This window comes from Mustela nivalis, assembly GCF_964662115.1.
Source record: "Mustela nivalis genome assembly, chromosome: 6".
NCBI lineage: Eukaryota > Metazoa > Chordata > Mammalia > Carnivora > Mustelidae > Mustela > Mustela nivalis.
Window position 1 is genome coordinate 14164161 of NC_139025.1, and position 144179 is coordinate 14308339.

The window sequence follows — 144179 nt, forward strand, 5'->3', positions numbered from 1 at the left end:
ACCACAAGGGGAGCTGGTCTTAGAATGAGGCCCACATTGGGGTGTCTAACTGGATCAGTTAGAAGAGTGTATGACTCTTGATCTTGGGGTCGTGGGTTTGAGCCCCACATTGGGTGTAGAAATTACTAAAAGAAAATAAAGAGGAAAAAATAAACGAAGAAGGTCCATATTGGGGCGCCTGGTGGCTCAGAGGGTTAAAGCCTCTGCCTTCAGCTCAGGTCATGATCCCGCGGTCCTGGGATGGAGCCCCACATCGGATTCTCTGCTCAGCAGGGAGCCTGCTTCCCCCAACGCCACCCCCACCCCCGCCTGCCTCTCTGCCTACTTGTGATCTCTGTCAAATAAATAAATAAAATCTTTAAAAAAAAGAAAAAGAAGGCCCATATTGTAGATGGTAGAGCAAAGAGGGAAAAAGCAAGCAAGGAAGAACCTTGTTCTTAACTTTTCATTTATTTTACTTTATTTTATTTTATTTTATTTGACAGAGAGGGCAAGAGCATAAGCAGAGAAAGTGACAGTCAGAGGGAGAGGGAGAAGCAGGTCTTCTGCTACGCAGAGAGCCAGATATGGGGCTGGATCCCCCATATCTGTGTGAGAGAGAGAGAAGGAGAGTGCATATGAGCAGGGGGAGGGTCAGAGGGAGAGGGAGAGGGAGAAGCAGAAACCAACTCTTGCCTGAGTGCAGGCCCTGCATGGGGCTCCCTGCCAATCCCAGGACACTGAGTCGAAGTCCCACACTCAAGCACTGAGCCACCCAGGTGCCTCAGGAGGAACCTTGTTCTTGATAAAATTACCGAGCTTCTAGATCACCCAGCCCTGAAGAACATCCTATGTAGTCTCCCAAAACATTCCCTGAGTGTTTAAGCCAGTTTGAGTTGGGTGCTCTGTTACCTGCTTCTGAAGACTTTCTGGTCCCATACACTATGACACAACCATATTATGAAATACAATGTAGCAATTTAAAAAATGAGGTAGCTCGGGGACACCTGGCTGGCTCGGTGGGCTCTTCCTCTCCCGGTTGTGAGTTTGAGCCCCCTGTTGGGTATAGAGATGACTGAAAAAAAAAAAACACAAAACTTTAAAAAAATGAGGTAGCTCAGTCTTTAAAATTAAGTACATTTCTACATGCTTCTTTAATGTACAAAAAAAAAAAAAAAAAACTACCCTCGCCTTATTCATAAGTGAAAATTGAATAACTCTGGAGCGCCTGGGTGGCTCAGTCGGTTAAGCATCTGCTTTGGGTTCAGATCATGATCTCGGGATCCTGGGGTCAAGTGTTGCATCAGGGTCCCCGCTCAGTGGGCAGTCTGCTTCTCCCTCTCCCTCTGACCCTCCCCCGGCTTGTGCTCTCTCTCAAATAAAGACATAAAATCTTCTCTTTTTAAAGGATTTTTTAAAATATATTTTATTTATTTATTTGAGAGAGAGAGAGGGGAGAAGTTCAGAGGGAGAAGCAGACCTCCCATGGAGCCCAGAGCCCAATGCAGGACTTGATCCCAGGACGCCGAGATCATGACCTGAGCTGAAGGCAGTCGCTTAACTAACTGAGCCACCCAGGCGCCCAAGAAATAAAATCTTTAAAAAAAAAAAAAAAAAAAGGAAAGAAAATTGAATAACTCTAGGGGCACCTGAGTGAATCAGTCAGTTGAATGTCAACTCTTGATTGTGGCTCAGGTCATAGTCTCCAAATCGTGGGGTCAAGTCCTGTCAGGCTCTTTGCTCAGCTGGGAGTCTGCTGGAGATTCTCTCTCCCTCTCCTTCTCCTTCATCCTTTCTCCCCCAAATAAAAAAATAAATCTTAAAAAAAAAAGATGGGACGCCTAGGTGGCTCAGTCTGCTGAGAGTCTGCCTTTAGCTCAGGTCATGATCCTGGGGTCCTGAGATCAAGTCCCACATCAGGCTCCCTCTCAGTGGGGAACCTGCTTCTCCCTCCCTGTCTGTCTGTCGCTTGGCCCGCTTGGGCTCTTCTCTCTCTCTGACAAATAAATAAATTTCAAAAAATCTTAAAAAAAAAAAAAAGGAAACATGTTCTAAAAAAAAAAATCTTAAAAAAGAAAAAGAAAATTGAATAACTATGATTCCATTTACGTAAAGTTCTAAAAAGCAAATTAAAATGGTTCTGTAAGTATATACAGATGTCATTGCATAATTTATTTTTAATTTAAAATTTTGTAATATTTACTGCATTGAAAATATATGTAATGCATATGTAAATTATGAAGCATAGGGGCGCCTGGGTGGCTCAGATGGTTGGGCATCTGCTTTCTGCTCAGGTCATGACCTCCTGGTCCTGGGATCTAGCCCCTTGGCTCCCAAATCAGCAGAGAATCTGCTTCTCTCTCTCCCTCTGCCTCTCCCCCGCTTATGCTCTCTTTCTCAAATGAATAAATAAAATCTTTTAAAAAAATTGTGAAACACAATAACATGAAAACTGGTAAACCCACCACTGTGTTTGTTTACCAGAACATTACCAAAATGACTGAGGCTACATGTATGTTGTTTCTCATCACCATTCCTCCCTCCAAAGGGGTGTGATAACTCTCGGGTGTAACTTGCTACCCCGAATTTTCAATTGATAATTCCTTTTTTTTTAAATTAATTAATTTATTTTTTAGGAAGAGACAGAGAGAGTGCTGGCATGGGAGTGGGGGAGGAGCAGAGGGAGAAGGAGAGATCCACAGGCTGTCTCACTGCTGAGCAGGGAACCTGATGTGAGAGGGTCGATCCCAGGATCCTGAGATCATGACCTGCGTGGAAAACAAGAGGCAGATGCTTAACTGACTGAGCCACCAGGCTCCTCAATTCCTTTGTTTTTTTGTTTTTTTAAGATTTTATTTACTTGACAGACAGAGCTCACAAGTAGGCAGAGAGGCAGAGAGAGAGAGAGAGAGGAGGAAGCAGGCTCCCTGCTGAGCAGAGAGCCTGATGCGGGTCTCAATCTCCTGACCCTGGGATCATGACCTGAGCCAAAGGCAGGGGCTTTAAGCCACTGAGCCACCCAGGCATCCCAATTCCTTTGGTTTTTTAAAAAATATGGTTTTACCACACATTTATTTCTTTATACAATAGATTATCACTTATGCCAGTTTTTTAATTTTTTTTAGTTTATGCCAATTTTTAATCTTTACAACAATGATGTCATACCATATAGACTTCTGGCCTGTTTCTTTTTTTTTTTTTTTTTTTTAAAGATTTTATTTATTTATTTGATAGAGAGAGATCACAAGTAGGCAGAGAGGCAGGCAGAGAGAGAGAGGAGGAAGCAGGCTCCCCGCTGAGCAGAGAGCCCGATATGGGACTCGATCCCAGGACCCTGAGATCATGACCCGAGCCGAAGGCAGCGGCTTAACCCACTGAGCCACCCAGGCGCCCTGGCCTGTTTCTTTTTGCTGTTGTTCAGCATCTCATGTGTGTAATTGTAAAATTGAATTATTCATTGTATTTTTATATAATGTTCATTATGTGACTCATTGAAAATATGTTTATCATCTTGCCAGACTTTTGAGTAATTTCCAATATTTTTTTTCTTTTATGAACCACAGTGTTATAAACATTCTTTTTATTTTTTAAGAATTTATTTATTTATTTGACAGACAAGTAGGCAGAGAGGCAGCCAGTGGGCCGGGGCGGGGGTGGCAGGCTCCCCGCTGTGCAGAGAGACCGATGCGGGGCTCGATCCCAGGATCCTGAGATCGTGACCTGAGCCCAAGGCAGAGGCTTAATCCACTGAGGCGCCCAAGTGCCCCTTATAAACATTCTTGAGGATAGTCCTGGTGAAGTCATGCAAGAGTTCTCAAACAATAGTAGGAGTGGGCTGCTGGGTCATAGGGAAAACACATGCTTTATTTTTCTAGGTTATGCCAAAGTAGTTGTGCCAATACACACTTCTACCAGAAATTCCTACATGTTCCTCTTATTCTACATCCTTGTATTACCAGACCTCTTAAATTTTATTTTATTTTTTAAAGATTTTATTTATTTATTTGACATAGAGAGGGAGTGAGAGAGCATAAGATGGGAGAGGGTCAGAGGGAGAAGCAGACTCCCCACTGAGCAGGGAGCCTGATATGGAACTCACTCCTTGGGATTATACCCCAGCTGGAGGCAGTTGCCTAACCAGCTGAGCGATCCAGGTGCCCCCAAATGAAAGAACTTTAAAGTGATTATCTCACTATGGTATTAGCATTTCTGTGATTACTAATAAAGGGGAGAATTTTTCATATCTTCTTCATCATTTGTCCTCCCTTTACAGGACTGGTTAAAACATGGCTAAGAATAATACTTTCTCCTGATTTTTGATCTGCTGGCTACAGAAAGTGCTGCTACTGATACTTTGCAAATTCCTATCATAACATTTTATTTTTTATAATTTTTTTTATTTTTTAAACATTTTTGTATAAATATTTTATTTATTTATTTGACAGACAGAGATCACAAGGAGGCAGAGAGGCAGGCAGAGAGAAAGGGGGAAACAGGCTCCCTGCTGAGTAGAGAGCCCGATGCAGGGCTCGATCCCAGGGATCATAACCTGAGCTGAAGGCAGAGGCTTCAAACGATTGAGCCACCCCAGCGCCCCTACCATAACATTTTAACAAGCCCTCATTTTTCAAGGATATATGAGGATCTCTTCTTTACAGGCCAAAGCAGAGTCCATGGAAAATTGCCCTTTACACCCATCTCTTTTTTGACCTGATATTATTACTTGTTTTCTGGTAACTTTAGAAGGTCTAACACAATGTATCTGTGTTCTGTAACGACACAAATGCTTTTTAAAAATATTTTATTTATTTATTTTAGAGAGAGAGAGTGACAGCATGAGCAGAGTGAGGGGCGGAGGGAGAGACTCTCAAGCAGGCTCCCCAGTGAGCGCGGAGCCTGATGCAAGGCTCCATCTCACGACCGTAACATATCGACCTGAGTCGAAACCAAGAATTGGATGCTCAACTGAATGAACCACCAGGCGTCCCTACACAAATATTTTAATAATGCCAAGTGGCAGCCCTTTTAATTCATATAAAGCATGAATCTTCATAACAAAGTAGCCTACTTTGGAGCTTTAGGCAGTGACGTAGAGAAAAGCTGATTCATATCTGGCTGTTTAAAATTATTTTGCTACATTTTAAAGATATGCTGTGATTTAAAAAAAAAACAACACAACCAAACACTGTGAACACTATGTGTTCACAAATTTGCGCATTTAAAGGTGAATTAAGGGGTCACCTGGGTGACTCAATTGGTTAAGGGTCTGCCTTCGGCTCACGTCATGATCCCAAAGTCTTGGGATCGAGCCCCGCATCTGGGTCTCTGCCCAGTGGGGAGCCTGCTTCTCCCTCTCCTTCTGCTACTCCTCTTGCTTGTGCGCTCGCTCTCTCTCTCTCTGTCAAAATAAATAAATAAATAAATAAAGGTGAATGAAAGAAATAAAAATAAAGGTGAGTAAACACATGCTCCCTTCCTTGAAATAACTCAATGTCTAGTAGGGAGACTATGTGAGAAAAAGACTATCATACAGTGGCATATGTCCTGGAATGATGAAGCAGGAACCGAGGCTACATGGCTGGGTCTAAGGTAGACTAGATATTCATCAGGATTTTGCCTTAAATCCAGCAGTTCTGATGACAGCTCAGGTGCTTGATAAGAATTCCAACAATTTCCTCCTCCCGATCTAGGGAACAAAGGTGCCTATTCTAGCGACCTTCTGTTTTTCAGATGACTCACCCACATTATCCCCCATCACTGCGTTTCTCTTTTGCTGTCTATTAACTGAATCCTCTACATCTCTGGTTTAAGTTCTTGACAGGATCTTCATGGGTCAACTGACCAATGTTTTTCACACAGGTCACATGCTATGTTGCTGACCAGATTTGGCCATAGGAATAGGGTCAGAATCCACATAATGTGGTCACCAGTTTCAAAATTCATTATCAACAGCTGCTTTCCTCAGTAAGGGCCTGTGAGGAAAACTCCTAAGAAGGGGGATGCCTGTTACTGCAGGGGAATGGCTTAACCTATCTCTACAAGTAACATACAGGTGTATCGTTCAGAACTCTTTCTGTTGAAGGGATAGAAAACTCAATTCATACTGATTTAGGAAAAAGAATATATTTGCTTACATCCTGAGAAGTCTAGAAACATGATGGCTTCAAGAATGGCAAATTGGGGGGCCTGGGTGGCTCAGTCATTGGGTGTCTGCCTTTGGCTCAGGGTGTGGTCCCAGGGTCCTGGAATTGAGCCCCGCATCCGGCTCCCGGCTTGGCAGGAAGCTCCTTCACTTCCTCTGTTTGTGTTCCCTCTCTCGCTGTGTCTGTCAAATAAATAAATAAAATCTTAAGAAAAAAGGAAAAGAATGGCCAAATCTTAGGGTGCCTGGGTGGCTCAGTTGGTTAAGCCTCCAACTCTTGGTTTTGGCTTAGGTAGTTCCCAGGGGTGGGGGTGGGGGGTGGATTTGGGCTATGCACTCAGCAGGGGGTCATCTGCTGGGAGATTCTGTCCCTCAGCCCCTCCCCCACTGATCATCTGACAGGCTCTTGTGCTCTCTCTGTAAACCTTTCTTTAATTTATTATTTTTTATTATTTCATTTTATTTTTATTTATTTCTTTTTAAAAGATGTTATTTATTTATGTGACAGGGAGCGAGTATAAGCAGGGGAAACAGTGTAGAGCAAGAAGGAGAAGTAGGCTTCCTGCCAAGCTGGGAGCCCCTCAATGAGGGGCTCCATCCCGGGGTCCTGGAATCAGGACCTGAGCTGAAAGCTGATGTCTAACCATCTGAGCCACCCAGACACCCCTGTAAATCTTAAAAATAAATAAATAAATAAATAAATAAGTAGGAATGGCTGAATCTGTGTTCTCAAATGATATTGTCAAAAATCTCCCACCTTCTCTTAGCTCAGGTTTCTTCTGTGATTGTTTCATTCTTATCCCTACTACTAAGTTTAAATCCTTCCATTTTTAAGTTAAGTGAATAAGAGTCCCCTCCCTCAACCTCTTTTAGCATTATTCTTGCTAGATGCAGCAGCAGAGTGTAATGGTTGAGACCATGGAATTAGGAACTAGATTGGCTCCAACACTTACTGTTCTTATAACTTTGGGCAACTTATCCAACCTTCTTCTTCTTCTTCTTCTTTTTTTTTTTTTTAAATTTTTATTTATTTATTTGACAGAGAGAGATGACACGCACGCAGAGAGGCAGTCAGAGAGGCAGGCAGAGAGAGAGGAGGAAGCAGGCTCCCCGACGAGCAGAGAGCCCAATGCGGGGCTCGATCCCAGGACCCTGAGATCATGACCTGAGCCGAAGGCAGAGGCTCAACCCACTGAGCCACCCAGGCGCCCCTTCTTCTTCTTTTTTTAATTTAAGATTTTTATTTATTTGTTGGACACAGGGAGAGAGCACAAGCAGGGGGAATGGCAGAGGGAACTCCCCTATAGCTTTAAGCCCAGATGCAGGAAACAGATGCTTAACCAAGTGGGCCACCCAGGTGTTCCTTATTTAACCTTTCTAAGCCTTAGTTTCTAAACCACAACTATTCCTACTTTGGTGGGTTGCTGTGAGGTTTAAAATTGCTGATATTTGGGGCGCCTGGGTGGCTCGGTGGGTAAAAGCCTCTGCCTTAAGCTCAGGTCATGATCCCAGGGTCCTGGGATCGAGTCCCACATCGGGCTCTCTGCTCAGCAGGGAGCCTGCTTCCTACTTTCTCTCTGCCTCTCTGCCTACTTGTGATCTCTGTCTGTCAGATAAATAAATAAAATAAAAAAGTTGCTGATATTTATAAGATACTTAAAATAGTACCTGGTACAACATAAATACTCAATTACCAGGCTCTGATTAGATTCTAATTTTATCCCTGTGTTCTAAAGGGTCTGGCTAGGGTTAGGAGTTTACACCCAAACTACAAAGATCTAGAGTAGTGGAAGGATCATTCAGGAAATTTGGAGTACCATTACTAAAGGCAGGGGAATGGATGCAGGGTCAATGTAAGCAACAAATGCCTACTAAAAAAAGCTAGCAAACTTAAGACAACTCTTTTTGTTGTTGTTGTTGTTTTATAAAAGTAATACATGAATTTCTATACAATGTTTCTAAAAAGGAAAGGGATACAGAGTAATTTGAAAAGATTTCTGTGTTCATGTTGGTAGTTGTAAAAAATAGGCACAATCTGTTTTTTTCCCTAAAGATTTTATTTATTTATTTGACAGAGAGCAAGAGAGAGAACACAAGCAGGGGGAGTGGCAGAGGCAGAGGGAGAACCAGGCTCCCCACTGAGCAGGGAGTCCAATGTGGGGGCTCAACCCTAGGACCCTGGGATCATGACCTGAACAGAAGGCAGCTGCATAACCAACTGAGCCATCCAGGTGCCCTCATAATGGGTTATTTGAAAAATGTAACTAGCATTTGACTAGCACTTTACTGAACAAAGTACTTTCACATGCATTAGTTAATTCATTTTTTAAATATATCACATCTTTTTTTTTTTAAGATATTTATTTATTTGAGAGAGAGACAGTAAGAGAGAGCATGAGAGGGGAAAGGGTCAGAGGGAGCAGACTTCCCATGCAGCATGGAGCCCGATGTGGGACTCGATCTGGGACTCGATCCCAGGACTCTGGGATCATGACCTGAGCTGAAGGCAGTCACTTAACCAACTGAGCCACCCAGGCACTCAGTTAATTTAATTCTTGCAATAGCTCTTGGGAATAGCTATTATTAGCCCTACTTAATGGTAAGGAAACCTAATAAGAAATACAGGTAGATGTAAATTTTACAAATGATAGTAATGTTAGAGCCTTTCCCATTATTCTCCCACAGCATTTTGTGTTCTGTTGGTACTCACATATAATGATTTCTTTAATTCAACAATTATTTATTGAGCATTTGCTATGTACCAGGCCTTGTCCTAGGCACTACCATACGGCAGTGAACAAGAACGACAATCCCTAAAAATTTACATTCTAGTGGAGTAGGGAAAGACAAACCATAGAATAAGAAAAATACATAAGGGGTGCCTGGGTGGCTCAGCGGTTAAAGCCTCTGCCTTCTGCTCAGGTCATGATCTCAGGGTCCTGAGATCAAGTGCCACATAGGGCTTTTTTGCTCAGCAGGGAGCTTGCTTCTCTTCCTCTCTCTGCCTGCTTCTCTGCCTACTTGTGATCTCTGTCAAATAAATAAATAAAATCTTTTAAAAAATAAAAAAAATACATAGTACAGTAAGTAGTGATAAGTGCTATAGAGTAAAATTCGGTAGGAAAAGCAGATAAGGTGTGTTTGTCATCTGTTCCGCGTTGTTTGCAGCTCTTCCCAAACAACAGTAAAATCTCACTTGCGGGACGCCTGGGTGGCTCAGTTGGTTAAGCAGCTGCCTTCGGCTCAGGTCATGATCCCAGCGTCCTGGGATCGAGTCCCATATCGGGCTCCTTACTCCGCAGGGAGCCTGCTTCTCCCTCTGACTCTGCCTTCCACTCTGTCTGCCTGTGCTCGCTCTCACTCTCTCTCTCACAAATAAATAAATAAATAAATAAAAAATCTTAAAAAAAAAAACTCACTTGCATTTACCTTCATACTCCCAGCACTTAGCTCAGCACCAGGCACTCAGGGAAACAGTATTTTATTTTTATTATTTTTTTTAAAAAAGATTTTATTTATTTGACAGACAGAGATCACAAGTAGGCAGAGAGGCAGGCAAGAGGGTAAGGGAAGCAGGATCCTGGCTGAGCAGAGAGCCCGATGCGGGGCTCGATCTCAGGACTCGGAAATGGTGACCTGAGCCGAAGGCAGAAGCTTCAACCCACTGAGCCACCCAGGCACCCGGAAACAATACATTTATATTGAAAAAGTGATAAGCCTTTCCAGAAGCGAGAGTTGGGAAACAAAGGCCTGGGAAAAGATAATGCCCCTACATGTTCATAAATTGGAAGAACCATTTGTGATTAGTTTATTTCCATTAATCTCGTTTTATTTCCGTTCATCTAGTAAGTGACCTTTTCGGCACCTTTACATTACAGAATGAAAGTTATATGAGACGTTTTTAAGGCCTTTTTAGGTATTTCAAGCATCCTCAGCCACCTCTTCGGCCCTACCAGCGCGCACAAGGGGTGGGCGCGTGCACTGGAAACTACCACGCCCTTTGCCGGTTAGTTCTTGGTATCAAGGGTAGCTGTTTTCCAGGGAAAGGTCAGCACTCGCCGTTTCCGCTGCGGTGTTGGGTAAGGCCCGGTCTGCAGGACGCCGACCCTCAACGAGCCACAGAGGAAGGCTGTAAACCCCGAGACCCACACTACAAAAGGTAAGACATTTCTAACAGCCTTTGCGCCGTGCGCAGCAGAACCTTGACCTCAAGATGGCGTCTCGTAGTCATAAGATTTAATCAGCTCCAATCAAAAATGGCAGGGTGGGTCGTAATTTACAGCTTGAGCCTTTCTAGTCCCCACGAGGCGCTCCTTCTCTATGGTTATGCGCCGCTGCGTGGTGATTCAGAGCCAAAAGAGAGGACTATCTATACGCGTTCTTCTCTATGATCCGCCTCTTCACTCTCCCCGGCCGCAGTGCACGCCGGGCAAGAGGAAGACCTCCAGAAGCTCCCCGCGCAGCGCGGCTGTGTTTGCGGCCTGTGCGAGTAGGCGCTTCGGAACCAGACTCCCGGCGAGCGGCGCGCAGAGACCTCGAACCGGTGGAGCCCGCTGGTAACCTGGAGCCCGGAACACCGCGAAGACCGCACCGTTTCCTCAGCGGCGGGTGAGTTCACGCCTCTGGACGCGTGTGGGAACCGGGAAACCGGGTACCTCGGTTGCGGGAGGAGGGGAAGCCGGGGAGGCTGCGAAAGGGCCGGGGTGGGATTTGGGGGGTAAAGGGGGGGTTGGGGTGGGGGAGGGGACGGGCACGAGGCTTGGGTTTCTTCACTTCTCTAAGGCCTGGAAAACCAGTGGGCCCATCTGGAGCCCGTGGAGGCCGGACCTACTGCCAGAGCTTTCCTCCTTGCATTGTCGCCCACTTTTCCTTTTCCCCTCCACGGTCCGCCCCAGAGTGAATCGCCTTGGCCCATTCGGGGCTCCACGTTTGCCACAAAATGATCCGTCGGCCCCTTCGGAGCCCTTCTCTGAGGCCCCTTTCTAACCCGAGCTTGCGGAGCCCTCCGGTAGATTTTCCGGGCCTAGGACACTCTTGCCCCAGGCTCTGCTTACGAGCCCTCGAGCACCCACCCTTTTTAGCGAGGTGCCGGGTCACCAACGGATTCCTTTCCTCTCCTCTTCCGTCATCCAGAGCCCGCCACCGAGTGGACTCCCTCACTCCCCCAACCCGAATTCCGCTAATGCCCACCGTTTTTAGCAGCCCCCCGGCTCTCTCGAGATTGTCATGAGGATGGTGGTCCTGCCCCCTTCCTCCTCTGGAGGTTGCAGTGAACTTATATTCCCCATTCATTCTAGGCTGTGACCAAGTGCCACATTTAAAGGTGTTCCTTGTTTCTTACTCTTCTTTGGTCTTCAGTACTTTTTAAATACGTTTTTCGAAGTAGATCTCGGAATATGAAGATTATTTTGGAAGTTATGTAATGTGGACTTGTATGGCCATGGAAAAGCCATTTTGGTACTGGGCAGAGTGGAGCCGACCAACAGGAGGGTAGAGATTGGACTAATCTAGTCCCGGACTGCTGTAGTATGAAGTACCCTGAATTAGGTAGTTGGCAGTAGACAATTTTTTTGTTGTTTTGGGGACTCTGATTTTTAGAGGATATCCAAAAACCTTCAGAGGCCTTGAAAGGCATCCAGTTGGTTCCTCATGATTCAAGCAGATAGTATGCAGTTCTAATTAATTTAACTTTTCTTAAAGTCTTGGTTTTCTTCATCTGTAAATTGAGGATTAGAGTAGTATCCGCTTCATCGGTTATTGTGTTTGGGGACTGAGAAAAACATACCCCAAATCCTTAGAGCAATGGCTAAGTAAGAGCAATGGCTAAGTAACATAGTGTTCAGTCCAAGTTAACTGATACTGTTATTTAAGAGCCTAAGCGGGGACTCTTAACATTTCTTCTGCTGTATTCTGAATAAGTTTTTATAAATAAAATCAAAGTTAACCCTTAATGAGAAGTTTCTTCTTGGTATGTTGTTACTGGAGAGAGGCATTGTGATACAGTGAAAACAGCCTTTGGATGGGTAATTTCAGGATAGTGGGGACTTTGGAGTCCCCGCCCACTTACTGTTTTCCATTGGGCAGGGTAGCATCTTCATCTGTAAATGAATAATGTATCTGTGCCAAGTAATTTGGGAGATTCCGTGGGATAACATATGTCGAAGGCTTTTGTAAACAAATAAATTGAAATGTTAGGTAATATTTTCATTAAATAATTGCTCTTTTTGGGGCACCTGGGTGGCTCAGTCAGTTGTGTCCCAACTCCTTTTTTATTTTTTTTAAGATTTATTTATTTATGAGAGAGAGAAACTCTCAAGCAGACTCCTTGGAGAGACTTCTGTTGAGCAGGGAACCCGCCTCGGGGCCGAGTCTCAAGACCTGAGATCAGGACCTGAGCCAAATCAAAAGCCAGATGCTTATCCGACTGAGCCACTCAGGTTCCCTGAGCCATCCAGTTCTTGATCTCAGCTCAGGTCTTGATCACAGGGTTGTGAGTTCAACCTGTTTTCCACCCTTGGTGGAGCCTACTTAAAAAATAAATAAATAAATAAATAAATAAATAAATAATCTCCTCGGGGTTACCAGATTTCCATTTGGGATTCCCAGAGTAGTTTTCCCCTTATTTATTTATTTAGGTATGGTTCCAAACTACTTCTAGGAAGAAAGTGTTTTTATTTTTCCAATGTTAAAAAAGAGGCACTTTATATTAATAATAGTTTGAGTTAAGTGTTTTTATTTTATGGTTTAGTATCTTTTTATTCCACTGTGGTAAGGTTTTTAAATATATATATATATATATTTTTTTTTATATGTTTTACTTATTTTTTTTTTAATTTTTTATTTTTTATAAACATATATTTTTATCCCCAGGGGTATAGGTCTGTGAATCACCAGGTTTACACACTTCACAGCACTCACCCAAGCACATACCCTCCCCAATGTCCAGTCCATAATCTCACCCCCTTCTACCAAACCCCCTCCCCCCAGCAACCCTCAGTTTGTTTTGTGAGATTAAGAGTCACTTTTTTTTTTTTTTTTAAGATTTTATTTATTTGTTTGACAGACAGATCACAAGTAGGCAGAGAGGCAGGCAGAAAGAGAGGAAGGGAAGTAGGTTCCCTGCTGAGCAGAGAGCCGGATGTGGAGCGTGATCCCAGGATCCTGGGATCATGACCTGAGCGGAAGGCAGAGGCTTTAACCCACTGAGCCACCCAGGTGCCCCTTAAATATGTTTTTAAAATAGGATGAGTTCATTCTAACATTGGTAACTATTTCAGACCTATTACAAGTTTAGAATTTTCAGGTAACTTTTTGGATCACAGATTAGCTATATAGTTCTCTCATTTACGTATGGTTTAAAGAAAAATTATATTGACTATTGTGTAGCTTTGGAAGCAAAAGTAGTCATTGAGTCATTCAGTATCTTACAAAAACATTCTGTGTATTTTAATTTTGATAGTCTTTTCTGACAACTACCACTGCCATTCCTAAAAGTTTCGATTGAGTCCCCCTTAACGTTTTTGAATAGCTTTTTTCTGACCCTTTTTTTGAGTTTTAAAACTCCAGAAAAGAACAGTATTTTCACCACCAGAATTGTTGATACTACTTTTTAAAACCTAGTATGATTTCAGACTTCAAAAAAGTTTCAAGAACAGTGGAAAGAATTCTCAAATACCTTTTACCCAGATTCCCCAAATGATAACATTTCACAGATTTGCTTTATCCTCTCCTTTTTCTTCATAGTTTTCTTCTGAAGTGTTTTACCAGTAAGCTGCAGATGAGGTGTCCCTTAGTCCTTAAACACTTCAGGTATATTTCCTAGAATAAAGACATTTTCATTTTTAACAACAGTAGAGTGAACAAAATTAGGAAATTAATACTGATTCAATATTGTCTGATCTACAAGTCTTAATTGGATTTAGCCTGAAATTGCCCTGAGTTGGTATTGCTTTTCTTTTCTTTTTTTTAAATGATTTTATTTATTTGTTTGACAGAGATCACACGTAGGCTGGAGAGGCAGGCAGAGAGGTGGGGTGGGGAAGCAGGCTCCCTGCTGAGCAGGGAGCTGATGCCAGGACCCTGAGATGTGGAGCGTGATCCCAGGATCCTGGGATCATGACCTGAGCTGAAGGCAGAGGCTTAATCCACTGAGCCACCCAGGTGCCCCCCCCCCTTTTTAAAGCAACTTTATTAAGGTGTAGTTAATACACAAAATACATTCTTTGTAACATGTAATTTGATGTTTTTTTTGGTAAATGTTTTGAGTTGTGCATCTGTTACACCAAAAAGGATTCCTCTCTTCCTTGTTGCACGCCACTCCTTGTTCCCACCTCAGCTCCAGTCTATCACTAATTTTTCTATGTAGGTAGTATTGCTTTTTAATCATTGAAATTGGTAAAACAGCTAAGTGCAAATCTCAGAAAAAGATCAGTTCCCTTTTTGGAGACTTGAGTATTTTCATATCTCTGAAAAGTTTTCCTGCAGAAGAAATTTTTTGTTGATCAAGCATTTTCCATTCTTGAGACATGGAACACTTTTTCTTAGGAAAACTTCCTGAAGACTTGACTTCTGTAGAAATTCAGTTTGAGAAATGATGTTTTGAAGGGTTTGTTTTGCTTAGGCTGGGGCAGGTATGTGAGGCCATTGTACCCTGCAGGCTGTAAACAAGTGTACAATGCATCCTATAGTCATGATCATTTATATTCAGTGTAGAGCCACTGAGCTGGCTGTGTAACTATATAATATCCTAAATTTGCTCTTTCAGAGCTAATAAAACCAATACATAGAACCTGACATAAAATTGGACATAGATACTTGTTGAGTGAGTGAATGAGTTGCATACTCATTTACTAAGGAGAATCTGTTGGTTCATTTACCTCTTACCATTTGAAATTTGGCACAGTGTTGTGATGGGGTTAGCCACTGTATCTATTCCTGGTGAAATAATTTGTTTTCTGTTGGGATAAATTTGCAATGGAGGAATGGTTGTAAGCAGTAAGCAGTGTAGGAAAAAAAGAGTGATTTTAAAAGTGTAAAGAAGAAAAAAAAAAGAAATGCAGAATGCATGCATATTTTGAGTGATAAAGATAAATCTTATTTGCAAGGTTTTTTTAAGTTTTTTTAGATGGAGGAGACTAGATTTATTGAGATAAAATTTGCATGCAATATAATGAACCCATTTTAACCATTGTAATTTCAGTTAATTTTGACAAATGCATAATAAACCTGTATGACCACTGCCACGCTAGAGATAAGGAGCACTTGCATCATAGGTGCTTGTTTTTGTTACTTTGGGCCAAGAGGTTTCATGCCTACTGGGTAAAAATGCTTTGAGCGTTCTAAAAGTGAAATCAACTCCAAAGTGAAAAAATACAAGTGTTTTTAAAGTTATTTAAGTCATTTCAGTGCTAATAGAATAACCTTTGCATTTCTTTTCTTAAACCTCACACATGACCCCTCCGCAGCAGTTGGCTACCTTCAAAGTACTGCATCCAGGATCTAACACTTTAGCCACTTCCACCTATTTCAGGCCACCCTCTCTGGACTGTGTTACTGGCAGTGGTCTCCTGCTTCTACCCTTGTTTTCCAGTTTGAACACAGCGGCCAGTGACACTGTTAAACTGAATCAGGTCAGAAGTCTTTCAGATGTTTTCCATCTCATTCATAGTAAAAATCAAAACCTTTACAGTGGCCTACAAAGTACTATAGTCTCTGAATCCCCTCCCCCAAGTAATCCTTGGTTGGCATTTATCTTTGACGATCCTCAGAAGTACTCTGTTCCAGCTCTTGGCCTTGCTTTCCTCCCATAAACACTCCATGCCCACCTCAGGCTCTTTGTATTTGCTGTTCACTTTGCTTCTGCCTAGGCCCCTTTGAGTCTTTTTTGTTCAATTTGCCTACCGTCTTGGTGAGGCCTGACCACCATATTTTAGTAGTTCCTAGTCTTTTCCCTACCTTATTCTGCAAAGTACTTACCAACTTTGAATCTCTGTATAATTTGTAGTGAGAGTATTACCGTTTATCAATCGTAGATAAAAACTGATAAACTTTGCTTTTGGTTATAAAAGTTTATTCTCATTTTCACATGTGAAAACAGAAGTTCATTTTGTAAAAAGTATTGATACTCTTTTAGGATGCTTAAAATGAACATTAATATTTATCAGTGATCACCAGAATTGTAGTTTTCTGGCTACCGGAGGGACCATTATCTTACTAAGAATACCTTCACTTTTTGAAGCTCGCCTGTGAATAAGCAAGTTGTGAACGGTGCTAAATGAAAGGGCCATAGAACACAAAAATTAGAAGTGAGTGGAATGGATACATTGGCATAAACTAAGACATAATCTGGTTAATTTGTACAGAATGAATTATACATTTAAAAGTCAGGAAATAGAATTTAAACACCAAGAGTATAGGTCTTAAAAAATAATACTTACAGGTAATATTTGACAATAAATGATTCTGGAGATGAATTCATGCTCCAATCTTTGTAAACATTTTGAGGCTAGGCACTGGGTCATTGCTAGCATAGTATTGGCACATGGGAGCTTCTTAATAAATCGGTTTACTGATTCATTCATTGATTTATTTATTCAACAGGTATTAATATCAACTGCCCTCCTAAGAAAGTGCTGAGATAGAGTATTATAATGATAATAGAAGAGTTTCTGTAAGTAGGACAGTAGCCCTCTGTTAAAAGGAGATACACTCCTGCCCCTTTTATATAGAATATTTGTTTTTGTTTTTGGGCAAAAAGTTTTATAAAAAGATTATTTAAAAATTCAACACTTCTACAGTCATTAATTATTTGCATTTTTCCTTTTTAATTTATGCTGATACTTAATATTTTAAAGTATTTGCAATAGCTTATTTTCTAAGTGTATGAAATCCTAGGAATTTATTTTATTTGTAAAGCTTTCTTTGTATTTTAAATGTACTATGTTTTCTGAAATTGAAGTTTAGATTTTACAGAATATTGTATTATCCTAACTAATTAAGTCAAAAGAACACTGAGGAAGAACAGCTCTGAGTCTGAAGGACATGCTTTTCTAAGACCATTTTAAAGAAAGGTCTAATAAACAGGTAAAAAGATACTCAATCTCTGTAGTGATTAAGGAAATGTTCATCGAAGTGAGCATTTTTTTTTTTTTTTAACATGTTAGGTTGTTATAATTTAAACACTGATTGATTCTGGCAATGCTGAGGATCTGAGCAAAGGGCATTCCCATACATTGGTGGTGGGGATACAGATTTGTACACTAGCTTTGGAGGACGACTTGGAGGTAAAGTGTAGATACATGTAGTACTAATCTGTACAATAGAATTTCTTGCACAGTGCATAGATTTATATGTCCAAGAATGTTTATCATTATAAGAGGCAAAATGTTGAATCAACCATCCATATTGAATAAATAATTATTGTATGCCTGTATTATAGTAATTTACTGCATTATAAAGATTGGAATAGAAGTTAATGAACTGATACGAAGAGATGTTAATGATAATTGAGGGAGAAATGCACCTAACAATATAGTATGATTATATTGTTTGCAGAAAAACACAAATAATTATATATTAGTTTGTGTATAGAAAGGTATTTAGAAGAATACAACGATATATACCAAACTGTTGGGATTAGGGGGCGAGGAAGTGGAAGACATGCACTTTTTATCTTCTCTCTTCTGAAGGGTGAGTAAATCAATGTATGAAACACAAAAAATAGTAGAGACAGATGTTCTTTAAAAGCTTCAAACAACTCTAGACTCCTTCAGTTACAAAGAGTATGGGGGGAGTTTTTCCTAGTGTCTGACAGATATATCTCCTGTTGATCAAATCACTGCTATTTAGTGCCATCACTGGTATGAGATCACTTATTTTGGCTCCTTTTTAAAGTTGGTGCATGGAATCTTCCCAGGACATCCTAATGTAGTTTTTTTTTTACTTTTTCTAATAGTTTTGGACACTCAAGTATGTTGATGAAACTATAAAATTTGGTGGTAAGGGAGTCTTAAAATATTTGTTTAAAGGACAAAATTAAATTTATTTTGAGTAGTAATATCACAACCAAATGAAACAGTTCACTGTATTCGTGTATTAAAAAAAATTAGCTTCTAAAAAAGAAAGTTAGCTTCTGATTCTTGAATTCCATTCATTCATTGAATATCATTCAAGAATGGTTAAGAGGTTTGCTTTTAAGTTTACCACAAACTAGGACATTTTTCTTACTGTCACAATTTGTATGTTCTCTCTATATCTGAGTGGTTAGTACAGATTAGTATGTGACCTTCTTTCAGGAGGTTTCTTCTCTCTCAGGTTTATAGTTCACTGAGACATTCATTTGTCCTTGAGGAACTGGCCAACACTGAATCAACAGATACTGTGTAACTTTGTACATTTAATTTTCAAGGTGCTGATGTATGTAAAAAAAATGAATGCCTCAGAGCATTTAAAGCAAAAAACTGTTAGATAATTTTCCTGGATTCTGAGTTTGGTTTAAAAAAAAAAAATCATTGATGTTTGGTATTTAGTTTTTGGATATTAACTGAACCTCAAAATTTTTTTCTTCCTTTATATGTATTCCCATATGATTGTAGGAGTCTATCCTGAATTTAGATCGTGTACATTTTGGGAACTTATTTTAGAAAAGATCTAAGTTTTAAAAAATTCTCAATGGACAGACAGAGAAAAGAGGGTCTTTGCCAACTCCTCTGGGTAAGAAAACTTTAGAATTTTGCAGATACTCTAAAAATGAAGGCCAACAAACCAGGCATATCAAATTGCAAAGTTTTCAAATAAAATGATTTGTCATGATTTTTTTCTTTAGACCGCTGCAGTAAGAATGTCTTTCCCCCCTCATTTGAATCGCCCTCCTATGGGAATCCCAGCGCTTCCACCAGGGATCCCACCCCCACAGTTTCCTGGTTTTCCTCCACCTGTACCTCCAGGTAAGTTTGTGGATACTGTTATTTTTAACTGTACTTTTGTCATTATACTGGTAACTTTAGGAAAATGGTATGTACGTGACTGTGTTTTAGAGTAAAGATGTTGGCACACTTCTGTAAATGTGATACCTTATTTTCCTGTGACAGTACTTTTCATATCTGGCTGAGTATCAAATTCATCTGTGAAGATTTTTCAAAAAGACCTTTATTTAAAAAGGAAATGCGTATTCCAATAAATACATACTAATTTGTATGATTCAGTAGTTAAAAAGGTATACAGTGAAAGATTTTGCTCATATTTCCACATAACCATTGTTACTATTCCCTTACAAAGGAGGGAAACAAAACAGGTTGGTTTCTTTATCCTTTCAGATAGTTTTTAATGTACATTACAAGCTGCTGTAAGTATGTGTGTGTGTGTTTTTTGTCTCCCTCATAAAGAAAGATGGAGAGCATGCACGAATGTGCGCAGGTGAGCCGGGAGGGAGGGGCAGAGGGAGAGAGAATCCTAAGTAGGTTCCACACCCAGTGCAGAATCTCACACAGCACTTGATTATATGACCCTCAGATCACAACCTGAGCTGAAATTAAGAGTTGGATGCTTAACTTACTGAGCCACCCAGGCTGCCCCTAAGTACACTTTCATCCACTGTTTTACTTTTTTTCTTTCCAAGATTTTATTTATTTAGGGGCGCCTGGGTGGCTCAGTAGGTTAAAACCTCTACCTTCGGCTCAGGTCATGATCCCAGGGTCCTGGGATCGAGCCCCACATCTGCCTATCTGCTCAGCGGGGAGCCTGCTTCCCTTCCTCTCTCTCTGCCTGCCTCTCTGCCTACTTGTGATCTCTGTCAAATAAATAAAGAAGAAAATATTTAAAAAAAAAAAAAGTTTATTTATTTGACGATACAGTGAGAAAGGGGGAGTGGGGAGGGAGAAGCAGACGTCCGGCAGAGTAGGAGCCCAATGTGAGGCTCAAGTCCGGGACTCTGGGATCATGACCTGAGCTGAAGGCAGATGCTTAAGGACTGTGCTACCCAGGAACCCCCAATTTTCTTTTAATGCATGTGTAGCAGCATATATCTATGTGTATATATCTATCCATTTATTTATCTATCTATACACACACATACACACGCACACTATTTGCTTCTTGCTTTTTTTTTTTTTTTTTTTTTAAGATTTTATTTAATTTATGTGGGAGAGAGATCATGAGCAGTGGGGAGGGGTAGAGAGAGAAGCAGACTTCCCACTGAGCAGGGAGCTCGATATGGGGCTCAATCCCAGGACCCTGGGATCATGACCAGAGCTGAAGCTAGACACTTAACTGACTGAGCCACCCAGGTGCCCTGCCTCTTGCTTTTTTATGCTTGACAATACATCTTGGGGAGTTTTCCAAATTACCATATAAAAAATTCCTCTCTCCCGAACTCTCAGGAAAAAAAATTTAGGTTCCACTCCCATTCACAGATTCAGATCCTCAGATATTGGAGCCCAGGAATTTTTTTTTTTTTTAAGATTTTATTTAATTTAGGTGGGAGAGAGATCATGAGCGGTGGGGAGGGGTAGAGAGAGAAGCAGACTCCCTGCTGAGCAAGGAGCCTGATGAGGGACTCCATCCCAGTCTTAGCTGGAGAATTCTCTTAAATTGATGTTAAATTTGAACTGAAGAGAAATTTCAGAACTTCTTGAGATATACTTTTAAGAAAGCATTTTAAATTTTATATTAGAAAAGTAGACAAATCTTTCACTGATTTTTGCCCTCATTGCTTTCTTCTTAGTGCTCAGATGGCAAGATGATTTCGTTAGTTATATACACAAGAACACTCAATACAGTGGACCCTGGTTGGTAAACAGTGTAGGTGAAAACAAAAATGTAGATATTACTAACCCATTGACCCCTCTATTTTTTTTAATTTTAAATATTTATTTCTTTGTCAGAGAGAGAGCAGAAGCAGGTAGAGTGGCAGGCAGAGGCAGAGAGAAGCAGGCTCCTCGATGAGCAAGGATCCCGATGTGGGGCTGGATTCCAGGACCACGACCTGAGCTGAAGGCAGCCATTTACCGATTGAGCCACCCAGGTGTCCCCCATTGACACCTCTTAAAACCCTCAGTACATCCAACAGATGATTGTCTTACAGATTTTCTTTGACACTGAGATTACTGGTCATATTTTTTGCATTTAAAAAATTTTTTTTTGAATTAAAGAAATTTTTTTTTTAATTTTTTTTTTTTTAAGATTTTATTTATTTATCGGGGTGTGGGGAGAGCGAGCACAGGCAGACAGAATGGCAGGCAGAGGCAGAGGGAGAAGCAGGCTCCCCGCCAACGACGTGGGACTTGATCGCAGGACGCTAGGATCATGATGCGAGCCGAAGGCAGCTGCTTAACCAACTGAGCCACCCAGGCGTCCCAAATTTTAAAAATTTTTTAAAAAGATTTTATTTATTTGAGAGCGAGAGCATGAGAGGGAAGAGTGTCAGAGGGAGAAGCAGATCCCATGCTGAGCAGGGACCCTGATGAGGGACTTGATCCCAGGAGTCCAGGATCATAACTTGAGCTGAAGGCAGTTGCTTAACCAGCTGAGTCACCCAGGCACCCTGATTTTTGTTTTTATTAAAGAAACAGCAATAACAAGATTCTTTTAAGGTTTCTAGATTAATTTCTCATTGGATACTTTTTTTTTAACTTTTAAAGGATTCATTAATACAGTGTTTACTCATTAGTGAATCTGTATTTGCATAAATTACTGGTTTTCAGGATGTACTGAATCAGATGAACAGGAATCAGTATCTGTCCAGATTTTTAAACTCCTGAGACAGAAGTATGCTGTAGTGGTAGTCTTCTTGCTTTTAGAATAGTTTTTTGTTGTGTAAGTTTACATAGACCAGCCTGTACCACATTGCTTTTGAAAATAAGGCATTCATCAATAATCTAATTTTCATTAGTCATATGTTTCTACTTAAATTAACTGTGAGTGAGGATACCTATTTATGTGCCATGTAATATAGAATATAGTCATATTTACTTATATTCATAAGATTTAATGTGCTTTTTTCTTAGGGACCCCAATGATTCCTGTACCAATGAGCATTATGGCTCCTGCTCCAACTGTAAGTATAATTTTAAGGAAGAAGGAGATACCGTAGTGTTACTACATTCATTTATTTATTTATTTATTTATTTAAAGATTTTATTTATTTATTTATTTGACAGAGACACAGCAAGAGAGGGAACAGAAGCAGGGGGAGTGGGAGAGGGAGGAGCGGGCTTCCCGCCAAGCAAGGAGCCTGATGTGGGGTCCAGTCCCAGGACCCTGGGATCATGACCTGAGCTGAAGGCAGATGCTTAAGGCTTAAGCCACCCATGTGCTGCATGTTTAGTGCATTTAAAGCTTAAAAAAAACAAAACAAAACAAAAAAAACCTAATACATTATTTTTAGTATTTAGAAGAATAATAAGGAGAGCATGTATATCATACTACTTGAGTATCATTTTCACTCAGCTATGCATATTATGCAATTGCCTTTAAAATAGGGTCCTTAAAAAAAATAAAATAAGGTCCCTAAACAGTTTATGATTTACCTTAGATTCTCTAGACTCTTCTTATACTTGTTATATTAGATTTAGTTCATTGGGTCTTTTATCATTCCCTATTCTTGTCTTGGTCCTGGGAGATAGAATGATCAAGGCACGTTTAATCTCATAAATAAAAAAAAGAAAAAACTAGAAATGATCCTTATAGAAACTTAAATTTTGAAGTGAAATTTGTGTTGAATGTATTCCATTCTTTTCTCTCGTCTACCTAAATTTTTAGCCCCTTCCAAACTATTTTTTTTCTGTCCTCTGGTATGATATCTTTAAGCTTTGTAAAGTTTTCTTGAAGTCTTTACTCTGCTGAAGTGTTTTATTATTCAGTCTTTTTTGTTTTTTTTTTTTTAAGATTTTAATGGGGGGGGGAAAGCAGGAGAGGGAGAAATAGGCTCTGTGATGAGCAAGGAGCCCGATGTGCAGCTTCCTAATTGAGCCACCCAGGTGTCCCTATTATTCAGTCTTCTTAAGTCTTAATTCTTTACATTCATCAAAGCTTTTGTATACTTTAAGCTGTAACACATGAATGAATAATAACCCTCTTGACTATTGTTTAACCAGGATTTTTCTTTGAGTTAAGTGGTAGAGTATCAAACTTCTGGAATTCCACCATGGGGGGGTGGCGTGGATTTCATTACTTTAATTGTTTTTCTATCAGTGGGTTTTGAAAAGGGAGGAAAGGGAGTGTTACTTTTAAAAAGGAGATGGTAACACTGGTAAACAGGAATCTGCTATGAGGCAGACCACTGAGTAGATATGGTTCTGCAGACCAAGGGGGAGTCCACTTTTTCTTGCATTGGATACCCACTGTTTGGCCATTTTGGGAAACCTCTACATGGCAGGTACTCTTACTCTCTTGCATTTCAGTATAGGAAAAGGTGGAACTTGGGGTTTGGAAGAGCTCCCTCAGTTAACCGTTATTTATTCAGTGCCTACTGTTCATGTTTTGCTAAATTCAGTTCCAGATACAAAAATGAGTAGGATTGGGGCGCCTGGGTGGCTCAGTGGGTTAAGCCTCTGCCTTCTGCTCAAGTCATGATCTCAAGGGTCCTGAGATCGAGCCCCGCATCAGGCTCTCTGCTCGGCAGGGAGCCTGCTTCTCCCTCTCTTTCTGCCTACTTGTGATCTCTGTCTGTCAAATACATAAATAAAATATAAAAAAAAAAATGAGTAGGATTATTCCTTCCTCTGGGAAGTTGAAAGTTATAAAGGGAAAATAAAAATGTAATTAACGGATAAAAATAAATTTTAAGTGTTGGAGAGTACTATGAGTATTCAGATGCTCTGTCAGAGGATTAGCGGGGATAATTAAAATTTGTGCTTACTTAAAAAAATTTGGGGAGGCTTATTTATTTTAGAGCAAGCACAAGTGGGGGAGGGGCAGAAGGAGATGGGGGCGGGGAGAAGTAGACTGACTGCTCATCGCGGAGCCTGATGTGGGCTGTATCCCAGGACCCTGAAGTCACGACCTGAGCTGAAATCAAAGTCAGACACCTATGGGGCGCCTGGGTGGCTCAGTGGGTTAAGCCTCTGCCTTCGGCTCAGGTCATGATCCCAGATTCCTGGGATCGAGCCCCTCATTGGGCTCTCTGCTCAGCAGGGAGCCTGCTTCCTCCTCTCTCTCTGCCTGCCTCTCTGCCTACTTGTGATCTCTGTCTGTCAAATAAATAAATAAGGAAAAAAAAAAAAAGACACTTAACTGACTGAGCCAGCCAGGTACCCTGGAAATTTGCTTTTATATTAGTACAGAGTAAAGTTGTGAAGAAGCTCCTGGATATATTTGATCATTTTAAATGATTTATGATGCCTTAGCCATTTTAGAATTAGGTCTTAAATATTAAAACATTTCTGTCCAAGTTATTTTTATTTTCTTTTCAAAGATGTTTTCAAAAGGTAATTTGGGGTGCCTGGAGCTCAGTTGGTTAAACATCTGACTTGATTTTGACTCAGATCATGATCTCAGTGTTGTTGGATCTCATGGGTCGCTAGCTCCACATTGGGGCTCCAGAGGGAGTCTGTTTGAGATTCTCTCTCCCTCTCTGTCTGTCACTCCCCCTCTTGTGTGTGTGTGCTCTCAAATCTTGTTGCAAAAAAAAAAAAGAAAGAAAGAAAAAGAAAAAAAGGTAATCTAATAGTGAAACTTGTCATGAATAAATTTGCATTAATGAAAAATGATAGAAGCTTTAGATTAAATATGTAGAACTTTTAATAATGTGCTATGTATTTTTAGTACTTTAAAATCGTTTTTAGACTAAAAACATGTTACTTTAAACATGATAGGAAATTTAATGCCAGTTCCAATTTTATTGCTTTTTTTCATTCTAGGTTTTAGTACCCACTGTGTCCATGGTCGGAAAGCATTTGGGAGCAAGAAAGGATCACCCAGGCTTAAAGGCTAAAGAAAATGATGAAAATTGTGGTCCCACTACTACAGTTTTTGTTGGCAACATTTCTGAGAAAGCCTCAGACATGCTTATAAGACAGCTCCTTGCTGTAAGTTAAACGGTTTCTCACTTTTAAATTTTATTGTTACAGATTTCAAATTTATGAAAAAGCAGGAAGAGGATTCTGATAATTATTTTGAAAAAATTCAGTTCTGCAAAAAAGTTGAATGAATAATAAAATGAATATATATATATTTTTTAAGATTTATTTATTTATTTGACAGAGAGAGAGATCACAAATAGGCAGGCAGATGAGAGGGGGGAAGCGGGCTTGCTGCTGAGCAGAGAGCCCGATGTGGGGCTTGATCCCAGAACCCTAGGATCATGACCCAAGCCGAAGGCAGAGGATTTAATCCACTGAGCCACCCAGGCGCCCCTAAAATGAATATTCTTATAACACATTTTTGCCACATGCTTTCTACACACACACACCCACACACACACACACATGCACGCACGCACACACACAAACTTTTTTTCCTCAGTAATTGGAGAGTAAGTTGTGACATGACATTTCCATCTCTGAGTACTTCTCGTGTCTCCTAAGACCAAGGACATTCTCCTATATGATCATAAAACCATCATTACATTTAAATTTAAGGCTGACACAGTATTGCTCTTTTTCCCCCAATATAGTATTGTTAACTAAATATACCTATTTTCTATGATTCATTCAAGAATCATACATTGCGTTGAATTGTCATACCTCTTTAGACAACTTCTGTAATACAGAATACCTTTGTCTTTTTTTTTTTTTTAATGTTTTATTTATTTATTTGACAGAGAAATAGCAAGAGAGGGAACACAAGCGGGGTGAGTGAGAGAGGGAGAAGCAGACTTCTAGCAGAATAGGGAGCTTAATGTGGGGCTCAAGCCCAGGACCCCAGAATCATGACATGAGCCAAAGGCAGAGGCTTAATGACTGAGCCAGCCAGGTGCTCCCTGTCTTTTTTTTCTTTTTTGCTTTTTTTGTTTATGACTTTCATGACATTAACATTTTTTGAAGAGTCCAGATCTTTTGCAGTGTGTCCCGATTTGAATTTGACTATTTGCTCATAGATTCAGAGTAAGCATTTTTTGTACGAATGGTTCATGGGTGATGTCCTCAGTGCAGCATAATTAGAGGTATCTGGTGTCTCTTGGTCCTGCATTTGGTAATGCTCAGTTTAGATACATGGTGGTCCCATCTCTCTGTTGTGAGGTTACCTTGTTTCCTTTTGTCATTAATAAGTAACCTCTGGGTTAATGTTTTGAGATCATTTGAGTTGTGTCCTGTTGCAGATCTCTCCCTGGCAGCCTTTAAAACAATGATTTTGGCATTTAGTGGGGAATTAATTACTTTTAAGGTTTTTATTCTGAGGATAAACAGTAAGTTCTTTTGTGTTCATGAAGTCAGTGGTTTTCCTTTTTTTTTTTTTTTTTTTAAAGATTTTATTTATTTATTTGAAAGACGGAGATCACAAGTAGGCAGAGAGGCAGGCAGAGAGAGAGAGGGAAGCAGGCTTCCTGCGGAGCAGGGAGCCCGATGCGGGGCTCGATCCCAGGACCCTGAGATCATGACCCAAGCCAAAGGCAGCAGCCCAAACCACTGAGCCACCCAGGCGCCCCAAGTGGTTTTCCTTTTTGTCTTCATTGAAAAATTGTTACCTCGGTGACAAATGAGCATTAACTGAAATAACACTGAATGATTTTATAATGAAAAACGAGTACTGGTACTCCCTCTCCGTTCCATAATCTCCAGTATTTTTTTTTTTTTTAAGATTTTATTTATTTATTTACTTGACAGACAGAGATCACACGTAGGCAGAGAGGCAGGTGGAGAGAGAGGGGGAAGCAGGCTCCCTGCAGAGCAGAGAACCCTATGTGGGGCTCAGTCCCAGTATACCGGGATCATGACCCGAGCCGAAGGCAGAGGCTTAACCCGCTGAGTCACCCAGGCGCCCTCCACTATTTTTTAGAGAAGTTATTTTTAAATCTTTTCCTTCTTGATTTTCTTGCTGTTTCTGTTTTGTAAGTTGTATGAACCTTGTGTTAAAACATGTTTAGGCGCGCCTGGGTGGCTCAGGTCATGATCCTGGAGTCCCAGAATTGAGTTCCCCATTGGGCCCCCTCCCCTGCTTGGCAGGGAATCTCCTCCTTCCTCGAACCTTCCCCCTTATCATTCTCTCTCTCTCATTCTCTCTCTCTCAAGTAAATAAAATCTTAAAAAAAAAAAAAAAGTTTAGAAAATAAACACCACAAAACCTAGCTTTGTCGCATTCAGTATTGTGATACTAGCTTCAGATTTTTTTCCCAAAGAAATAAATCATTACAGTTGGCCCTCAGGCCTACTTCTTTCTTCCACAGAGGTAATCATCAGGGTCATCCACTATCCTAAATTTGGTGTTTATCATTCTTTTGTGTATTTTTTACTTTATTTTTATTTTTTTAAAGATTTTATTTACTTGAGAGAGAGTGAGTGAGAGAGTGAGAGATCACCAGCAGGGGGAGCAGCAGAGGCAGAGGGAGAAACAAGCTCTCCGCTGAGCAGGGAGCCTGACACGGGGCTTGATCCTAGGACCCTGGGATCAATACGTGAGCTGAAGGTGGATGATTACACCCAGGTGGCCCGGTTTTTTTACTTTAATTACATATTTATGTATTCATAAAAATCTACAATTCACAGGTTTTTATTCTGTACTCCACAATTGCTTTTTTCACCTAACATATATATAACTCCACTTATTTATTCCTGCTGTATAACATTGCATTGTAGAAATGTACCTTTGGTTGTCAGTTTTCCAATGATGGTTATATGGACTGTTTCTATATCTTGATACTATGTTTTGTTGTGTTATTATTGGTGATTGTCTTCCTCAGTCACATAAAAAAAATTCTATCATGTATTCTTTTCGAAGTGGAATTTCTGAGTCTTAGGGCATGTTTTCTTCAATTTCACAAGATTATGCCAATTATTTCCTGAGGTGAAACATTGGGAGGGCATTTTTTTTTTTTTTTTAAGATTTTATTAACTTGACAGAGAGAAATCACAAGTAGACGGAGAGGCAGCCAGAGAGAGAGAGAGAGAGAGGGAAGCAGGCTCCCTGCTGAGCAGAGAGCCCGATGCGGGACTCAATCCCATGACTCTGAGATCATGACCCGAGCCGAAGGCAGCGGCTCAACCCACTGAGCCACCCAGACGCCCTGGGAGGACATTTTTAAAAAACCATCTTTATTGTGGGGCACCTGGGTAGCTCAGACAGTTTAGCACCTGCTTTCAACTCAGCCATGATCCCAGGGTCCTGGGATGGAGTCCTACATCAGGCTCCCTTCTCAGCGGAGAGCCTCCTTCTCCCTTTGCCTCTCTTTCTCTGTCTCTCATGAAGAAATAAATTATTTTTAAAAAACCCATCTTTATGTGATATAATTCATAGACCTTCAGATTCATCCTTTTATAATGTATAATTCAGTGGGTTTTAGTATATTCAGAAACTTGTACAAACTTCACCCTGTATTAAATTCCAGAACATTTTCATTGCCCCAAGTAGAAACCCTGTATTCTATAAGTCATTTCCGGTTGCATATGGCAACCACTCTTTCTGTTGGTGTAGATTTGCCTATTCTGGGCATCTGGTATAAACAAAATCACAGAATATATAGTTTTTCGTGTTTTGTCTTTTTTCATTTAATATATTGTTTTCAGGCTTCATCTATATTGTAGCATATATCAGTATCTCATTCCTTTTTTATGACCAAATATTCTCTCTAATGGATATACCACGTTTTATTTATCCATTCATCAGTTGATGGATAATTGAGTTGTTTCCACTTCTTGGGTATCACAAATATTTGTGTGCAGGTGTGTGGAGGAGATATATATACATTTATATTTCCTAGTTGAAACCTCTCTGTTTCCCTCCTCCCCTCCCTTTTTTTTTTGTTTTCTTTTTTTTTGTTTGTTTGTTTTAAGTAGGGTCCATGCCTAGCTGGGCCTGAACACACAACCCTGTGATAAAGACCTGAGCTGAAATCAAGAACCAGACCCTTAACCAGCTGAGCCAGCCAGGTGCTGCAGAGCCGCTTTTTAAACCTGTTCCTGACATATCTGCAGCAAAGTGTTTTGTTTTTCAGCTTTATTCCTGAATTTTTCGCTTCCCTTCATTTCTCATTTAAGGCATTCCTTGAATGTCTGATCAAGGATTGTCTTCAGATTTGAGTTAGGAATTGAAGTTTTTGGGGGGTACTTGGCTGGCTCAGTGAGTGGAGCGCACGTCTCTTGATTTGGGGTTGAGTTTGAGACCCATTTTGGGTGTAGAGATTTATTAAAATTTAAAAGAAAAGGTTTTGTATGTATAAGGTGGGTTTTTAAAATACTGAGCATCGTTGTAGGGTAATCTAGCCAGCAGCTAGAGGTTTTGAATGTTAGTATACGGAGTTCTTTTCCCGAGGGCTGATTGGTTTCTCTAGAAAACTTCCAGTTTCTTGCCTAGTGAGTATATGATTGGCTGCCTATATGGGGTTGGGGGGGGAGAACTGCATTGAAGTGTATCGGCTACTTTTACTTTCTTCGTTACCCGTTCTGTGTCCCATCCTGATCTTTCATAGCTATCTGCTGCTCTGGATCTGAAGCCTGTTCTTTTCACTTTCTTCACACAACTTCATTCTGTCTTCCCTAAGGATGGAGATTAAGTGTAGTTGCCTGTAAAGCCTGCAGGCTGTCTTCTCAAGGGGTGAGGAGTAAAAGAACTCGAGGCTTTGATTATTCTATATTCATATTGTCAGGCAATCGCCTGGTTTTGTTTGTTTGTTTTTAAGATTTTATTTGGGAAAGAGAGCACAAGGGATGGGGATAGAGGGAAAAGCAGACTCCCCACTGGGCAGGAAACCTGGGGATCTCTTGATCCCCAGACCCTGAGACCATGACCTGAGCCAAGGGCAGACACTGAACTGACTGAGCCTCCCAGGCACCCTACAAGCACCTGTTTTTTTTCAGCCTCGTGCTTCAGCCCCATTCTCTGCTGTGTGTACATTTTACCTCCAGTCCAGATGTCTTGGGGTTGTGGAATCAGTTAGCCTAATTCTTAGGAGTACCTTCATCTGTAGGTACTTGGGAGTTCTAGCCTTTTTTGCTCTACTGAATGAGTTCCCATCCTTGCATTTGTGTTTTTTCTTTTCAAAATTTTGTTGACTGCTGCTGCGGTTTACCCATTTTATGTTTGACCTCACGGATTTTTATCTTTTATATTCCTAGATAATCATCATTTTATTGGTTTCTCTGAAGGGAAATGTGAAAAATTCATACATTCTCTAAGCTTTGACAGGCAATCTTCAGTTACCATTTCCCACAAATAACTTTTTTCCCTAACCTTCTAGTTTTTACTTTAATAATTAGAAATAATGTTTGGGGCTCCTCAGTGGTGTAGTCGGTTGAGTGTCCAACTCTTGGTTTCAGCCCAAGTAATGATCTCCGGGTTCTAGGATCAAGCCCTGTGTTGGTCTCCCTGTTCAGAGGAGTCTGCTTGAGATTCTTTCCCTCTCCCTTTTCCCCCCTCCCTGCTTGTGCATTCTCTCTCAAATAAATATATCTTCAGTAAAACAAAGAAATATTGTTTAAAAACTTCGAAAGTAAACAAAATAATGTTTTACTCTTCAGACAACCTGCCCTATTAATATTTCTGATTTATGGAAATTTTTTTCTTTACATAAAGTCTTACTATATTGTCTGGAATTCTGTGTCCCATGTTATTTTTGCATCCCATGTCAAGCAATTTTCCATGTTTAAAGGGGCGCCTGGCTGGCTCAGTAGAACATGCAACTCCTGATCTCAGAGTTGTGAATCTGAGCCCCACGTTGGGTATAGAGATTACTTTAAAAAAAATCTTTAGGCTGGGACGCCTGGGTGGCTCAGTTGGTTAAGCAGCTGCCTTCGGCTCAGGTCATGATCCCGGCGTCCTGGGTTCGAGTCCCACATTGGGCTCCTTGCTCAGCAGGGAGCCTGCTTCTCCCTCTGTCTCTGCCTGTCATTCTGTCTGCCTGTGCTCGCTCTCGCTCCCTCTCTCTCTCTGACAAATGAATAAAATCTTTAAAAAAAAAAATCTTTAGGGGCAAAATAAATCTTTAGGGGTGGGACACCTACGTGGCTCAGTGGGTTAAGCCTCTGGCTCGGGTCATGATCTCAGGGTCCTGGGACAGGGTCCTGGGATTGGACCCGTATCCAGCTCTGTGCTCAACAGGGAGCCACCCCCCCCCCCCCGGCCTACTTGTGATCTTTCTCTCTCAAATAAATAAATGAAAACTTAAAGATCTTTAGGGGTACCTGGGTGGCTTAGTCGGTTAAGCGGCTGCCTTTGGCTTGGGTTTTGATGCCAGGGTCCTGGGATGGAGCCTCACATCGGGCTCCTTGCTCAGTGTGGAGCCTGCTTCTCCCCTTCCTGCCATTCCCCCTGCTCATGCTTGCTCTCTCTCTCTCTCTCTCTCTCTCACTCTCAAATAAATAAAATCTTAAAATCTGTTTTTAAAAAAGGTTTTATTTATTTATTTGACAGAGAGATCACAAGTAGTCAGAGAGATGGGGGAGGGAAGGGAAGCAGACCCCTTGCTGAGCAGAGAGCCCGCGGGGCTTGATCCCAGGACCCTGAGATCATGACCTGAGCCAAAGGCAGAGGCTGAACCCACTGAGCCAGCCACCCAGGTGCCCCAAAAAAAGAAAAAATATTTTTGAAAAGTTCTTTATAATACAGATGTATGTTTTGAAACATAATCTTTAGGGACTCAGTATTTACTTGAATTGACTGTAGTTTTTTAGTAAGTATTATAATACTGGTAATTTTGTTTTTTTAATGTATACATTTTGGGTAGGATAGATAATGCTGTAAAATTTCTAATTTATTAAAAGGTAGTCAAGGGGTGCCTGGATAGTTAAGTTGGTTGAGTTTCTGACTCTTGTTTTCTGCTTAAGTTGTAATCTCAGTGAGATGGATCCCCAAGTTGGAGTCCTCGCCCATCTTGGAGTCGGACTCCTCGCCCAATTCGGAGTCGGCTTGGGATTCTCTCCCTACCCCTTCCTCTCTGCTCTTCTTCCCATTCTTTTTCACTCTCTCCCCACCCCCAAAATAAATAAAATCTAAAAGGTAGTCAATTTTCTGCAAATAAGAATTTGTAAGAATTTATATTTTTCTTTTAAATGATGTATTATATATTTCTTTCATATAATAGATATGTGGGAATTGAGGGAATTTTTTTTTTTTTAATTTATTTATCAGAGAGAGAGAGGGGGAGAGAGCTAGCACAGGCAGATAGAATGGCAGGCAGAGGCAGAGGGAGAAGCAGGCTCCCTGCTGAGCAAGGAGCCCGATGTGGGACTCAATCCCAGGACGCTGGGATCATGACCTGAGCCAAAGGCAGCTGCTTAACCAGCTGAGCCACCCAGGCGTCCCGGAATTGAGGGAATTTTTAAAAAATTAATAGGTGTTACGATTTTTTCAAATTTTTGCTTGTATTTTTCTCCTGGTGGAAATACCAGCTGTGTTCTTATATTCTTTACTGATTAGTTGATTTGTCAAATGGTGATGATCATTTTTTGTTTTATTTTTCTCTTTAAGAAATGTGGCTTGGTTTTGAGCTGGAAGAGAGTACAAGGTGCATCTGGAAAACTTCAAGGTAGGTAATTTTTTCTTACTGAGATCATTTTAACTTGCTTAAGTCACTTGTTACATGTTTTGCTCTCATTGCCCTTAACCATGGGAGTATTCTGTCAGCACTTCTTGTCTTCCTCCTTACTGGAATAGGATTAAAGGCATTTGGAAGATTTAGCTGAATTGAGATTAGAAAGTGGAAACGTATTAACAGGAAAGAGGTAGGAGAGGAAAAATTACTCAGACTGTTTTTTTACAATGTTATTTTGAAAAGTCCTTTTTCTCAGAGCAGGAGTATATGATCAACATTCAACAATTACGACTTAGGAAGAAAGCAGAACAGGTGGTGAGATGACCTGTTAGTCTTAGATGCAAATTGTTCTTTTTATACTTGTTCATATAAGCACCTGTTTGATGTGCTTTCTTTTTTTGTTTTTTTAAAGATTTTATTTATTTATTTGACACAGAGAGCGAGATCACAAGCAGGCAGAGAGGCAGCGGGGTGGGGGGGGGAAGCAGACTCCCTGCTGAGCAGAGAGTCCGACTCGGGGCTCGATCCCAGGACCCTGAAATCATGATCTGAGCTGAAGGCAGAGACTTAACCCACTGAGCTACCCAGGTGCTCAGTATTCTTTTTTTTTTTTTAAAGATTTTATTTATTTATTTGACAGAGACCATGTGTAGGCAGAGAGGCAGGCAGAGAGAGACAACGGGGAAGCAGGCTCCCCGCTGAGCAGAGAGACCGATGTGGGGCTCGATCCCAGTACCCCGGGATCATGACCTGAGCGGAAGGCAGAGGCTTTAACTCACTGAGCCACCCAGGAGCCCCAGGTGCTCAGTATTCTTTAAACAGTGCATTCTTTAAACAGTATTTATTATGGGAAAATTCATATATAAAATTAAAACACAATAAATTCCTATATACTTATCACCTGGCTTTAACATTTATCAACTGATGCCCAGTTGTGCTTAATCTGTACTCTGTCCTTTCCTCCTTATATTCTTTTTAAGAAATCCCAAGCGTCCATCATTATGCCTATAAGTATCTTGGCATGTGTGCCTAAGACATAAGAGTTTTTTTAAAACATTAGCAATAGCATTAAACAATAGCATTAAAAAATGCTATTATAAGACTTTCAAAAACTAATTTTTTTTCTTAATATCCTGAGTCCGTTTTCTGATGTCCAGTTGTTGGAAATATCAAGTCTTTTTTAATAGTTGATAGAGGATCCATATATAGTCCGCACATTGCAATTGGTTGGCATATTTTTGAGTCTCTCTTAATATTTTAAGTTCTCTCTTCATTTGGAAATCTTTGTGGAAGAAAGTGGTTCATTTGCTCAGTAGCATTTCTGGAGTGTGGATTTGCTGGTTGCAGGTCTAATAGAATAATGTGCCAGTGCTTTTCTATCCTCTTTATTTTATGTAAACTGCTTGTATCTTGAGACTCCATCAGATTTGAGTTTGCATGTGTTTTTGTTTTTCATTTGTAAGAATATTTTAAAGGCAGTGTTCTTCATCATGAGACACTGTTTTTTTAATTTTTTAAAATTTTTGTTGTAGCAGCTGTTGTCTATTCTTGGATTGGTTCATTCATTGGAGGGCTGCAAAATGAGCTAGTCTATTTTGAAGAATACTTCCTTCATTGAAGTACAAATCTTCCTTATCAGAATTAATTTATATAAGGAAAACAGGGTAAATGCTGTGGTTCTTTCATTTTTCAAAAGAATGAATTGATGCTCTTAGCATCATTTAGCAGTGACTTTTTTTTTTTATTTTTAAGATATTATTTATTTATTTGACAGACTGAGATCACAAGTAGGCAAAGAGGCAAGCAGAGAGAGAGGGGGACGCAGGCTTCCTGCTGAGCAGGGAGCCTGATGCGAGGCTTGATCCCAGGACCTTGGGATCATGACCTGAGCCAAAGGCAGAGGCTTTAACCCTCTGAGCCACCCAGGCACCCCAAGCGGTGACTTATTTTTTTAAAGTAGGCTCCGCGCCCAGTGTGGAACCCAGTGCAGGGCATGAATTCATGACCCTGAAATCAAGACCGAGCTGAGATCAAGAGTCAGATGTTCCACCGACTGTGCCACCCAGGTGCCTCAGCAGTGACTTTTTTTTAAAAGATTATATTTATCGGATATAGAGAGATCACAGGTAGGCAGAGCAGCAGGCGGAGAGAGAGGAGGAAGCAGGCTTCTTGCTGAGCAGAGTGCCTGATGCAGAACTCGATCCCAGGACCCTGAAATCATGACCTGAGCCAAAGGCAGAGGCTTAACCCACTGAGCCACCTGGGCACCCCAGCAATGACATTTTTTTTTTTTTTTTAAAGATTATTTATTTATTTATTTGATAGACAGAAATCACAAGTAGGCAGAGAGGCAGATAGAGAGAGTGGGGGAAGCAGGCTCCTTGCTGAGCAGGGAGCCTGATGCGGGCCTCAATCCCAGGGCCCTGAGATCATGACCCGAGCCGAAGGCAGAGGCTTTAACCCTCTGAGCCACCCAGGTGCCCAGCAATGACATTTTTTAAGAAGCATTTGAACTTAAGGATTGAAGCATATTCAGTTTCTTACATTTAATAAGAATTGTCATTTTCACTAGTGAAGCTTAAATTGTTTTAAGTTAGCTCTATAAAGTTATCTAGAAGTTTTTTTTTTTCCCCTGTTTTCTTTTTATTGAAGATTTTATTTATTTATTTGAAAGAGAGACAGCTAGAGAGGGAACAAAAGTAGGGGGAGTGGGAGAGGGAGAAGCAGGCCTCCCATAGTGCAGGGAGCCTGATTGGGGGCTTGATCCCAGAAGACTGGAATCATGACCTGTGCTGAAGGCAGAACCATGAGGACTGAGCCACTCAGGCACCCATAGAAGTTTTTCTGTCCCATGCTTAGGATTAGCCATTTCTTTAAGGAACTCTGGTTCTGTTTAGTGGGAAATGCTTTAAAAAACCAACTAAAATTAGGTATCCTCATAAGACTTGTTCAGTCTTGGTGAGCCACGCTGGCTCAGTCAAGGAGCGTGTAGCTCTTGATCTTGGGCAGTGAAACTCTTGATCTTGGGGCTATGAGTTCGAGCCCCAGGGTGGTTTAGCAAGTACTTAAGTATTAAAAAACAAACAAACACTTGTTTAGTCTTTGCCTTTATGTTTTTCCAGTGCACATTAGCTTACATTCAGGACTTAAAGGTTTTTATTTAACCTTTTCTGTAATGTATCTTCTCCCCCCCCATACTGAAAATCCTTAGTTTCAAGGACATTGGGATGATAGACTATTAAATTAATTATGGGCTTGCTTCATCTCATATTTCATGTACAGAGGTTTAAGACTGTTAATCATCAACAATATGATTATAGAAATTTTCTTTTTAATTGGCAAGTCTTTTGTCTTAAGATACATCACTCAAAAAAACCTGTGGTCAAATTTGTTGTTTTAAAATCACTCTGAATAGTTCATCTCTGTGTTTGCGTCCTTAACTCTACATATTTTGATTCGTTTGTTTTATTTTCAATTTTTAGGTTACTCTTCTTTTTTTTTTAATTTAAAAAATTTTTAAAAAATTTATTTAACAGCGAGTGAGAGATCACAAGTAGGCAGAGAGGCAGGCAGAGAGAAAGGGGAAAGCAAGCTCCCCGCTGAGCAGAGAGCCTGATGCGGGGCTCGATCCCAGGTTAAAGTGTTTGTTCTAATATCTCTGGTTTAAAGGCATGGTAATAATGGTGAGACTAGTTACTAAAATTAAAAAAGAGAAAGATTAAACTTATTGTGAGGGTGAAAGGTCAGTACATTTGTAGTTTAACTTCTCAGAATTGAAAAGTGCTTGTGGGGTGCCTTGGTGGCTCAGTTGGTAAGGCATCCATCTGTGTCTGCCTCCTCACGGCGGGGGTGGGGGTTGGGGGGTGGTTTGCCTGAGATTCTTTCCTCTTTTCCTCTGCCCCTGCTCACAGGCGTGCATCATACTCCCACACTGTCTCTAAAATAAGTAGATAAATCTTAAAAAACAGAAGTATCCTATTTAAAAAAAAGGAAGTTCTTATGATAGGTTTAAGGAGGCTGTTGTCACTAGCTCAGGAGATCTGATGGAATGGATTCAGGAAATAAAAGACTCAGTTATGAAATCTGTTGTTCTGGTAAATATTAGCACTTCTAATAGGTAGCAGTTTGCTTGATTAGAATTTTTCTTTCTTTCCCCTGTTTTTGTTTTCTTTTTTTCTTGTCATGATTTGAGGGTGCTAAAGATAAAATGATCAAGGGTAATTGAAGGAAAGGGAGGAGTGACAACATGAGTAATTCTGCTAGTAGAACATTTGGTCTCTGATGATTTTAATTGCCCATAAATATTTTGTTTTCACAACTGTATTGATATTTCAGTAATTCTTTACATCCGTTTTTAGCCTTTGGCTTCTGTGAGTATAAGGAACCCGAGTCTACCCTCCGCGCGCTCAGGTTATTGCATGACCTGCAGATTGGAGAAAAGAAGCTCCTTGTTAAAGTTGATGCAAAGACAAAGGCACAACTAGATGAATGGAAAGCAAAGAAGAAAGCTTCTAATGGGGTATGTTTCTACAGTGTTATCTTTCTAGGCCAACTGTGTTCTTCCAGTGTAAATACTTCTTATAAGTGAATCTGCTATGGGGCTTCCCAGGATCATCCTCATCATAATATGTCCTTGTGGCTAAAATGCAGGAGGGTATTTTTATAGCTTATAGTTACTTTCAACTTTTTATCTACCCATAATGGGTGGATGACTGTTGGTTTGCTTGTTCCAGGTTGGTATGAAGGTAGTGAGGGAGGCTGGACAAGGTTAACTTGCCAGAGAACACACTGGTACAGACTATTCCAAACAGAGCTAATTCATTAAGGCAGCTTTGTAAGTAAGTACAACAAAATATATTTCAACCTACACATTAATTTTAATTAGTTGCCTTCTGTTTTAGAAGTACACAAGTTAACACATCTGACTCTTGATCTCAGGTTAGGTCTTGAGCTCAGGGTCATGAGTTCAAGCTCTGTGTTGGGCTCAGTGCTGGGCGTGGAGCCTTGAAAAAAAAGGATATCCTTGAAAAAAAAAAGTTCTAAAATAAATGAAAATAAGTCTTTTTACTTACCTCAGATTGGTGGCCATATTAAACGAAGATAAAGTAAAAGAAATTTTAACATGTTGTGTTGTATATATCATTTCTGTTTTTCAACAAAACAAAAAATAACAAAAACCTGGTGTATTTCCTATTACCTTTTGGAATTTCAATCATGATGGATTTAAAGTAGGTTTATTGTTACTTTATTGTTTCTACAAAAAACCAAAAAATCCTTTTTGCTGTTTTAAGGTTTTCATTCTCATTGGAAATAGAAACAGCTTTCTTGGTATTAACCCTCCCTCCTTTCCAAATAACATTGTATATTCTTTGTAAAAAATTCATAAAGCAAACTATAAAGAAGGAATTAGGTACCACTGTAATCCCATCACCATTAGGAACCACTGCAGACATTTTTGTTGCATATTCTTCCAGAGTTTTTTCTGTGTATGAATATAGTTTTTTATGAATTTGTTTTTCTTTCATAAATACAGGATTGAGTTCTAAGTATTCTATAATTAGCTTTTTAAAATTGTATCTTTTTTTGTACTTCTAATAATATTTTAACTGATTCTCTGCATTTTGTTTTCTCTCATCTATTAAAGCATTGCTTACATTTCTTTTTTAGGTTTTACTTATTAATTTGACAGAGACACAGAGAGAGGGAACACAGAGAGGGGAGGTGGAGAGAGGGAAGCAGGCTTCCCGCCTAGTTGGAAGCTCAAGCAGGAATCCTGATACGAGGCTCGATCCCAGGACTCTGGGATCATGACCTGAGCTGAAGGCAGATGCTTAACAACTAAGCCACCCAGGCGCCCCACTGCCTTTATTTCTAAAACTAATTATATCAACCCGCTTTTCATGCATCCTTAATGATTTTGAATTTCTTAGAGTATAAAGTCCATATTCTTAGTATGGCATTCAAGGCTTATTCAGTCTTCCGTTTTGCTTTTTCTTATTAGTCATTCTGCATGTGTCAGTCATGTATCCCTTCAAACTTCTTTCGTTCTTTGCTGACATCTCATGTCCTTGGTGCCCATTCAAGCTCCCCGTTGCAATTCTGTCTATATAGTTCTAATTACAATGCTATTTAATTCGGATAGCCGTCATCAGTCCTACCTTCGATTTCTCTCAGGCAGAATTAATTCCTCTTCCCACTTTGTTCCCAGGTTTTTACTGCTGTTAGGTCAGTGCTTTGTAACATACATTGTTGGTATCTCTGTCTCTCACACCCCTTATATCCTGCTTTATTTCCATATCTGATTATAAGATAGAAACGGCAAGTAAGATTACAGACTGTGTGTCTTCCTCTTGAACTTGCACAGAACCTAAGACAGTGTCTTGCCCGTAGTAAGAATGGAATGATCCTTCATTGAGTATCAGTTGCAGTTACATTGTTCACCTGATGATCATTCTGTCTTTATCTCGCTTTACAAATAAATAATAATATGCAGTTTCTGTATAATATCAATTAGATTGCAGATGAGCAGTGTAGCCTGTCACATCAAAAAAACAACTGTCTGAAATAAGACTTTCCAGATTTTCCTTGTAGTGGTAGCCGAATTATTTAAAATAAAGGGTGGAATTAAATGAAATTAATGTCTTCACAGTTTTTATGTAATTCCCTGAGGGTCTTTTTTTCCCCTCTGTTGTTTAATCATCAACTGGTGAGGTGGTTTGATTTGTAACATTGCAAATAATGTACTCTGAACATGAAGTAAATGACTTTCACTGTATATGTAAATAAGGAAATGCACAATTGTGTAACTTTAATTTGTAATCACTATTAGTGAGAGGAACCATGATTTAAATCTGTTTATATCTTCAAAAATGGCATGGGGGAAAAAAATGGAATTGGAGCTACCTCCAGTAAAAATAGAACAATTATTTCAAAACAGATGAAATTTAAAACATTAACAGACATGACTTCTGGGTGTGCATGGCATGGTGCCCAGAGATACTTGAAGCCACAAGCAGACATGATGTAATCTGCTGGTATGTCCATTTAACTTAACGATATTGGTAAAAAGAAAAAGTTTAGCTGTTCTGTCAGATAAAAATTTGTTTTCAAATAACTTAAGCATGTATAACTGTTGTGGAACTAGATGACAAATTTGTCATGATTTTTCAAGATAAAATATGAGAGGGTATTGTTCTTTCTTCTTGATTGTTGATTGTTGGGAGAAGTCTGGAAAACAGTGACCTAAGATGGATGATGTGAGCAGAGACCTTGAGGGGCTTGTGTGGTGGTGCTTGAGTCAGGCATTTTCCTTTCAGTCAGAACACAGAACACAAGTAGTTGTGTAGTTCTCTTGGACTAAAAAAGAAACACAAACTTTTCCTTCTGTGATATATCTGATTATTTTTGGTTTTCTTACATTAACAATTGGGTAAGAGACTTCAGCTAATAAGCTCTCCTTCTAAAAATGTACATTTCCCCTATGGATCAAGGGGCAGTAGTTATTCAGAAGGTGATGTGAATTCCTTCATTCCAACTGCTTTATTTCTAATTTAGGTAAGACTAGCTGTACTGATACTTATATTTGATTTAAGATGGTGGTGGTGGGGAATTTGGGGGCTTATGAGTATTTTTAAATGACTAGGCCTTCAGATTCATATAATCCCACTTTTATCTTTTTCTTTGTTTTTAACAGTTCTATTTATTTGAGAGAGCATGTGTATGCACAAGTGCTGGGGGAGGGGCAGAAGGAGAGGCCGACTCCCCGCTGAGCAGGAATGCAAGGCTGGGACTCCATCCCAGGACCCTGGAATCCTGACTTGAGCTGAAGGCAGGCACTTAACTGACTGAACAGCCCAGGCACCCCACCCGGTTTCTGCCTTTATGCTTAGAGAAGCATGGAGATGTTGAGGGTTCATGGATAGGAATTTAGCATGTGGGGAAAATGCTGATGACAGACTTGATGCTCTCTCATACAGTATATTTCCATAATAAAGAATTTAGGTATCAGTAGCTGAGGGTTTGGGTTGAATTGGCCCATGTGTGTCTTAGGACCTAAGTTTCAGTGCAAGTTAGTGTTGGGTTAATTTTTTCATTTAAAACCTGTGGAGAAGCATAGTATTACTGAGGGGATTTTTGTAAAAGCTGCACAAAGACCTTCTTGGGATATATTATTGGTTTAAAATAAAAACTTATCACCACGATTATAGTTTACAATGTTTTTGGTAAATAATTTTAACAGATATTTACAATCCTTGGTGAAGCTGCTCATTTTTATCCAAGATACCAAGTAGTAAGTTGGCAGAAGAAGATTGGATAAAGGGGTGCCTGGATGGGTCAGTTGGTTAAGTGTCCGACTCTTGTTTTCAGGGACATAAGTTCACCTCTCTGGGCTCCATGCCCAGCGTGGAGCTAACTTTAAAAAAAGATTAGATGAAGAGTAAGGAACTCAGAGTAGTTTTAAAATACTGCACATTATGACTTGACTTGAAGTTAACTGCTTATATTTGCTAAATGCTTCGGGGCAAGGTGATTTCTTTTTCCAATATCGAATTATTTTTGGCTTCTAGCATAGTATCTTGCATACACAGTAGGCTCTTAAGAATTTGTTGAACCAGGGGTGCATGGCTGGCTCAGTAGAACATGAAGCTCTTGATCTCAGGGTTGTAAGTTTGAGCCCCATGCTGGGTGTAGCAATTACTTTTACTTACTTATTTGACAGAGAGAGTGCAGGAGTGGAGCAGAGGGAGAGGGAGAACAGACTCCCCGCTGAGCAGGAAGCCAGATGCTGGGCTCAGTCCCAGGACCCTGAGATTATGACCTGAGCTGAAGGCAGACACTTAACTGATTGAGCCACCAAGGCAACTCAAGAAGATATTTTTAAAGATTTTATTCATTTATTTGACAGAGAGAGAGATCACAAGTAGGCAGAGAGGCAGACAGAGAGAGGGGTAATAAGCAGGGTCCCTGCTGAGCAGAGAGCCTGATGTGGGGCTCAATCCTAGGACCCTGGGATCATGACCCTGAGCTGAAGGCAGAGGCTTTAACCCACTGAGCCATCCAGGCGCCCCAAGAAAATATTTTTAAATAAAAAAATTTTGTTCAGCAAATCAAGAAATAAATACCTATTGAATTAGTATCTGTTAGAGATAGCTTTCAGACTTATGAAATTATGAAATCACTGCTAAGTTGTATTCAGGAGCCACAATGCATGCAACTATCTCATATAGCTGCATACATTGTGCCATGCAAGAGCCAGTATTTATGCAGAAGAGCATTGTCTTATTTGTATCTGAAAATGCACATGGCATATGTTTACCAACTAAACTGATAAGTACCTTAAGATGTATATGTGTATAGTTTTAAATTACAAAAAGTTTTGTACATGTCTTTATCTTGTTGCTTGTAATACTTTCCCATCTTTCCTAATTTTAAAAAAAGACTGGTTGAGAGTAATGAAATTATCCAGAGTTTTGAGGTTATTCTCTAAGTTGTGTAGTTTGAACTGAATTAATTCCTTAACCAGGGGCCTTAAAATAAATCTAAGATAAAAGGAAGGAGAATCGCATAGTATGTCGGAAGTCAGTAATTTTTTTTTCACAGCAATACAGTTACGTTAGTCTTTAAAAAAAACAAAGTCCTACAAATAGTCACTTACTTGTGAGAAGCATTACCACATGAATTTCGTGTTATTTTTTATAACATTACATGTGCAGGTCATGGGAGAAATACTTGGGCAGTATTTAGAGTTGGTTTCTTCCAAGTATATAAGTATATGGTTTTTGTAAGTGGTATACCCACATTCCCACAGAGCAGGAAAAGATGACATTGTTCAGCCCTTGGCAGGTCAGATGCTCGCCTTTTTGTTTGTGTTTTTTTGATGCTTGCGTTTTGTTGTATATAGCTGCCTTGTATTTTACATTTGTTAACCTACACATACATTTTAAAAATTTTAAATGGTGGCTGTTACAGTGTACATAGAACCGTATTTCTGCTTTTTTCACATAATGAAATTTTCAACTGTATTTTGGTTAATTTAGTAACCGTCATTAGTTTGTGGAAGTATTTGAGAAAGAATCTGAAAAACTGAAAGCTTGGCAGGTATGTTATGTAGTGTGTTTGTATTGTGGTTTGATCTCCCTGTAACTGGTCAGAGGTTAGAATATTAGCTATTAAAGGAAAAAAGGAAAAGAAAATGATGAAGTATCAGTATCTAAGAAAAATCAGTAAATGAAATGTAGTTTTTTGAAGTTAAGAACAGAGCCAAGTCTGCATTTAATAGGATGACACAGATGTTTTAGAGAAAAAATGTTTGCTTTGTGTACTGACTTATTTTAGAATGATTTTATTTTTTCTTTCTTTTTTTTTTTTTTTTTTGGATTTCTTTTTCCTCTTCACTCCCCTGAACTTGCTTTGTGTTTTTGTTTTTGTTTTTGTTTAAAGACTGCTAGGCCAGAAACTGTCACGAATGATGATGAAGAAGCCCTAGATGAAGAAACAAAGAGAAGAGATCAGATGATCAAAGGGGCCATTGAAGTTTTAATTCGAGAATACTCCAGTGAGCTCAATGCCCCCTCCCAGGAATCTGACTCTCACCCCAGGAAGAAGAAGAAGGAGAAGAAGGAGGACGTATGTGTTACTGATTTCTGGCAATAGTCCTTTCTGTGGTTTACTTTCTGTGGTGTCACGCTTGTGCTTTCATTGCATTGCAACTTTCAAGGAGAAAATGACTTAAGATTTAACACAATATACTGTTAAACCTAATTTGACCATGTTTTATCAAGTAACTCACTCTTTTCACCAAAATGTTTGTGTTTTATATGTTTGAAATATACTGGCATGGATGCTTATGTTTATCTGTGGATTCAAATTACATAAGGAAAAAGCCCTTGACTCACGAAGTAGATGCTGATATTAAGGGACAAAGGAAGTTTTGTTTTGTTTTGTTTTGTTTTTTTGGCTGTAAGGGGCTGGCTTTGTTTTGCCTTACTCCTGGATATTGTTCTATCTCTGCTTCAAGCAACACACCAGATACCCTTCACTGAAGATTTTTACCCATTCTTTAAATCTTGCCATCTTTTGTTCTAAACCACATCGCATTCCCTCTATGGACAGTACTGCGGTTGAACAACAACTTTTTCTTCTTCTTCTTCTTCTTTTTTAAGATTTTATTTATTTGACAGAGAGATCACAAGTAGGCAGAGAGGTAAGCAGAGAGAGAAGAGGAAACACGCTCCTTGCAGAGCAGAGAGCCCGATGCGGGGCTCGATCCCAGGACCCCAGGATCATGACCTGAGCCAAAGGCAGAGGCTTTAACCCACTGAGCCACCTAGGCACCCCTGCAGTTGAACTTCTAATTGGAGGGCAGTTGAAGAGTAGGGTAAGATGAAACACTCCTCCCCAGTGTATTATATTTTATTACTTTTTGCCAGCCTAAACTAATTGAATAGTAGGGAGTCAAGGTTAAAGGAAAAAAAAATTTTTTTTTTTAAAGATTTATTTGGGGCGCCTGGGTGGCTCAGTGGGTTAAGCCGCTGCCTTCAGCTCAGGTCATGATCTCAGGGTCCTGGGATCGAGTCCCACATCGGGCTCTCTGCTCAGCAGGGGGCCTGCTTCCCTTCCTCTCTCTGTGATCTCTTCCCTTCTTCTCTCCTACTGTGATCTCTCTCTGTCAAATAAATGAATAAAATCTTTAAAAAAAAAAAAAAAGATTTATTTGTTTGAGGGGCACCTGGGTGGCTCAGTGGGTTAAAGCCTCTGCCTCAGGTCATGATCCCAGGGGTCTGGGATGGAGCCCCACATGGGGAATCTCTGCTCGGTAGGGAGCCTGCTTTCCTTCCTCTCTCTCTCTGCCTGCCTCTCTGCCTACTTGTGATCTCTGTCAAATAATTAAGTAAAATCTTAAAAAAAAAAAGATTTGTTTGAGAGAGAGCGTGAGCGAGCTTGAGGGGGAGGGGCACAGGCAGAGGGAGAATTTCAAGCAGATTCCGTCCCTAGCTTGGAGCCCCAAGCAGGGCTTGCCTAAGCTGAAACCATGAGTTGAACCTTAACTGACTGTGCTACCCAGGTACCCCCAAAATGTTTTTTTTGTTTGTTTTGTTTTGTTTTTAACATTCATTTCTTTGGGGTAAATTTAGAGAAATTGTGGGGAGTATTCTTTAAAAATATTGGGAGTGTGTTGTGTGCATGAATTTTATGTGCCATGAAAAGTACCATGAATCATATAGTATGGTTTTTAGTATTGGGTGGTTATGGTTCATTTTATTTTGAATTTGAGTCCCTTATTAGGTTATCTTCAGTTTGCTTTGTGGCCAAATATATTTTTATTACTTGGCTTGTTTTTCCTCATGTGGTAATAAAAACCTGTCTAGTAAAATGCCAGTCATTGGGAATGGGAATTGGTAGTCCATTAGGTATAGAGTAATTGAGGTTTGTAGAGCTTGTTCTTCCTCCCCGGCATTACCAAGAAAGGAGAAAGTAGCTAGAGTATTTGTTTGATAGGTGTTTGGAGGAGAGGCTCAAAGAGCTCCTGCTCAATGGCAGGAATTATGGGTAAATTTTGTTGGTATGATTATTTCCAGAGGATGAAGGAAAAAGTCTAGCTAGTGTGAGACTTTCCTTATTCCCTTGCCTGAGGTGGTTGGAGGGTGAGGAGGTAGGTGACAAGAGGTGTTAAAGAGAGTAAGTGAAATCTTCTTTATTAAGTAATTTGAAATCAAGAAATGTCACAGAAATCTTACTTTGCTTACATTATAAACATACAGTGAATTGTTGTGTAGAATAATGAAAACTCTTGCTCTTTTTTTAAATCTTTGTGGATTTTTCCGCAGATTTTCCGCAGATTTCCAGTGGCCCCACTGATCCCCTACCCACTCATCACTAAGGTTCGTTTACATTACAAGACACTGACAATAAATGTTTATTGCTATTGGCCAGACTTGTGATTCTTTTTCATCTGATTTCTCACTATTTGACTTAGATCACTAGTTTTTTATACTATATAAATTATTGTCTTTTTTGTAAGATGGTACAAAATATCTTTTAGTATCTGTTTTGATGTGGATTAATCTTTAATGTATTCTCTCCTATCCCTTCTGTCTTTTTTAGGAGGATATAAATGCTATAGAAATGGAAGAAGACAAAAGAGACCTGATATCCAGAGAGATCAGCAAATTCAGAGACACACACAAGGTAGTATTCTTGATTTTTTTACTTGATACCAATCTAGACTTTTTACAGAACCCAAAGCAAACAGACAAAAAGAAAAAAAAATCAACCTTACATTAGAATATAATTTAAGTGCTTTTTATAGGTTAATTAATATTTAGAGACAAAGAAACAGAAGAACAATACCATATTAAAGTGGTCCTGGACATATTGTACTTAGTTTTTTCAGTTACTGACTACTCTGCAGTCATCTCACTTTAATATGAATAAAAGTTAATTTTATTTTTAGATTTTAACATAAACATCAAGGTCAGATTTACATTAGATTCAGTGGGGCAGCAGGATAACCTACACTGTAGTTTATTTCTGGGGCAGTTATTTAACTTAATCTTAGGAAAATCTTTTCTTTAGAGCTGAGATTAAAATTTAAGATATATATTTGTGTAGATTTAAGTTGAGAGGGGGAGATTTTAAAAAGTAGGTCAGTGGTTACCAGACTTACCAAATTTTAGATGCATGGAAGAACTGTAAATTCCCATAAAGCTAATCTATTCATTGACCCCCACCATTATGATAGAGATCATATGGTGACTAATGCAAGATGAAACTCTCAGCTTGGAAAGTAACAAGGAATAGGATGTAAGTATGAGCTTCTGTTTTTTATTATATTTATGGATGCCCCCTCAGAAAAATATGCAAAGGGGTAACTGGCTTGGAAATGGGTATTTGTGCATAGTAAATCCCACTCACGAGTTTTGCCTATTGAAAGCTTCTCTCAATGACAGTGCATCTGTGAATGTTCGCTGGTGTTGAAGGTGATGCTTATGAACGGTAAAATGCAAACACGGCATGTAATGTATTTTGTTTTTAGAGATAATAAGATGTTACTGGTTTTTACTCTAAAGACTGAGTGATCTTTAACTCAGTGAAATGTTAAGTGTTCATCTTTTCTTTATTTAACCTTAAACTTTTTCTTACTGCTTTCAAAATCCCATGTTGACAGTGTCATTGAATCAGTGCTGCTGAACACTTATTATCCCGATGCCCAGCCCTAGCTCACATACACAGTGCTTTTTCAGGAATTAAGTATGTCTAAAAGCACAAATAAAATTTTCCCAAATTAATTTTGAGTTTAAAAGGTAGTCCGTGGGAAGTCATTTTCGAGGAATACTTTTGGTTAGGTTCCAGTACTCAAATTCAGGGTCTGAGTAAGCTTGAAAATGGTATACAGTTGTGTGTGTGGTTTACCCCCTTGTTGTTATTTGTTAAACCCTGTCATGTCATTGGTACAGTATATGAGAAAATTGTGTTTTTAAGAATATAATTCAAAAGATGATTGCTTCAGAGTTTGAGAAGCTGCCAGGCATTTGACTGCCTTAGACTTACTTCACTATGGGGGTGGGGAGGATGTTTTTTCCAAAATGTACTTTAAAAAAAAGATGAAAATGAAAAACAGTTCTTCTTGTTGGGTGGTATGGTTAAAGGGAACATTTGAAAATCCAGTAACAAAAAATGAGCTCAGTGAACCTTTGCATGTTTTGGTATGAGTTTATTAAATAACCACGGACTGTCAGGGTATCAGCGTGGCAGGGGGCGTCCATTTACAGCACGGACGAGTCTGAAGAGAGAATAAGGTAAGATTTATGATTTTTTTTTTCTCTCCTTTCTTCATGATTTCATTACTTCCTTACATCTTTTTAGACTCACTTTATTTTCTCTTTCTTTAGTCTTTGTCTTAAAATATATATACGTACGTATGTGTGCATCTACTTAACCGCATACATAGTCTTTTTTAGAAATGCATTCAGTGTGGTCCAGATTCACTCACTTGTTCATTTACTTAGAACAAAACTTTAGAAATGAGTTCTGAAACAAATTATTATTTACATAAGTGGAAGTATACACTACTAAGAAATAAGTAATGCAGTGAATAAGCAAAAGTAAAAATTAAATTCTATAAAGCCAATTATTATTGGAACAGCTAAAATAAATCTGTAAGTATTATCTCAGAAATAAATATTTCTTTATAAGTGTATGACACTGAGGTAAGTTTTACATAGTTAGCCTCATTTTATAATATAAATTTTTATAGTTCTTTAGAACTGTTTCAGAAATTAGAATTCGCCCCTTTAAATAGCTTTCAGTTTCTGTCCTCTTCCTGTCATTTCTTTTCTCTTCTCTTTGTAACTTCAGTGTATTCAGTATTGGCTTTGCCTACATTCTCCTTTGATATAGACTGGCACAGCAGCTGAATATATTGATTTCTCATGCATTAGTTTTTCTCTCATAATCCTCTATCAGTTCTCTGAGCCATGAACAAGAGAAAAAGTATAACAGGTAAGATTACTTTTTAAAGTTGTTTTAAATGCTTTACATGACTGAGAAAAGACAAAAGAATGCACATTTTATTGTTGCAGTTTAAATTTCATTTCGGTGACACTAAACATGGAACCAAAGGGATAAATGTATTTTGTTTTTGTTTTGTTTTTCCTGTTTGGGTTTTTTTTTTTTGTTTTGTTTTGTTTGTTTTTGTTTTTGTTTTTTTTTTTCCTGAGTTTGTGTAGAAACCGTGTGGTACACTGGTAATCTTGTCAGGGTACAAACTTGGTCTGACTTTGTTATTTGGTTTATTTGTGAACCATGTACTTGCTCTTCCTCCCAGAAACATAGCTTGTAGGCAAGGTTAATCCAGTGTTGGCGATCCATGTCCTAGCACAGCATCTGTAAGTTCATATGCAATCGTTCCTTCCAAGGATGGATTTATCACTGTTGATATATTTTATTGTCTTATAGGCATAATGGGCATAAATATGTTGCTTTTAAAATTAAATGAAATGAGAATATTACAGTTATGTACATTTTTGCTTGAAGTGAGTGATTTTCAGACTTTTTGTATTTGGTGGGCTATCCATCTTGTAATGGTGGGAGTAAACGTTTCCATTTAGATAATAGGGCAAATATTGGCTGAATTCAGCTTATCTTTTGGAGGGTGGGCAAACCAGTGGGTAGAAGATTATTTAGTTGTATTACAGCAACCTGACTCTTCCTCCCCCACCTCCCCTTGGAAATCTTTAAGTAGTAACCTGTAGGTAATGGGAAGTCTGGGGTTATATTTAGTATCAATAGTAAATCAGTAGTCACACTGATTTACAGAAAATTTCATAATGAGGGGAATTACATTTTAGCTAAGGGATTATATTTCTAGAAATTACTACAAATCAACACATTCCTCATGGTCATTTAGTTAGTAAATAATCATTGAGTGGCCAACCACACTTGACACAATCTCCCAGCATCCAAGATTGGAGATTCCTGGTCTGTGTAGAGTATATGGGTTTGCACGCAATCTATTTAGTGTTGTGATTGCTTCAGCTTAATTTGTCCAGTAAAACCACAAGTACTTAATATTAAAGTGCCAGTGGTTTGGTTGTTTTTGTTTCTTATGTTGGGCATTGCGCCGGGAAATATCTGAATACTGGAGCTACAGAGTTAACTCTAAAAGTACTTTTATTGGTTTCTAGAAACTGGAAGAAGAGAAAGGCAAAAAGGAGAAAGAAAGACAGGAAATTGAGAAAGAACGGAGAGAAAGAGAGAGGGAGCGTGAAAGGGAACGAGAAAGGCGAGAACGGGAACGAGAAAGGGAAAGAGAACGTGAACGAGAAAAAGAGAAGGAACGGGAGCGGGAACGAGAACGAGATAGGGATCGTGACCGGACAAAAGAGAGAGACCGGGACCGGGACCGTGAGAGAGACCGAGACCGCGATCGGGAACGGAGCTCGGATCGGAACAAGGATCGGAGTCGATCGAGGTAAGGCTTCGTGGAAGTTACCGTTCACTGATGCTTTAGTAGAGCTGTGGGTGGGCAGTCTCTACACGGTTTATATTGGCCGGGGGGAGGACTTCCTCAGCCCAGGCGAGTAATAGTGTTCAACTTCAGGGTTAATTTCTAGCTGAAGCTAGTTTATACACAGACCCAGAGCACAGCCATTGTCCACCCAGTGTTCTGCGCAGACTTGAGTCCCTCTTTTCTCCCTGGGTTGTTGGGGCATCTTTTCTGTTTACCATTTCATTGAGGTCCTGCGTCCTGGGAGATCATCACTAGCACCCCTGCGTTGAGCCAGTTGTCTTTCCTTGGTCCTATAGCCCATATGGCCACAACTCACCTAGCTCTCAGTTTAGGACTCCTTGTAATTTTACATTGCTTTTAAGTTTTTTTCTTTCTTAAATTGACTTTGTTGGATGAATCACCTCAAATTCCTCAGGAAGGAGTAAAGCAAAAATGAACAAAGGAAGAAAGTGGGGAAAGAAGAAAAGCTCACCTTTTTCTCCCAGGCTGGTTTTCAGATAATATGTTTCTGTGTTGCAGATTTTCACCTGTTTGTAGCTGAAAGGAAGTCCACTTTTAGGCAGTCCCATCAGTTGCTGGAACTAGAAATCCGGTGTCCTTAATCTTTATTGGGCTTTAAAATCCTTCCCTTTCTTCCTCTTCTGGAATAGCTATTGTCCTCTTGAGTAACCATTATCAAGAATTTGACATATATACAATCAGTGTATACATACTTTTACCATGGATGTGAATCCATAAACACTGTATTATATTTAATTAGATCCATGGCATCATACTATATATATTCTGCAGTTTGGTTTTACCACTCTCAAATATTTGAAAACTTTTCGTTGCCAGTAGTATAGGTCTAATTTATCCATGCAATATGCCAAAATGCTCTTTCTCCACACCTTTGCCAACACCTTTATTCCTTGATCACTAATGAAGAAGGCTGTCTTTTAACATGTTTGTCAGCCCTTTATATTTCTTATGTCCAGCTGTGTTTGTTTTCTGAGATACTGATAAGCATTAACATGGAATTTAAAATGCAATTCAGAATTTGAGATTAGAGTTACAATGTATCATCCTGATAAATACAGAGAAGTTTACAGTTCTGCAGAAATCAGGTGCTAAATTCTGGCCTATGAGTTTCTGTATTATTTTGTAATATATGTTGCCTTCCTTTCCCTTGGTTTATAAAGGAAAACTGAAAGACTGACAGATTTTTAAAATCTTTGGTTTATATAGAGAAAAGAGCAGAGATCGTGAAAGGGAACGGGAGCGAGAAAGAGAGAGAGAGAGAGAACGGGAGCGAGAGAGAGAACGAGAGCGAGAGAGAGAACGAGAAAGAGAACGGGAACGAGAGAGAGAGAAAGACAAGAAGCGTGACCGAGAAGAGGATGAGGAAGATGCTTATGAACGAAGAAAACTTGAAAGAAAACTCCGAGAGAAAGAAGCTGCTTACCAAGAGGTAAATTGAGGAAATGCTTTTATTCTTTATTATTATTTTTAAAGATTTTATTTCTTTGAGAGAGTAAGAGAGCATCAGAGAGGGGAGAGTCAGAGAAGCAGAATTCTTGCTGGGTAGGGGACCCGATGTGGGATTTGATCCTGGGACTCCGGGATCATCACCTGAGCTGGAGGCAGTCACCTAACCAACTGAGCTATCCAGGCACCCCTATTTTTTTTTTTTTTTAAGATTTTATTTATTTGAGAAAGCATGCAGCCATATGCGCAGAGGGAGAGGGTGAGGGAGAGAATTTCCAGCAGACTCCCACTGGTCATGGAGCACATCAGGCTCGATCTCACAACTCTGAGATCATGACTTGAGCCAAAACCAAGAGCTGTGCACTTAACTAAGATGCCCTAGGAAATGCTTTTATTAAAACTTGCTACTCAGTAGGTTAGTCAAAAATTTCGGAGCCCTTTGCATACATTTGTATTATTAAATTTGACAATTTCTTTTTTAGCGCCTTAAGAATTGGGAAATCAGAGAACGGAAGAAAACTCGGGAATATGAGAAAGAGGCTGAAAGAGAAGAAGAAAGAAGAAGAGAAATGGTAATAGTCTAGATTATGAATCAGTGATTTTTTTTTTTTTTTAAGATAAAAATCAGGTCAAATTCTTGACCATTAACTAGATTAGAGGTGTCATTAAAATGTGTAAGGTCTCAAGACAATTTAATTTGTTGGCAGAGGGACAAAGGCAGGGGTAGAGAGAGAAATCCCAGGCAGGCTCCACACCCAGTGAGGCTGCATTTCATGATCTGGAGATTGCCACTCGAGTTGAAATCAAGCGTCTGGACGCCTGGCTGGCTAAGCCACCCAGGCAGCCCTACATAATTTAATTTTTATATATTTCAAGTAATCTTCAGACAATTCCAGTACACCAGACTCTTTTTTTTACGCTTAATTTTCACATTTTTGCTGGCTATAAACAAAATTATCTCTTGGCGTACCATTGAAGTTAAATTAGGTCTGCCCTAGAGTCATATATAAAATGAGGATTTATAAAACGTTCTTTGATTAAGAGTCTGTAGCATTTTGAATTTGAGGAAGCATGAATAGATTCTGTTCTGTACTAGTGTGGCACATGGGGATGATGGGAATAGTGTCATGAGAAGACCTCTTGTTTTTCATGTTTTTATTTAAATCCATATAACAAACCGTGTAAAGAACTGTTTTCGTAAATGACAGTTCTTGTCTTGTATATAACATTTATGAATTATAGTTTTTCCTTATGCTACCTGTTAGCTACATGGCGGTCATAAAAGTGAAACTTGTATTGTGCGTTTACATTGTTTGATAAACTGTAATAATAGTGAAACGTTGGCACAGGTTGTTACTAACAAGAATGACAGAAAGATTTTAGCATAGTGTTTGCTTGAGTGGTATGTTCCATGTGTTCTCTCTTTGCCAGAATTTCATGAAAGTTTCTTTATTTCCAGTTTGGAGGTTATTCTTCCTAAAAATTCACTGACGTTGGAAATCTTCATATAGCTTTTGAACATAAGACGTAGTGGGAGTTTTTTAAGTAGCCAAAAGAGGGTGCATGCAGCAGCTGGATAGATAGTATGGGTTTTCTGTATAGTAGATCTATAATGCCACAGAATTATTGACAGTAATTTCAACTCCCCTGAATTGTAGCTCCCATTTTCTTCTTCTTTTTAAAGATTTTATTCCTTTACTTGAGATAGAGAATGAGAGGAGAAAGGTCAGTGGGAGAAGGAGACTTCCAGTTGAGCAGGGAGCCCGATGTGGGACTCAGGCCTGGAACTCCAGGATCCTGACCCCAGCCGAAGACCACTGAGCCACCCGGGCGTCCCCATTGTAGAATTTCTTTTTTATCCCTAGGTTAGAAAATAGGAAGAGAATAATATGATGAGAAATGATTATTTGAAGAGTTGTTTGCCGTGAACAGCATAGTGGGATAGATTTGAAGTGATGCTGCTTTTTACATGCAAATCTGAATTTGCCTATTATTTTGTGTTTGAGAGCTTTAAAATACATTACCGAAGAAGTTACACTTGCTTATTTTATAAAACTACTCAAGTAACAGAAGTAAATGATGTAAAAAGTAAAGGTTTCTACTCCTCAAGACTGGTAATTTATGTTTATATTTTAGTATGTATCTCATGGACCTTCCAGTGTTTTATTTAAATATTTGTAAGTCTTGTCATTCCTACTTAACAAATCTGCGCTCATTAATTTGAGGCATTTTGAGTGTAAGTTATATCCTAGCCTTGGTGCTTGTGCTAGGTACTGGGTATACAGGAGTAACTAAATGCTGCTAACTTTGAAACAAATGGGTGGTATTGTCAGAGAGGTAGGTAGTTACTATGTATGAGTGTTTTAAGATATGAAAAGGTCTGTTCACAGTATTTTGGGAGTGCAGAGAAAGCTCTGGGGATGGGAATTGGTGATGGATAGATGGTTAGATTAGGGGAGTCTCTACAAAGAGGTAATATTTGAACTTTGCAATATATTAAAATCTTACTGTAGTCTAAATTTTTACTATATTCAGAAACTTATCTCCTTTTATATATAGGTATAATAGCTAGAATAGTTGGTAGAATAGATAAGGATATAGAGTATAATATTTTTATGTATTGCATATTTGTATGTAATTGTTAGCTCTAAGTGGTATTAAGTACAAGAGTTATTTGAAATTCCGAAAATAAGAGAGAGTCCTATACTTTCATGTTTTGTGTACTCAAAGTTAGAATGATGATTGTGACTTGACTTTTCAGTCCTGCGTTTTGTAAAAACTTTCTCTAGCATTATCTATCAACCAATGTAAAATATTTTTGTTGAGTTAATAATAGATTCAATAAAATAACTTTCAGTTTTGTTTCTTGGTATGCTCTGTTTTCATTACTGTACTTTGAAGATTATATCCAGAGAGGAAATACTATATGCCTTTTTTTGTTTTTTGCAGAGATAAGTTCTAAATCTGGCTTGTTATTTATGACTAAAAGATAAAATATCTCTAATGCTATTTAATATTCAATGCACATGAGAATTATAAAATTCCAGTAGTATGGGTAAGAAACATCTATCTCCAAGAAGGAGAGGATAGTCTATATGATTTTCATGTTAATTTTGCACACTTTGTCTTTTATTTTCTGAAAGGCAAAAGAAGCTAAAAGACTGAAAGAATTCTTAGAAGATTATGATGACGATCGAGATGATCCCAAATATTACAGGTAAAGAACCCTTGCTTCATGAGCTCATACTTTGAGTGTTTACTAGGTGTATTTTCTCTACCAGAGGGTGCAAGTTTGGAGTAAGGAAGAAAATCTTAATATTCTACCTTGTAATTACCTCCATATTTGATATGTTGTTTTGGGAGTGTGGGGGAGAACTGTTGGAAAGGGATCAACAATTCTATCTTTGGTGGGGTGGTGGTCCATATAATAATATTAAAACAAATTAATTTTTTTCATGTGTTTTCTAGAGGTCCAATTTTTATAGCAAGTTATAACTAGTGTTGGTAACTATTCAAGGTGGTCTAAAATTTTTTGCATTCAAGAATGTTGCAAAGCAAACTCCTTGCCATCTCATCTCCTGCCCTACTGATATATTATTGTAAAGTGAGAGTTGTGAAGCCTGCCTTCCCTCATGTCTTTGTTCCCATGGCATTTCTAAGCTACTCTTATTCTAGCACCTTGGCAGTCTGGTAAAATTGTTGGCTCTGTTCTGCTTCCTCCATTCCAAACTAATTTTTGGAAGGATATGGACAATATTTTGATTTCTCTTTTTAACCTTATGTATCTGACATGAGCCAGGGCATGTAGTAAAGGAATTTAGTATATAATTTTAATACACTGTACTCCCACATAATCAAAACATCAGAATTAGCCACTTCGAAAGCATACCAACGCTTTGGGTTTGTAGAAAATGAAAAAAAAAAAAAAAAGTAAAATTACTGAATCATAAAATCAGTAGTAGTATATAATTTCAGCATTTTGAGATGTACTGCTGGCTAGAGAGCAGCTCTGCTTTCTGTTGATAATACACTACTTCTTTCAAGGATTTTTTCCATAAGGGAAAGAATTGCTTTGAATTGAAGATAGAGAACTGTTCTTAGTGGTATTATTACTTCTTGTAGTAGTTTTTCACAACTTGACATTCAAGAAAACACAGTGTGTGTGTTGGGCTTTCCCTGTGGAATGAGAGCTTGCTTTCTTCAGAAAATGGTTTTCTCCTTGTGTTAGATACTTACAGAATGACTTGAGAATGAGGCATGGTGGTAAATGACAAGACCTTGCTTCCTTATTAAACATGTGTGTGTAGAGAGCACACCTTCTTGGGTGTTCTCAGATACAGAACAGTAAGACATTTTTCTTTCCCTCAATGTGCAGCTTTCAGTTTTGAAAGAAGGTACTTTTGGAGATACTAGTTGTTGTAATAGTTGCCTTGAGTATCAAAGCCTGTTACGATTTACTTTTTCAGAGGAAGCGCTCTTCAGAAAAGGTTGCGTGATAGGGAAAAGGAAATGGAAGCAGATGAACGGGATAGGAAGAGAGAGAAGGAAGAGCTAGAGGAAATCAGGCAGCGCCTTCTGGCTGAAGGGCATCCGGATCCAGATGCAGAGCTCCAGAGGGTGAGTTACCCCAAGTCGACAACAGTGCTCTCATAAGGGAAATGCAGTTTATGCTCCATGGATCTTGCGGTTATTGGGGGAGGATATTAGTGGTTTTTCTTTATTTTATTATGCAGATCGTCAGTGTTATTTGATTTACAGCTTTAATTATTCTAAACATCCTTCTGTGTCTTATTCCTTTATTTCTGTGAAATACTACCTATGTTAAATGAATGTCATCTAATAAAACCTGTTCTTCCTATAAGGTGTTCTGACATTTCAGGACTTTTGGGGCCACCTTAAATTTTTTTTATTTCCTAAATAAAGGTGTTTTCATGAGCAACATGCCATTTTAAAAAAGGAAAGGACTTTGGCATAGGACATCGCATACTCCATTCTTTTTTTAAGAGTCTGTCAAAAAAGAGTAGTGTGTCATTTGAGAAAAGTTTTTAGTTCTTAAAATATCGTGAATCTAATAATATTGTAAGTTCTTATATATCAACTTGAAAAAATCTGTTATATCCTATTTGTCAACAGAAGCCATGTTTTCTTATATGCCCCTTTTATTTTTCAAAATGAAGTTGTGTTCTTTTTCCTTCTGATAAAGTACTTACATGAGAAAATAGAAGAGTCAGACAATATGTAGCACAATAGTGAAGAAATTAAAAACTGTTTTCTTTTCAGCCTGGTACAATCCTTAGAGATTTGTGATTTTTAAAATCTCATCACACAGGCATATGTATACCCTCACATGAATTTTGTAAGTGGGATTATAATTTACACACTCTTTTCTGATGTGCTTTTAACTTGGGTATAATCTTTCACTCAGAATATGGCCAGTTTATAGCTTTATGTCTTTTTTCATTCCTTGACTATCATGGTATATGGTTGGTCTTTTAAATCCTTACCATTGTAACATTTAGGTTGGGTGTGTTTTTGTTTTAATTCTCTACTAGTTGGTTTGAAGGCCTCACAGATTGTACTGCTTTGTGAGTTTGTAGATGGGGTTAAGTCATGTCATGCACCAATTTTTAATTGGTACATAGTTCTGGATTTTTTTTTTAACATTTTATTTCTTTGAGAGAGTGAGCATGAGCAGGATGGAGGGGCAGAGGCAGAGGGAGAGGGAGAAGCAGACTCCCTACTGAGAATGGACTCAGTCCCAGGATCCTGAGGTCAGGACCTGAGCCTAAGTCAGACGTGTAACCGACTGAGCCAACCAGGCATCCCTGGGGTCTTTTTGTTCCATTCTTTGTTTCATGCTCAGAAAAGTTATTGATGAATTTACTCAAGTTTTTATAATGTTCTTTTTGGTCATTTTGTTGTTGTTTTTTAATCTTTCATGATTTCAGGGAGAGTGTTCATTTTGGTATAGGCTTTTGACTCCGAAAATTGTTTCCCTTCTAGTTCTTTCTTCCTGTTCATGAATACAAAAGTGACTACCATCCTTAGGCAAGACCTAGAAAGACCAAATAATTTCATTTTAAAGATTTTATTTTTAAGTAATTGCTGCACTCACATTGGGCTGAAATTCACAGCCCTGAGATTGAGGGTTGCATGCTCGCCTGGCTGAGCGAGCCAGCTACTACAGAACAAATTATTGTTGATGACCAAGCTGAGGATTTGAGTTGCCTCTTTCGTGGTTGTCTATCTGTTCTAAAATAAAATTTCGGGGGGGCTCCTGGGTGGCTCAGTCAGTTAATCATCTGCCTTCAGCTGAGGCCATGATTACGGAGTTCTGGGATTGAGCCCTGCAGCTGTATGGGGAGCCTGCTTCTACCTTTCTCTCTGCCCTTACCCCCACTCCCCTACCGCTCACACTCCCTTTCTCCTTCCTTCTCTCTCAAATAAATACAATCTTTAAAGATAAATTGAAACTTTGGGATAAAATTTCAATAAAAATATAAAAATATACCTTTTCCTTTTAAATTAGCTACTGTTATTATGTATTTGCCTTTGTTATAGCTGAAGAGCTTAATGCATTTTATATTTAAATGTTGAAAGTATAAGAAAACATTTTGCAGAGTACCTAAGATACTGTATAGGCCTGCTCAGCTTTCTGATGATAGAAGCAAGGAGTATTTCATTATTCCTAATGAAAAGTAAAGGTTTTATGAAAGATAATGGAAAACAGAAAGCTGGTTGAGTGGAGTATGGTTGTGGTCTGTTAGTCATGTTATTTTTCTATTTTAGATGGAACAAGAGGCTGAAAGGCGCAGACAGCCACAAATAAAGCAAGAACCTGAATCAGAGGAAGAAGAAGAAGAAAAGCAAGAAAAAGAAGAAAAACGAGAGGAGCCCATGGAAGAGGAAGAAGAGCCGGAGCAAAAGCCCTGTCTCAAGCCAACTCTGAGGCCCATCAGTTCTGCCCCATCCGTTTCCTCTGCCAGTGGCAATGCAACCCCCAACACTCCTGGGGATGAGTCTCCATGTGGTATTATTATTCCTCACGAAAATTCACCAGATCAACAACAGCCTGAGGAACATAGGCCAAAAATAGGACTAAGTCTTAAACTGGGTACGTTAGCATTTTTCTTCCTTCTTTCTTTTATTTTAATCCCCTACATATACTTACATTTTGCCTTAAGGAAAAAAATAAATATGTGCTGCTTGGTAGGTAGATAGAAAAATACTCAAAAATGCCTTTCTAGCTCATGATTGTTTTCGTAGTTCTACTAGTGCTCCTATATCTGCAGCTGCTTCAAGTTCTGAGAAGAAGTGAAAAGTTAAATTTTCTAGCACTTGTGAGTAGTGAGTCATTTTTTACAGTTGGGATCTTTCTCTGAGATTTGTGAAAGTATATTATGCACTGTTCTTGAGGGATGGTGGGTTGTAAAACATAATTAACATTTGAAAATTAAGTCATCATGCTAATATGGTATTTTTACTATAGGTGCTTCCAATAGTCCTGGTCAGCCTAATTCTGTGAAGAGAAAGAAACTCCCCGTAGATAGTGTCTTTAACAAATTTGAGGACGAAGACAGTGATGATGTACCCCGAAAAAGGAAACTGGTTCCCTTGGATTATGGTGAAGATGATAAAAATGCTGCCAAAGGCACTGTAAACACTGAAGAAAAGCGTAAACACATTAAGAGTCTCATTGAGAAAATTCCTACAGCCAAACCTGAGCTCTTTGCTTATCCCCTGGATTGGTCTATTGTGGATTCTGTGAGTAGCAAATTGTATTTCATCATTTTTATTGGAAGTGGTTTTGAACATAGCATATAAAGTCTGCTGATTCTGTTAGTAGAGATGCTAATGTGGCTGGGGTCTTAGCCTGCCAGGGAATTTAGGTCGATGATTGAGGAAATTCTTGGTGGTACTTTGAAGTCTTCATCAGTTAGAAGCAAGTGATTATATCTTGATACATACCTGTGTTAGTTCAACTCGTGAATGAGAACATGTGTATTTTAGTTTTAAGAAAAATCATGAGGCTATAGACGTAGTAGTAAATATAATAAAAATTCCTTAATTTAATAACCATGCATTACTTTGCAGATATTGATGGAACGACGGATTAGACCATGGATTAATAAGAAAATTATAGAATACATAGGTGAAGAAGAAGCTACATTAGTTGATTTTGTTTGTTCTAAGGTTAGTCTTGATCTCCCTTCATTTCCAACATTTGTTTTATATTTTTAAAATATTAGACACTCTCTAAAATAAAAGATCTTGCAAAGCCAAGTCTATGATAGTTTACTCTCACTTTTTAAGAGATTTCATGGCTACTTAACTCCTCCACTTTAAGACCCCTACGCCACATGCTTTCATTTCAGAGGGTCAAGGAGGACAGATTTGCTCCCTGCTGCCAATTTTGCTCTCTCCCTGCCTCAGAGAATGCATTGCCACCCCATGTCTTAATGGTTAGAATGCTGCTGAAATACAGTTGAAGGGGTTTTTGTGGAGACAGCTGATAGCCTGTCCCATGAATTTCTCAGTCATCTATCCTTTGGAAAAGGAGCAGAATAGTTTCCTTCACAGCATAATAACAGTCATTTTTATTGGTTAATTTGCTGTGACCCAGACTCTCTTCTTGGGAGGTACTGTGTTAAGCATTTTATAGAATCTTATGTCCTTTAAACCTCCCAACAACCATAGCAAGTGTAAATTACTATTATTATCCCCATTTACACATGTAGTAATTGCGGCCTAGGGGGAGGTTAGGTCTTGACCATAGCCCTATAATAAGTAAGAGCTAAGTCTGTGCTCTTAATCACTGAGGTATACCACATCCTTCCATTGTCTTCTGAAGGCAAAGTCTTATCTTTCAGATAAGACTTAGAGACAGAATAGTAGAAGCACTGTATATCTGTAAAGGAATAACGAATTGCATTTTAAGGAAATGCTTATTTTTCCACCACTACTGCTCTTTTAAGATTAGGAATAGCAAATCTGGTCTGCCCTTTCTACTTGTAATCATTGTAGCATTGAAATTTGTAACTCTGTATTTGAATTAGAGCACATAGTATAGTGATTAAGATCCCAGGTTGTCTATACTTCCATTGAAGAGAGTAGGATTCTGAAGATTAAGAAATTTACAGAAGGTTTTTTCAGCCACAAGAAGTTCCCATATTAGTATGAGGGTACATTAAACTTTCTTGGCTGTATTGCTAATTTTTTTTTTTAATTTTGAAAATGACAGTTAACTTGTTTCTTTTAGGTTATGGCTCATAGTTCACCTCAGAGCATTTTAGATGATGTTGCCATGGTAAGTCAGAAATTTACTGTTACTAATACTCTAATATCTGTAAACAAACTAATCTGTATTTGGTTAATTTTTTACCCAGAATCTTTTCTTTTTAGAAGCCCCAATTAAGATATGAATCTGCACTAAAAGAGTTTAAAACCACTCACATTAGGATGTCCTTAGACTACATTAACACTCTCATTCTGCCTTTCGTGTTTGTATGTATAAATACAAATCCTGGATCTACTCATACATTTAGAAAACATTAATTAAGTGCTTACTGGGTTGAACAATGTGCTAGAAGCATGAAAAGGTGGAACATCTGCTCTTAAAGAAGTAGGAGGGAGGCAGATACACTAATACTGGTATTGTAATATACTTGCAGTCATATGTAAATGTAAAAAAATGTAGAAGGCAGAGGAGATGGAGTATCTGATGGTAGGGAGGGCAGTTAGGAAAAGCATCACAGGAATTACCATCTAAACTGAGACTTGAAGAGACTTGTGTAACTTTTGTCACTTGGACAGGTATCCATTGAGTAAACATCAAATCCCCACTTGCATTTAATTTGGATATTAGAGTTGTGTCAGTGGTTGCATTTATCTAATGTGACTTTGTGAGGAAAGGAAGAAGGAAGAGAATTGACTGTAGAGGTAAGAGTGGTTGAATGTACCGTGAGCTCCAAGTTAGGAAAAGAAGGCAGTAAGGTCGGCATAGAGCCAGCGGTTACGTGAATCGGGGTGGTGGTTCCAGTGACGCTGTGGGAGGTGTGTTGGAAAGAGTGAGAGAGTAGAATGTTTAAGAACAAGTGGTGGATTCGTCCTGACGAAGGTGGGATGCATCTTTGGCCATGGGAGAAAGTTTCTGGGCTAGAGCTGATGTCAATAAGACTATAATAAACTTTCTGCCTGGGTCATGCACATAGAAATGGAAACTTCTGTGTGTTGGGACAGGGATTGAAGAGAAATACGGGAACCAACAGCCAAAGTGCTCATCTGTTGTGGGTGAAAGACTAGGTATTTGCTAGATAGCTGCTGTTGGAGTGGAAAGGGAGTGTCATGAGATCTCATGAATCTTGATGAAGATACGGTTCACAGAAATAGGAAGGATCCAGCAGTTTCCCCTCTCCTGTGAGATGAAGGCTTTGAAAGTATGGAACTTCCCGAGTAGGCTGCAGTGTCTCAGGGTCTTTCAGGGACACAGCAAGTTTCCAGGTAAATAGATGAAAAAAATGATTAAAGAAGTTGAGGGTGGTTAGTGGAAAGAGTAATGGAGAGGGGCGCCTGGGTGGCTCAGTGGGATAAAGCTGCTACTTTCGGTTCAGGTCATGATCCCAGGGTGCTGGGATGGAGCCCTGTGTCAGGTTCTCCGCTCAGCGGGGAACCTGCTCTCCCCCCACCCCTCACCGCGCTGGCCTCTCTGCCTGCCTCTCTGCCTACTTGTGATCTCTGTCAAATAAGTAAAATCTTAAAAAAAAAAAAAAAAAAAAAGTAATGGAGGGCAGAGTGGGAAGGCAGCAGAGGGCAGATGAGTCAGAAGAAACAGCAAGCATGTCATAAGATGACAGGTGCCTGCGAGAGCTTGCATTCTCCACTGCAGACCTGTCAGGGAGGGGTGTAGTGCGGGGGCCTAACCAAAGGGAGCTCCAAGGTCAAGGCACTATATGATGTGTCCAGGCACCACTATATGATGTCTAAAGCCAGGTGACATTAGTTTTCTGCTGCTCAGCCGGGCTGATGCAGCTCTTTTTTTTTTTTAGAATTTCTGATAATTTGTGAAAAGTTTGTTGACTTCATACTGCTGAGCCTCAGATGAAAGGAGAAACATGAATAGATCCTGGTCCTTGGGGGTAGAATTTGCACTTCCCTGGCCTTCCCATCTCTTTTTAGGAAAGTATCCCTGGGTCAAGAGAGTGTTTTATAGTTGGGCTTGAGTTAAGGAATTTAAAACAAAAAAGAAAGAAACCCTCAGTGTTCTAGTATTTGGCTTTGGCTGAGTTGCAGTTTCTGTCAGTGAAGATGTCACTTGTTATTGTTAATCCATTTTGATCTGTGGAAATATTATGATATTTGGAGTATAACTAGATTCTTTACTGGTTAATTACTTACATTGTTTTAATTTTCTGGCTCATTGTTGATCAGAGTGGGAAGAAACCAGACAGTTGGCTAGTTTTGTCAACCAGTTCTGACAAAAGCTCACCTTCTAGATATTTCTTTATTTGGATAAATTTAGTTCAAGTAGGACTTTTGCTCTTGTTAAAAATTTGACTTTTTCTTCTAAAAAAAAGTCTGATTTTTTCAAACTGTACGTTTCCTCATTTTATTAGCTGGTGATTTTTTGTGCCTAGGTCTGTATTATTTCCAAGGTTGCAGTGTAGTTCTCTCAAATTGCTGCTCAAGTCTGGCTCATAGAATTCTGAGTTAAAGTTCTTTAATTACTTGTCATTGTTTAGAAATTTGGGGAAATTTTTCAAAAAACAAAACAAAAAAATATTTCTGGCTTCTTTTAGGTACTTTCTGATCACTTAGGTACAACTCTCCAAAACACTTTGTACCTATTAACTCTTAACTCCCACAGTAGGACAATATCATGTAGATAATGTTTGCTCAACTCTACAGGTGAGAGAACTGAGGTTCATTGTGGCTAAGTGACTTAGCCAAGGACACATATCTAATAAGAGGTAGAAGTGCCATTTGAACCCACGTAGTCTGCCCAAGATCTGGTTTGCTTAACTTTTTTTTTTTTTTTTTTAAGATTTTATTTATTCATTTGAGAGAGAGGGAGCACAAGTGGGGGGGTGCAGCAGAGGAAGAGGAAGAATCAGGCTCCCTGCTGAACAGCAAGCCTGATGCAGAGCTCAATCCCAGGACCCTGGGATCATGACCTGAGCCCAAGGCAGATACTTAACCAACTGATTGAGCCACCCAGGCAGCCCCCCCATTTGCTTACCTGCTAACTTAATCTGCTGCTCCAGAGACCTGGCAACACTAAGCCGCATTCCATCATAGCAGCGATACCCTGGAGCTCAGTCGTAGCTGCCACCTGTAGAAAGAAACATGCTGTTCATTTTACCTCAGTGTAACTCTGGTATAGAGGCCCAAATCTGCATGTTGTGTGAGGGCAGGAGTAGGGGACAATACAATCCCCTACCTCATAAATAGATAGGAAGATGATTTACCAATTTCCCAAGGGGAGAAGACCATATATTTATTCAGTAGCCTCATGTTTTTTTTGGTGATGATAGTATTCACATACTGTTTTTTACTGTATCCCAGAAGCAATGTTAAATGCTTTACATATATTCTCACTTAATATTTAATTCAGTGTCATGTACGTAATAAGGACTTAATAAGTCACAATTTTAAGGCTGTTTTGGGGGTAGATAAGGTACTCTTAAATAATTATGCAGTTGTATAACTACTTCTGCCTAAATTAGTATGTTTTTTTATAACATGTGCTTTCTTGGGCGCCTGGGTGGCTCAGTGGGTTAAGGCCTCTGCTTTCGGCTCAGGTCATGATCCCAGGGTCCTGGGATCGAGTCCCGCGTCAGGCTCTCTGCTCAGCAGGGAGCCTGCTTCTCTCTCTGTCTCTCTGCCTGCCTCTCTGCCTGCTTGTGATCTCCATCTGTCAAATAAATAAATAAAATCTTTAAAAAAATGCTTTCTTTAGGAAATAGTTTTTCTATATATGTATATATGTATTTGTAAAATTGAAAGAATGAAAGTTGTATAAAATACTTTGGTGTCAGTATTTAGTAAGCCATGGAATTTGGCTGAATGCATTCTCCCCCATCCCACAATCCTTTTTTGTAATTTTTATTTACTAAATAACATTTTTCACACTAGACCGATTCCTTTCATGTCATTTTATTGAAAGTAAATGATTGTCAATGTATAAAGCCTTTTAAAATACCAGTTACAAGATGTCGGGGTGGCGCAGTGGGTTAAGCGTGACCTTTGGCTCAGGTCATGATCCTCCTGCATCAGTGCTCATTCAGTGGGGAGCCTGCTTCTCCCTCTGCCTGCCACTCCCCTTGCTTGGGTTCGGTCTCTGTCTCTGACAAATAAAATCTTGAACAACAACAGAAAGTGATAAAATACCAGCCACTATTGGGAGATGCTGATGATTGCTTATCTTACATGTGTTACTGGTTTTTTGAGTTTTTTCTTTTTCTTTTCTAGGTACTTGATGAAGAAGCAGAAGTTTTTATAGTCAAAATGTGGAGATTATTGATATATGAAACAGAAGCCAAGAAAATTGGTCTTGTGAAGTAAAACTCTTTTTACATTTAGAGTTCCGTTTCAGATTTCTTCTTCTTTCCCACCCTTCAGAGGACTTTGGCTTTTTCTTTGTCTTCAAAGACATTTGTGAGATCTGTAATTTTTTTTTTTTTTTTTTTAATGTAGAAAATGTGAATTTTTTTGTCCTCTAATTTGTTGATGCCCTGTGTACTCCCTTGGTTGTAAAGACATCTGAATCCTGCCTTGGTTTTCTTTATACTCACCAGGTACAAATTACTGGTATGTTTTATAAGCCGCAGCTACTGTACACAGCCTATCTGATATAATCTTGTTCTGCTGATTTATTTCTTGTAAATATTAAAATGACTCCCCAATTCTTTTGCAGAATTGCACTTAATGTTGAACTGTACTGTATAGGAACCTATATGAATAATTTTAATTGAAAGAATATCGATCATAACCTATTACCCTTCCCATCCCTTGATCAAAAATGGCAAGCCCTCCTTGAAGGCATGGAATTTAAAATTAGAATGCTAAGCTTAGCAGACAATCCATTCCCACTGTATCTCTGTATGAATGTGTTCGTGTGAATGTATGTATAAATGTCTTTTCCCTAGTTTTCTTTGGAGGGCTCCTTTTAACATTTCCTTATTGAAGAGTAGATTCGTAAAGGAAACGTGGTGTTGTGCCAACCCAAATGTCTGGGATAATTAGGTTATTAATCTCCCAGAGCATGGTATTCTCTTGTGGCAAGCAATAGTGTGGTGAATGGAACGAAGCTTTCCTGTTGATAGCTGGCTGCTTCAGCCTCTCTTTTTTAAGGGAATGTGAATCATAATGATTTTCCCCTTAATTTCATTGTTCAGAAATGAGGCAGATCCTTAGATTCTGGAGAGCCTTATTAGATGCATTTTTGCACTAATTGGTCCTTAGCTTTATTTTGGTGTACTCCTTTGTTTAAAAAAAAAAACAAAAACAAAAAAACCCCCACCCTAATCTGAAAAGCATAAATGAAAAAACTCATTTTTAAAAAACAAAAGGTAAAGTTAGGCAGTACAGAGCAGGAAAGTATGAAAAAATACAGTAGGAATTCAGAATGGCAATTTGCAAAGTTTACATCTTACTTTTAAGGATAAAGTAAATCATTTAAGGCAGTTACCAGTAATTTTTTGTTTATAAAGGGTTTATATCTCATGAGTATAAGTGATATAAATGCACGCACACAACCTTTTACCTCTGCTCATCAATGTTTAAAAATGTCTTAGAGACATACATAGGGCTTTCTTTATTGTAGAACAGGACTTCACCAGGGAGCAAAATTACCCAAAAAGCAGTTCTTAACATAAATTAGGTGCAGTTGTGCCCAGGTCCGAGTATTTATTTAAAAGAAAGACAAAATTGGGGACGGGGAGTGGAATTGTTAAAAAGCATAATTGAGCTTGAGTTACCAGATTTTTTTTTTACATCTTTAAAAGGAATTTGAAACACTGTTCTTAACATTGGACCATGAGGTGGTTCCATTATGTAAATATATCCAATATTAAAACTGTATATATTTGATCTTGGGGACCCATTCTTTCAGAGTCTTGTTAAATAAATGGCAACATGTTATAATTGTGCAGTGCATACTAGAAACATAACTTGAAGATGTGGGCTTAATTTTTGATGGAGTTGATATTTATGATTATTAGTAACGAAGGTCAAAACGGGCCATTTACCTTACTTCGGGTTGATCATACATTTGTGGAGAATACCCCCTTTTAGTATTCTATCATTTTTAAGTTCTGGTCTGGGAAAATTTCAGAAAGTTCATGCTCCTTGCCATCTGTAAATTCATTTACTAGCCTTTTCACAAATTGACACCCCCTCCCCCCACTGAGCTTCACAATTCAAGTTCAGGCAATTTATTACTCCCATCTAACTATATTAGTGCTTCTAAGGCATCATATTGGGTTTTTTGTTTTTGTTTTTTTAACCAACATTAGCATGAAGATTTATTCAGGTACTTGGTTTCGTCTTCTCCAGCTCTTTCCTGAATGTATATTAAGGGACCCTTATCTGGAAGTCTTGAGGGCACATAACATATAGGGCATCACACCTCCAGTGAGATTTGTGTCTAGATCCCAAATTCCTGCCTTAACATTTCTGCATCAGAACAGGAATTCTCAGAGCCCTTGGGTTAAAGACCATTTATAATAGTTTCACATCTGCTCAAGACCCGTTTTGCTACCAAGCTTAAAGTTCTAAGGTTTTCAACTTTCTTGTTTTCAGATTTGCATATAATGAACTGGACATACATAAACTGGCATATTCTAACGTCTGGGATAATACACATAAGAAATTTACAATAAATGGCTTGAGCTTTCTGGGTTGTCCTTACTGTTTGCCCATAGATTAATTTCAGTTTGGAAATCTTCATCTATATTGCCCATTCCAATTGTTAAAAAACTGTATGCAAGTCTTGAGAATCATTGCCCTCCCCCCCCCCAAGGTTTTATTTATTCGAGCGCAGGAGCAGAGGGAGGGGTTGAAGAAGAGGGAGAAGCAGATACCCTGCTGAGCATGGGACTTGATCTCAGGATGCTGAGATCAGGACATGAGCCCAGTTAACCAACTGAGCCAGTCAGGTGGCCCTTGAGAATCATCCTTGATCTGGCAGTTAGAAAATGAATACACCTTTTCCTCATTTCACCTTATAATTTTAAATATGTACATTTGTTGACAGGAAGAAGGATAAGTTGAAGTTCCTCTCAAACCTCATACACCTGAATCACCTGGGGATCTCCTTAAATGTAGACTGATGCGGGAGGGGTAAATACGGTGGGGCTGGACGTTTTGCATTGCTCACCAGCTTCCAGGCGAAGCCAGTTGCTAGCTGATCCAAGCACTGACTACACTTTGATTAGCAGTTGAACTTATGTACTCAGTACAGGTTTCCTCTGCTATCCCAAAAGTTGAGTGTCCCTCTGAAACGTTTTGAAAGCTGAAATGGCATAAAGCAAAGCAACAATAACCATTAATTTATATGGGAATTTTGTTTGAGTTCTCCCTCACCAAAAAATAATCTCTCCCAGGTTTACCTGGTACCTTAGAATACATCTTGCTAACAGGTACACAAAATAAATCGAGATAAAGCACAGATGCTCACAGACCTAGTTCAAAGCTGTGGTTGCTTGATGCTGAATACAGTCCCCGGGAAGGGACTTGCTGGCACCCCTATACATGTATGCATGGGCTGTGTGCTGCTTTTATAAGGGCTTGCTGCAAGACAAGCCGTTTTCGCTATATTTTCCTTTCCTTTTCGTAAAAGTGAAATTCCTCTTCAGATTTTCTTTTGGTTAGCAAAACCAGGTGCTACTGTAGGTTTTTCATAAAAGTGAAGTAACTTGACTTCTGAAAAGCCAGGGGATCCCATATTAGTATTTTATCCTAACATACTACACAAATGCGGCTCAGTTTTCTTTTTAAGTAGATTATAAAGAGAGCATTTTTTTTTTTTTAAAGATTTTATTTATTTGTCAGAGAGAGAGAGGGAGCGAGAGCGAGCACAGGCAGACAGAGTGGCAGGCAGAGACAGAGGGAGAAGCAGGCTCCCTGCCGAGCAAGGAGCCCAATGTGGGACTTGATCCCAGGACACTGGGATCATGACCTGAGCCGAAGGCAGCTGCTTAACCAACTGAGCCACCCAGGCGTCCCAAAGAGAGCACTTTTTGAGACAAATAGATGCATAATATGTATGTTCAGGAATATACGGCAGTCTTCGAAAAAAGGTGCTTAAGAACAACTCTTAATGTTCTAGGCTTTATTCCCAGCCAGTACCAGAGCCATTTTCTCCTTAGAGAACTCTGTTTTTACTTATTCTGGATCTTACCATAGCACTTCTCTATGAGGTGGAGGCTAGTGATTTTGTGGAGTGCTGTTTCAGGTACTAATCAGGCACAAATGCTAGATACAGTGGACAAGTGGAGAAACTGCTTGGAAGTCTAATTGAACTAAGCACATTTTCTTATATATGAAGTAAAGAAGTGATATTGTTAATAAGTAGTATGTATATGAGGCTTATTTACCCTTTTTCTGGTGAGCTCTATAAATGTTTCCACTTTTAACGCAAAAATGTCAAAATGGTTATAGATATTTTCAGGACATATTTCAGCTGCCTTTTAACAGTCCAATATTAAGAAGTCCTATATTGCTCAGCAAAAGATGATGAAATTGATGTCTGAATGTCCCGGATATAAGGCTATGAGAAAGAATCCTGAATAGGCAAAGGAACACTTAGTCTGGGTGTCAGGAAGAAAACTGGGAAATTCATATATTTCAAGCCCAGGAACTATTACTATAGCATTTATACTATAGACCAAAGTAAGCTTATAATTTTTTGATAAATGGTAGATTCTTTTGAACTGTGATTATGTTGAATTATTTTATTTTTTAGGTTTTATTTATTTACTTGACACACAGACAGCAAGAGAGGGAATGCAAGCAAGGTCAATGGGAGAGCAAGAAGACGGCTTCCCGCTGAGCAGGGAGCCCGATGCGGGGTTTGATCGACCCTGGGATTATGACCTGAGCCGAAGGCAGACACTTAATGACTGAGCTATACCCAGGCACCCCTGATTATGTTGAATTATTGAAATGATTTGTTTGCATGAGTGCTTACATTTTCATCTTTATTTGATAGGATTTTTGCCTTTGATTTTACCACTTGTCTTGTATGAAGGCCAAATTAGGAATAGCAATCTAAAATCCCCAGGAATGAAAAATTTCTATAAGCAAAAGTAAGTAAAAGTTCTTTGCAAGCCATGTTGTTTTCATTAAATGACACTCCCAAGTATGCCTGCTGTGCCCCTTCCCATAGGAGTTGGATTTATGATCTAGCTTCTCATGCCCAGGGTGGCAGCTGAATTGTTAACAGGTAGCCCCTCTGTTTTTTTGTGTAATTTTTTTTTAGCCATTGAAGCGCTTCATATGCGGCATTCATCTTAAATGCTAGGTAGAGGGATAGACGTAAGACAAGATTCCTCTAATAGCTCTGATAGTCTAATAATGGTGGAAGAATCATGATAGGAATACTAATAGACATAAAGTACTGTACCAACTGTCAAACTTGATTGTGCTAATTTGATAGTCAAGCAGGAAGGGACAGTAGGAAGATTCTCAGCAGAGGCAGTAATACCTAGAAGGGAACTTAGAGGTCACATTTATCTACCCAAAGCAACACTACTATAGTGTTCTTGACAGGTGGGTGTCTGGAGGCCTATACATAATTGGATTCTAATTCATGGTCTAGCTCTGTGCTCCTCAAGGTTTTAAGTTTGTTAAATAATTTTGAAATTCAGTTCTTCAAACACACATAAGCATATTTCAAATGTTTAGATGTCATGTGACTAAGAAAATCCAGTTTTTTGTTTTTTTTTATTGCAATAAAGTTGAGGTGCTCTACAGCCAAATATAGCCAGTGCCTAGCAATACTATATGGACATTGCAAATTCTAGAACATAATTGTGTTTGGGGCGCCTGGCTGGCATAGTTGGTAGAGCATGTGACTCTTCATCTACTTCAGGGTCGTGAGTTCAAATCCCACATTGGGTATAGAGATTACTTAAAAATCTTAAGAAAAAATTATTATGGTTTCAGAAAGCTGTTATTGGACAGGTCTGGTCTAGATATTGATATCAACCCAAGGGGAGAGGAAGTGCTTGTTTATAAAATCTCATGGGAAGCACTTTTAGTAAATCTTCATTGAAGCAAAAATTATTAGGTGTGAATTTAAAAATAGTGCTAAACAACTATTTTTCCTGTTTTTTTTTTTTTTTAATAACAAAAAGAAAAACCAGTGAACACTTTACATTGTAGAATCCAAAAACCGAAGGTTCATTTCTTTACTGTCATACTAGGAAGTACACTGTACCAAATAGATTGGATTGTTACTGTAGAGATTGCATTGTTACTAATTATTACTATAGAAAGCTATAAAAGTTTCATTTTCAAGTATTTTATTGAGGCACTTTTTTTTAGAAAGGAGGGCACAAGTTCTTGGTTAAGGAGGAAATTAGAATTTAATAAAACACTGACAAGCAGAACTGAAAGCTAAAAATATAAGATAGCTAACCCTTAAGTCCAAGTCTAAGAGAATCCTTGCAAAGAATAAGAACGAAGTGAAAAACGATAAGATAGTGGCCAAGCACCAAACTCTGATGACAGTATTTATTGTCATCGTTCAATTCTTTATTCCTGTAAGAAACAGGGCAGTGACATCATGTATAAATAAGGGCAGGGGTATCGGTTGGTAGAGCTTGTGACTCTTGGTCTCAGGGTCGTGAGTTCAAGCCCGAAGGTAGCAGAGTTTAAAAGAAGGTAGACTACTTTTACGTGGGAAGTGTTGAGTTGCACTGATTTGGAATCAAGTGTAAATAACTGGCCTTGGTTCTCTGATTGACCAGGTCTCAACTTCACATACTAGTGACTAGTGACTGAGCTAGCCTTGGTCTCTGACAGCCTCTCTCCCCCCACCAAGTGGTTCTAACAGGTCTGGCACTCTGGATTTCCCATCTGCTTCATCTATCACCACTTAGTATTGGCTTCTGCCACCATTTATTTTGTTTTGTTTCTCCATTCCTGCTCCCAAGTCCCAAACACTTTTGGGAAGATAAAAATGCACCACTACACATATTTTGGACCTTGAGTGCTGTTCTTGAGTGATGTACTTTGCATTCTTTTACTGAACCCCAGCTCCTTTCCACACATTCTAGCTTTTATCTTTGAACCTCCAGAGCTATATAGTGGTTGTAGAAAAAATATTCACTGAATGAGTAAAAGTCCTTTGATTCTCCCTACCCCCAGCAAGTAAGTCTCAAGTTTAACAACCTTAACTTTAAAAATGTCATTAGGTGAAATGCCTGGGTGGCTCAGTAGGTTGGGTGTCTGCCTTCCACTTGGGTCCTGAAATCGGGTCCCACATCAGGCTCCTTGCTTGGGGGGCCTGCTTTTTCCCTCTGCTCCTCCGCCTATTCATGCTTTCTTTCTGACAAATGGATAAATTCTTTTAAAAAAGAAAAAAAAATGTCATTAGGCATACTCTCCAGTTCTAGCTTTCCACTTTATGGTGACATGCCTCTTAAAACTTTGCTTTCTATAGTTAATGATAGCTAACTCCATCCATCCTATCCAGAAGACCTCCCCATTCCACTGACTCTGGTTTCTAACTTTCAGTTTCTTGATCCTTGCTCAAGTATTTTCTTATCTTCATTCTTCAGTCGGGACTAAAGAACACAAAAACAGCCTTGGATCCTATCTGCTTTCCACTACTTTGTTGAGATTCCACAACGAGTAGCTTATAGTTACATGTGCCTTCCAAATGCCTCTAGTCTCAAATGTTTGTATGACCATTCCACTGATGACTGGTGAGGGCCTAAAGTAGACGCTGTGACCTTGTGAGAGGTTCAACCCTAGCCTTAAGGGTCCACCATGGACATTTGCTGTTTGGTGTCTAGGATATTACTTTTGTCCTGGTCTTAAATCTGTGTCTCTCCCAGTGTCTTTGCTGGCTCTTCCTCAGCAAATCCTGGGTATTTGCATTTATTTTAATTGGAAAATTTTTAATTTTTTTCTTTTAAGATTTATTTATGCCTGGGTACCTAGGTGGCTCAATTGGTTATGTAACTGACTAATGATTTTGGCTCAGGTCATGATCTCAGGGTCCTGAGATCAATCCTGCTCTAGAGTCCAGATTCCAATTTCTGCTTGAGATTTTGCTTTGAGACTCCCTCTGCTCCTCCCCACCCTTTCTCAAATAAATAAATAAAATCTTCAAAAAAAAATCTATTCAAGTAATCTCTACACCCAACATGGGGCTCAAACCCATGACCTGGAGATCAAGAGAGTCACCTGCTCCACAGATGCCCCAAAGGTGTTTGAATTTCTAAGAAGAGAAGACAAAGCAAAAACTGGTGGAAAAGTTATCTGTAGTGCAGTGACTGGTTGCTTTTTTAAATCACCTTTGTTTACTTTTTGCAGGAATGTGTTCTGACATAGTTGTATTTATACATATACATACATCTTGTGTCTTTTTAACTTAACAGAATAAGAATGTTACAACCTTCATAATTTTAATAACATTCTGTGAAGTGGATGAATAATTTATTGTAGGATGTTTAGCTTTCCAATTTTTGTTATAAATACTTTATGAATATCTTTGCACAAATATTTTGTATTGAGATTGTATCTAGAAATAGTTCACCAGAATTTTTAAGACTCTGCTGCCGTTACCAGGTTGTATTCAAAGAGATTGAGTCAGTTCACAAATAGATGGGATTTAGCTATGCATGTTTGACAAATGTATTTAACTGTTTCATGTGCTAGACACTTCGCAGCACTTGTAATATAGAAGTGAACAAATAGGGAAAATAAAATCTTACCCCTGTGAAATTTAAGGAGGGAAGGGGAAATGAGCACTTTAAAAAATATCTTCACAGTGGGCTGTCAACATTTCTATTCCCCCAACTTATCTTTTCCCTGTTAATGGAAAAAACTACTGATGTTCTTAAATATGAAGCATGTAAAACCTGTTTAAATCTGTTCATGTACTGGGTTAGGAGAGGAGGGAAGGACTGGGGACTGGTGCTGCAGGAATATGAGAGGCTGGCTATCTTGGGGGAGGGATTTAAAAGAAAAAGATCATTTGGCCAGATGCCATCCATCATTGATTTCATTGTCAGTTTTCTGTTACCTGTGAATTTGAACATTTCTCCATTCTTCAGCTTTGGTTTTACATGATTGTATTAATTGTTTACTTTTAGCTTTCTGATGAGTGTGCTATCTTAAGAAGTTAGTTACTGGTACTGTCTTTACCGCAATTTGGACGGAAAGCTGGCAGGTGCGGAAATTAAGTGATCCTTGAGTGTAATTCACTGTGTACCAGTTACTCTGGTTTGGGGATTTCAAAAATAAGACACATATGCTCTCTGGAAGCGTATCATCTAAGATCTTAAACCTGGAGCCTAAGAATCCTGGGCTATGCTTGTTTCAAATGCAGTTTCTCAGGTTCCTGCCCCCCGCCATAAGTTTTGATTCATTGGGTAGGATGTGAAGAGCACAGGTATTGGTAATTTTAAATCAGTCCTCACGACTGTCGTGCAGCTGATTTGCAGTGATAAACATTACAAATAGGTAGTAATAGATAAATGTTAGATTTGAGATGTCATCACTTGTAGTCCGGAAGAAGCAACGCAGGGCCTAGGTGACGTAGAAACTTTGGTCCTCAGCTCGAGAGCAGTCTCGAATCCCAGGCGATTTCAAACTCACACTAGCACTCTGGGCAAGTTCGTCTAGGTCCCGGGGCCGCTTGACAGCGTTTGCCCCTCAATCTGCGCGCGCCACCGGAAGCTCCACCCTCTTTACCAAAGTCCAGCCCCCTACGCCAGTGTGTCCCGCCCCTCCCCCGGCCGACCGCCAACGACGCCAGAGCCGGAAATGACGACATCAGCGAAGCTTTTTGGGCGGGGCCTGGGCCGGGCAGCTTTAGAGGCCGCGATTTCACATCGGAAACAAAACAGCGGCTGCTCGGGAAGAAGGTTTCCCTGGGAGCGGCGGGTGGCGGCGGCAAGGGAGGAGTAGGTGCGTAATGGGGAGTTGGGGGAGAGGGGAAGGCGTCCCTCACTCGGTGTGTACACGCGCGGTCGCGGGTAGGGCCCGGCCCTTTGTCGCCGCCCGGGCCGCGCAGCTGGTGTCCTCGAGGATGAGGAGCGGGGCGCGGCCGGGCGGACACGGAGGAACCCCGTGTGGGGAACGAGCAGGGGCGGCCCGTTTCTCCGGTTCCGGGCGCCGCGCGCGATCAGGGTAAAGAGCGATTCCTCTCCGGAGGCTGGGTCCGGAAGTGCTGGTTTCCCGAAGACGTTTCAGGACGCAGGTGCCGGCGGCCGGGACTGACTGTCTTGACTGGAGCGGAGCAGGAGAAAGAGGAAGCGCCTTGCCCTGGGTCTGGTTGAGCAACTGGTGAAACTCCGCGCCTCATGCCCTGAGTGTGTCCTTGTCCGAGGAAGTGAGTGGCGCTCAGGGCTAAGTCCCTTATGCCTTATGTTCGCGGCGGAGAACAGGGTCTGATGCTTTTGCCTTGGTTGGGACTGTCGCGAGGCATGATGTTCAGTGCTTTGCATGTGTCTTAGGTATTTGCGTTTTCTTCCCGCTCAGGTTCTTTTCAAATAAATAATCTTCTATTGTAGGAGACTAATTTAATAAATTTAAAAGCATTTGTTGCCTGCTTTGGACAAAATGGATATAGTATTCGGGGTTTACTCTGGGAGATAAGAATAGGGTGCAAAAAACTATGTATGTATAATGACAGTATGACAGCAGACTGTCGTTTGAGGCAGGTAGAGATCACACCTGGTCAGGGAATCTTATTGGAATTATCTTTTACAGTGGAAAGGTTATCACCCCTGGCGTGGAAGTGGATAGGGCATCATAATCAGAGGATGTATTACAAACAGGGACCCTCTGAATCACAAGCGTCCAGTAGTAGATTGGAGCTAGTTGCATTTGACTAATTTCAGTCACCTGCAAAAGCCTATTTTACTGCTTAATTCATTTGCAGAGTTCAGCCAACTTAAGGTTCCTCCCTGCGCCATCTAATAAATGCTCAACTACAAGAAAAGGATCCTACTTACTGAGTGTATGGCTTCCTTCCCGCCCCATCTCCCCTCCTCCCAGTAGGTAACAGAAGTGGCTTCTATCCTCTGGTTTTCCATTCTGTTCCTGGTCCTTAGGTAGACAGTTCCCACAATTCTGGGTATACTTTCTACTGAATGGATGTGATTTATTGCCGAATTTTAAGTAAATGGCTGCAACTAGTTGTAGACTGCTGCATGAGTTCCCATGTCGGGGGAACCGGAGGAGTGAAGTTGATCTCTGAAAACCACCCTAGCAGGAAAATATAGCATTTTTCTCTTGCCATAGCATATGTGGTCCTCTTCTCTCAGATGCAGGCTCTCTCTGCTCCTGCTTTCCCACAGATACTGCATATCATAGGGGAGCCTTTTTACAACATATTCTGAAAAATCTTTAAAAAAACTCTAATCCAGGGCGCCTGGGTGGCTCAGTGGTTTAAGCCGCTGCCTTCGGCTCAGGTCATGATCTCAGGGTCCTGGGATCCAGTCCCACATCGGGGCTCTCTGCTCGGCAGGGAGCCTGCTTCCCTTCCTCTCTCTCTGCCTGCCTCTCTGCCTACTAGTGATCTCTCTCTGTCAAATAAATAAAATCCTTAAAAAAAAAAAAAACCCTCTAATCTTACTTCTCCTTCATGTGATAGATGTTAGGCAGATACGGAAGGTGTGTTAAGAGTGGGGCTGTTGTGCTCAGAACTTTAGGCACATTAATCTGATAGTGGGGGCTAGAATGGATGAGAAAATTGAGGTGACTTTTACATAATGCAGGTGAAATAAGATGGGAGTTTGATCTTTGGTGATGACAGAGGCTTAGGAGAAAAAAACGAGGTACCTGGGTGGCTCAGTTGGTTAAGTGTCTGCCTTCGGCTCAGGTCATGATCCCGCGTCCTGGGATTGAGCCCTATAGCCAGGCTCCCTACTTAGTGGGGAGTCTGCTTTTCCCTCTTCCAAGCTCCCCCACTCCTGCTCATGCTCTCTCTCTCTCCCCTCCCCCCATAAATAAATAAATAAAATCTTTTTTTTTTTTTTTTTAGATTTTATTTATTTATTTGACAGAGATCACAAGCAGGCAGAGAGACAGGCAGAGAGAGAGGAGGAAGCAGGCCCCCCGCTGAGCAGAGAGCCCGATGCGGGGCTCGATCCCAGGACTCTGAGATCATGACCTGAGCCGAAGGCAGCAGCTTAACCCACTGAGCCACCCAGGCGCTCCTAAATAAATAAAATCTTAATTAAAACAGGAAAACCAGGAACAGGACATGGCAGCTAATTGAAAAGCAAGGGCTAAACTGTAGGGCTGGCTAGAAGGCTTTAAGTTTGAGGAATGGTAGAGATGATTGTAGAAATAAGGAAGTTAGAAGCAAAGAACTAAGTCTAGAGAGGAAGATGAGGAAGTGGTTTGGAAGTATCACTTTTGAATTGCCAGCATGTGAAGCTGTCTTATGGACAGGCCTGGAACTGTAAATAAGTAATTTAAATAGACTTACTAGTTGATGTTGGAGCAGTGGAGGAGATGCCTACTGAAAGGAAGGAAATAAAGAGGCCCAGGCAGACCACTTACAGTGACGGAGTGGGAGAAGGGTGAGAGGGACTGGCTAAGGAGAATTAGTGATGGGAAGAAAACCTCCATAGTGCAGTGTCAAAGGCTCAGGAAGGAAGGGAAGCTTTGGGAAAAGACTGTCAGGGATTTTTAGTATCTGGGTGGGTATAGCTGAAAGAGTTGACGATTTAGAGCAGCACTGTCTGGTAGAAACTGTGTGAGTGGGCCACTTGGATAGCTCAGTCGGTTAAGCATCTGCGTTGGGCCCAGGTCATGATCTCAGGGTCCTGGGATCAAGCTCTGCATTAGGCTCCCCCTGCTCAACGAGGAGTCTGCTTCTCCATCTATTACCCCCTCCCTCGGTTCATGCTTGCTTTCTCTCTCTCAAAAATAAATAAAGTCTTAAAAAAATAAATAAATAAAACTGTGTGAGCTACAAATGTTAATTTAAAACTTTTTTATAAAAAAGTTTTATGAAGGTAGGAAATAGATAAAATTAATTTGAATAATATAATTTATGTAGCCCAGTATGTATAAAATATTTTAAAATTAATTAATTAATTAATTAATTTTGAGAGAGCAAGAGTGAAAGCGCACGGGCAAGGGGAGGAGCAGAGGAAGAAGGATATGCAGACTCCTCGCTAAGTGGGGAGCCCAGCTGTGGGGCACGATCTCACAATCCTGAGATCATGACAGCTGAAATCAGGAGTTCAGAGCTCGAATGACCGAGCCACCCAGGCACTCTACATCTAAAATATTTCTTTTACATTTTTTTTTTTTAAAGATTTTATTTATTTGAGAGAGAAAGAGCACAGAGAGAGAGAGTGAGATAGAGAAGCAGACTTTCCACTGAGCAGGGAGCCCAATGTGGGACTCCATCCCAGGACCCTGGGATCATGACCTGAGCCAAAGCTAGGTACTTAACACCCAGGCACTCCCATCTAAAATATTTTCATTTCAACATGTAATTAATATAAATATATACTTGTCTGACTCCTCCTCTAGATAGTAAGCTTCTTAAGTAAACAAAAGTATTACCTGCTATTAGCATCCCCAGCACCTATCACAATGTCTGGTTTTGTAGAAAAAACCCAGTAAGTGTTGGTTTTTTAAGGTGTGTTAATATTTGTTTTTTATAGTGCCTTGTACAGTTCCTTAAACTGATCTAAAGCACACAAATGCAAGCATTGCTGAGTATAATCAATGATTTATAAATTAATTAGGTGTGAGTAGTCATGTTTTCTTTAAAGATTAGTTGTATTCGATCCATTTCCACAGCAAATTTGAGACAAACTGGGAGTGATCATACTTTTCATGTAGGCTTATTGAAAGTAAAGGTTTCTTGGGGTGCTTGGGTGGCTCAGTGGGTTAAAGCCTCTGCCTTCGGCTCAGGTCATGATCCCAGGGTCCTGGGATGGAGTCCCACATCAGGCTCTCTGCTCGGCGGGGAGCCTGCTTCCTCCTCTCTCTCTGCCTCTCTGCCTACTTGCGATCTCTGTCTGTCAAATAAATAAGTAAAATCCTAAAAAACAAAAAAAGTAAAGGTATCTTGGGGAAAGATTCTTTATAATTACTATAAATATTGATAGGACAAGACCATAGTCTCATATTTATAATCATGAAGTCCAAAAGCAGCTGAAAAAACTGAAAGGCTTTTTGTAATTCATTTGACAGAAAACTCTAACCTGAACCTATTATTGCAATTTAAGATTATTTATATGTTTCACTGTATACTTAAGGTGTTTGATTTTGTAGTTCTATCTATGACCTTGAGAGGGCATTTTAAAACATAGTATTTATACCTTTATAAAATCTGAGAAAAATAGGAATTCTAAAAACAGTCCTGAAGATTTCAGATAAAGAATTTTGGATTTGTACATCTTTCTTCATTTTCATTGCATCCTCTGAGCTTATGTAACCATTATTATTTTAAAACAGTTACAGTAATTCCAGGTAGCCGACCTCCCCCAAACCCAGTGCCTTAAAGAGTGTTTGTTTTGACTCGGGGTTTTGCTTCAAGGTATAGGACTAGGGATCAGCTAGGACAGTTCTGTTTTGCATCTTTTATTCTGGGGCCCAGGCTGAAGGGGCAGTGACTGCCCATGGTAAGCTCTTCTCAAGGCGACAGCTGAACTAAAAGAAGTTAAGTCCAACTGTAAAAGCACAGTTCAGGGGGCACCTGGGTGGCTCAGTGGGTTGAGGCCTCTCTCTTCAGCTCAGGTCGTGATCCCAGGGTCTTGTGATTGAGCCCCGAATCGGGCTCTCTACTCTGCGGGAAGCCTGCTTCTCTTCCTCTCTCTCTCTCTGCCTGCCTCTCTGCCTACTTGTGATCTCTGTCTGTCAAATAAATAAATAAAATCTTAAAAAAAAAAAAAAACTTTTAAGAAGCACAGTTCAGGTGTCTGGGTGTGCTACATCTGCTAAGATCCCTTGGACCAAAGGAAGTCAGATGATTGTGCCGAAAGGCATGGGTGGCTAGTAGACTGCACCCACCTTGAAGCCAAAGCAAGTCTCAGAGCCAAGCCCAACATCACTGGAGTGGAGAAATATATTTCTCCCTCAGGGATGCCTGGGGGAGGGAGTGAATATTTGCTGAATAATAGTCTAATCTCCCACAGATGGCTCACAGAAGTAGAGTGGGATGGAAGAAAGAAAAAAATCACCAAATAGATGGATCACTACCCTTGCTCTTTTTAGAGTCTGCCACCTTCACAGAGCCTCTTGTAGGACTGGGGAACTTACTTGCTCCCCAGTCTCTTGAAATTCAGAGTCTTTCCAGCATATATTCTGGAAGTTGTAAGTTAATTTCACATTATTTTTATTTAACTAACTATGAATACAGTTTGGGGATTGGTTACATTTATTATTGGGTGTGAGCTTTTGAAAACTCAAATAGAGGCTCTCCCAGCCCATTCGTGCAGTCAGAACTTAGGCTGTCTGTGCAGGAAGAAGCTGTCAAGGTAACACTAAGGCTGATTAAATCAACTTTCATGGAAAAAGAATAAATCACAAGTTCATTTGAAACCTAAGAAACTCTTAGCATCACAATACAAAGATACTTAAACATACTTTTCATGGTTTTCTTGTTTTCTTTTTAATTTTTATCTATGTGTCAGAGAGAGAGTAGGCATGCTTTTGAGCACGGGGGGGGGGGGGGGGGGGAGTGGTAGGCAGAGGGAGAGCTTTGCTCCTTTGATACTTTTTGAAGTGCTGATGGATAGGTTTTGCAAATTCAGCACATCGAAGCCTTGAGATTATTCATATTCTCCTGGGTTTTTTGTTTGTTTTTAGTTTCTTTGTGTATAATAGAAATTGTAGTTGCCCATCAGAGAAAGATTTCTTTTTCCTTTTATCTTTTATAAAGATTTTATAAAGATCTTTTATCTTTTATAAAGATCTTTATCTTTTATAAAGATTTAGCAAGTGTCTTGACAAAAAGGAAATGGATGGCAGTGAATTCAAGGGTTATGCTCTGTCAGTCTCAGAAAATCTTTAGCAGGTGGCCAGAGAGAGAAAACAGCCAACTCTGGGTCTTTCCCTCCCCCCTTTGCAGGTCAGGTCACAAGATCCTCACTTCCCAGCAGCTATCTTTTTTTTGTTTTCAGGGCAAGAATGCTAAGAATGTTATAAAATCAACGAGTGTCTTTTGCCTTGCCCTGCTGCCTGGACACACAGCCTTCTGGCCTCCTTCATGCAGTCATCAATTGTTTTCAGCTGTTACTGGACCAGAATCAAATCGGGCTTGGCCTGTGCCTTTCTTTGTACCGACAGTGTGTGTTTGTTCCAGGCCTGACTGAAGACCTAGCCCCTGTTACTTGCCTCTGCTTCCTACGAAGCTCCATGTAAAGAGCAGCTCTTCCCTCCCTGGAGGGGAAGGAAAGGATCACCCTGTAGTGTTATGATCTTCAAAGGGTTAGTGGAAGCACGAGCTTTCTCTAATTGAACTGGAAAAGACGTGGGCTGGGCATCAGAACACCTGGGTTCTGGAACAGATGTCATTTGCCTCAGATGTCACTGCCAGATTCGGTCACCTTTCCTGACCCGCAGTTTTCACGTGTAAATAGAGATGTGCCTTTGAAAATGCTATCAGGATATGCTAAAGTGGCCACTGTATTATTGATTTCTTCCAAAATTTGAGAAAACTTCAGTTTGATAACCAGTTTGTGTGGTTTCTTGTGATAGCTGAACAGATCCTGTAAACATAAGGCCTAATAATGGAAACCAAATTAAAATGACCAGATTCTCATTACAACTTATTTTTTTAAATAAATACTAGTTGGGGAGCCTGGGTGGCTCAGTCGGTTAAGCATCTGCCCTCAACTCAGGTCAGGATTCCAGGGTCCTGGGATCGAGCCCTGTTCAGCGGGGAGCCTGCTTTTCCCTCTGCCCCTGCCTGCTGCTCCCCCTACTTGTTCTCTCTCTCTCCATCAAACAGATAAACAAGATCCTATAAATAAATAAATACTAGGACTATATATTGGGAATGCTTTTGACACTTCAGTTTTTAATTTATAGTTAGACCAGTCATTGAAGTTTAAGATCTCATTTACTACTTTTTCAAAGATGTTTACTTCTAAGCAGCAATTTTAGTAGTAGTAAAAATCTTCTTGCTCTCTGTCTGTAAGTACTTTTTTTCCCCTCCCAGCTCAATTTAACTTAATGCTCACTGTAAACTAAAGAGCAGGGATGGTTTTACACAGAGGCAACATAGCATATTATGTGAGGCTTTACTCTTCGCTCCTTTGCTCACTGGATGTGACCTTGGGCAAGCGAGTAGCTTCTATGGGCCACATTGTTTTCATATGTAAAGTGGGTGAAGTGAATATAATTAGTTATATAGAATATAATTAAGTAATATATAGAATATAATTAGGTAAATCCTCTCAGTGTCTGTCTCTGCGTTTTGATATAAATAGACATCCAGTAAACTCCTCCTTAGTCAATGGACAGTCACTTTTCTTCTATTTTATCTGTAAATGTAATATACTGTATTTACTTTTTTTTTTCTTTATTTACTTTTTATTTTTGCTTGCATGGCCCTTTCTTGCTTCCTTTGCTTGTTTCAGTTGGCTAACACTATCTTATTTGTTATTTTGTTTCTAAGGGATCAAATGCGAATATTAATGACAGATTTCTAAGGGTTTTTCTGTAATAGAGGTGTAGTTCAAATGATACGGTATAGTCTTCAGGGCAGCCAGTAGGAGGAACCAAGTGCAGCTTTTTCTGTTTGCCATCCTATGGCATTTCTGGGTTAGCTGCAGTAGTAGGTACTGTACTAAATATTTTTATGGTAAAGAAGGAATAATATGTGCTCTGTTTGCTATCCATTAATGCTACATCAATATCAAAACTTCAATTAGATCATCAACTTTTATAAGTCTTAGAAGCATAAGGGCGCCTGGGTGGCTCGGTGGGTTGAAGCCTCTGCTTTTGGCTCAGGTCATGGTCCCTGGGTCCTGGGATGGAGCCCTACATCGAGCTCTCTGCTCAGTGGGGAGCCTGCTTCCTCTTGTCTCTCTGCCTGCCTCTCTGCCTGCTTGTGATCTCTGTCTGTCAAGTAAATAAGTAAAATCTTAAAAAATTAAATTAAAAATCTTAGAAGCATAAATAAAATGTTTTTAAAAGCGGGGGCGGGGAGGGCACCTAGGTGGCTCAGTTGTTAAGCATCTGCCTTCCAGCTCAGGGAGCCCTGCATCAGGCTCCCTGCTCTACAGGAAGCCCGCTTCTCCCTCCCACTCCCCCTGCTTGTGTTCCCTCACTTGCTGTGTCTCTCTCTGTCAAATAAAGAAATCTTTAAAAAAAAAATTAGAAGCATAAGTCAGAACATTTACTCTCACTCAGTACTATTGTACTTAGAAAATATATTGGTTCTATTGGCATTCCACCTGTCTTTTGGGTAAGGTAATATACATGCTGCCAAGACTCAATATTATTCATTTTAAAAGTTAGGACTAGGGAAACCTGCGTGGTTCAGTTGGTTACGTGTCGCCTTCAGTTCAGGTCATGATCCCAGGGTACTGGGATCGAGTCCTGTGTCCAGCTCCTTGGTCAGTTGGAAGACTGCTTCTCTCTCCGCGTGCCGCTCCCCCTGCTTGTGCTCAGTCTCTCTCTCTCTCTCTTGCTCTGACATATAAAGAAATAAAATCTTAAGAGAAAAAAAAGTTAGGACCAACGGTATGAATAACTTTAAATAGAGGTTTATGTCTACAGAAATCTCTGAGTATAAAATTGAAGTATATGGCAAGGTATGCATCGTGGGGGTACAGCTCAGTGCATCTTCACAGACTGAAATCCCTGTGTAGCTAGCACTCAGATTGAGAAACAAAACATTACCAGTACCCCCCCCACAAAGCTTCCCACATCCCCCTTTGAGCAAACAACCACCATAAAAGTAAGTGTTCTCTATTTGTATTTTTAATTCACTTTATTTTAAAACAAACTTACATTAATTGTGTCTTAGTTGGTATTAATTTGCAATCCCTTGATCCATGTCAGTTAATTGTGGGCTGAAGCTGGAAGGGAAGAGAAAGGTTGGCATGGTATATAAAACTATGTGGGGTAGAAGGGAAGCATACCTTGATTAAAAATTCGTCATGGTTGGGGCGCCTGGGTGGCTCAGTGGGTTGAGCCGCTGCCTTCGGCTCAGGTCATGGTCTCGGGGTCCTGAGATCGAGTCCCGCATCGGGCTCTCTGCTCAGCAGGGAGCCTGCTTCCCTCTCTCTCTCTTTGCCTGCCTCTCCATCTACTTGTGATTTCTCTCTGTCAAATAAATAAATAAAATCTTAAAAAAAAAAAAAATTCGTCATGGTTTAAGTGATCTAGATACATGTGTAATTAAGAGTTAATTTGAACTCAGTACTAGAGAAAAAGTTACTTTCCTTGTTTGTTTTTTAACCTGCTTTCTGTGTTTTTGATGAAAAAAATCACTAGAATATAAAAACAGTGTTGAGAGGATCAAGGATCCTGAAGTTGAGAGTGAAAATGAAATAGGAGTTTGACAAGATATTTTCACGTGTGTACATGGGGATGTTTTAGTCACTATGAATGAGAATACTGCTTAGATACACGAACAGATTTCTTTCTGTATTTCTGAAAACTTTCTGTGGAAAGGAAAATTGAATGGAACTAGAGGGTATTATGCTAAGTGACATAAGTCAGTCACAGAAAGACAAATACCATATGATTTCACTAATGTGTAGAATTTAAGAAACAAAACAGATGAACATAGAGGAAGGGAAGGAAAGATAAAATAAGATGAAAATTGAGGGAGAGGCAAACCATAAAAGTCTCTGAACTCTGGGAAACAAACACGATTATTGGAAGAGAGGTGCGGGTTGGAGGGAAGGGGTAATTGGGTGATGGGCATTAAGGAGGACACTTGATGTAATGAGTACTAGGTGTTGTATGCAACTGATGAATCACTAAATTCTACCTCTAAAACGAATTTAAAAATAAGAAAAGCAAAGTTGAAATCATAAGGACTTGGCTGATGGAAATTAAGGCAGACAGACAGCAAAGGGGAATGTGTGTCCTTCCGCCCGCCCCCATCTCCCACCCACCAGGAGAGCGAACTCTGGGAGACCAAATGATGTGTGGAGATAAGGCTGTGCCAAGATGCCAGGGAGAGACCTAAGGCTCGGAGTTAGGAGTCTGTGATTTTTGTCCTGGTCTGCCCAGTTGTGTGATTTTTAAGCAAGTCAGTGAACTTAGGTTCTCTTCTGCTTTTATAAAACAGGTATGTTACCTGTTTACCCGGGCTTGGGCATTTTGGTAAGGATAAAATGAGATGACAAAATTTTGCCAAAGTAAAAGCACTAGACAATTTTATGGAGATAGAAAGCTTAGGTTGAATTAGTCAGCATAGAAAAAGGAATGTTGATGAGAACATTCTTTAATATCATTTAGCTTCATTTGCTCTAAATCTGAAATCAGATATTTTTTGATTAAAAGTATTTGGTTTCTCAAGTAGATCTATTGATTAACGAAGAGATATCTTGAGCTAACAAAAGTTTGTCACTTGAAATTGATGGCAGATGAATACATTTCTGGCTTACAAATTACAGATACAGAAATATTCTAAGTACTTGATTGGTGTGAATAGATTTACTCTGGGTGACCTGGTAAAATCCTATTTCAGACGTAATCCGGAAGCCCACAAGTGACAGCCTTCGAGGTCCTTAGAAAGCTTGGCCTGGAGAAGAACACATGAAAGAAAGGTTTGTTTTTGTTGAATGCAATTTACAAAAGTGTTTAAAAATGAAAGTATAATTGTAATGCACAAAGGATTATTTTCTTCTTCCCTTTTCAGAAACCCAAGAGGCTTTGTTTTCTGTGAAAAAGTATTTCTATACGGTTGCTCCAATGACAGAGTTACCTGCACCCTTGTCCTACTTCCAGAATGCACAGATGTCCGAGGACAACCACCCGAGCAATACTGTACGTAGCCAGGTACAGTGTCAGCCTCTGAAATTGCCCTTGCCAGACTATGGACTTAGTGACCACCTTCCCTCATGTCCAAGAGAGGCTGAGGGGGCTGAGCAGACTTTCTCTCCTTTTCCGAGTTTCCCTATTTGCTGAACTTAAAGTGATGGTAAAGTATTGTACCATTTAGTGCTGGGGACACAAGGCTGTGTGAGACAGTTCCTCCCTGCCTCGGATATTGCCTCCTCCATTAAAGCCTTCAGCTTCCCCAGCTGTTTATTCTTTCACCTGTATTGCTCTTACTCTACCATGGGTTGAGGACATTTTATTTGCTTTTATTTTTTCAGTGCCTTTCATGGTTCTTACTTTTTCAGTGCCTATCGTGGTTCCTAACACAATGCCCAGTAAATGCTCACTGACGGAATGCACGTGATGAGTGCAAGGCTAAGTGTAGAAATCCTAAGAAAGTTCAAGGGAGAGAATCAAGAAAGGGGTGTAGGGGCGCCTGGGTGACTCAGTGGGTTAAAGCCTCTTCCTTTGGCTCAGGTCGTGAGTCCAGGGGCCTGGGATCGAGCCCTGCATCGGGCTCTCTGCTCAGTAGGGAGTCTGCTTCCCCCTCTCTCTCTGCCTGCCTCTCTGCCTACTTGTGATCTCTCTGTCAAATAAATAAAATCTTTAAAAAAAGGGGTGGTGTAACCAGTGGCATGGGACACAGACATCAAATCAACCTGCAACTCTGATAGCTAGCTAGTCATTTACAGATTGAATTTAGACCCCACAAATGACCTGTGGGATGGCTGGCAAATGGGTAGGATTTTTAGAGGTCGATCTGGAATTGGGGAAAACAACAAGGCCAACTATAAACTATGCAGGCTGCGAGGGGTCAGGTTGGGTGGGGTGGGGTCACCCTTCCCTTTATGAGAACCAGTGAGCAGAACCAGTGGTGGAAGGAAACCGGTTCTGGGTCAATAAAAAAAGAGTTGTCTCACAATTTACCGTACAGCTGCAAGGGTGTGGTGTAGTGTTATCTTGTCACTAAAAGCAGTCACAGAAGCTGGAAGACTGCCAACCAGATCTGCAAAGGATTAGTCTGGTTAGTCTGTGGAATGAGCAGTGAGTGAGAGCAGCAACTGGATAGCCTAGAAGTTCCCTTCAGACTCATATTTAGGATTCCAGTCAAGGGTCAACATGTGAGGAAGAGACTTCACAAAGTAGACTTTGATGGATGGGTAAGATTAGAATAGAGCAAACCGGGGTGTCATCACTGGTGGAAGAAATCCCACTAGTGCAGGGAGAATTTTCCTAAAATATAAATAGACATGGAGGCAGTATCCAGAGCTATGTCATCAGAGGCAGATCACACTGTACTGCCAAAACATTTTTAATCAAGTGAAATCAAGATAAAATGATTCTGAGGGAAGCCCTGAAAAAGAACACAAGCTGTAAAGGGTAGTGTGTAGCCTGAGGGGTGTGTGGGGGAAGGGAGAGCAGAGGAGCTGCTGCTTTCTTGGTTCCTGGGGGACAGTGGGTGTCACAAAGACTGGTTTTTGTGGCAACACGTTTGCAACAGTTGCTGGATTTGCTCCTTTTTGCTATTTCCTAGGAATAGCTTTTTGAGAAGTTAGGATGAGGCCAGATCATGAAGTTTTTGGTAGTTTGGATACTACAGACTTTGTAATCATCTTTAAACTGTTACTTGAGAGAGGGAAAGTGGGGACAGCCCCAACTTAGTCTCTGGGTACCCCTTCCTTAGCTGGAGCAGCTCCTGTTTTATCTTTTATCTTGTGGATCCATTTGAACAAAAGATTCCACAACTAACATATTTTGGGGAAAAAAAAACAAAAACAACCCCCCCCCCAAACAGGTATATGTCACTTATGTGTCCCAAACCTCTCACAGGAGTCTCATCTCAGCATAAAATCTGGTTTGAGATCTAATTTTTTTTTTAAGGATTTTATTTATTTATTTGACAGAGAGAGATCATAAGTAGGCAGAGAGAGAGGAGGAAGCAGGCTTCCTGCTGAGCAGAGAGTGGGATGCAGATCATAACCCTGGGATCATGACCCAAGCCAAAGGCAGAGGCTTTAACCCAGTGAGCCACCCATCCTGTGCTCTCATGTCTTATCTTATCTCTTATCTTATCTCTCAGCACCCTCTCTCTCCCTGACTGCTTCCTCAGTTCTGTCTCTGGGTCCTAGATTATTCTCCCAGTCTTCTCAGATGTCTCCCTTACTTGATTTATTTAGGTCACCTCCTGAGTCACCTTATCAGTGAGGCCTTGCCTTCCTCAGTGCCCTTCCCTGCCGCCCCTTACACCCTGTCTCTGCTTTCCTTGTGTATAGCACTTATCTAGTATTTCTAGCTTGCTGTCTACTGCCTTCTTGTGTTTGCCTGCCTCCCTCTGCCGTGTAAACCTGAATCCCCAGCTCCAAGAGCACTGCTTGGTATGTAGTGAGCTCTCCATTATTAATGCAGTGTTACTTATATCCCTCACCCTCAGGTTTTGTGGGGCTTTCATGGTAATTTTTTGGATTGCTCTTTTTTTTAACACCTTAGTGACTAACATATTAAAATAAAGGGTGCTCTGGGGGAAGTACAGTTGACACAGGATTTTTATTGATAATTACATATACTTAGGTAATATTAGTTAGTCTTAGTTCTAATGTTCTCAGTGGTACCTTCCAGATCTCTTAGGGCACCTCTGCTCAGAATATCATGCCTGATTTATTTAATTTTAACCCTGCCATTTGATAATGTGACATTAAATAGATTTATCTTTTATTTATTTTCTCAAAAATAGTGCTCGCTTCGGCAGCACATATATTTTCTCAAAAATATCTTCTACAGGGGTGCCTGAGTGGCTCCAACAGTTAAGAGTCTGCCTTTGACTTGGGTCGTGATCCAGGGTCCTGGGATCAAGCCCTGTATCAGGCCTCCTGCTTACTGAGGAGTCTGCTTCTCCTTCTCCCTCTGGCCCTTCCCACTCCAACTCATATTCTTTCTTGAATGCTCTGCTCGCTCTCTCAAACTTAAAAAAAAAAAAGTCTTCTACAACTTAAAAGATCTTCTGTATACATTCTCATACTTTCCAGTTACTGTTGGATAGGTATTAGTCCTGTTTTATTTTATTTTGATTTATTTATTTATGGAGCACCTGGGGGGCTCAGTTGCTTAAGCATCTGCCTTCGGCTCAGGTCATGACCCCAGGGTCCTGGGATTGAGCCCCTGAGCCCCACATCAGGCTCCCTGCTCCGTGGAGAGTCCGCTTCTCCCTCTCTCTGCCTCTTCTCCAGCTTGTGCATGCTCACACGCTCGTGCTCGCTCTCACTTCTCTCTCTCAAATAAATAAATAAAATACTAAGAAAGAGAGATCTGTTTACTTGAGGGGGCGGTGGAGAGAGAGCAGAGGACAGGGCGGAGAAAGAGAGAATCCTCAAGCAGGCTAGCTGCTGAGCCTGAGCACAGAGGCTGAGGCAGGGCTCAGTCCCAGGACCCTGAGATCATGACCTGAGCTGAAATCAAGAGTCAGGCACTTAACCAACTGAGCCAGCCAGGTGCCCTATTCCCCTTTGATAGTTTAAATGCTTGTCCAGGATCACATAGAAAGTTAAATGACAGACCTGGAACATAAAACTGTACTTTCTCATGTCAAACTTCCTCCAGTGTTCCTTCTGTTCTCCCAACTATCTCTTACCCCAGAAAAATGTTAGAAAACTGAAAGGAGATACTGGATGAAAAAAATTCTGGGGAAAGAAAGCACTAAGTGTATATTCATTTTGTACCAGTGTACTTAAAAAAAGAAAGAAAGAAAAAGGAAAAGAATCTCATTGTTAGCTTTTATGGCTATAAAGAAGCCATTGTGTATATGCTTCAGTGTTAGGAAAAACTGGGGGCAAGTCCAAATTTAAATTGAATGTAGATGCCTGTTTTTGTGGATTAATTGAAAGCAGCTCTTTTATTTCTCCTCTTGGATCCTGGATTTGTTAAATGCAAGCACATGAAGACAAGCCTCTGCAGGCATAAAAAAGCCTTATGAGGCTTATTTCTTCTTCATTTGCACAGTGGCTAGTTAAGAGGAATCCAGGAAATTGGGAGATAGAGAAAGTTGCAATTTTTCACATTGCTCAGGAAAGGAAACTAGAATCTTGATTGTCTTCAGTATGTTGGACTCTCTGCAAGGTACTGTTACAAACCTTAGTTCTAGGGCCTTACATTTTGGGGACATTCACCATAAGCGAGCAGATTTTCCTTCAGTCGTCCCCTTTGTTGAATTAAAGTGCTATTAAGGTCTAATAAGGTGCATCTCTATATGAATATATCCTCTAGAGTATACAAATAGGCTATTTTACATTAAATATTACAAAAAGAAATAAGCATTCACTTAAAAATATTGCTGAAACTGAAAAGAAAGTAACTTTCCTTCAGAATTTATTCAAGTATCAGTGTCAAGAAATGGATTTACTCTTCTTTTCCTCTACTCAGTATCTTCCTCCAAGGTCAGGAGCATCCCTAGTCTTGAATTCCTTTGATGAGGCAGTCCTTTGAGTTTGGGAAAGATATCTGAGGATAACCAGATACTGAAAACTGTTCAACACCAGTGAATTGGCATTTAGGGGTTATGGCTGAGTGATGTGCAAATAGATCCCTCACAGGAAAGAACTAACTTTGATCCACTTGTACTTTGAAACAGCTGTGTGTAGTTTCAGTACTTCATTTTTCCCATCTGTAAAATTAAGATAGTTTACTACATAGATTCTCTTTCAGGAGTTTTGTTGTGACCAGGAGTTAGAGTTGCCAACTGTCCTGGTATGCCCGAGACTGACAGGTCCCTGGAACACAAGACTTTCAGTTTAAAACTGGGACAGTCCTGGGCGCCTGGGTGGCCCAGTGAGTTAAAGCCTCTGCCTTCGGCTCAGGTCACGAGTCCAGGGTTTTGGGGTTGAGCCCCACATCGGGCGCTCTGCTCAGCGGGGAGCCTGCTTTCCCCTCTCTCTCTGCCTGCCTCTCTGCCTACTTGTGATCTCTCTCTCTGTCAAATAAATAAATAAAATGTTAAAACAGGGACAGTCCTGAGAAAATAGGATCAAGTTGATTACCCTATCAGAAGCATAATGAAATCATTTTGGATCTGATCAATCCAGTTTAACTCAATTAATTAGATGACTCTGTTGTATAACTTCAAGCATTATTGCAGTGATATAGTGTTAGTGTTCACACAGATAAAACATTTTTCTCTTTCCAGAAGTGAAATGTTGTCCATGGCTTCATTCTTCTATCCTTAGCAGATGCGTGATAGGCTGCCTTAGCCCAGAAAAGATGTTTTCCTTTTGTAAGCTCTTATGGGTAATCCTATTCACAGTTAAGGGAGTTGAAGTTTCATGAGATTAGAGAGCTGAAAAATAGTGGGTTTTTTTTTTTAAATTTAGAAGTCTAAATTTTGGGGCACCTGGGTGGCTCAGTGGGTTAAGCCTCTGCCTTCAGCTCAGGTCGTGATCTCAGGGTCCTGGGATCGAGCCCCACATAGGGTTCTCTGCTCAGTGGAGAGCCTGCTTTCTCCTCTCTCTCTCTGCCTGCCTCTCTGCTTTCTTGTGATCTCTCTCTGTCAAGTAAGATCTCTCTCTGTCAAGTAAGATCTCTCTCTGCCTCTCTGCCTACTTGTGATCTCTGTCTGTCAAATAAATAAATAAAATCTTAAAAAAAAAAAGAAATAAAAGGAGAGTGATATCAGAGAAAAATAGATTAAAAATAGGATATTCAGTATTTTTATTCATATTAGTTTATTCTGACCCAAATTTTCTAGACTTTAAAGAAAGAAATTGTCAACAGCCTTTTTGATTTATAGTAGAAAAAAAAATCAGTCATTTTTACTAAAAAAGAAGCCTTAAAGTAGTAATCCATTGAGAGATCAATAAGGATTCTCTATATAAAGCAGTTGTTGAAGAACACTTATACAAGTCTGCTACCTTCAACAGCTAAATTTACATTAAAGTATGTTTAGTCTTGGGTTGTCTGGATGGCTCGGTGGGCTAATATGCCTCCGACTCTTGATTCCAGCACAGGTCTTGATCTCAGGGTCATGAGTTCGAGCCCTGCACTGGGCTTCATGCTTGTGCATGGAGCCCACTTTAAAAAATAAAAAAAGAAAAGTATGTAAAAAAAGGCATGTTTAGTCTTTACAAACTAAGGTTATCTGCATTATCTTTTTTTGAATTCAAAACATTAAATGGAAAGAACTTTATTAAGTTGTTAGGAAATCATAGACTGGCAGAACTAACTTTGTTTTCTAAATGATGATGGGTCACTTTTTTTTTGAGTGTGAGAAATTCTATAAAATTAAGCAGCAGACAGATCTATAAGCTATTTAGTGTTTAAGTACTTGGGACCTTGAGAAAATAAAGGAAAGGAGTGATCTAAATTTAAACTGAACCGGGCCCAATAAGCCTTTGACAGTGTTGTTATAGTGTATAGTAATGAATAGTAATGAATTTTCCCAGTTATGTCAAAATGAAGTAAGGAGAAAGAAAACTTAGTCTTGATGACCTCCAGAGGAACGTGCTTCCTTCTGCATGAGAGTAGTCAGAGATCTTTGCTACAGATCTTAAGAGTTTGTTAAAAACAAAACAAAACCAAAAAAACCCCTCTAGATTCAAGCCTAACACAACAGCCCCATAAATATTAAATGTTATCTTTAGCCAGTTACGTCAACTGTTCAGGGAAATGACAGCCTTCCTTCACGTTAGAGTAATGGTTAAAGCTCTGACTTCAGGGAATCATGAATCTTGGCCAGATGCTGGATGGAATTCTGTGTGCTGTTGGAAACATGTTGCCTATGATTAATAAATATTTTCAAGTGTTCCACATAACTTGACTGTTCTTCAATTAAGCCACTCTTCTAGTTTTTCCTATATTGCGGTCTCAGGAGCTGCACATTCCTCACTCTAGAAATCCAGACAGTTTCCATAAAGTCTTACAGGAATGTTACTTTTTGCTATAAATGAATACTGACTTTTAAGTAAATAATATGCAGACTGTAAGCACATCAACATAATGAAATACATTGTAATTTTTTAGACATGCTGATTGTTATTACATGAAAATGCATATGTGAAAAATATTAGATTAAAAAATCAGGACACAATATTTATGAACATTCATTATAACTGTAAATATGTATGTATGTTGAAAAACAGATTTTGGAGTGTAGTAAGAATAAGTTGTTTTCCTCATAAAATCATTTACTTACATTCATATGCAGCAATATAAAATTATAAACTTAAATGTGGCAGTAACTGCCATGAATAAAGTAAAAAAATAAATTGTCAGAGGCTTGTAACGATAATGACAGGTGGATCTTAATACATAAGGAATTCCTATGAAGTCAAAAGGAACATAACTCAGTAAGAGCATTGCTAAAGGATATGAGCAGTATATAGGGAGGAAGAAGAAATATAAATGTCAATAAATACATGAAAAGGCTAGTTGATCAACCTCCCTAATAATAAGAAACAGAAATGAAAACTTTTTTTTAACTTATCAGTGAGCAAGGATTGAAACCCATTGTGGCTGGCTCAGTCAATAGATCATTTGCCTCTGGATATCTGGGTTTCAGTTCAAGCCTCATGTTGGATGTAGAGATTACTTAAATCAATTAAATAAAATCTTAGGGCGCCTGGGTGGCTCAGTGGGTTAAGCCGCTGCTTTCGGCTCAGGTCATGATCTCAGGGTCCTGGGATCGAGGCCCGCATCGGGCTCTCTGCTCAGCAAGGGAGCCTGCTTCCCTCTCTCTCTCTCTGCCTGCCTCTCCATCTACTTGTGATTTCTTTCTGTCAAATAAATAAATAAAATCTTAAAAAAAAATTTTTTTTAAATAAAATCTTAAAAAGAAAAACGCGGGGCACCTAGGTGGTTCAGTGGCTTAAGCCCCTGCCTTCGGCTCAGGTCATGATCTCAGGGTCCTGGGATCAAGCCCCGTGTCGGGCTCTCCACTCAGGGGGGAGTCTGCCCCCCCCCCCTCTGTCTCCTGCTCTGCCTACTTGTGATCTCTCTGTCAAATAAATAAAATCATTCCAAAAAAGATTTATTAAAAAGAAAAATGCAAAAAAACACCACCCAATGCTACTTAAGGTATGGGGAAATAGGCATTCCCATGTGCTGCTCATGGGAATTTAATTTGTGTTTATTTGGAGGTAAGTTGTCAAGTCTGCAAATGTGGAGGTCTTTTGGAAATAATTTGACAATTAAATCTAAAAATACACACCTTTTTTTCCCCATATATGTATATATTTATTTATTTGACGTAGAGAACAAGCACAAGCAAGGGGAGCAGCAGGTAGAGGAAGAGGGAGAAACAGGCTCTGCACTGAGCACGGAGCCCGATGCAGGTTTCGATCCCAGAACTCTAGGATCACCAAAGGCAGACGCTTAACCAACTGAGCCACCCAGGTGCCCCTAAAAATGCACATACTTTTTGACTTAACAATTTCCACTTCTAGAAATTTATCCTATAAAAATATTAGCACAAGTGTGCCAAGAAATGTAGACAAACATATTTGATGAGACATTATGTGTAACAATGGGAATTTTAAGATAATTTTAATTCTGTGTGTTCCTTATGGTTTATCCAATCAGTACTATAAAATAGTGGTTAATAATAGGATGACTAAACTGTCTGAATTAGAATCCCTGCTCTAGACCTCCTTAGCACTGATTTTTTGGTAAATTTTCTGGCCTTGAAGCTTCAGTTTCTTTTTCTGTTAAATAATGAAGTTTATAGTATTAATAAACTCAGAGTTTATTACTCACCTGTAGTGCTTAGCATAGTGTCCCACACATATGTGGTCATTAAATCTTAGCAATTATTATCATAAGTGTCGTTACTCTGCTGTTTTTGTGAGGACAGGTGTAATCTTCTGGCATAGAAAGGTATCTGATACACTATTAGGTGACAAAAGCAAATAGAGACTATGGCTTTAAAAAGAGAAATCTAGAAGTATGGGGTGCCTGGCTGGCTCAGTCAGTAGAGCATCTGACTCATGTTGACCTCCTATTGTGACTTCAAGCCCCATGATGAGTGTAGGGCTTACTTGAAAAAATTAAAATTAAAACATCTAAAGGTACTTAAGATTGTTCACCATGTTCATATTGTGGGGCAAAGATTAGGGAGGACAGTTTTCTATGTTAGAAACAGAAGTTTGTAGCACTTTTTAAAACTTGTAAAAAATGTTTATAAACTTCTCTTTATCAACATTTTTTGTTTATGTATAGTCTTTTGGTTTTTTTCCCCAAGATTTTATTTATTTGAGGGAGAGCATAAGCAGGGGGAGGATCAGAGGCAGAGGGAGAAGCAGACTCGCTGAACAGGAATCCCTACTTGGGGCTTGATCTGAGGACCGTGGGATCGTGACCTGAGTTGAAAGCAGATGCTTAACCGACTGAGCCGCCCAGGTACCCCTGTTTAGAGTATTTTAATTACAAAAATAAAACTTTAAAAAAAAAAAAAAGCGGGGGCAGGCAGAAAACAAGGCTTAAAAAAAAACAGGCACTACACTGTATTAAAAATACCTCCACAATTTTTGCTGCTTGAGAAATACTCTCCCTTGCTTGAGGGTCGCATGCTTTTGGTGGCCAGAGTTGTACTTGCATCACGTTTTGAAGTAAGAAAAAGGGAGAAAGAATTAAAACGAAGACTCTGACTTAATGGTGTAGGAGTCCCAGAGAATCTGGTTTCATAGGAATTCACTTCCCACATACTTACCACTTCCCCTAGGACTCCACCCTCCCTGACGCTTACAACATTTATATAGTGAGTAATCCTTCCTTTTGCCACTGAAATGAAATCATTTATAATGGCTACAGCACTTGTTTTTCTAAACCTTAAAAATAGCTTTTAAAGGCAAAACTGTGGAGGCAATAATAAGACCAGTGGTTGCCCAGAGTTGTAGTGGAGAGAGAGAGATATAAATAGGCAGAATACAGAGGATTTTTAGGACAGTAGAACTATTGTATATGGTACTGTGATGGATACATATTATACATTTTTTAGAACTTATGGAATGTGTAACATCAAGAATGAGCCTTAGTGTAAACTATGGACTTCGGGTGATAATGGCATGTTAATATAGATTCATTGATTAGAAATGTACCACTCCGGTATAGGATGTTGATGGTGGGGGTGGGGGGTCGTTGGTGAAGGCTGGGAGGCAAGGGCATGTGGAATCTGTACTTTCTGCTCAATTTTGCTGTGAACCCAAAACTGCTTATAAAAAGTAAAGTCTGTCTTTTTAGCAATGACCTACCAAGCTACACACACAGAATGTCTTTATATTTTTAATCTTTTAGAGGTATATGCTAAAATATTTACAAAGGAAATGATCTGTCTGAATTTATCTCAATGCTAGACGGGTAAGGTGTATGGGAAAATAGATGGAGTAAGATTAGCCATGAGTTGGTAGTAATTGAAGCTGAGTAAACTGTACATGGGACTTCATTTTACACTTCTGATGGTATTTGTCTGAACTTTTCCCATAATAAAAAATGTTTTTTAAATTAGTCTTAAAAATAATGCTAATTTATCATCTTAATATTTAGCCTTTTTTTTTTTTAACATTTTATTTATTTGAGAGAGAAAGAGCACAGCGGGGGTTGAGGGGAGCTGCAGAGAGAGTGGGAGAGTGAGGGACTTGATTTCAGGAGCCTGGGATCATGACCTGAGCCAAAGGCAGATGTTTAACTGACTGAGCCACCCTGGTGGCCTAGTGTCATCCTCCTTTTTTTAACAGTTTCAAAGCACCTACACACCCCTTTTGAGAAAGACACTTCAGGTTTTTTTGGTTGTTGTTGTTGTAATTAGCATACAGTAAAGTACCCATATTTAAAGTATATGATTTCTTACGCTAAATACATTATGTTTATTTTTCACCAAACGGAATGCAATAAACATCTTCAAATCTGATTAAAAAAAAAAATAGGGCACTTGGGTGGCTCAGTGGGTTAGAGCCTCTGCCTTCGGCTCAGGTCATGATCCCAAGGTCCTGCGTTCGAGCCCCACATTGGGCTCTCTGTTCCATGGGGAGCCTGCTTCCCCCCAACCCCACCTGCCTCTCTGCCTACTTGTGATCTCTGTCTGTCAAATAAATAAATAAAATCTTAAAAAAATAGAAAATAAATAAAAATAAAGTATACGATTTGATAAGTTTGGGTATTTGTATACCAAATTCAATTCAAGCGTATGCTTGAAACCACCACCACTGTCAAGATAATGAACTTAATCACCCCCCAAATTTTCCCCATGTTCCTTTGCAGTCTGTCCCTTTTAGCTCTCCTTAGCTTACTCCTCATCCCCAGGCAACTACCAATCAAGTTTTTGTCCTTACACTCTAGTTTTCATTTTCTAGACATTTGCACAGATGAGTTCATGTGTTATATACTCTTTTGCCTGGCTTCTTTGATTCAGTTTTGAGAATTTTGAAATTCATCTATGGCATGGCATGTATCAATTATTTATTCTTTTTTACTCCTGAGTTGTATTCCATTATATGGATAGATCACAGTTTTTTATCCATACTTGTTGATGGATATTTGTGTTGTTTCCAGTTTGGGGTTATCAGTAAGGCTGTTATGGATATTCATGTACAAATAATTGAACAAACATACACTTTCATTTATTTTGAGTAAGTAAGAGTAGAATATGATCCAATGTAATAGGTATATATTTAACTTTTTAAGATACTGCTAGTTTTCCAAATTGGTTGTAGATTTTTACAACAGCATTGTATAAGAGTTCTAGTTCTTCCCCTTGGTATACTTGGTGCAGTCAGTCTTTTTAATATTTTAGCCATTCAAGAGGGTATGTAGTAATATCTCATTGTGGTTTTAATTTATATTTTTCTGAATAATGATGGCAAGTATCTTGGGGGAAGTGTCTGTTCCAGTCTCTTTCCCAATTTTTAAATTCGGTAGTTTGCTTTCTTTGTGAGTTTTGAGAGTTCTTTATATATTGTGGATACAAATTCTCTATAATATGTATGCTTGGCAACATGTTTTCCTAGTCTATGGCTTGTCTTTTTATTTTCATAACTGTTTTTTGAGAAGGGAAATAGGTTAGTTTAGATATTGATGGAAGTCTCTTTCATCAGTTTTTTCTTCTGTGGCTCTTTTTTTGTGTGTCATCTAAGAAATCTTTGCCTGGGGCGCCTGGGTGGCTCAGTGGGTTGGGCATCTGTCTTTGGCCCAAGTCGTGGTCTCAGGGTCCTGGGATGGAGCCCTTCATCGGGCTCTCTGCTCAGCAGGAAACCTCCTTCTCCCTCTCCCTCTGCTGCTCCCCCAGCTTGTGCTGTCTTGTTCTCTATGTCAAATAAATAAAATTAAAAAGTGAAATAAAATAAAATTAAATTATTTTTTGTTTTTGAGTTGTAGGAGTTCTTTATATATTCTGGATATTTACCATCTATCAGATACATGATTTGCAGATATTTCTCCCATTCTGTGGGTTTCCCTTTTATTCTGTTGATTGTTTCTTTTTTTTTTTTTTTTAAAGATTTTATTTATTTATTTGAGAGAGAGACAGTGAGAGAGAGCATGAGCGAGGAGGAGGTCAGAGAGCGTAGCAGACTCCCCATGGAGCTGGGAGCCTGATGTGGGACTCAATCCCGGGACTCCGGGATCATGACCTGAGCTGAAGGCAGTCGTCCAACCAACTGAGCCACCCAGGCGTCCCTGGTTGTTTCTTTGATATAAAGAAGTTTTTTTTGTTGTTTTGTGTTTTAAAGATTTTGTTAATTTATTTGACAGAGAGAGAGAGATCACATGCAGGCGGGGAGTGGGGGGAGCGGGCTCCCTGCTGAGCAGAGAGCCTTATGCGGGGCTCAATCCCAGGACCCTGGGATCATGACCCAACCTGAAGGCAGAGGCCCAACCCACTGAGCCACCCAGGCACCCTGTAACAAAGAAGTTTTAAAATCTGATAGTGTCTTATTTGTCTATGTCTGCTTTTGTTCTTTAATTTCTCTTAGGAAATATTTTGTAGTTTTCAGTGTATTAGTATACTAGGGTCTCCCCAGGATCATGCTTATGTTCAGTGAATAGCTAGAAGAACTGACAGAACGCAGAAAGGCTGTTACACTCACTGGCTATAGCTTATTACAGCGGAAGAATACAAATAAACACATTGAAGGGCAGAGTCCAAGAGATACCAGGCATGAGCTTCCAGTTTTTTCCTCCTGGCAGTCATAGGAGCAGTGAGTGTTTAATTCTCCCAGGAACATGCTGACTGGGAAGCTTACTTGAGCTTGGGGTCCAGGAATTTTACTGGGGGCTGGTCATGACTGACCATAATTCTCTAGCCCCTCCCAAGGTCAAGCAGATATTTGTGGCCCAAGACCTTCACCATAGATGACATTGTTTGTTAGCAGTGTGGCCCAAAGCCTCATGTAAATAAAAACACTCTTAACAGGCGGGATATTCCAAGGGCTTAGAGGTTATCTCCCAGACACCAGGCCAAATCTTTCTCTGTCCTGTGCAGGATTTGGGCACCCCCTGACCTACTGAGTTAATCCCTTACTACACTACAGGCCTTTCACATTTTTTCATTCTTTAGGTCTTAGCTCACAGGGCACTTCCTCAAAGAGATATGCTCTGGCCACATTATCTAAAAGTAGTCCCATCCCCCATTTTTTTAAAAAATCACATCACCCTGTTAGCAGTACTGTCCAGCTCCCGTGAGCTTGTTTATTATCCCCTGCTTGAAATCCGTTCATGAGAGCAGAGACCTCATCTATCTTTTTGACTGCTATATCCCTGGCATTCGCTTTTTAAAAAATTAGTAAGCGTAATGATTAAACCTAGAAACTAAAACAGTACAATAAGCCAAATATGGTCCTGAGTACCATAAGCTAGGGGCAAAGGATATGAAAAAAGCTCGTAGAAAAAAAAAGCTCATCTTTTCTAATAATAAAAGAAGTTACACCATGTTCGCATATTTAACCTATTAGGTTGGTAAAAATCCAAGCATTTCATAGCTTGCTTTGTTAATAAGGGCTTGTTGAAATAGGAACTGTTCTGTACTGCTTGGGTCTTTAAATTGATAGAACCCATAGGAAGGGTGATTTGGCAATACATACCAGAATTTTAAATGCATATGTACTTTGACCCAGTAGTTTCACTTCAGGAAACTTACCCTATAGATATGCTTTGCACATGTGAAATAACTTGTAGGGGGCATTCACTGGAGCAGTGTTTGTAAATGGCAAAAAGTTGGAAGCATAGTTACAGCAGCAGTGTCCACAATAGCCAAAATATGGAAAGACCCAGATGTCCATTGAGAGATCAGATGAATGAATAAAGAAGATGGTGTGTGTGTGTGTGTGTGTGTGTGTGTGTAATGGAATTATTACTCAGCCATCAAAAAGAATGAAATTTTGCCATTTGCAACCATGTGGTTGGAACTAGGGGGTATTAGGCTAAATGAAATAAGTCACAGAAAGACAAATATTTAAGAAACAAAACTGTTGACCATAGGGAAGGTGAAGGAAAAATAAGATGAAAATGGAGAGGGAGGCAAACCATAAGAGATGCTTAACTCAGGGAAACAAACATCCTTGCTGGATGGGAGGTGGGTTGGGAGATAGGATTATTGGGTGATGGGCATTAAGGAGGGTACTTGATGTAAAGAGCACTGGGAGTGATATGCAACTGATAAATCACTAAATTCTGTCCCTGAAACTAAAATAATGCAGTATATGTTAACTAAATTGAATTGAATTTAAAAAAAGAAAAAGAGATGGAAGCAAGATAAATGTTTGTCTTTAGGAGATTGGCCTAATACATTATGATAGGTTCAGACAGACACTGGTTATGTAGCTGATTTAAAAAGGTTTTCTGGGGGGGGGGGGGCCTGGGTAGCTCAGTCGTGGAGCACTGCCTTTGGCTCAGGTCATGATCCCAGGGTCCTGGAATGGAGCCCTGAGGGCTCCTTGCTCAGCGGGGAGCCTAATTCTCCTTTTCCCTCTGCCTGTTGCTCCCCTGCTCCTGCTCGCTCTATCAAATAAATAAATAAGATCTTTTTTTAAAAAAATGATGTTTAAAAATAAAAAGGTTTTCAAAGAATAAGGATGTACTTATGTACTGATATGTAAAAAAATCTCTAAGATACATAGTTAAGCAAAGAAAGCAAAGTGCAGGATAGTACATTTATTATACTAAAATAATTTGTGTAAAAAGTGGGAATGAGAATATATATTTGTATTTGCATATACATCAAGAAACTGCAGAGAATAATGACAGTGGCAACCTGGAGCATTATATAATTAAATAGAGAGTTATGTGGGAGATTTTTTTTTATATTATTCCTTGTTACATTCTTTGACTTTAGAATCGTGTGAAAATTTTACCTGTTTAAATAAACTTTATTTTAAAGAAATTGAAACATACAATTTTATTTATTTTTTTTTTGGAAACATATAGTCAATTTTAAAAACAGTATCAAAGGTACTATAAAGAGAAAGGGTGCACTAAACCGTGCTCTCCATCCCATATCAGCTTCAAGGGTGGGGCAGGGTGGGTTTGGCTCTTGTTCATTAGAAACCAGAATAACCAGTTGAGTACTGTGAATGAACATATTATGATTGCTTCTTTCATGCTGGACTTACCCAACTGAGCTGTTCATGGAGCCTAATAGGACAGCTGTGGTGCCATAGAAAGAACAGATTTTGAAGCAAGAAACTTGAATTTGAATCCTGTGTCTACCGTTTTCTGGCCTTGAGATTTTAAACAAATTATTTTAACATCAATCTACCAAAACCTCTCTATATATACAAAGAATAAATGAAATAATGTGAGCATGCTTTGTAAATTATCAAATACCATTTAAAAAGAGCTGCTGTTATGTGCATTTTGGTTTATATTGCATAGTAATCAACCCATTCAGTTGGTCATAATTGTATTGCTGAACATTAGTCGCAAACAAAACATTCTTAGCATATGACTTAGTTACCTCCTTCAAAAAAAATAGAAGTATGGATTTCCTCAACTTTCTTCAGCCGTCTGTCACACTGTGTCCCTGGCCTCCAGAGCCTACATTGCCTTCCTACTGGACTTTGGTCACTCCAAAGACTTGTGATCAGCAAAAATTACCTTTCTTACTGAGTGGTGTATATATCTCTGCCTTTTGTGCTTTGGAATAGTTTCCTTTCCGTTCCTCATAGGGTTTAAATCTTCATAAATATTTTCTGTGTGAGGTCAGAGAGTTGCTACTTCCTGACCTCCAGACTGAGGTAGAGGGGCTCCAGTTCCTTTGTGAAGCCAACTTTTCTCTCTTCTGTTCCCCTCCACGTGTCCCCTACCCTGTTCCATGAGTTCTCATCTCCCAGTCTGGTTTCCTCAGTCTCTTCTGCTAGTCCTAACTCTGTGCTTTGACCCGGTAAATATGCTCAGGTCTAACACTCCTGAAATGTTTTCAAATGTGAATCCCTTCTGTTGTCACATCTTGTATTTTTTTGCTTCAAAGAATGATTGCCTTTAACTCTTCAACTTCCTTTCATTCCCCAGTTCACTATGATTTATGATCTTGTTACCCTCTTAACTCTTTTACTTTTGTAAAAACACTGGCCCAACTTTCCCCTGCTAAATTCAGTGGCTTTTCAGCTCTCCGATGGCCTGACTGTTGATGACACGTCTGACATGTACTCCTTTGGCTGCTGTCATGTATTCTTCCTGGGATTTCTTCCCTCTCCCCTATTTTTCTCTTAATCTCTTTGGCTGGTTTTTCTCTTACAACCTGCTGCTAAAGCTTAGGGGTTATCCACTTCTCTCCTTGGCCGTCATCCACTCTGCTTTTCTTTCCACAGTTATTGGATTACGTAATAACCAAGTCCATACTGTTCCGCTTTCAATCTGTACTCCTTGAGATTTCATCCATTTCCTTAACTGTAGAAACTAATGAATGCCGGACTGTACCCTTGGACTTCGCTGCCTTGTTGCCGGTACCTCACATTCACCTATCTCCCTAATTAAATACTTCTCCTCTCCTCCTACCTGCTCATCTTCTTGTGTCCCCTGCTGTATCAATGCCATCATCACCTTCCCGTCCCTTATGCCAGAAACCTCCAGAATCATCCCTGACTCCTTCACATGTAATTTGCCACAATGCCCTGTCAGTTCTGCTTCTGACATACCTTTTGCATACATCTCCCTGTTTTCATCGCCACGGTCAGGTTTCTTTAAAATGAAACATAATTTAATGTGTCACCACCTCAACCTTACTAATTTTTATGACTTTTTATTGCCTATAGGACAAAGTCTAAAGCCCTTGGGCATGGCAAATGAGATTTTTTACAACCTGTTCCTAACCTTTTCCTGCCACCAGTCCTGACAAACTGTGTTCACCAGCCAGCCTAGGAGTCCTCACTGTTTTGTTTTGTTTTGTTTTCCAAGCTATTATTTATTTGACAGTGAGAGAGGGAACACAAGCAGGGGGAGTGGGAGAGGGAGAAGCAGGCTTCCTGCTGAGCAGGGACCCCGATGCGGGACTCAGTCCCAGGACCCTGGGATCGTGACCTGAACCAAAGGCAGACGCTTAATGACTGAGCCACCCAGGTGCCCCTCGCACTGGTTTTCTGTATAGGCTTTATTTTTCAGTTTCACACCTTTACACCACTGTCACGTCTCTGCTTGGAGACCATTCACCTTCCACTCACTTTTCTCAGGAATCGTATCTTTGGGGTGCCTGGACAGCTCAGTCATTAAGAATCTGGCTTTGGCTCAGGTCATGATCCCAGGGTCCTGGGATTGAGCCCTGCATTGGGCTCCCTGCTTAGCGGGAAGCTTGCTTCTCCCTCTCCCACTCCCCCTGCTTATGTTCTCTCTCTTGGTATCTCTCTCTCTCTCTCTCTCTGTCTATATCAAATAATTAAATAAAATCTTTTTTTTTTAAAGGATCATATCTTTATGCTGCCTTTTTGGACCACATAGAATTATCAGTCCTGCAGCACTTTATATTTATCCTGTATTAAAGCAAACTTGTGATCTGAAGGATCTTTTTAATTTCAGTATTGCCATAGCACAGTACCTGGAATATAGAATTTTAATAATTACTTACAGGATGAATATTTTCAAAGTAAAGTGAAAAAGAACTCAGCCAGTTCTCAGTGCAGACACTGAGTCTGCCGAGTTCCTGTGTTGTCTTGTGAACAGCTCATTGAAAGGTGGTTAAGAGCTTGATTTCTGGTCGGTCGTGCCTGGGTTCAAACTCTCTCTGTAATGCTTCCTAGCTGTGGCCATTTCCCCACCTACAAAGTGGTGATGACGGGGTGGCAGTGAGAATTTAATGTAAAGCACGTATCACAGTCCAGTACGTCCTAATAATTTTAAGTTATTATTAAGAGTGTAATGTATTTTTAATGACTAACAGTAATAGTTACAGTCTGTAGTCAAAAATGAGGTAAAAGAGTGGCATGTTCTCACACGATCTTCATAAGAGAACCTGTTCTTATCTTAACTAAGCTGATTACATTTTACCAGCAACAATGGCTGTCAGTCTGCTTTCCTCTCCTATTCTGTACTTACCTAGGAGGAGTGCTGTTCTTTTCCTCCTTTTATCTGTTATTTTTATTATTCTTATTAATGCTCTTCAGATTCACTCTCTCCTTTACAAAAAGTTGAGTTTTAGATATGAACAGTGATACCAAAAAGGAAGTTGAACTTGAAAGATAAGAAAGGGTAAACCCAGCATAAGGATAAAAGTGGTGTTTGGATTAAGAAACCGAGGAAAGTAGAATCTAAGAAAGGTTCTAGTTTCATTCGGTCATTTGTCAAATATTTGTTGCTCCTTCATTCTATACAGGGCAAGGTGAGGACGCCTCTGGCTGGAGGAGCATCAGAATTGTTTAAGGCCTAATTTCTCTCTGTAAAGATTTTTTTAAATCTTTTAAATAAATTTTTGAAATAATTGTAGATTTACATGCAATTGTAAGAAATAATAGATCCCTTGTATATCACTGTAAGGATTTTAAGTCTTATTAATAATGAACGTTGGGGGGGGCGCCTGGGTGGCTCAGTGGGTTAAGCTGCTGCCTTCGGCTCGGGTCATGATCTCGGGGTCCTGGGATCGAGTCCCACATGGGGCTCTCTGCTTGGCAGGGAGCCTGCTTCCTCCTCTCTCTCTCTGCCTGCCTCTCCAACTACTTGTGATTTCTCTCTGTCAAATAAATAAATAAAATCTTTAAAAAAAAAAATAATAATAATGAACGTTGGGGGGCACCTGGGTGGCTCAGTGGGTTAAAGCCTCTGCCTTCGGCTCTGATCCCAGGGTCCATGAGCCCCGCAGGGAGCCCGCTTCCTCCTCTTTCTCTCTGCCTACTTGTGATCTCTGTCTGTCAAATAAATAAAATTTAAAAATAATAATAATAATAATAAGGTTGTGGCGCCTGGCTGACTCATTTGGTGGAGCAGGCAACTCTTAATCTCAGGGTCATGAGTTCAAGCCCCACGCTGGTTGTAGAGCCTAGTTAAAAAAAATTATGAAAGGGAGATAGTTCCTTGTATAACTGGTATGAAACTGCAGGTGGAAAGCAGTTCTTAATTTTGAAAAAGGTGAGATTACTACACTTGCAGCTGTAATAAATAAGGTTTCATGCAGGTATCCGTTTTTAAGCCAAACCTCAGAGGATTACAGTTGTATTAGGTTGAGAATGGAAGAGGAGAAAGAGGTAAAACCCAGAAAAAGCCGGGTGAGAGGGAGGACCGGGTTTCCTGCACCAAAGAGCGGCAAATCATCTAGACAGACAGACATACCTACATACAAACATTTATTTATTTGTCAGAGAGCGCACAAGAAGGGGAGCTGCAGGCAGAGGGAGAAGCAGACTTCCTGCTGAACAGGGAGCCCCATGTGGGACTCAACTGAGTATCCTGGGATCATGACCTGAGCTGAAGGCAGACGCTTAACCTACTGAACCACCCAGAGGCGCCTCATCTAGACTTTTAAATTGCACGCCTTTTGTGAATTGATTCTTTCTTGCTTTGAGTTTTTAGAACTCAAGTAATGATGGGCCTCTCCTTAATCTCAGGTCTAATTACTCCATTTTCTGTTTTTATAAAATACCTTGATTCTACTGAGAGTCTGACTTCTTGAAAAAAGTTTCTCTTGTGCTTTTAGAATGACAGCAGAGAACGGCACGAGCACAGCAGTGAAAGGCGGAGACGTGGCAACCCTGGGCCATTATCTAATGGACGACCCCAGGGTAACTCACGGCAGGTGGTGGAACAAGAAGAAGAGGAAGATGAAGAGCTGACGTTGAAATACGGCGCCAAACATGTGATCATGCTTTTTGTCCCCGTGACTCTCTGTATGGTGGTGGTCGTGGCTACCATCAAATCAGTCAGCTTCTATACCCGGAAGGATGGACAGCTGTATGTATGAGTGTTTAATTATTCCCAAGACTGGTCTGGCTTTCCTTTTTTTTTTTTTTAAAGATTTTATTTATTTATTTGACAGAGAGAAATCACAAGTAGTCAGAGAGGCAGGCAGAGAGAGAGGGAAGCAGGCTCCCCGCTGAGCAGAGAGCCCGATGTGAGACTCGATCCCAGGACCCCGAGATCATGACCCGAGCCGAAGGCAGCGGCTTAACCCACTGAGCCACCCAGGCCCCCCTGGCTTTCCTTTATAGTGCGTCGTCATCACCTTGGAGGCTTTGCTCTGAGGGAGCACGAAGTCCTCTCTGACTGCTCTGGCTGTTAGGGGTTATTATTTGTTGCTTTAAGCAGAGAAAATGAGAGCTACAGAGTTCTGTTTCATGTGTGGTGTCACTGGGCGATGCTGAATTTATTTGAAATTGAACAGGTAAAGAGTTGAATATTAATCTTTTCCACCTCAGGGCCAGTGGTCCCATTGTTCTTCTGCTAGAACATTCTTCCCTTTTCTAGATTTGATGGATGAATTCTTATCATCGTTTTCATCTTTGCTTAAGTGTTACGTCCTCAAAGGTGATTTCCCTGATCCTTGTAACAGAATGAGGTCCTTTTGGATACTCTTTCTTATAGCAGCCTGTTCTTTTTCACTTGTCACAATATGCAAATATTTATTTACATTATTTAAGCCTGGTTTCTTTCTGTAAGGTAAGGCCTATGAGGGCAAATTGTTTCTACAACTAGTTATGTAACAAGTGCTCAACAACAACAAAAAAGTTGCTAAATGAAAGGATGAAGAGTTAGTGCATGCTCCCGTTCTCTAGACTCCTGGGGGGGTTGTTGTATAGGTTCTGTCCTGCTGTTGGTAGGAGCCCTTTGCCTTCAAGGAAAATACTTTGATTCAGATTCACATAATTTTGTCTCTAGAACTCCGTAGGGCCCCTAAGGGCTCAAACAAAGCTTTAAATGAATTTTGAAATTTGAATTAGCAAACTGTGTGGCGTTCTAAAAGCCAAGGTATTAGCCCTTTGGGAGAAAGGCTAAGACAGGAGTAAAGGGCAGGAATTAGAGACCACGGTCAAAAGAGACTGGGAAGTACTATCTGTATAGCTTAGGGTTAGTTTTGGCTGTATATTATAGAACAGGGTTAGTAAGCCATAGTGCCCACAGGACAGATCTGCCTGCCACCACCTATTTTTGTAATTATATAAAGTTTTACTGGAACATAATCATGTTCATTCATATATATTGTTCATTTATATATTGTCTATAGCCGCCTTCATACTACAGTGGCAAGGGTTCAGTGGTTGCAACAGAGGCCATATAGACCACAAAATTTAAAATATGTCCTCTTTAGTCCTTAACCGAAAGTTTCCTGACTCTGTTATAGGAAATCAAAACAACTGGTTTAAATGGTATACGTATCTTATCTTTCTCCCCGAGAGTGGTACAGGGTGGTCAGTCCAGATTAATAGTATGTCTTCACATTCCTCAAGGACTCGGGCTTCTTCTTTCCTTTTCCTTTGGCTTCTATCCTTTAGGCTATTCAAGGTTCCTTATTGGTACTGGAGCCCCAGTTCCTTATTGGTGCTGAACTTCCTGTTCAATTCAGACAACAGGAAGCAGGAAGTGGTGAGGGAGAAAAGGACCTAAGACATATCTCCCAGCAGAATTAATGCCTTTCTTAGAAGTTCTACACAACACATCCGCTTTTAACTCATAGGCCATACTTTGTGTCATGGTCACACCTAACTGTAAGGGAGTCAGAAATAAAGTCTCTTAGCTGGGAACGCTGGAACCTGAAATAAAAGTGTGTTTATGTGAATGAGAAACCAAGGGGAAGATGGGTATGTGACGTTATGTTAAAACAACTCCAATTGTAGTTACCCTGTGAGTGAAAAAAATAATTGTAAGCCATTATTATATAAGCCACCTTCCTTTGACAAGTACTTATAGCTTAGGTAGTTCATGTGGTAGAATCTAGTTCTCTAAACAAATCACTAATAAGCTGTGGAGAGAGGACATTTGGTAAGTAATGATTTCAGTGTAAAGCATCCACTAGATGGAGCCAGTGTCTGGCTCACAAAAGTCCACCTCTCCACATTTGAGATCTCTCCTTTTGTTTTGAAGAACTTGTATATAAGAACTTGAGTATAGCTACCTTTCTTAGCTGAAATTCTTGGCGAGATTGCTGAGATGGAGAAAAGTCACAAGATATCAGTTGAATCAAGGAACTAAAACTGGTGTTGGAGAGGGTTGTGGTTTGAGATACCCATTAACACTTACTTCGCACTTTTGTATTTTATTACAGAATCTATACCCCATTCACGGAAGATACAGAAACCGTGGGGCAGAGAGCCCTGCACTCAATTCTGAATGCTGCTATCATGATCAGCGTCATTGTTGTCATGACTATTCTCCTGGTGGTTCTCTATAAATACAGGTGCTATAAGGTGAGCATGAGACATGGAACTTTGCTTTCCAGCATGTTCTTTTTGTGACTGGGTTTTCCTGTCACCGTACTTGGTCCAGTAGAGAAAAGAATTTTATATTCTAGAACTGATTTTTGCTTTTCCCCCTTATTGTAGAACATTTAAAAACACAAAAAGACATTATGGGGGAAAATTTTTTTTCTTATCATATTCTAAATGTTTTTAACATTTTGATTTGCAGTATGCTTAGGACATTCCAGATTAAGTCCTAAGACCTTTGTGAATTCCCTCATTCGCAAATAGTACTGTAGGATATAATTGTCCCCATAAAGTAATATGACTTAAAAATTTCAGATTTTCCTGAGTGCAGACCACTAGAGCTTCTTTCAGACACTGATGTTAAACTCATTGGTGACTGGCTATATTCCCATTTCTACACTGGGAGCCATGCATTCCCTCACTGTCTCTCCTTCAGTAGCACTAGCTCTTTCCTTGGGAAATGAGGGCGGGGGAGATTGTATAGCAAAGACACAGGGCCAACCCTCCCAGCCTCTGCTCCCTTAGCTCACCCTCTCACTAAGGGATTCACTCTTAAATTTTAGCCACCTGCCATATTTCAGGTGCATGCCTCAGAAATCACAAATTATTACAAGTCTTTCTCAAATAAAAGAAATAAATATAACTTTCCAGATATTGAAGTCTACTCTTTTCCCCTCTAGTATTTATGTCTGTATATGTTTAACATAGTTAAAATAAAATGTTTAATAAATATGTGTCCTTTCTTAACTTTTACTTTGGCATAAGCATTTTTCCATATTTAAATCCTCAGAAAATGTGTCTAAAGGCTATGTAACATTTGACTCAATGAGTGTATTTTAATTTACTTACCCTATTTTCCCTGATGTTGGACATTTAAGTCATATCCATTTTTTTACTACTCTAAAAAACAATGAATGCCTTTATGGAGCCTTTTTGATTTTTCATATTATTTCCTTAGGGTAAAATCCTCAACACAGAATTTATGGGGCAAATTATCTACATTTTTAAATTTTTATTTTATTTATTTGAGAGAGAGTGCAAGAAAACAAGAGGGATCAGCCATGGTGGGGAGGGGCAGAGGGAGAGGGAAAAGCAGACTCCCTGCTAAGCAGGGAGCCCGCCATGGGGCTTGATCCCAGGACCCTGGGGATCAAACCAAAGATGCTTAACTGACTGAGCCACCCAAGTGCCCCATCTATATTTTTTTTAATTATCATGGTGTGCAAAATTCCTTTTTTCAAAATGATAGTATCAATTTGTACTTAACATTAGTAGTGAATGAGACTGTCTTACCTTAACCTTTCACAGCACTGAATTTTTTAAGTTCTGTGCTAATTTTTATAAGCTAAACGAAATGCCTTCATTTGCATTTGGTTAATTACCAGTAAGATCAAATACTGTTCCAGTGTGGACAAACTGTAAAATTACACACAATTTAACCGCTTGTTGAACGTTTGAGTGGGTGGAAGTGTTAACCCAAGTGATGACCATCTGCAGTCTGACATTAGCAAGTGGAAAAGATTGAAGACAAAGGTGTCTATGATCATTGGAGGTAGTCCTCAATACTTAGAAAACCGAAGAGCAGATGCTGTGAACCCTGCTGCAGAGCCTCCTCCTGCCTCTGTTCAAATATCCTCATGGCCGTTACTTTTTCTGCATCTGTGTTTACCTGCTAGTTCTGCGTCTCTGCTTTATTAGACTCATTTTGTGACTTTTCTTTTTAATATTTTATTTGTTTATTAGAGAGTACAAGTGGGGAGAGGGTTAGAGAAGCAGACTTCCCACTGGGGAGGGAGCTCAATGTGGGGCTCGATCCCAGGACCCTGGGATCATGACCTGAGCTCAAGGCAGACACTTAACCGACTGAGCCACCTGGGTGCCCTTCACTTTGTGACTCTTATCTGGATTATATGCTACTTTCGTTCTTCACATTTTATGGGGAGTCTGTATTCTGTTTAGAGTCATACCCACACCTGCACCCCTTAAGGATGAGCCCATAAATTCATACCAGTTATAAGTTTGCTTTCTTGAGCCTTCCTTTCTGTGATCTCCCTGGTACTTTTTGGTTCTTTTGGATGTCCCTGTTCCGTTCCTCCAACCAGAGAGCTGGTTTTATTTTACCAACGACAGTGCCAAGAAGTGGTAGGGCAGAGAGAAAAGTAAAGCAAGTGCCATCTGCCCCACTTTGGGGGAACTACCGTTCCTCCAGTTAGAGAGGAAGCTTCCCCTCCCTCAGAATTTTAGGCTCCTGCAACCCTCAGTACCACCCCCGCAGGACTGTTTGATGGCTGGATGTGAGAAGATGGTGAAGTGAGGTTTTTGCATTCTTTTTTGGTGTTAGGAGACCTCTTTCCTGTTGCTTATCCAGAAGTAGACTTCTAGAGCTCCCACCATCTTGCCAATGCCCATTTGGGGTTGCAGTGAGTTTGATGGAGGAGGCTAGGACTGGAGGGAAAACGTGCTAAACTCACTTCCAGTTCCCCAGCCCAGCTGACTCTTCACTTGTCAGAGTCCTCACCTAGCGGCTGCACGCATTCTGGCCAGCTCTCATGGTTGCATTCGGCAAGAGAGAGGGGAGATGTGTACTCGCTCCACGGCGCCTCAAACCTGTCTTGATATATTTTGGTCAGTTTTGTGCATCTTTTAGTTACGTCTCATTTTAGATCGTCTAAAAAGGGTTTATTTTCAGCCACATTTCCACATTTGTTTGTTCATATTGTTTTGTTAACATTAAGTTCAAGTCTTAGCAGGCACAGCCAATTCTATAGGAACAAGTTGTTTACTTTGATTTCTACTCCAAAATAAAAGGAGCTTTTGAGTCAGAAATTCAGAAACTTGCCAGGACCTGTTTGGAAATAAACCTGGAGGATTTATTGTCAGTGGTTGGTTGTGCAAAGTCTGTGAGAAGCACAAGAAGTTGAAAGACCGAACAAACTTGAAAAAGGTAGAACTGAAAAGGCTTATTTACATATCACGGTTAGAGACAGAACTATGTAACTTATTAAAGCCATGCGATTTCTGGCCTGGACAGTTCAGGGTTTAGAGGAGATGCTTGCTGTTCTGTACTGAAGCAGGGCTCTTTGCTTTCAGAGCTTTTAGCACAAGAAAGCTGAACTAGGGATTTTTGCAAGATGAGGGAAAAGTCTGTTTTACCACCTGATGTTCTAGAAGAAGGGGAAGTGCTATTTAGTCATCATCAGAAGAGGCTTTGAATTCAGGTAATAATTCAGAAAATCACAACATCGGTGACCAAAAGCCATTATTACAGACAGAGGGCATTTAATATCTTTGTACTATGAAGAGCATTTATAAATCATTCAGAAAATTATGAACACAGACATTATAGGACATTAGAGCATGTAGCTCTTGATCTCGGGGTTGTAAGTTTGAGTCCCACCTTAGGTGTAGAGATTACTTTAAAACATCATAAAAAATATTATGAACATTCTAAGAAATTTTTTAAAACCCAAGCCAGAAGAATTACAAAGGAAATATAGATGGCCAGGTGGCACCTGGGTGGCTCAGTGGGTTAAGGACTCTGCCTTCAGCTCAGGTCATGATCTCAGGGTCCTGGGATCGAGCCCCGCGTCGGGCTCTCCGCTCATGCGGGGAGCCTGCTTCCTCCTCTCTCTCTCTGCCTGCCTCTCTGCCTACTTGTGATCTCTGTCTGTCAAATAAATAAATAAATAAATCTTAAAAAAAAAAAAAGAAAGAAATATAGATGGCCAGGAGAGAGAGAGAGATGTGTGTATATATGTTTCCTCAATGGTAAAAACAGAAACATATTAAAATAATAAATCAACATATTTCATCTATTGACTTGGTGAAGATTAATATAGGGTTTTTTTTTTGTGAAGTCACTAAGCCAATATGTATCAATAGTAATTAGAAAAAATGTACACTTTTTGATTCCATAATTTTGCTTTCATGATGTATCTGAGAGAAAGAATCTGAAATGCAGAAAAATATTTGTATGCTAGGATTTTTATCCTAGCATAAATTATAATTAGAATAAAGTAGAAAACCATAAGTTCCATAAGAAATACGGAATAAGAAAAGGTTAAATAAATAAGAAACGTTTAAATAAATAAGAAAAAAGCTAAATAAATAAGAAAAGGTAAAATTGTGGGTTCATCCATATACGTAGAATATTATAATTTAGTCATTTAGAAATCGTATTTTCACCCATCAATAGGATTGGACAGCTGGGAGGCCCCACACAAAAGACTAAGGACTCTCATTTTATAAAAATCAATATTTTCAAAAAGTATTTGGTGGCATGAGAATGTGTCTGTAATAAAAGAATGCCTGAAAAAAATACGTTAATTGGTTGTCACTGGTCCGTGGGAATGGTTTTCTTCCTTTAGTGTTTCTTTAGCTTCTCAGTGTTATACATGTATGTTACTTTTGTATTCAGAAAAGTGCTTTCTTAAAATAAACACAATCCCCATGCTCTCTTGCTGAAAAAAATAAGGTAACAAGCATTTCTCAAGAAAAATGAGAATTTCTAGGGCACCTGTGTGGCTCAGTGGGTTAAGCCTCTGCCTTCAGCCCAGGTCATGATCTCAGGGTCCTGGGATCGAGTCCCGAATCCGGCTCTCTGCTCAGCGGAGAGCCTGCTTCCCCGTCTCTCTCTGCCTGCTTCTCTGCCTACTTGCGATTTCTCTCTCTGTGTGTCAAATAAATAAATAAAATCTTTTTTAAAAAAAAATTAAAAATTTAAAAAATTTAAAAATTAAAAATAAAAATGAGAATTTCTAATACTCAGTATTTACTCTGACCTTTCAGTCGAGCTTAATACGGAGTACCAATGTACATCTTCCACTTTGTAAAGCTTTTCTGTTTTGTAATATTTCATCTACTTTTGAGTTTTATAACCTGGATTATCTCTGAAGCTGAGTCTTGTAAGCACAGCGGGGTGGGGAGCATGCAGGGAGATTCCTTTCTGCTTAAGCTTTATTGGGTTTTCTGCTGATAAAATAGAGTAAGGACTCCCTATAGAATATTTTGCTAAAGTTGAATATTTTGAGAGGGAAATGTACAGGTGTCTTCAGTTTACTTTGATATGTATTAAAAATAAAAAGGAGAAATGGATAGAGATGCTACAAAGTGAGTATATCAAAATGTGAATGGTGGCTGTAAAATTCTTTAAACTTTGATGTGTGTTTGAAAAAATTTTTTTGTTTGAAGATTTTCATTTATTTGAGAAAGAGAAAGAGAGAGCGCGCACGCGCGCACAAGTGGGGAGTTGGGGCAGGAGGAGGGGCAGAGGGAAAAGGAGATGCAGACCTTGATCCCAGGACCCTGAGATCATGACCTTAGCTGAAGGCAGACACTTAACTGACTGAGGCACCACTTGAAATTTTTTATGATAAATTAGGGGAGATTTTTGTGAAAGAACACCAGAAATTAACTTTGTTTATTCAGAGAGTCAGTTTAGAATATTCATATGTCCAAAGAATACCAACTTCTATGTAAAGGCATTCTTTTAACTTTTTTCCTAATTGTACCACTTAAGAAGTTGTCTTTCTTTCTGTCTGTCTTTCTTTCTCTCCCTTTCTTTCTTTCTTAAGTTTTTGCTTTGGTTTTGTTTTGGCAGAGATACAGCTAGAGAACACAAGCAGGGGGAGTGGGAGAGGGAGAAGCAGGCTTCCTATGGAGCAGGGAGCCAGATACAGGGGTCAGTCCAGGACCCTGGGATCATGACCTGACCTGAAGGCAGACGCTTAACGACTGGGCTACCCAGGTGCCCCTGAAATTGTTTTAAAGAAAAAGAGACAGCAAGAATTTTTAAGAAATCTTTTCTTTTAAAGGAATTAATAATTACAGATCACCTTGGGTGACCAGAAGAAAACCAAAGAGAAAATTAACATGTATTTTGATCATAACTAGATTTTCATAGGTTAGAGCCTGATTATTGGAACAACTGGATCTGGGAGATGGGTGTGGGTGATTTTTTTTTTTTTAATGAAGACAAAATAATATTCCAGTTTAGAGATGATTTTGGGGGGGGTGCCTGGGTGGCTCAGTCAGTTAAGCATCTGCTTTGGGCTCAGGACCCTGGGATTGAGTCCCACATCAGGCTCCTTGCTCAGCTAAGAGCTTACTTATTCCTCTGCTTGTCACGCCCCCTGCTTTGTACACTTCACAAATACATAAATAAAATCTTTTTTTTTTTTTTTAAAGATTTTATTTATTTATTTGACAGAGGGAGATCACAAGTAGGCAGAGAGGCAGGCAGAGAGAGAGAAGGAAGCAGGCTCCCCGCTGAGCAGAGAGCCCGATGCGGGACTCGATCCCAGGACCCTGAGATCATGACCTGAGCCGAAGGCAGCGGCTTAACCCACTGAGCCACCCAGGCGCCCACATAAATAAAATCTTAAAAAAAAAAACCTTAAAAAAAATTAAAATGGCTATATAACCTAAAAGGCCTACTTTTTAAAATATAGTTAATGTATATATATGTAAGTCATTTAATGGACTGTGATTTTCAGTTTCATTGAATTTTATTTTATTCAATTTATTTCTGTTTATTTCCAAAATACAACAGAATTTTTCCATTGAAACTATTACTGCTTTAAGCTTTAAATGTTGACTATTGGCTCTGTTGATACTTTATTTTAGAATGCATTATTTAAAAACTTTCACGTTTCTAGGGATGCCTGGGTGGCTCAGTTGGTTAAGCGGCTGCCTTTGGCTCAGGTCATGATCCCAGCGTCCTGGGATCGAGTCCCACATCGGGCTCCTTGCTTGGCGGGGAGCCTGCTTCTCCCTCTGCCTCTGCCTGCCACTCTGTCTGCCTGTGCTTGCTCTCGCTTCTCTCTCTATGACAAATAAATAAAATAAAAAATCTTTAAAAAACAAAAATAAAAAAAATAAAAACTTTCACGTTTCTAAAGGAACAAGTGTGTATATATGTCTTGCTGAATTTTCTATTTTCTATTCTGAGTAGTTCGGTAGCAAAGAGTTTCAGTATAAGTATGCACTGATCCCAAAGTCAGTTTGAGTTCTGCCATTTGAAAAGAGTAACATTCACAGAAATAATATATTATTTTTGAAGTAAGAAACTTGCCTTCCTTTAGGATATGGGATCTGTTAGTTAAATTGAAATGCTTTCTTTTCTAGGTCATTCATGCCTGGCTTATTATTTCATCTCTGTTGTTGCTGTTCTTTTTCTCATTCATTTACTTGGGGTAAGTGGTGAAATACTTAATCTGGTTTTCAGGAATTAACTCTGAGCTATATAACTGTCACTTAAACCCATGGACTTTGTTGGTGAAATACTCTTAAATTATGATCATTTCCATACATAGTTTGTACTTGATATGCTTAAGACTGGTTAGTATTATAAAATATATATATATTTTTTCATGGCTGCACTAAATTTCATTTTACAAAAATAACATCCTGTGTCCTAGCCATATGAAATGTATTGTGGATGTTTAATTTTTCTAATTTCAGGTATTTTAAAACTAGGGTTTCTTTCTGTTGTGGCATTTTATTTTATTTTTAAAGGTTTTATTCATCTGAGAGAGACAGTGTGAACGCAATAGGTGGGGAGAGACAGAGGAAGAAGCAGACTTCCTGCTGAGCAGGGAGCTGGACATGGGGCTTGATCCTGGGACTGGAATCAGGACCCAAGGCAAAGGCAGAGGCTTAACCAACTGAGCCACCCAGGCGCCCCACCCATTATGGCATTTTAAGTGACATGTGGCCTTTTTTTTTAGTTTTTGTACTTACTTTTACAGCTATGACCTGTGATACTGGTTTCCTATTTATATGAATGATAGAGTTTTCTGCTAAAGAAAGCTCAACTTGAGAGAAAAAGTGAATTTAAAGAAAACTGTTAAATAGCACAGGTTGATAAAAGATATGGTAAAAATATGAAGATAGGCTATGAATATCTAATCTGAGGGAATCATAATTCTGAATAATGTTTTGATGAAAATTAGTGTACATAAATATTTTTAGATTTGTTTAATTTTTTTCAGGGAAGTGTTTAAAACCTACAATGTTGCCATGGACTACGTTACTGTTGCACTCCTGATCTGGAATTTTGGTGTGGTGGGAATGATTGCCATTCACTGGAAAGGGCCTCTGCGACTCCAGCAGGCATATCTTATCATGATCAGTGCCCTCATGGCCCTGGTATTTATCAAGTACCTTCCAGAATGGACAGCGTGGCTCATCTTGGCTGTGATTTCAGTATATGGTAAAACTCAAGACTGACATTTTGTTCATCACAGAAGTACCTCACTGGTGTGTTTCCCTTCCTTTTCCAGTTATCTTGACTTAGGAAAGTGGTAACAGTTAACATCCCATAGCTTTTCAGAAAATAATGAATTAGCTAGAGTATCTTTTTTCTTATAAAGATTTCCTTTCTTTTTGAGGTTGAGTTCTTTAAGAATGTTTTCTTACTGCCCACATTTTAAGCCAGTGAGGGATTAGTGGAAGGATCCAGACTTCTTAGAAGACTGAGGTTTAAATCCTGTCTCCACCACCAGCAGTCTTTGTGATGCTAAGAAAGAGTGTCAGACTCCTTGAGCTTCAGTTTCCTCATGTAGAAACAGGTCCTGAACCTGTGAAGTTCCACGTCGTTCTTTGGGTCATGGAGGCAGCATTCTATAAGCCCAGGCCAGCTACCAGGGCCTCCCTGCTACAAGATAGAGCTAAGTCTGGCCCTTCTGGAGTATCACACCTAAAAGAAAGGTGGCCTCTTCTGTCCTCAGTCCCTTACTAGTTGACAAAGTGCTAGAGGAGCTCACCCCTTTCTTGGACCTGTGGCTACTTGGGGAGCCCTTCAGGATCAAGTGAACAGCAGTGGGAGTTTGTACCCCTCATGCACAACATCAGAATTACATGTGATGAAGCTTACTTCCTGAAGGGCTCCTCCTTTTCATTGCCTAATCCAGACATCCTTGATCAGAGAGTGGGGTCTAGGGCTCAGCAAAATTAGATGAACTTCAGCGGGTCATCTTATCCTAGCCTACAGTTGGCTCCATCTGTGCATTTTTATAGACTCTGGAGCCATTGCCATGGTTTAGTCATCTGGTTCCACCAATGACAGCAACAGCAATTATTTACCCAAGGTTTTCCTCTTTGAGGAAAATGGCTATGAGAACCTCTGGCTTCACAGATGCTCAAAATATATATCAAGGTTACAAATGTCTCTGTGTATATTAAAGCCACAGTACAAGCCTCACTTTCTCCATTGTGGACTTCCAGACATTGTTAATAGTGCCCATCTCACCTGTAGAAGTATACAATGCTGGGCTCCTGACCAAGAATTTCAGTGGGACTTTCACCGTTCCCACCAGCCTTGGGCTACAGACCTCACAGAGCACCATTGTGACATACTCAAGCAAGTTAAAATTTAATTAAATGAAACATGACATCTATCTATCATCAGTCAGACATCAGACATAAAGAGTCTGGTTCTATTTTTGTATGTTCAAAAACAAAAACAGTGCCTGTTCTGGAGGCAGCCATGTCTGGCTCAATCCAGGCTCCTCTCCTTTCATGTTTTGGCTGTGTGACTAGCACAGTGATCAACATTTAAGTGAAGATTAAATGAGAAAAAATACCTATAATACACTTAGAACAGTATCAGTAAATGTTAGCTGTTATTTTTAAAAATAACATATATAATCCTGTAAAGTAGTCAAGGCAGTACTTCCTGTGTTACTGCTAACAGACTTGAGATTTAGAGAGATCAGGTGTTTGCCCAAGCTTATAGCATTGGATCTAGAATCTGAATCCCAGGTCCAGCATTCTTTGTACTGCATTACAGTATTTCTCCCATCAGCACTTCTTCTTCCATACGTGATACAAATGATCATTTCTCCAGACCTTTGAGTTCCTTTAAAGTAAGAGACTTTTATGTCCATGATTTAGAGGAGTGATTCTCAAGTCCCTTTTTACAACATCTGAAGATTCTTAAATTTGTCCCACAGGTTCTAAAATTTTTGAAACAAAATTCACTTTAATTGCTCTAAAAATAAGGTTGTTTATCATTTAGCACTTCTGTTAGGGGCAGCATGTCATAAAGCCAAGATAGTTACAGGACATGCAGCTTCAAACAGGTTGAAAAGCTCCTTATTTCAGAGCATGGCAAATCTCTCCTTTCTCATCCCAAACAAATCAAAGTGGAAGCAGTGAGATCAGAGATTTCTCTGTGTGTGTGTGTGTTTTATTATATTAGTGGTAGTCGATGTAATATTCAAGGAGACGTGACCACTTGCAGTTATGAGGGTTTTTTTTTTTAACTTAAATGCATCTGAATGATGGGGATGGCAGCGTTAGCTGTGAAGTCTTCCTTCACAGATTTATCTACACCTGTTTTAATATTTTTAAATGTTTGGGATTTTCTGTACTTCTATATTGTGAATTTTTATGGCACAGAAAATGTAAGAAAAATCCCCGTTGATGGAAAGAGAATGTGGTAGAATCAAGAATAGTTTAGGCAGATTGCTCCTATTCTGAGTTGCTGTGTTTGTAAAATAAGCCACTTTTCAGTACCACATGCATTTAGGATCTGATACTGTGAAGTGCTTTTGACAGAGGTACAAAGAAATACTAAAAGGATTTCATGCAAAGTTTTATTTTGTTTTATTTAAACTTACTGTCCTTTAATTCAGGTTTCCCTAAGTAGTACATACACTATTTTTAAAAAGGAGAGGGAATGAGTCTCTGTTACTCTGCTCTTCATATTTTGAGAAATTCAGTCATCCCCTCTATTAAATTCCTCTTGTTGTAAAGCCTCCATCTGTGGCCCATAGATATGATTTGTTCAGAAATAGCTTCTCTTTGTTTTTGCTTATTGGAAGTTGACAGCTGCTCTAGAGTAGTTCTGTCTTGTCATTATATCTGCCCTTTTTTTTCAAACTCAGAGAAGACTTGTTCCTGGAACTCTGTGATGATACACTGTAAACTAACCAAATGGGCAAAAACCAAAACAAAATTTACACGGATCCTCTGTGTGGTTTTGTGTAGGTTGTTTTTTCCCCCACCAGTGTACCTCCTGTTTATTTCATATGGTTCAGCATCTTCCTGTGTAAAGAAGACATTAACCCTTTTCCCTTGGTTAATTCCTCCCTGACACACCCATTTGTAAACTTGGCCAATGCATTTTTGCAGACTTCTTTTTTTTTTTTTTTTTTTTAAATTTTCTCTTTCTAGATTTAGTGGCTGTTTTGTGTCCAAAAGGCCCACTTCGTATGCTGGTTGAAACAGCTCAGGAGAGGAATGAAACTCTCTTTCCGGCTCTTATTTACTCCTGTAAGTATTTTGGAATGATGTTAACTTACTACTCAGCTTATAATTTATAGGAACTCAAACAGATGTAATTATAGTCATTATTATACTTTCTTTCATCTTAAATGCATAACATTAAAAGAACGTCTACATATCCCTGTTTCCTTGCAAACTATTGTCTTCCACCTGACGCTGGTTCAAGAGAGTTTTCAGTAGATGTAGAAATAGAAGAAATGTTTAGAGAGTGGGGAGCCATTTCTCTCAACTAAAATCTTATTAGTTACTAGGTGCCTGGGTGGCTAAATCGGTTGGGCATCTCCCTTCAGCTCAGGTCATGATCCCAGAGTCTGGGAATCGAGCCCCACATCGGGCTCCTTGCTCAGCGGGAAGCTGCTTCTCCCTCTGCCTGCCGCGCCCCCTGCTTATGCCATCTCTCTCTCTGTGTCTCTTTTTGACAAATAAATAAAATCTTAAAGAATAAATAAAATAAAATCTAATTAGTCAAGAGTTATTGAGCCATTTACTACAGAGGAATCTTGCCCTAGCTTACCAAAAAAAATGTACTGTTCCTTCACAATGTGCCTCTTTTGGTTATTTTGGGATGCTGTTCTTCCTAATCGTTCAGTACATATGCATTTGGGCATTGACCTGCCACAGAGCAGTGTGGGGGACATAAAGTTGTTTAAGATGCTCTGCCTTACCCAGAACTCCTTTGCTTATAGTTTAGAGGTGAGATAAGGCAAATGTATAAATAAGCAACATCCAGCATTGTTTCCAGATTCAGAGGAGGCACAATTGAAGTGTAAAGAGAGTTGAGAAGAAGGAAAACCTGGCTGGGGAAACAAAGAAGGCTTAGTGGATGAGATAGCATTTGTATTAAACCTTTTAAGGATAGTGGAATTTGGGGGGCCTGAGTGGCTCAGTGGGTTCAAGCCTCTGCCTTTGGCTCAGGTCATTGTCTCAGGGTCCTGGGATCGAGCCCTGTATCGGGCTCTCTACTCACCAGGGAGCCTGCTTGCCCCTCTCTCTCTGCCTGCCTGTCTGCTTACTTGTGATCTCTCTCTCTCTCTGTCAAATAAATAAAATCTTAAAAAAAAAAAAAAATGGGATTTCAGCAAACACAGATGGAGGAGTTGATTCCATAGGTGGGCTTGTTGCAAAGAATGGCTTTGAGACAGAAGTATAGGGAGTCTTTATCAAGTTTCAAGTGTTTAGATTGACTAGTAAAAATGGGGAAGAGTTCTAGGAGGATGGATTTGGAAAGGCAGATTAGGGCAAGATCAGGGATAGCTTTGAGGGGCTGGTGTAGATATCTGTATGCTATTCGCTGATCGCTGGGGAATCAGAGGTTCTTGAGCATAAGAGTTACATGATCAGAGCTGTGGCTCCGCAGGCTTGCAGCATTATGCAGACTGATTTATGGGTGGTGAGAACCAAAGTAATGTCTAATAACTAAGCACATACTGTAGTAATCTAGGAGGGAAGTAATGAGGGTCTGAACTGTGGTATTGTTAATGGCAGATCCAGGAAGAGGACTGATTGATGAGTGGTTGTACAGGTAGAATCAGTAGTTCTTAGCAACTGACGAGAGAAGTTTCAGGCCTGAAGGAAAAGTGATGAAGAGGGGTGTTCTTGGTTCAGGAACGTTTCATTTTGTCTGTGGCCCATATCTTCCTTAGTTGGTGGGACGTGTGAACCAGGTAGAAATGCCCAGCATGCATTTAGAAGTGAAGTTCTAGTGCCTGGGGAAAGGTTGACCAGAGGTACAGAATTAATAGCATAGCAGAGGCTGTTGAAGCTTCGGGAGTGGATGAGCGGTGCAACAGAAGTGGATGCGAAGATGTCAAGGAGAGAACTTAGTCAGCTCCTGTGCTTAAAGAGGGAGAAAATGAACAGACAACAACAGTAAAGGGAAGAAAAGAAAATTGGGGTAGCTAGGATTTTTCACTTAACAGTATCAGGACATGTTTTCCATGTCAGCACGGGAAGAGGCTACACAGTATTCTCTAGGTACTCAGGAAAGGGTGTCCTTGTTGGTCTTCTTCTGTCACGAACAGTGCTTGCAGAGATCATCCGTCTTCGTGAAGTTTTTGGCATGATACGTTTTTAAAAATGAAATCGCTAAGTCAAAGCATGTATGTAAATTTTGATGGATCCAAATTGCCTCCTAAAAAGGCTTTTCCTTTAATAGTGTAAGGTACCACTTTCCTTATACCTTCAGTATTATGTGTGTGTGAAACTAAGAGGCAAAAAAACCCCTCTTGTTTTATTTTGATTTTGGCTTATTAACTAATAATTATTAATGGGTATTTGGACTTTTTTCATTTTTTTTAAAAAAGCTACATATATTTCTTGTTTTGTTACTGGGTATAATCTTTTCTATATTTTCAAAATTTATGATTGCATAAGTAATGCATTAATTTGTTATGCTGGAAGAAAATTAAATATTGTAAAGAAAGCTGAATTTCACTATAACTGTCATCTCTAATCTTAATACCTTACCAAGCAGTTACCCTGTTACTAGTTTGACGTATCTTTGTAGGCTTTTTTTTTTTGCCTAATCTCCTGTTGGGTTATTGGAAAAATAGAGTTTCAAGAAGAACATCAAATGCTCTAGAAGAAGCCAAAGATGAGGACTAAGTAAACCATAGAGAATTTAGTGCCTTGGATGTCTTCGGTGACATTTAAGAGAACAATTTCAGTAGAGTGGTAGGGCTAGAAGCAGTGCTGCAAAGGGAAGGCAGTGTGTCTGTGTTTTGCTGTTGCTGGCAGTGGGAGTTATGGTATAGCCAGAGAATGGGTGGTGAAGGAGGGGAGGTTCAGTAAACATCCCCTACTACCGAGAGGATTGTCACACACACAGGGCAGTGGTGACCTGAGGGGAGAGCAGGCCTGAGGAAAGGTGTTTCCAGGAGACAGAAGATGTAACTGTGTCTCTAAGGCTGAGGGGAAGGAGCCAGTGGAGAAAGCCTTTGATGAGACCAGCAAGAAGGAATAGTTCATGGACCAAGGTTATCAACAAAGCAAGTAGACATTGCTCTCTGGGGTGCCTGGGTGGCTCAGTCAGTTAAGCGGCTGCTTTCAGCTCAGGTCATGATCCCAGGGTCCTGGAATCAAGCCCCACATGGGGTTCCTGTGCCTGCCTTCCATTCCCTGTACTTGTGCGCTCACACACTCTCGCACGCGTGGGCTCTGTGTCAAATAAACACAAATCTTTTTTTTAAAAGATTCTCTTTATTTATTGGACAGAGGGAAAGAAACATCGAGAAGGGAGATCAGGCAGGGGGAGAGGGAGGGGGAGAAGCAGGCTTCCCGCAGAGCTGGGAGCCCGATGAGGGGCCGATCCCAGGCCTCTGGGATCATGACCTGAGCCAAAGGCAGACGCTTAACGACTAAGCCACCCAGGTGCTCAATAAATAAAAATCTTTCCCAAAAAATTGCCTTGAGAGTTCAGGAAGAGGAATTAAAAGAGAACAGGAAAGACTTGGAAGGAGGGAAGAGGAAGACCACAGCAGAAGGTAGTGAGACTTAATGAAAGAGAGAGGGAAAGTTCGGAGCACGAGGTAGTTGACCTTGTTTTCTTGTGGACTCAGTGTGAGATCATTTGGGGGAAGTGGAGAGGCAAGGGCTGTGCTTGTCTGGTCAAATGTTAGAAAACTCATTGTCTGGAATGCAAGGATCTTGTTTTGCTCTTTTTCCAATATAAATTTATTATCATGTGCTTCCTGTGTTTTTTGGCAGAAAAAAGGTGAAGTTTTGAACATCAACATTTTCCTCTTAATCAGCATTTGAGTGTGAGCTTCTTATGTGTTATTCCTGGAAATTAAAATTGACTACATATTTTATATTTGTGCATACAGAATGTTCCACCAAATGTTGATAGTAAATACTCAGTGGAAGTAACTTAAGTATCCATCAGTGGGAATACTTACAAATAATTATGGTACATTCATACAGTAGACAGTTGTGCAGCCATTAGAAAGAATGAGGTAGCCCTGTATATGTCCAGTTGTTTCTTGGGTTTTTTGTTTTTTGTTTTTAATTTTTATTTATTTATTTGACAGAGATCATTAATTAGGCAGAGAGGCAGGCAGAGAGAGAGGAAGGGAAGCAGGCTCCCTGCTGAGCAGAGAGCCCGATGCGGGGCTCTATCCCAGGACTCTGGGATCATGACCTGAGCCAAAGGCAGAGGCTTTAACCCACTGAGTCACCCAGGTGCCCCTGTCCAATTGTATTTTTAATGTTAAAGATTATATACTAAAAACAGCAGATTTAGGGGCGCCTAGGTGGTTCAGTTGGTTAAGCATCTGCCTTTGGCTCAGGTCGTGATCTCAGGGTCCTGGGATCAAGCCCTGCATCGGTTTCCCCGCTGAGAAGGAAGTATGCTTCTCCCTTTCCCTCGGCCCCTGCTCTGCCCCCCACCCCTGGGTGTGTGCTCTCACTCTCTCAAATATATAAACAAAATCTTTTTAAAAAGAAGAAGAAAGCGAGATTTAAAGCAATAACGCAATATTGTATGGGAGGAAGGGAGTTATGTTTGATGTCTGTGCATATACAATCCCAGTGATACATTTAAAAAACTGACACGGGGCACCTGGGCCTCTCTGTCTACTTGTGATCTCTGTCTGTCAAATAAATAAATAAAATCTTTAAATTAAAAAAAAAATCTTTAAATAAATAAATAACTGACAAAAGGTTAATAGTGTTTACCTCTGGGAAGTGGGATTTAGAGATGGAAGTAACTTTTACATTTTTCTTTATACCTTTTTCTACTTGTAGAGTTTTTAATTGTACTTTGTGTGTTTTTTAAATTTTTATTTATTTATGTTTATTTTTTAAAGTTTTTTTAATTAGAGCACAAGTGGGGAAGCAGAGGGAGAAGCGGGCTCCCTGCTGAAAGGAGCCCAATGCAGGGCTTGATCCCAGACCTGAGATCATGCCCTGAGCAGAAGGCAGACATTTAACTGACTGAGCCACCCAGGCGTCCCTGTACTTTGTGTTATTTAAAAACTTAATGGTGGGTGTCAAAATGGAGGGATTTTGATTTTTTATTTTATTTTTATTTATTTTTTAAGATTTCATTTATTCATTTGACTGACAGAGATCACAAGTAGGCAGAGAGGCAGGTAGAGAGAGAGGGGAAAGCAGGCTCCCTGCTGAGCAAAGAGCCCGATGTGGGGCTTGATCCCAGGATCCTGAGACCACGACCAGAGCCAAAGGCAGAGGCTTTAACCCACTGAGCCACCCAGGCGCCTCTTAAGCTCCCAATTTTAAGTGAATTTTGCATATATGTTATTAACCCTGTTTTAAACCCTGTACAAGCAGGGGGAATGGCAGGCAGAGGGAGAAGCAGGCTCCCTGCTGAGCACAGAGCCAGATGTGGGGCTCCATCCCAGGACCCTAGGATCATGACCCGAGCCAAAGGCAGGCGCTTAACTTACTGAGCCACCCAGGCCTCCCTATTTATTTTTTTAAAGCAGCAGTATTAGTAATCAGTACTTTTCTCCTGACATGGAAATAAACACAAATATTAAAAACTTTTAAATCAATATTCTTGACTATTTGTTTTTTTAAAAAATGCAGTCCTTTGGGGGTACCAATGACAACAGATTGGACTCAGGTTTTTGCTGGCATTTGGTTCCTGCCACAGCCCTGTATGTACATGTTTATATGTATTTTTATATTATCATTGGAGTATTTTCAGGATAAATTCCCAAAAGTGGAATTCCTGGGTCAAAGAGCTAAGGCACAGGTAGTTTTTTTATTTTTAATTGAAGTGTAGTTGACATACAGTATTATAGTAGTTTCAGATGTACAGCATAGTGATTCAATATTTATATACATTATGAAATGTGCACCATGGTAACCTGTTACCTTACGAAACTATTATAATATTATTGACTATATTCCCTTGCTATATTTTATATCTATGATTTATTTTATAAATGGAAGTTTGAGGCCCTTGCGTGGCTCAGTTGATTAAGCATCTGCCTTTGGCTCTGGTCATGGTGCCAGGGTCCTGGGATCGAGCCCCATATTGGGCTGCCTACTCGGTGGGGAGCCTGCTTCTCCCTCTCCCTCTGCTGTTCTCCCTGCTTGTTCCCTCTCTCTCTCTCTGTCAAATAAATAAATAAAATCTTTTAAAAATCAAAACAAAAAACTGGAAGTTTGTAGCTCTTAATCCCCTTCACCTAGTTTGCCCATTCCCCCCTCCCCTCTGGCAACCACCAGACATTTGTTCCCTGTATTTCTGAGTTTGCTTCTGTGTTGTTTGTCTTATTTATTTGTTTTAGCATGATAGTATAAAAATGGCAAGATTTCATTGTGTTTTTTAAAAAGATGTTATTTATTTTAGAACTAGAGAATGAGCAGCGGGGCGGGGGGGCAGCGGCGCAGGGAGGGACAAGCTGACTCTGAGTGCAGAGCCCCTGTGGGGCTGGATCCCACAATCCCAAAATCAGGCCCTGAGCCTAAATCAAGAGTTGAACGCTTAACCGACTGGACCACCCAGGTGCCCCAATTTCATTCTTACGACTGAGTAATGGCATACGTAGTTTTGTTAGATGTTACCAAATTCCCTTCAATAGGGGCTGTATAGGGGCTATTCCATTTTTCATTCCACTTGTAATATATTAGAAGTACTATTTTAATGTTTTCATGTTGTCCTTTAAAATGTGAGAGGGGTCTGTGTATATACTTAGATCTATATGGATATGTATGTATTTTTGTGAAAGGGACATAGAATAAGCCAGTTGACAATCCCCTTTATGTTTACTGCTTTTAACTTTTTTTTATTCCTTGTATATCACAGTTTAGCATTATGGAAAATCCCAGAGGTCAGGCATCCTTAGAATCATAATGGCTGTGTGATGCTTTTGTGAGTCCCAGTTTGTTCTCTGATTTAGTTCCAATAAGTAATTTTCATCACATTATTTTAGAATGTTCGGCCCTCCAGCTGTTTTTTAATAGATCTTGCTGGCCTGAACAGTTTTTCTCTGATTACTTTTCAGGGACTGGAAACAATGAAATTATGGTTTTTACAGTAGCAACTGTAGTTTGAAAGCTAGAGTGAACGCTCAGTTTTAGAATTTTTTTTTTTAATCTGCCAAAATCAGGGAAAATCTTGTGTGGTTTTTATTTATTTTTTTTTTTTTTTAAGATTTTTTATTTATTTATTTGACAGAGAGAGATCACAAGTAGATGGAGAGGCAGGCAGAGAGAGAGAGAGAGGGAAGCAGGCTCCCTGCTGAGCAGAGAGCCTGATGCGGGACTCGATCCCAGGACCCTGAGATCACAAGCTGAGCCAAAGGCAGCGGCTTAACCCACTGAGCCACCCAGGCGCCCCTTGTGTGGTTTTTAATAATGCATTTGCTTCTGCTTGTTAAGGATTCTTAAGATAACATTAAGAAGATTGGTGATTTCTGTAGAAAGATAATGGCCTGTTCTCTATTCATGTACTTTCTGGGTTTCAAGTTCTTAACTGGACTTTTGTCTTTCTCAACAGCAACAATGGTGTGGTTGGTGAATATGGCAGAGGGAGATCCAGAAGCCCAAAGGAAGGTATCCAAAAACTCCAATTATAATGCACAAAGTAGGTGTCTTTTATTTGGTAATTTCCTGCCTGGTTTTTCCGGGTCATTGTCCTGTTATATTGGCTAACAGCTGTGAAGCAATGATTTTAACCTCTGTCTTTGGTCATGGACTCTTGAGAATCTCCTGGAAGCTGTGGTAATACCCAGGAAATACAGATAAATATTTAAGGAGTTCACGTGCTCTAAACCCAACCATACAGCCAAGGGACCCTAGGTAAAGAATTTCTGCCATTAAATGCCATTAATACCATTATAGAAAGGTCCAAGTTGAGGCTGTGATTTAAAAAAGAAACAGTAATCTTGCTCTCCAAACATGTAAAAATGAGAGCCTCTTACCTGATATGGCCAGGGTAACTTAATATGATTTGACTTAAGGTGTGATCATGTTTATCCCAAAAAGATAAAATATTCCCGCTGGACATGACGTTCTGGAGGAGGGTAGATGATGCCGGAGGATCAGGCTGGGAGATGGAAAGGCCCCTGTGGATACAGAGATGTCCGGGCAGGCGTAAGTTAGGAGTTGTTAGGAAGAATTGGAATAGTGGCACACTAAAAATAGTCAAGAAGAAAAGTAACTTTATAAGAAAAACAAGCTGGGAAATAGGCAGAGCAGTGGCGAGAGAAGAAAGAAGGGCCTTAATGGGAAAAGGAAAGTATAGGTTTAAAGACCCATGAGAGGGGCGCCTGGGTGGCTCAGTGGGTTAAGCCGCTGCCTTCAGCTCAGGTCGTGATCTCAGGGTCCTGGGATCGAGTCCCACATCGGGCTCTCTGCTCAGCAGGGAGCCTGCTTCCCTTCCTCTCTCTCTGCCTGCCTCTTCATCTACTTGTGATTTCTCTCTGTCAAATAAATAAATAAAATCTTAAAAAAAAAAAAAAAAAAAAAAATAAAGACCCATGAGATCCGCTGAGTTAGAATTTGAGTAACAGCAAGAGCACATTTTCAACTGGGAATTTTGCAGCAGAACCAGTAGGAGACCTGATGGAGAAGAAGGAAATATATTGGAAATGATTGCTACAAGTCTGGCTGTTGTGTTGATCTGTGTTAAGCGGGAAGACAATTAAAATATGAGTTGTCTATGAGTATATATGTGAGTGTAAGTGAAAAACATTTTATTCTTTAGACAAAAATTTTTTAAAAGATTTTTATTTATTCATTTGAGACAGAGAGAGAACATGTGCAGGAGGAGAGGGAGAGGGAGAACCTGACTCCCCGCTGAGCAGGGAGCCCAACATGGGGCTCGATCCCTCAACCCTGGAGATCATGACCTGAGCCAAAGGCAGATGCTTAACCATCTGAGCCACCCAGGTGCCCCATGACAAATATTGATTGGGTGCCTGACTCTGTGCCTCGTATTTTAACTAGGCACTGAGAATGCAGCACTGAACAAGATATCCTGTCCCTTCGGAGCTCATGACCTATTTGGACAGACACAAATGTTCAACAAATAATTTTATAAATAATTCATACAGTTGTGATACGCACTACAAAGGAGAAGTATGGTTGCTATGAAAGTTTACGGTAGAGGAATTTCATTTACTCTGGAAAGTCAGGAAGGCTTCCCTGAGGAAGTGATAATAGGTGACAACCAACTGACAAGTAGAAGAACTTTCCAGAAGAGGAAACAATGGGGAAGAGCCTTGAAGTTAGAAGGAGCTAGGTAACTTACAGAGTTCCTCAGTGGGAGTGCTGTGGTATTTTGGGTGGGCAGTTCTTCATTGTGTGGGGCTTCGCTGTTTGCAGGTTATTAGCTTTTCTGGCCTCTCACTCTAAATGTTAATTTTGGTTTCGCAGTATTACGGTAGGCAGAAAGCCCTCCATCCTAGATATTTCCAAACACCCCCTGGAAGGGGAGGTGCTACTTACTGGCTAAAAATGACTGTGTTAGGAGAACTAGAAGTTAGATTGGAACAGAAAAACACAGGGCTCCAAAAGGGGTGGCTTGAAAAGTTCGCAGGTAGGAGTGAGGAGGGATGGGGCAGAGCAGGGACTGCTGTTATTATTTATAAATCTTATGCTTATATGATTTTGTAAACTCCAAACCATGGATGATTCAGGATTTGTGAGGACTTGGTTAAGAAAAAGAATGCAAGTTATGAATACGAAGTTGCTATGGCCTCTCTGAAGTATTCCATGTAAGTGAGAGGCCTGAGGCTTGCAGTCTTCGTGGTAGATCCATCTCTATGAACATGTTTTACTTTATTAAATAATAATAATAAAGGAGGAAAAAAAAAGTTTATCAACTTCACTTCTGTATTTTAATTATCTTTGATGTATGGGTGTTTCTCAGGACTTTGATGTTCTGCTTAGAATTTTGAGTCTGATAGTCATTATGACACAATGGCTGGTCCATAAAAAAATTCTTCCCCCTCTCCTGCCCCACCTCCCCCATAATGGTCTGCTTTTTTCTTAGTCACTAAAGCCATGGTTGGGCTTTCAGCTGCCAAGATCAGAAAACCCAAGTCATTTGCTTTAAACAAAGAAGAGTTAGGTTCTCCCGTGTGACCAGCAGTCCTGAGGTGTAGGCCTTTGTAGGGCTGGTCGGTTTTATGATCCAGTGCTGTCATCGAGGGCCCAGGGTCTTTCCATCTTCCTGCTCTGCCATTCTTAGGTACAGGTTTGGTCCTCAGCCCACTGCTTCTCATGATCAGAAGATGACAACTGTTGTTCCAGACATCATATCCAGATGAGACATCATCCAGGCTTAGAAAGGGGCGGTTTTGTTTCTTCCTTGATTCTCTCAAAGAGTGAGAAAAATATCCCCCAAATTCAGAGCAGTCTTTGCCTCCCCACGCATTGGCTAGTACCACCCCTACCTTTAGAGATTTTATTGGAAACAGGAATGAGAGTACCATGCTTGGCTTGGCTTGGCTTGGCTTGGCTTCATCATGATTTACCCCCAGAGTCATGTGCATGAGAGACAGAAACCCAAACCAATCAGGACTCTGCCCTCAGGAAACAAGGGAAATGATTATTGGTCAAGCAACTTCCAGGCACTTTTACAGCTTATGATTTGTGGTTTAAGAGCCAACTAACCTAGTTACATGACAGGTGGGTAGCTATTGTTCCCATGTAGTTTTATTAAAGGTATTAAGAAATTTTTCTAAAATGTTAGCTGTAATTTCCACTTTCTCTTGAAGGCACTGAAAGTGAGTCCCAAGACCCTGTGACAGAGAGCGACGATGGTGGCTTCAGTGAAGAGTGGGAAGCCCAGAGGGACAGTCGCCTAGGGCCTCATCATTCTACAACTGAGACACGAGCTGCTGTGCAGGAACTTTCCAGCAACATCCTCACCAGTGAGGACCCAGAAGAAAGTACGTGCATTTCTCTGTGTTGAATAGTCGTGGGTTCTTTTACGTGCTACGTTACCAAACTCCTCAAAAATAAAATGAATAGAGAGTGTTATGGTCTACTTCTGAATAACAGATTGAAGCTTTTAGTGGGACATGCTCATAATTACTGCTTTTCTCATAGTTCAGTTTGTCAATGGGCCAAATTCTGCTCCTTAGATTTTTGGAAATGGCCGTTTATAGCCTGAACATTAGGCATTTGTTTTATGAGGTAGATTTTTTTCAGAATTATTATTGCAGTAAGGCTTCATGACTGCAATATTTGTGTACAAAAATTTCATTAGTACATTTCCTTTTCCTGTGCAGAGACCTATGGACTTGAGTGTTTCAGCCTTTTACATATTCCCTTTGCTAGCAAGCACTGTATTTTATGAATTTTAAACAAAAGGGATTTAGGTTATGGGGAGAAATGCAAACATTTGTTCAATGTCTAAGATATGTTGGCACTTGGATTTTCTTTAGCACATGGGGGTTCTTGGGAACATGATCAAGAGCCCCTTTTGATTCGGGCTCAGTCATCTCTTCAGTTAGTCTTAAAGATGTGATTTTTTTTTTTTTTTTAAGATTTTGTTCATTTATTTGAGAGACAGAGATCACAAGTAGGCAGAGAGGCAGGCAGAGAGAAAGCAGACTCCCTGCTGAGCAGATACACACACACCCCCACCCTTCACCGATGCGGGGCTTGATCCTGGGACCTTGAGATCATGACCTGAGCCAAAGGCAGAGGCTTTAACCCACTGAGCCACCCAGGTGCCCCAAGATGTGACTTATTAACAGATTAATACAGTTTCCAACTAAATTATTCTTGGTGGGTTTTTTTTTTTCTTCTCACAAAAGTGAAGCTCTGGATTAAAACATTATAGTAAAAATATAATTTTTTATAAAATGTAATTTTAGAGAAAGAAACACCTAGATTTCTTAGCTTCTTTATTTACTGATCATTGATTATTATGATCTGGACATTATCGTTCAGCTTAAGCAGAACACTTCTTACAGCTCAGCCTTACTCTTTTAACTTGGTCAAAACCTGGGCGTATCCTTGACTTTGGTGCTTGACTGAATTTTCCAGATGTTAGAGCCAGCTACACCCTGTGACTTTCATACTCCAGGGAGACTAGACACAGTTGCCTTGGCTTACAGCCAGGCTTGATCTTGTCTTTGCTGGTGTATTCTCTGCCTGCAAAGTTACCGCTGTAGTCAGGTTGCCTCTTCCCTTCCTCTCATTTCTCAAGGGTGCCTGTAGCCAAAGGAAGGAAAGAATATATAGCTGTTGACCATAGCAGCAGCCTGACTGTTTCATGATTGTCCTTGCTACTTGAGTGCTCACTCCTGATCATTTCCTCGTGTGCTCTTTGTCTTTTATGTCTGTGTGTGTGTATATGTTTTGTTTTGTTTTTTTAAAGATTTTATTTATTCATTTGACAGACAGAGATCACAAGTAGGCAGAGAGGCAGGCAGGGAGGTAGAGGGGAAGCAGGCTCCCTGCTAAGCAGAGAGCCCGATGCGGGGCTTGATCCCAGGACCCTGGAATCATGACCTGAGCCGAAGGCAGAGGCTTCAACCCATTGAGCCACCCAGGTGCCCCGGAAGAAGAGATTTTAGTAGTAGTAAATGTATTACTTCCTGAAATAACACCTTTCAAGAACTCTCTTTTTAAGATTTTATTTATTTATTTAGAAAAAGTGAGAGAGCATGAGCGAGTGAGGGGCAGAGGGCGCGAGAGGGAATCTTCAGGCAGACTTCCTGCTGAATGTAGAGCTCAAGGAGCTGCTGCATTCCAGCACCCAGCGTTCATGACCTGAGCCAAAACCGAGTTGGACACTTAACTGACTGAGCCACCCAGGTGCAGCGTCGGGCAGTATTTAGTATTTTGTTTTGTTTTATTTTTAGTAAGAATTATTTATTTATTTTAGAGAGCGCTTGAGAGAGGGAGGAGGAACAGAGGGAAAGGGAGAGAAAGAGGGTGAGAGAGAATCTCAGGCAGACTCCCTGCGGCACACAGAGCCTCACGTGGGGCTCGATCTTACAACCCTGAGATTGTGACATGAGCTGAAACTACGAGTCAGATGCTTCACCGACTAAGCCACCTAGGAGCCCCTCAAAGCCCCACTATTTTTTAAGATTTTAAGTAATCTCTACACCCAGCGTGGGACTCGAGAACTCACAGTCCGGAGATCAAGAGTCGCACGCTCCACCAGCTGGGTCAGGTACCCTTCAGGCAGTTTTTAAGATGTTTACATTTATTTAAAAGTTAATAGGAAGTATTTTTTATGTTACATTTAAGCTAGGCAAATATTACACAGCTAGAGGTTGTTTAGAGAAATCTTACAATTAAAGTAAATAGTCATCATCATTTATTGTCTTTACTATGTCTTATGTTTGGTAGACCAACAGATGCTCCTTTTAATATTCAAGGAACACCGTATTACTTGAAATTATTTTTCAGAGTTAATAAAAACAAAACAACACAATAGAAGGCCTAGACTACTATTAGCAAATAGCAGTAAAATACTAGCAGCCAGTCCTAGCATTAACACTTGCTGGTAGAATAGTGCTCATTCATTTTGACTAACTTAAGCAGTTTCCTTTGCTGTGGTTTTAGTTATTTGGCTATGGCACATTTTGATTGAATAAATCAAAAGGACCTATTTAAAGAAAAATTCCTGAGCAATATGCTATTTCTTAGATTTTTATTCTGCTTCATTTTCTTGGGCTTGTAGGTGAATAAAAACTTGACATTTCAGTAAATGCCTAAAGAAAAAAACTGATGGTTACTTGTTTCCTTACTCTAATTTTGCTAATAAATAATGTATATCTTTCTCTCCATTAAAATGAATTCTGTGAAGTTTAACTATAGTATTTGCCATAATATTGCTGTTAAATGGAAGCCTATTTTTTTAAATTTATTTTCATTATGTTCCGTAAACGTAAGCCTATTTTTAAATTTTTAAATATTTATTTAAGTAATCTCTATGTCCAGTGTGGAACTTGAACTCTTGACCCCAAGATCAAGAGTTGGGCACTCTTCCAACTGAGCCAGCGAGGCACCCCTAAACATAAGCCTTTGAATGAAAAAGTGGGGCTGTGATTTTATTTTTATCTTTTTTTTTTAAAGATTTTATTTATTTATTTATTTATTTATTTATTTATTTATATGTCAGAAAGAGAGAGAGAACACACAAGCAGGCAGAGAGGCAGGCAGAGGCGGAGAGAGAAGCAGTCTCCTTTGCCAAGCAAGGAGCCCGATGCGAGACTCGATCCCAGGACCCTGGGATCCTGACCCGAGCCGAAGGCATCAGCCTAACCCACTGAGCCACCCAGGCGTCCCGAGGCTGTGATTTTAAAAGCTTTGATTTAATACATTATTTTCATGTACCTTTTTTTTTTTTTTAAGATTTTACCCATTTATTTGACAGAGAGAGAGAGTACATAAGCAGGGGGAGCAGCAGAGGAAGAGAGAGAAGCAGGCTTCCTGCCGTGCAGAAAGCCTCATGTGGGGCTCTATCCCAGGACCCCGAGATCATGACCTGAGCTGAAGTCAGAGGCTCAACCTACTGAGCCACCCAGGCGCTCCATTTTTGTTTACTTCTTGATAACTTTAGTATATTCACCGAATTGTTCAGCCGTCTCCACAATTAATACCGGATCTATCTCATTACCCCAAAAAGAACCCACACTCCTTAGCTGTCCAGCTCTCTAGTCCCTCCTACCCCCCCCCATTTAAAACACATAATGCAGTGATTTTTATTATATTCAGAGTTGTGCAGCCGCCCCACAAGTGAATTTTAGAACATTTTCATCACCTCAGAAAGAAACCCTGAACTCCTTAGCCCCCATGTCCCACCAACACCAACAAATATACTTTTTTTTTTGAACATTTATTTATTTATTTGACAGAGAAGGAACCCAAGCAGGAGGAGGGGGAGAGGAGGAAGGGAAGCAGGCTTCCCGCTGATCAGGGAACCCAGATGCGGGGCTCAGTCCCAGGACCCTGGGATCATGACCTGAGCTGAAGGCAGAGGCTTAACGACTGAGCCACCCAGGCGCCCCTACAAATGTACTCTCTTAATAGAGTTGCCTATCCTGGACATTTCATATAGATGGAATCCTATAATATATGGTCCTTTGTACTGGTCTCTTTCCCTTAGGGTAATGTTTTCAAAGTTCATCTCTGTTGTAGTATGTGTCAGTACTTCCATTTCTTTTTATAGCCAAGTAATATTACATTTCACATATATCTCACATTTATTACGCATTCATCAATTAACAGACATCGAGGCTGTTTTCATTTTGGGCTGTTATGCCTAATGTTGCTGTCCATATTCATGTACAGGTTTTTGTGTGGACCTGTTTTTATTTCTCTTGGGTGTATACCCAGGAGTGGAATTGCTAGGTCATATGGTAATTCTGTTTAACCTTTTGAGGAACTGCCAGACTGTTTTCCGAAGCAGCCATCCTGCTTTACATTCCCACCAGCAGTGTGTGAATGCTCCAGTTTTTCCACATCCTCACCAACACTTATCTGTCTTTAAACAACTTTTTTTTTTTAAGATTTTATTTATTTATTTGACAGACAGAGATCACAAGTAAGCAGAGAGGCAGGCAGAGAGAAAGGAAGGGAAGCAGGCTTTCTGCTGAGCAGAGAGCCCGATGTGGGGCTCGACCCCAGGACCCTGGGTTCATCACCCAAGCAGAAGGCAGAGGCTTTAACCCACTGAGCCACCCAGGCGTCCCTTCTGTATTATTTTTTAACTCTTGATAACAACTCTATGAAATGGCCTGTTTGTAATCCCCATCTTAGGGCTGAGGGATTTGAGGATTAGAGAAATTGAATCAACTTGCTCCGGATCATTCAAGTACTTCAGTAGTAGAGCTGGCCTGTTCTGTACACATGAAACTGGAGAGTGTATTCATCAGTCTGGGAATGTTAGCAAGTGAAAGGGTGGTTCACAGCTTCGGATTTCATGGGTCACGTGTTTATCTTTTCCACTAAGGAGGAGCTCACCCTGGCTCCCACAACTCAAGAAGAACACTGATTTCTCAGTAATATCTTATTAACCAGCACTCTGCTTCTTTCTCCCCAACATGTGGAATGGACCATACCTCTCAGGGCCCTCACCTGTCTCCTGGGAGTGCTTCTCTAACCTTTTAAGACCAGGCCCAAACTTCAGTTGGGAATAGTTACTTAACGGAAAGGTAAAAGGCAGTTGTAAAGCTTTATGGATTAGTAGTGGGCCCCAAAGTTAAAACATATCTTTTGAATCCATTGTTTAGCCTTTCCTTATTACTTTGAAAAGAATTTGAAGGGGAAAAAATGTTTGATAACAGAATACCTAAGGCCTTTGCATTTCTTGCAAGTTTTAGGATCAGCTTGTCAGTGTCTGTAAGTTGATGGAAATATAAGGAATTTTGAATATCCAAGACCATTTTGAAAGAGAAGTGACGCCTGGGTGGCCCAGTCAGTTGAGCGGCTGCCTTTGACTCAGGTCATGATCCCAGGGGATCGAGCCCTACACCGGGCTCCCCGCTCAGCAGAGAGCTTCTCCCACTTCCTCTGCCTACTGCTCTGCCTAGTTATGCTCTCTTTCTTAGCTCTCTCAAATAAATAAAATCTTAAAAAAGAAGAAAAATTGGTGGACTTAACACTATTTGACATCAAAACTTACTCTAAGGGGATAGTAATCAATTCAGGCACAAGGGCAGGCATATGAATCAATGGAACAGAATTCAAAACCCTTACATTTATGGTCAGTAGCTTTTACAAAGGTGCTGAAATAATTCAACAGGAAAAGAATATAATATTTTCCACAAATTGTGTGGGGACAATTAGCTGTCCTCATGCAAAAGAATGAATGGAAACCCCTGCCTCACCCTCTCCATCCATCAGGCACACAATCGAAAATGAACTCAAAATGGATCATAAACTGAAATGTAAGTGGTAAAACTAAAACTTCTAGAGGAAAACAGAAGAAAAACATTATGACTTTGGGCTGGGCAGAGTTCTTCAATACAACACTAGTACATGGAAGAAAAAATTGATAGACTGGACTTCACCAAAATTAAAAACTTTTGCACTTCAAAAGATGCTATTAAGAGAAGAGTTGTTTAAAAAAAGGGGGGGGGGGTGCGCCTAGGTGGCTCAGTGGGTTAAAGCCTCTGCCTTCAGCTCAGGTCATGATCCCAGCGTCCTGGGATCGAGCCCTGCATCGGGCTCTCTGCTCAGCGAGGAGTCTGCTTCCCCTCTCCTCTGCCTGCCTCTCTGCCTACTTGTGATCTCTGTCAAATAAATAAATAAAATAAAATATTTTTTAAAAATTTTTAAATAAATAAGAAGAAGAGATGTTTGTACACCCAACTTCTTCACATTATCCACAGTGGCAATGAGGTAGAATCAGCCCAAGTGTCCCCCTGATCGATGAATGTATAAATAAAATGTGTGTACATACATGGAATGTTGTTCAGCCTTGACAAGGAAGGACATTCTTTTTTTTTGTTTTTGAGAGAGAGAGCAGTGGCAGGCAGCGGAGGGAGACGCAGACGGCCTACAGAGCAGAGAGTCTACCGTGGGGCTCAGTCCCAGAACCCCGATGATCATGACCTGAGCCTAAGGCAGACACTGACCTGACTGAGCCACCCAGGTGCCCCAAGGAAGGAAATTCTAACAGATGCTATAACAACTTGACAGTATGCTAAGTGAAATAAGCCAGTCACAAAAACAAATACTGTATGATTCCATGAGGTACTAAGAGTAGCCAAACTCAGAAACAGAAAACAGAATGATGGTTGCCAGAGGCTGGAGGGAGAGGAGGAGGCATTTGTGTTTAATGGGTGTAGAGCATTCGTTTTGCAAGATACAGGGAGTTCTGTGAATGGAGGATAAGGATGGTAGGTAGCACACTAGTGTGAGTTTATTTAATGCCGTTGAATTGTGTATTTTACCACAATTAAAAAACTTGTTTTAGAAAAGATAATATTAGGAAAGAGAAGACACAAACTAAGAAAATATTTACAAGTCATATTTCAAGTCCTGTTGAAGAACTTGTGTTGAGGATCTACAAAAAATGCTCGGGGGCACCTGGGTGGCTCCATGGGTTAAGCGTCTGGCTTCGGCTCAGGTCATGATCCCCGGGTCTTGGGATTGGCCCCTTGTTGGGCTCCCTGCTCAGCAGCAAGTCTGCTTCTCCCTCTTCCTTTCCTGTCCCTCAATCCCCACTCATGCTTTCTCTCTTTCTCTCTCACTCTCAAATAAATAAAATCTTTAAAAAAAAAAAGTTCAGATATGCCCAGCCCTGGACAGAGGAGCCCAATCCAACCTTAACAGGGGCCACCAGATGAGAACTTTGATTAAATTTCTGCAATAAACATTTCTGGTTCACATTTAAATAAAATTTTTAAAAAAGATAACCCTAATAAAAAATAGGGAAATGGTTTGGCTAAATATTTCACCAGCGGAGAAATATAAGAGCTAATAAGCCCATGAGAAGTTACTCAACATCATTAATCAGAATGCCTATAATCATGGGACCCTTGGGTGGCTCAGTTGGTTAAGTGTCTGCCTTTAGCTGAAGTCATGATCCTGGGGTACCCCACGTCAGGCTCCCCAGCGGGGAGCCTGCTTCTGCCTCTTCCCCTGCACGCGCGCTCTCCACCCCCCTCTCTCTCAAATAAATAACTAAAATCTTTAAAAAAAAAAAAAAAACAAACCTATAATCAAACAGACTAGCAGAACCAAGCGCTGGTGAGGGATGTGAAGGAACCAGAATGCTCTCGAATTGCTGCTGGCCATGTAGACTGGTAGAGCCAGTATGGAAAACAATTTGGCAGGTTTTTCAAGATAAGCTTACCGTATAACCTAGCAATTCCACTTGTAGGAATCTACCCAATGGAAGTGAAAACTGTCCACACGGAGATGTGTACCCTTGGTCACAGCATAATGTTCATAGCACCATTATTCGTAATAATCCCAAACTGCAAACAAGCCAGATGTCTGTCAACTGGCAAAATACAGTATTTCCATACAATGGAAAACTATTCGTCAGTAAAAAGAAACAGTACAGACACATGTAATATCATGGATAAACCTCAAAAATACGTTCATTGCAAGAAGTGAGTCACAAAGACGACATGCTGTTATGAGTCCCGTTTCCATGAGGCGTCTGGAAGAGTCATACAGCGAGAACAGATCGGGGTTGAGTAAGGCCTGGGGCGATGGAAATGTGGGTTGTGGTGACGGTCGGACAGCTCTGTAAGTTTTTATAATAATTGAACTGTATAGTTACAGTGGGTTTATTTTATGAAATACATTATACCTATCTCATAGGGGTTCTCGTGAGGATTTATGAGAGCAAATGCTGTGTGTAAACGAACCATTCTGTAGAGGACAGTTATTGTTCTTTTTATATATAACAACAGCATCTACTGTTGAAGACCCCAGAGTTAGTTATCTAGAATCTGAAACTCATAATGGAGGGGCCAAAAAAGAAAAGCTAGCTAAAGCCGAATTTTATATATCATCTACTGCTTTCTCATTCAGTGCAGGATGGAATGCAGCAGTGACTTTGGGCGGGGGGGACAGTTAGATTTTTTTAAGATTTTATTTATTTGACAGTTCACAAGTAAGCAAAGAGGCAAGCAGAGAGAGGGGGGAAAAGCAGGCTTCCTGCTGAGCAGAGAGCCCAACACGAGGCTGGATCCCAGGACCCTGAGATCATGACCTGAGCCAAAGGCAGACACTTAACCCTGAGCCACCCAGGGGCCCCTACATTTTTGAATTGATAGCAAAGAGTAACAAACTTCGTAATTCTTCTTTTTTAGGGGGAGTAAAACTTGGATTAGGAGATTTCATTTTCTACAGTGTTCTGGTTGGTAAAGCTTCTGCAACAGCCAGTGGAGACTGGAACACAACCATAGCCTGTTTTGTAGCCATATTAATTGTAAGTACACATTAATAAAAACCTGTCCCAGCTCATCTCAAAACTCTGCTTATGTTGTCCCTTTAAGGTGGTTCATTTTCACCCCGGCTGGGCTGAGTGTGCCAGTCACCTGGAGAGCTTTTAAAAAAAAAAAAGAAAAAGAAAAGAAACTTACTTGAATGTGTTGCCACCTGGCCATCCATTAAAATCACCTGTGTGCTTTTAGAATGCTTCATGCCTCCCCTGAGAGGTTTTTTTTTTTTAAGTTTTATTTAGTTAAGTACTCTCCACCCAGTGTGGGGTTTGAACTCCCAACCCTTAGATCAAGAGGACCCCTGCCCTGAGATATTTAAAGTTATAATTGTGTGTCATTGTTGTTGTTTTTAAGTGCCCCGGAGAGTTCTGATAGGCACCTCTGGTTAGGAACTGCTACTTTAAGCCTGGCAGCGTAGACATGTAGAAGTTAGGCGTGCTAGTCAGTCTGAAAGGGGTACTTGGGTCCTTATTTAGTCCCTGAGTCTGTGGTGATTTTGCCTTCAGTGCTGCAACCTGCAGCAGACGGTGCTCCTTGGGCAGCAAGTTTGAGGCAAGAAGAGCTAACACAGTGCATGATGCCATGTAAGTCTTGCTTTGAGTGTCACAACATGAACCCTGCAGCTTTCAAAACCATCAAGTCATCAGACGTCTCTTACTGGTATTTTTGCTGATGGGATGTCTTCGGTATACGTGAGTGAAGTTAGAGGAGAGCCTTGACTTCCACATTTATGATTTCGTCTGTGGTTTGTCACGATAACAAAACCAATTCAGATTTTTACGTGTTTTATTTTTCTTTGGAGGTTAGTTTTCTGCATGTGTCATCTTTTAAGAAGGAAGTGATTTATTCTGGATAAAGCCGAAATGATGCTCAGTTTTCAGACATTGTCTCAATAGCTAGGGTAAAAACATGGACCGTGTATATGACTTGACTGCTCTGTGTTTACGGATCTTCCTCCACTTTCTGAAAGTTCGCTTAGCTATTTTTGCTAACCAAAAGAAATCGGAGAGGATTTTTGCATATACAAAAATAAAATGTTCCTGTACTAGTGAAGGTCTTTCCTAAAAGTGAAGTGGCTTATGAGAAAATGGGGATACACTTCACTTTATGCCATTTTGGCTTACGAAAAGTTCATAGGAAAGCGCTACTTTCAGATAGCGAGAGAAGCCTGTGTATGCTTCATAAACCTTGACTGGTTTGTTCCGTGAGCACCTCTTGGCCCCCGTACAACACAGAGGATGCTTTTCACCTCTGGGATTTTAGCCAGCCACACTGAACTCGCAGTAGCCGACTCAATATTTTAGATAGAAATTTCAGTATTATTTAATTTAAAATAGTTTTACTTATTTTTGGATTCTATTTCTTACCTAGGATTAAGGGGTAAAATTTAACAGTGTGTGCCTCGTGAACTCTGTGCTGCAAAGGAAAACAAATGTTTCAAAATTTAGATTAAAAAATTGTCCTAAAATTTAACCTCAAAGGATAGTATTCAGTGAACTGAATTAAGACTAGGACTTGCGATTCGGTTGTTCTTGCATGATATACTTCCAAATTTTGTCTCAGTTTGTGTCTTTTCCCCTCCTCTCCACAGGGTTTGTGCCTTACATTATTACTCCTCGCCATTTTCAAGAAAGCGTTGCCAGCTCTTCCGATCTCTATCACTTTCGGGCTTGTTTTCTACTTCGCCACAGATTATCTGGTACAGCCCTTTATGGACCAATTAGCATTCCATCAGTTTTATATTTAGCATATTTGCAGTTAGAATCCCATGGATTTTTCTCCTTTGACTATAATAAAATCTGGGGAGGAAAAGATGATTTTCCTGTGTCCACATCTAACAAAGGCAAGATTCCCAGCTGGACTCTTTGCAGCTTCCTTCCAAGTCTTCCTAACCACCTGTACCATTGGGCGCTGGAAGGAGGTGTCTCCAGAAAACGGTTCGAACATACATCATTGTGATGGGCTGAGTCCCTCGGTGCAGAAACTACCAGGTTTGAGGGACAAGGCTGAGGAAAAGGGACGGACCACGAAGTTGCTGTGCTCCCCCCAGCAGGGTAACCCTTGGTCACAGGTGGATTTTACCAACACGGCAGACTCTCAGGACTACCATTACCAAGAAATTAAACGGCATGGTGTAAACCAAACAGGACTCTTCATCTTAAACTACATGTTGAAGATCAACCTAACGAACCTGTCTTGAATTCTGAACCTTTGCGGGAGGTCCTGTAAGGAGAGCGGGCACCAGCAGCAAAACGAAAAGGTTTTTGAAACGGGACTCCAACTTTCACTTTCAGACCTTTTTGCTGCAGACTTACCATTTTTAAATAAGACTTTTTTTTTTCACCTTGAGTCAAGTCAGGTGTGTAGGTTGATTTTGAAAAGTCTCATTTTCAAGCACTGAAACTCAGTACCATCAACGGTTACCATTTCTTCCCAGGGACAGTCTGAACTAATACGAGGTTGCTTTTTCCTAAAAGTCTTAACCTCAGGTTCCAAATTCAGTCATTTCTGGAAAGAATGGAATTATATCCAAACGGTTACCTATCAGCCTTAGTTGTGTTCTGGATTTTTCCACCAAATTCTTTGTTTTTAGACATACTTACCGGTTCTCGTGCCCCTGGATGCTTCCATTCTTCCTGTCTCTCCCTGACTCCCCCATAAGCATTGTCTTAGACACACAGCAAATGAGACAGCTCTGGTACTCTAGGATTTTACTCTGTGTGATGCAAAGAATGTGTTACGAATCAGTGCTGTCAGCCTCGCGGCCATAATTTCTTCAGTAGCAAATACAATGTGTGCCCAAAGACAGTGAAATTAAAGAAGAGTAAAATGGCTGGTGAAGCACTTTCTGTCCTGGTTTTTCTTTTTTAACTACAATCCATTGTCTCTGACCGTGCGTTGGAATTTGGACCAACAGCCAAAAGCTGGCGGTCTATAAAGTCAGTCGTATCAGTACAAAGTAAGAGTTTGGAGAAGGCCGTGGTTCTACTCGGTGAGCCGCGCGTGGGAGGACGTAGGGTCAGGAGGAGAAGCAGCTGCCGCGAAGAGAAACAAGGGGCCTCTCACAGCCGGTGGGACAAAGTGAGCTAACGGCCCGCGGGCAGATGTTAAGGAGAACCAAGTTATTCCTCGAGAACCTCACAATGGGTGTCCGGCGCTTTCCCTTCTGCCTTACGTTTCCTTTCAGTAAACCTTTGATCGGTGATCGGGGCTGTGGGGCAGAGGCCCGGCGCGGCGCAGCTGGGGACAGAAGCAGAGCACCGGCCTGCGGGCACACGGCTCCTCTAAGTGAAGCTCTGCGGGCACAGCCGTTCTGCCACCGACAGCCCGTAGCCGTGGCATCAGACCGGAAGCATTTGTGAGAAGCTTAGTGTGTCCTTGTGGCGGAACTGAAAGACCAGCTTTTCTTCCTGTTCCTGCTTTCTCTCCAGCCTGTCATGTGATCTGGTGGGTGGTTCTCCTTGCAGTTTAGAATATCTGTTTTCTGTCTAGGATGATCACAAACTAACTTGAGCAGTAGTGTGCGGATCATAACCGCGTAGGTAAAAACTGGCTCACGGTAGGCAGTTGAGAACTGCAGGCAGAACCGAAAACCAAGTGCACAGGAAGGGCGGGGCGTAAAGTTGTAGGTTCTCTCGTCTCTTTGCTTAGCCCCTCCTTTCCAAGAGTCTTTTTCCTCAGATATGTAGCAGTGTGGGTTTTCTCTTCTGGAAGGACACCTGAATGTGTTTGTGATTTGTGGGATTCCTGAGGGACCCCTCATCTGGAATGGTTGATTTGTGCAAAGGTCCCAGAAATACCGTATCTTTCATGAAAGGTTCCTCCTGGAAGAGGGTATGTGCTGTGAAAGTGACTCAGTCCATCCTTGCTATCACTGTTCTGTGTAGAAAGATTGCAATAAAACTCACTTTCTCCAAGACGGAACCACATCTCAGCACAGGGAGGTCACCCCTTCTTTCCTGAACCCCCCCCCCCCATCTCAGATCCAGAACTTTGCCTCGGAACTTTCTTCTTAGGGTCAGTTCAGCTGTTTCTGAAATATCAAAATGCTGGTCTCCCCCCGTGAAAAGTAGATTGTCACCAGGGAACACTGAAACAAGTCCATGGCAGATGTGCCCTCACACAGGGCAGGGGTGGCTGTGGGCCGGGCCCAGGCGCCCGCTTAAGGAAGAGGAGGAAGAAGAGTGGCCACTGATGTCTGGGCCTGACTGGCTCACAGAACACAGTGTTTATACATGGAACGTTGCTACAAACGGGCCTGTGGGCATACCTACCATATTTGGAAGATCTGTGGACCTTTTTTCAAAGAGGAAGAGCTTGCTTTTCCTGTTTTGATTCTCACTAGGTTAGCATGTGGTGCTAGGATCACAGCGCTCACTGTAAATGATTAAATTTCTTGATGAGAACAAAGCTTTCTAAGCAACCTGGAAGAAAACCGTAAGTGAATGATTTACTGATTTCACTGCAGAAGCAACAACTAGAGAGGTAGTCTTCTCACTTGTGAACTCCTGGATCCCCAGTTTTTTTAAAGTCCCTTGATCTTAAAATCTCTCCTTCCATAGCCGATGTCCATGCAGTACGTTTAGTGCTTGTCCTTTACTTGGGCTCAAAATGTATATGGTAGTCTTGGTCATCATTTGTAGAACGTGAGACGAGAGTTAAGCTCCCACATAAGATCTTTCAGGGTCAGGGTCTCAAGGAAGTCTCTGGTCCTGACCCCCAGGGTCTGGCCTTGCATAATCGCCCATTCATGATCTAGCCCTGGAAGAAAAAGAGCCCAGAAACCACTCTGAAGAGATTGATTGGG

The 144179-nt window shown here is 40.1% G+C and overlaps 2 protein-coding genes across 11 annotated transcripts; both read left to right on the top strand.

The window, feature by feature from the left end:
* The first annotated feature begins 10009 nt into the window (after positions 1-10009).
* RBM25 (RNA binding motif protein 25) lies at positions 10010-66303 on the top strand. 2 transcript variants are annotated; one of them, XM_082733395.1, is made up of 20 exons: positions 10010-10280; positions 10541-10729; positions 18945-19065; positions 22123-22172; positions 24976-25143; positions 32675-32732; positions 37097-37257; positions 43179-43364; positions 45566-45619; positions 45843-45926; positions 49424-49710; positions 50977-51199; positions 51699-51788; positions 54360-54433; positions 55683-55833; positions 58006-58330; positions 58706-58980; positions 59311-59409; positions 60476-60523; positions 64684-66303. In XM_082733395.1, exons 3-20 carry the CDS (start codon positions 18960-18962, stop codon positions 64774-64776), a joined length of 2532 nt encoding a protein of 843 aa, XP_082589521.1. In that variant the 5' UTR covers positions 10010-10280; positions 10541-10729; positions 18945-18959; the 3' UTR covers positions 64777-66303. The 2 variants fall into 2 exon arrangements, with proteins under 2 accessions (XP_082589521.1, XP_082589520.1); XM_082733394.1 differs by lacking the exon at positions 10010-10280 and having other exon boundaries at positions 10537-10729.
* Positions 66304-74192: 7889 nt separating this feature from the next.
* Positions 74193-142216, top strand: PSEN1 (presenilin 1). 9 transcript variants are annotated; one of them, XM_082733492.1, is made up of 13 exons: positions 74225-74358; positions 80547-80853; positions 85079-85157; positions 85250-85389; positions 105512-105765; positions 108074-108215; positions 115359-115426; positions 116225-116445; positions 119412-119510; positions 126991-127077; positions 130217-130390; positions 139241-139359; positions 140964-142216. In XM_082733492.1, exons 4-13 carry the CDS (start codon positions 85303-85305, stop codon positions 141117-141119), a joined length of 1407 nt encoding a protein of 468 aa, XP_082589618.1. In that variant the 5' UTR covers positions 74225-74358; positions 80547-80853; positions 85079-85157; positions 85250-85302; the 3' UTR covers positions 141120-142216. The 9 variants fall into 9 exon arrangements, with proteins under 9 accessions (XP_082589617.1, XP_082589621.1, XP_082589618.1 ...); XM_082733496.1 differs by having other exon boundaries at positions 85250-85377; XM_082733498.1 differs by lacking the exon at positions 74225-74358 and adding an exon at positions 79644-79737 and having other exon boundaries at positions 85250-85377.
* Positions 142217-144179: the final 1963 nt, after the last annotated feature.

Bases quoted from the DNA above. Each gene is read 5' to 3' on its own strand.
- PSEN1 (XM_082733491.1), top strand. From the start codon at position 85,303: ATGACAGAGTTACCTGCACCCTTGTCCTACTTCCAGAATGCACAGATG. The intron at 85,390-105,511 runs GTACAGTGTCAG...TTGTGCTTTTAG, and splicing joins GCAATACTGTACGTAGCCAG to AATGACAGCAGAGAACGGCA. The intron at 130,391-139,240 runs GTACGTGCATTT...CTTCTTTTTTAG, and splicing joins CAGTGAGGACCCAGAAGAAA to GGGGAGTAAAACTTGGATTA.
- RBM25 (XM_082733395.1), top strand. From the start codon at position 18,960: ATGTCTTTCCCCCCTCATTTGAATCGCCCTCCTATGGGAATCCCAGCG. The intron at 45,927-49,423 runs GTAGTATTCTTG...ATTGGTTTCTAG, and splicing joins AATTCAGAGACACACACAAG to AAACTGGAAGAAGAGAAAGG. The intron at 59,410-60,475 runs GTTAGTCTTGAT...TGTTTCTTTTAG, and splicing joins TTGATTTTGTTTGTTCTAAG to GTTATGGCTCATAGTTCACC.